This window comes from Ostrinia furnacalis, unplaced genomic scaffold (assembly GCF_004193835.3).
Source record: "Ostrinia furnacalis isolate ACB-3 unplaced genomic scaffold, ASM419383v2 OfSCF0932, whole genome shotgun sequence".
Lineage (NCBI taxonomy): Eukaryota > Metazoa > Arthropoda > Insecta > Lepidoptera > Crambidae > Ostrinia > Ostrinia furnacalis.
Window position 1 is genome coordinate 165,233 of NW_021131171.1, and position 144,179 is coordinate 309,411.

At 36.3% G+C, this 144,179-nt stretch overlaps 3 protein-coding genes across 3 annotated transcripts in view; 2 read left to right on the forward strand and 1 right to left on the reverse strand.

The window, feature by feature from the left end:
• The first annotated feature begins 2,540 nt into the window (after nucleotides 1-2,540).
• On the forward strand, nucleotides 2,541-7,267 carry Adh (alcohol dehydrogenase-like). The gene is made up of 5 exons (XM_028301521.1): nucleotides 2,541-2,842; nucleotides 4,570-4,809; nucleotides 5,971-6,144; nucleotides 6,638-6,786; nucleotides 7,088-7,267. Exons 1-5 carry the CDS (start codon nucleotides 2,747-2,749, stop codon nucleotides 7,248-7,250), a joined length of 822 nt encoding a protein of 273 aa, XP_028157322.1. The 5' UTR covers nucleotides 2,541-2,746; the 3' UTR covers nucleotides 7,251-7,267.
• Nucleotides 7,268-10,842: 3,575 nt separating this feature from the next.
• Nucleotides 10,843-120,829, reverse strand: LOC114350638 (low-density lipoprotein receptor-related protein-like). The gene is made up of 4 exons (XM_028301506.1): nucleotides 120,172-120,829; nucleotides 67,634-67,903; nucleotides 22,591-22,727; nucleotides 10,843-10,911 (listed from the first exon to the last, which is right to left on the reverse strand). Exons 1-4 carry the CDS (start codon nucleotides 120,185-120,187, stop codon nucleotides 10,843-10,845), a joined length of 492 nt encoding a protein of 163 aa, XP_028157307.1. The 5' UTR covers nucleotides 120,188-120,829.
• Nucleotides 120,830-140,549: 19,720 nt separating this feature from the next.
• Nucleotides 140,550-144,179, forward strand: part of Fng (fringe) — a 25,345-nt gene continuing 21,715 nt past the window's right edge. The window contains exon 1 of the mRNA XM_028301499.1: nucleotides 140,550-141,014. Within this exon, the coding sequence (XP_028157300.1) occupies nucleotides 140,721-141,014 (294 nt within the window). The 5' untranslated portion in view covers nucleotides 140,550-140,720. The remainder of the gene's footprint in view (nucleotides 141,015-144,179) is intronic.

Here is a 144,179-nt window from a genome sequence, read left to right on the forward strand (position 1 = left end):
CCAAATTTCTGTCTTGTCAGGGACCACTTTTTTTTTTCAAAATCCTATGAAAGGGGAGGTCGATTTCTCGCCCACTGTGCGCCGTTTGCGTTGTGTTGCCTCGACTCATCACGTCACGTCACTTGTTTATTACGATGTCTTGGCGGACCATTCGGAATGCCTCCAGGGACCACCAGTGGTCCGCGGACCACCGGTTAAGAACCACTGATCTACAGTATTAAGAGTAAGTAGATGCTTTCCCTTTAGATGGCATTACGAAATTCCACCCTGTATAAAAACGGAATTCTTGAAGCATACCTTAGGTTTTTAAAACACTCAAGAAAGGTTGTTGAGGATTCCGAGTGTTTTATCCTGCGGATTACGTACGTCTGGAATCCAAGTATTATAAATTGAAATTTAATTTGAAATATTAAATTTAATTAATTAAATCGAGCTGTATTAGTTCACCACATCAGAGATTTAATTAAGTCTATTAATTAACTGCGCGCTTAACTTTCGGTAGCCCAATTTAGTACGATGTTGTTTTAATCCTATGCAAGCAATGGGAATTCATTTTAGCAGGAATCTTGTATCTGTCAGATTGTAACAAGCTGTCTGCTTAGTTAGGCAGGGTACAGTCAGGGCCTTATTAATAAAAGTTACACCCTAGTTGAACTCTGGCTTAAGTTGTCATTTAGTATGGAAATGTAATTTTAATCCAGAGCTGTTCATCCTAAGTGTAACTTTTTATTAATGAGGATGTGTTGTCAACTTTTTGGCCACTTTGGATGCCACGAACAATTTGACGCTGACTGTACTAGATAAGATTCAGTTGATGGGTGAATATTCTCAGATTTAGGCCTGATTTTTCAATAGCCGGTTAACTTTTAACTGAAGAATAAGTTTGGCATATTGACAGTTTCGGTATGGGAAATATGTCAAAATGACAAGTTTATTCTTCAGTTAAAAGATATCTGACGATTGAAAAATCAGCCCTTAATTACGTTCTTGTTTTAGGTAGAGTCGTTACTTTCAAGAAATTTTGAAGAAAAGACCGGGAAAAGAGTTTTTTAAAACAAAGGAAAATCAGTAGTATTGTGGCAGAAACAGTCACTGGTTAGTATTTTAAAATGCAGGTTTTACATTTTTAATTATTTTAAAAATTTTAAACTGAACAGAAATTAGCTCTTATTTAATAACTTAACACTTTTATTACCTACTAGCTTTCCGCCCGCGGCTTCGCCCGCGTGGAATTTTGTCTGTCACAGAAAAACAATATCCCGCGCGTATTTGCTCACCGTTTAGACCTACCCTAGACTACGACAAACATTTTAAAACCAAAATCAGCTCAATCGGCCCAGCCGTTCTCGAGTTTTAATCAGACTAACGAACATCAATTCATTTTTATTTATATAGATAGATATGTATTAAAGACCTCGCATGATAAATAATGTTGACTTTCCATTTAGGCACATTTAAAAATCAATATTTATGGTAACTTAACAGATATTATTATTTGACTTTCCATTTCTATTTTTGAATTATTACTCGTATCAGTGTTACAACAATATTATTTACACATTTATCAGTGCAGTGAAATAAGAGGTCAATGTCAAAGAAAACAACTGCATTTGTTTGTGTTTAATGTTATGCTGTTTACGTACCTACTAACTAATAACAAAATAAAAAAAACTGAAATTCTATGAAATATTTGAAGAAATAATATAAACAAATATTAATGAAACTTAAAAATTATACAATTTAACAACGGCATATGTGATGATTATTAACTTTCAAATCAGCAAGATAACTCCTAAAAACGATTTTCGTGTTTTTCACATCTATCTATCTCTCTCTTACAAAGCGTGACGCTGGTATGAGCGACAGCAAAAAAGACAGGAGCATTAAAATTTGTTCTTTTGTTTTTTCGGGATTTTCCCATATGACAGAAAATTAAACCAGACTCGAGAAGAGAAACATAAATTATGACATTGATAAGCAGCTGCTCATTTGTTTTTTTCGGAGTTTTCCCCGTAAATGACTACACTTTTGCGACTTGGTACAATGAAAATTTTAACGTCCGTTTGTCTACACATAATACAGGGTGGAATTTTGTAATACCACCTAGAAGGGAAAGAACTGTTATACTTGCTGTAGATAGAAAGAACATTTTACTAAAAAAAAAAACATTTCTTTTATTTTTTAAAGACAGAGAACAGCATTCAAAAATTTCCGAATTTTTTTCGAAAATTCACCACCACACCATACAATTTTCTGTAAATAATGAAAATAATTTAGGATTTCATGGTTTCCTTACATTTAATTTATTAAGTTTGTTAGTGGCAAGCAATTAGAAATATTTGAATGCAGTTCTATTTCTTTTCAAAGTTAAAGGATGTTTTCTTTTGAGTTTAATTTTCTATCTACAGTATAGAGTACTTTCCCTCCAGGTGGCATTTCAAAATTCCACCTGTATATATCAGCAGACACTGATAATAATAATCTGTTATTTAGTCTAAAACACAGTAGCCGTTTCAACAATACCTAATACCTCTGGCGACGGTACAAAGAGACCGTTTCTCATTTACTATTATCGGCCGATAGCCGTTATCAGCACATTATTTTCGTGTAGCAAAACAGTTCTTCTATCGATTACTCATCAGGTCATTCAGTGCGTTGTGTTCTTTCGATCATCATGTATTGTTGGATAATGTGATGAAATTTTAAAGTGAAAATTAATAGTGATAAATTAATTTCATTAATAAAAATGTCGTTGGTTGAGGAAAAAGTGTGTATAGTGACTGGTGGCGCAGCAGGAGTAGGTGCGGGTATAGTCAAAACGCTTCTTTGGGAAAATGCTCGGGTGGGTATATTTCGAAATCTTTCACTTAGGAACAAAATGAGACAAAAGAAAACAATTATTAGTAAAACACAGACAAGGCTGCATATTTTGTATAACGTGCTCTTTTTGATTTCGTGTAATTTCGTAGATATCATCAATCTCATTAGTTTTTTCCAACATTTTCACCTAGTTATCTAGTCTTTTTGTACATATTTGCACTGATAAGTAAAATTATTAATTACTTACTTAAAATAATGTGATATTGATACTTTTGTATTAACCCTAGAGTGCTCGCGCTATGAGCATTTTGCCGCCCTCGGCAAAAAAATCGAGTTATTTTCTACACGATGCGTTTGTCAAAGTCAAGCGTTTCAGTAGCTGCCTCCCAATACTTCACCTCCATGTATTAGAAATTAGAAGAAATTTAGTACGCAGGTGACCGCAATAGAGAACGATTGTTGAACGTATGTCACGTTTTGCGGCAAATTGCTCACTGCGCGACTACTGACGTAAGTAAAATTTGTGTGTCTGATTTTTAGTTTAGTTGAAAGATTGTTAGTTTTCATTGCGTATAATGTTGTTTTGACATTAATTACGTCATAACATTGATAATTACTATTAGTGCTAATTTATTTCATGTCGTTTTCGGTAAAATTCACGTAAAATACATAAAATGAAAAAACAAGGAAGAGGGTCGGATTTCAAAGAAGCTGGTGCACTAAAATTAGTAGAAAATGTATACGAAAGTTATAGAAAAAGTAAACATAGTCATTACAATACTGATATAGAACAATCAGCGGCAGAATCTGAAGATGATGTGTCAAGGGTACAATAGCTGTGCAAATTTACTGTGCAACACACCTTAAATGCACACGTGACAGGACTGTTTTGCTGAAGCACATGTCATAGATGAGAAAAACCTTTAATTGTGCTAATAAGTTAAATTGTTCATGATGTATGTAGGTAAAAACAATAGTGTTTCTATGATTTCATTAAATATTTCCTAACATTTCCAAAATAATTTTTTTTCTTAAAATTCTAACCACAAATATTTAATAAACGTTATTTTCTAATAGTTTATGTTTTATTCTATCATTTTTGACAGATTTTCATATTTTTACACTATTATTTGACACACAACCGGAATTTTAGTTTGGGCGGCAAAATGCTCATACGCGAGCACTCGCGTTTCACGGAAAGGCGCGACTACTCTAGGGTTAAGGTGTTTTATCATGGTTATTAAACTATTGCGAAATATTTTGTATGAAAAAATAAGTCAAAAAAATTGTGGAATTGAAAAAAACAATGCCATTCAATTCCTTGAAGTGGTCAATAATAAATATAATATATAAATACTTCTTCATGTTTCTATACTACCTTCATCGTGAATAACTAAAATCATCATCATCATCAACAGCCCTTTGCAGTCCACTGCTGTACAAAGCCCTCCCCAAGAATTTCCATACCGACCGGTTCTACGTTACGTAGAGCCTTCTCTACTTCAGTGGTAAATATAACTCCACAAAATCGGCTTCCCAAAGGGCACTAAGTAAGTGTCTAGGTCAGCTACAAAGGTCCATAACAGAGAAGAAAGATGACTGCAAAAATCTTTACAAACTCCCATGATGCATTAAATGGACATGACGAAAGTGTCGTATTACAACCAGCATCATTTTTAAAATCATTGTTTATTGCGGTGCTATCCAATCAGCAACCTAAGTAAGCCTAATCTAATTCTATTGTTGCAGTTCGTGGCTTTCCTAGACATAGCGGAGCGGGAAGGCTCGTTCCTAGAAGCGGAACTGTTCGCGAAGTTTGGCGCTCTGAGAGCCAAGTTCATAAAATGCGATATATCGGACGAGGAGCAACTTGGCGCCGCTTTCAGACAGGTCTTCGACAAGTATAGAAGACTTGACATTGTTGTAAACAACGCGGCGGTGCTGAGCGCCGACGACCATGCTTATAAGAAGATTGTTGATGTTAACTTTGTAAGTGTGAAGTTTATTTACTTTAACCTACGAGTGTAATGCTGGTAACTAATGAGTGTAGAGTCACGGGAAATTGCTATCGCGAATACTACAAATCGATTCAAAATTTGTTCTAAGAAACATAAAAATAAAGGAAATCTTGTTCTATTGAAACACAAGATCTGAGACTTGGTAAAAATACTAAAGTTACGCGTTTTTCTGTAAATACTGAGGATTGTATTACAAAAGAGAGCCTGAACTTGATTCAATCTCAATGTTACCAGAATAAGAAAAGAAATAACATCTTCTGTGATGGGTCTAAATATTGAAATTCAACCAATCAAAACCCTCAATTCATGCTTGGAATTGTTTTGAACTTCAGTCATAAAACTAACAATTAAACACCAATCAGACAAGGCTCTCGCGTCCCTTACTTGTCTTGATCAAACTAATTCTATTTATGAAACAATGTTTCGATACTAATATCGAAGTGACACGACAACTTTGGAAACTTCGAATGACTGTGACTCGATTACATTGCGTTAGGGATCGAGTTAATAATATTAAAACTGTGGCGATGCACGAAGCGAGTTGGAGATCTAGTAACTTTATGACGTTGCCTTTGCCGGCAGCGGGAATCTAATCTGAAGAGATTACGTAAAAGACACAAGTGCTGAAAATTTCAAGTTATAAGACGTAGTCACATAGCTTACTAAACTTATAACTACTACTTATAGTCTTATTATCTACATAACTAAGGTAAGCTATGCTATGTGATGATGCTCATATTTTTTGCTTGTTGGAATAACTTATTCTATCCACAAAGATTATGGAAAAAACGTACAATTTGGTTCTTAATATAATGTTTAAATCCATAGGCGTCATTTATTTACAAAATACATTATTTGCACATTAACTTACTAAATTAGTCGTAATTATCGACAGTCTAAAATTCTTGACAAAATTTTTGCCTTTGCTTCGCTTAGGCTGAGTTGCACCACCTATTGACGATAACCGGTGTATTTTGTATGGAATTTGACAGATTGACGTTTGTCAAAGTTAAAGTAAAAGGTGCAACCCAGCCTTAGACTCCTTGTTGTGTCCCATCATCTTCTTTATAAATCCATATCTATGGTTTTCATTTTCCAACACCCTGTATTAACAAACCTTATTAATTTCCAGTCAGCAACAGTGAATAGCACTCTGAACGCGCTGGACATTATGGGAGTTGACAAAGGAGGGAAGGGAGGAACAGTCGTGAATGTGTCGACTCTGCTAGCCCTCAGGCCAAAACCCAGCCTGCCTGTGTATTCGGCCACCAAAATTGCGGTACTACAGTTCAGCAATTCTATTGGGGTAAGTGTGTTACAGTGTCGTTTAGATGCAAATTCTGGGTCTTTATAGTGAATTCTGTAGAGGTTATGTAAGGTATGCCAAACAATGTATATAAAACTACTACAGATATAATAATGACAGCAATTTTAGACTACAATGGCAAACAAAAGGAGTATTTCTATTTTTCTTGAAGGAAAACAATTTATACGAATTGATGGAAATACAAGAGTTTTAAAGAACAATCACATAAAACCACTTCTTATTCCATTTGGCTTATATCCTTCAAAGGAAATTAACTCGAATAAAACACACTCAGTATTCACGTATTCGCACAAGAAAACATTACGGGATCAAGTCTTTTCAAGTCGAGTCAAACGGAACTTTTAAAGGGAAGACAAAGTTTCAAATGTAGAATATTTCTCGCGACTTTTTTTGGAATTTATTTCATTTCATTTTAACTAAATTGAATGGCTGAAGTTCCAGTAGTTTGACCCGTGAAATTTTAAATTCGCAGGCGGAGTTCTATTATTCGAAGTCGCAAGTTCGAGTCCTGACGGTGTGCTTGGGTCCTACAGATACTGCTATACTACAGAAGCCAAATATCTCTAACTTAGACAAAGATTTCACCCAGAACCAGACCACACAAGCCCCTGTGAGGCAAAGGTAAACCTCATGCTGCTTGGACTTCCTTAATGACAATAGTTTCTTAGAAAACTTTGCTGAAACTTTTTATTCAAGTGCTTACCGCCTTCCTTCCTTAATATTCTCTCAAATAAGTTTATGCCAACGCATATTTGAATACTCAACGCAATTTGAGGAAATATGACGGCAGCGGTAAGGTAACATATTTCATATTCACATTGACAAAATTAAATTATGCCGAGGCGTAGACGTTTTGCATACAAAAGCAGCATCTTGCCGATAAAAATTCATGAAAGTGAGATATTATAATTTAATTTTTCAGGGTTGAGTCCGCTGTGAACGGGATTATTGAAGTTATAAACAAAGGCGAGAGTAGTTCAACTTGGATGATTGCGAATGACAAGCCTGCGGTTAATATAACACAAAATATTTTAGGTGGATTTCAGGCTATGACTGATTCGTTAGGCTTAACCTTAGACAAATAAAAATCATTGTGCTAATCGTTCTGCATTTTAATCACATTATTGATATTTTGTCTTTTTGTATTAACTTCAACGGAAGTCAATATTTCATACAGTTTCATATCTAGAAATATGATATCTATCCTTTATTGTAATCCAATAAAGGATAAACAACACAAAAGCTAGTATTCGATTCTACTCCTCCTCTTTTTAATTTAGTTTTAATGAAATCATATAAAATGTATCTCAAAAAAAGTATGAAAGATTAACGAGTGAATTCATGTTATGTTCTACCAACCTTTATTAGTAAGGTTCTCGTGAACGATGGATATCATCAATAAACCCGGTCGAATTCAATTTCTCTTTCGCTATGACATTTCATGCGTGGACTGGGAGAGTGCTCGTTTGATCCATTTTTATTTTACTCGATTGGTGTACATTAATCTCGCGGATGATCTTTCGATTGTCGGTCCATCGAGGTGCTATATCGATATTTTATTTTTATGTGCGAGGTTGTTAACAATTGCATCTTTCTTTTGTAACCTTTTAACCGATGAACCACATTGGTTTCCTAAAATACAGTTAATTAGTCCTTATTATGCGCTCTGCTCAAAAAAGACAAATACTTGCGAAGTAAATGCAAAAAAAAATACAAACTTAATTCTGGCGGTCTTATCGCTACGGTTCTCTTCTAGACAACTCAGGGGTTAAAAGAAATAATAAAGCTTGAAAAAAAAACTAGTAGAGAGAAATAAAGTTCAAAGCATGATTACCCTACTGGAATCAAATTAGTAGGATACTACTTCAACTCACCACTAAATGCTTCAAACTTCATCTTAATTTCAATTTCTAGTAAGTACTTTCAAACATCGACAGCATAACATGTCGCTAATATTTATCTACAATTGCTCCTGGAACTTCTAAAAGTGCTCATTAAAGTAACTTTCAGTATAAAACAGCTATTCTAACTTTAACCGCAACTTAGTTTTAAGCGCGTTCTGAAATGAACCTCAACTTTACCTCGGAGATTTGTTACCCTTCACCAAGTTTTAAGGGTTTGTTTTTAATAATTAATTCACTCTTTGTGTGGCTTTAAGCAGTGATAACGACCGATCGTTTCTTTTGAAAATAAAAGTATCTATAAGGCTTCAGTTAGGCTGAATTGCACCACTTTACGTTGACCGTAACCATGACGATAACCGGTGTTTTTTGTATGGAGTTTGACAGATTTTTGACGTTTGTCAAAGTTAAGGAAGATTGTGCAACCCAGCCTTAGAGTAGACTATTCTCTTTGATTTTTTTTTTGCGTAAACAGACTAGCAGCATAGATTTATTTACACTTATAGGTTAAGTACCTACTTCAAAAGTTATTGTATCATAACTGTCTTCATTTCATCTATTACGAGTATGAAAAATTTATCAAGTAGATTAGTCATAAGGTTACACAATTAAAACATCAAATAAGTAATGTTCAACACAAAAGTGAAAACAACTTTACGACTACGTAACCTCCAGACTTGTCTACCAGACTAAGAAAGGTTACACAGAACAACTTCTACAAGTACCTAGGTAAGTAAATAACACTTTATACGTCTATTTTCAGTAAATAAGTTCAAAAGTAATTAACGTGAGTCGTGACGTTAAATCGAAATTAATACTATCTTCAGTTCGTAGGATTGCTTTTAAAATCGCATTTAATATGTAAACTTCGTAGTCAAATTAAAGTTAGTTTTCCACTTACCTGTTGTAACCAACTAGTATTTCAATTGGACTTCTCGAAAGTTCTTTTGCGAGTTAATTTGTCAAAAGCGAAAAAGAAGGAGAAACTGTTTGAAGTTGAAAGGAGTTGAGTTGCGTCAAAATTAAATTACATATGTCCATTATTGGGTACAAAAGGTTGATAGAAAATGTACCTATATTTGAGTGGGATATTAAATTGCATCCACGTTTTTAACAATTTCAAATAATAAGGCACCGGCACTGACTCCAAAAATATCAATCATGGTCATAATAATTATACTAATTAAATAAAGAACGTAATTATTTTTCAACTATTTAGATTTAGTGTAGTTTTTTGGTGTCAGTTAAATTTTTTAAAGTCGATTTTTTTATTTGGAATCAATTAAGGCGATTTTAGGTGCAGACAAATCAAAAGTGTAATCATCAGTCTCAGTCTACCGCTAGACAAAAGTATTCCCGAAGACACTGTAAATTAAATATCCCCGATTGTCTATTGTTCTTTTATAGAGACCAGCCATCTTGCGTGTGCCATCGCTCCATGTAAGTACCTGGAGAAAGTCCTACACTGCACTTGTCAAGAACAAGAGTTTATACAGAGGAAATACAAATGAGTAGGTCAATACGTATGCGGCGCGCACGCACACACTGACAAAATACCTCGCTAATCCACGCTAAATTTTGTCAGTGTGTGCGTGCGCGCCACATACGTATTGGCGCGCTCACATACAAACCGCGCTCGATGCGTTTCTATGAAGATGACCTATTCATTTGTATTTACTCTGGTTTATATGTATTATTATGTATTACTAATGCAATAAATGTCACACGCCTACGAACTAACCCACGTTATTATTGAGATTGAAAGAAATAAAATTATCCAATAAAGAATAAACCCAAGAAATAATAAAAAGAAATATAATTGTAACCAAAAATCCATCTTCACAAAATCCAAACGGATACAAATGGAAGCACCTGACAGTCGTTCCCGTAAATCAAAGTCGGGCATGTCGATACCTCATTTCGGAGAAAACGTGTGCTGACAAATTGGAGTTTCAATACCCAGTAATACGGGGCGATATTAACTGGCATAATTACACGTGCCAGCGCGGCCAGACCGGACGGTTGGCATTGGCACTTGGCAGAATAATGCACTCATTGGACTCCGCCGGGAAACGGGTGATTTACCGAGGATCTGTTTAGTCTGTGTTGTTTGAAAAGGCAATTTATGCAAATTATTTCAAACACACGATCGCTCTCTCTGCAATCTTTGTTAGTCTGTTTTGTTTGAAAAGGCAATTTAAGCAAATTATTTTAACACACGATCGCTTTTTCTGCAGTCACGGCTTATACTGGCCATTTTGGTGCTTAGTTTTTGGGTGCTTGGTGTTAGTTGATTAGTTTTATAGAGCTATTTTATTTTTTAAATAAATAATTAATTACTACATATTTCTTACTTATCAATTGAAATGCCACATTTACTTGGAAAAAAACTTTTGGAAAACCCACCAAATCCAACCAAATGACTGTGACTTACGTGACTTGAATCACGTAAGCCAAAATACTTTATTCCCACACGGGGATTTTCGATAAACGGTTGAGCTTCCAATTGTAGAGAAGATGTAGTTTCTTCTTTCAGGTCAATTTAGTCGTTATTGCCCAAGACAGAAGATAAGATTTAAGTTTCACACCGATAGTTAGCTGAATGTAGCTAGTTCTGTGATGATGAGTCCCTGTGGGATCCCACTAATTTATGACACACATTAGCTTAAACTGTGCATGCACTTGCGTTTAGGTAAAATTGCACAGTGAAATAGTGTTGGGTGTCTGTTCCACCTATTTTATATGGGAATAAATATACGTTGATAGATTTGAAGGGTTACCTGGGGTGTTCCCCTTCAATAGCTCGTGCTCTGGGCGATTTGTCGTATGTAGTAAAGTAGATTTTCTAAAATCATATCATTTATTTATTTCGATATGTTTTTTCATGAATTCACACCCAAATCAAATATGTATATCAATCTATAATCTACACTAGCGCTCTAATCAAGATACGAGTATCAATAATTAATTAATTGGTACCAAATATGTAGCAAATGTTATGATTGAGTGTAGTACAGATGCACTAAACTGCGGCAAATCATTGTTGATCATTTCTCGTTAAGTTATAGGTAATTATAGTACATAAAATGTGTCTAATGCATTATTGTTCGCCTAAACTCAACTACCAGTAGCCCAGAAGTCCACGATAACAATCTCATATTACGATAACTCATGCCAAATAAAAACACTCATATCTGAAAAATGCACCTGCCGGTCGAATTAATAACAATTCCTACTTGGAATTTACGAGCATTGCACTCGTAAGCACGGAGAACCGCAGTGCAGAGAATAAATCTCGGAGGAACTGAATAACTTGGAACCCGTTACGTACAAGTGTTTTACTCTGAAATCTTATATTCTAGACTATTCTAGACTTTACGACATAGAAGAGTTTTCTATGTGGTAGGCGAAATGTGAAAACTAGACAAAAATTGTCCGGTTTTGGCAACTCAATGGTCTTTTGTGACACTTCATTGCAAACTGCATACGGGTTTCGATAAATAAGGGTGTGTTTGATTTCTATGTTAGCTTTATACAAACATGTAATAGGACCCCGGGTCATCACCTGTAGAATACACAGACCATTTATTTTGTTAGCTATTCTAAAACAACTTTGCCTACCAATGAAAGTTTTACCTATTTAAAAATGTGGCTCTACTAAATAAAGATACTACCTAATACTATTTCTTTTGTTAAAAACAAGGCTCATTTTTAATAAAAAATGAAGGTATAGTTCAAAGATCCTTATTAACAACTTAAATGAGCCTTCGTTCCTTTTTGCATGCTTAAATATTCCTTTGCCTTATTTAGGTACTTTTATACGAAAATATCCGTAATTTCAACCGACAATACCTCTAGATTAGCTTTTTTCCTCACTAAATCACCATCAGGTCCCATAACCAACCACAGTGGCGGGCCTTAATTAATATTTCACGATGCTAAACTGGGGAATTGATGCAGACTCGTGTTTTGCCAGCTGTCCCGCGAAACGCGTCCCGTATTGGGACAACTGGGAATTATATTCCCAGAGCCCAGAGGTGTCATTAGCTGGGATCGCTGTTAGTAGCAGACCCCTGATAATTTTTAGAACGCCATGCCACTTTTTAAGACGGCAGTGGCTGGTTTAATATTACACATACGTATTGCCTGATGCAATATAATTGCGCGCGAGCGATAAGGATGGGTAGCTTGGGGTCATTGGACAAAATTCTACGTGCTCACGGACCAGGCTTTAGTAATTAAATTGATTTAAGTTGATGCAAATAGAGGTAGATAGGCATATTTCTGAACGGAGCTTAAACCGATTCAATTTCAAGTTTAAATCGATGCATGTGATTGGTTGAATTTCAATGTTAAGATCAATCACGGGAGATATTTTTTTAAAGCTCAGCTAAGCTAACATCTCACCAATTTAGTGATTGTATACATAGAACTCGCTTGAAGCCACAATGTAGACACATACATATATAGGTACTTGTTAAATTTCAGATATCAAGGTAAACACACCATAAGAATCCCGATTTAAAAACACTTATTCGTAAAAGTATCACGAAACTTCTGGGAAAAATATTCCCAGCTGTCCCGTAACGAGAAGGCTGTAGCGGGACTACTGGGAAAACACTGGGACGCCGAACATTTGCCAAATCCGACCCCGTTTAAGAATTCACCGCCGTATTTCAACAGATCCAAATGAGAGCTCTGATTCTGAATAAACTGGAGATTTTAGAGCTCGAGAAAACACTAAAGAGCGTAGACTAAGCCGTTTAGCGTCAAATGCCTGGAATTTGGCGCGTTTGAATGGAGAGCTCAGTGACCAAGATTAACTGAGCTACAGATTCTGAAGCCGTTTGCATGCTAAGAGGGATTCCAAATCTTAACGTCAGAAAGTCGAATGTTGTTTAGGAGAATGTTAGGTATTTATGAAATGTTTAGAGAATATTATATTACTTATTCAAACGAACACATTTTGTTATTTCAGAAAAAACTACATAAAAACATAAATATCGGAAACCGAGATTACACTCTTCATAAAAACCATTTAAAAATCCTATGAGAACCTTTTTTACTTCTACGCGGCCGAAATCGTAAAAAGTCATAACGTTTTTTTTTAAGAAATATAAAATTGCTTGAAGATTAACATTATTTTTATTTAATTCAACATTCATATAAATGACAGTGTGACAGACACGACCTTTAAAATCCAGAAAAAGAAACATAAAAATAGGAGTTACAGGACATACAAAGTGCCGTGGAATAACGCCATTGGCTTAATAAAAGTAATAAACCAATCCCCTAAGCCTGTAGGTGTAAGCCTGACAAACATCCCCGCAGTTTAGCAATATCATCATCCGAGTCAGCACGCCTAGTCTGCGTAAACAAATTTCAGGTATTGGGATTACATAAAACAGGAGGATGTCCACAGAGCAGAGACATCCAGAAAGCTCACTTTCATTGTATTTGTAAAAATGGTTTGATTTCAAAATACATAGTTAAGGCCAACATCATTGTTGGTGAAGTTTTAGGTAGATATATGATATTATAACGCTATCTAATAAATGAAGGCGATAGATTACAGGATACTACAAAATGAATATCGTAAAATAGAAATTGCCTTAATTTTATAACATAACTTTAAGATTCATAGTATACTTTAGAGTAGAGAGCGATGAAGCCTTTCACTCCATACTAATAGTCTTTTCTGCTGTGAAAAACAAGTGAAAACCCAAACCTACTATTCGTTTCTATTGTATACTATCCTCCTGTTAAAAACAGGTCTATAAAACGCGAAATATGTACGTATTCGATTACCTCGCCACGGTCCATTTGGTGGGGCGGCGGACCCGAAAATGACATCAAATTACATGGGATTCCAGGAGATCTGGGTCGGTTTTTCAGTGAAATTTTCATGAGACAAAATTCAAATTATTTTATAAACTGACTGTCTTTCTCTGTAGGGTTTTGGGAAATGAGTTTATTAAATATCTGAACAAGCAGCTGACGGGCCCAACAATTAGTGGTTAAATGGAAAATGTAGTTCAAATTGTTTAAAGTTAGTAATGAATTGATAATTATTATGAATAAGGTAAAAATATTTGTCATGAGCAAACATTATTCGTAACAAGTAAACAAAAAAGAAACGATAATAATCAACATAACTAATACAACACAATTAGAAGAAAGGAAAATTAACAAGAGAATTCTCAAAGGGAATGTTAAATAGAGAGTCAGGGGTAATTTTCATCGACTTGCCATCTATTTTTCTCAATTTAAAGAGTGAGACAAAAATACCAATTAAATTGAATTTGTCTAGAAAATTTTGCTTTGTAGAGTCAAAACGCACCGCAACATGAGTACCTACTTGAGATGTGATCAGTAAAAGTATTCTAATCTTCTTTCGAAGTACAAAACAAGCAGGTATTGCCACTTCTAGAAGGAAAAAAGTAACGTCACAAAGGAAATTCCCGACATTTGTAAATGTCGAGTAATTTTTACGAATAAGAGGAAATACCGAGGCCAAGGAAATACAATTTCCGTGCGTGCCTTTTATGTATGTTGACTCTATGATGCTTTGCCCCATTCCATGAGAACCTGCATATAGAGTCACTAAAACATGCACTCAATGTGCTACTGCTGGAAAGAAACTAGTAATAGAATCCTTGAATTGCTATATTGACTCTATTCGATCATTTTAAATCAACTAACTTGATATAGAGTCACTAAAACTTTTATGTACTTAATTGTTGTGGTCTAAATGTTAGAGACTGAGAGATAGAAACTTACTTATAGTATCTTTAAATTTATACAAATACAAATAATTTATTGAATTTAAAACATACATTAACATTTACACTTGTATACCTTAACTAATACAGAAACAAAAAACAAACGGTGAACATTTTTGTTGACTACCGTCAACACCGACAATATCACTCGTACGTCCATTCAACGGAGCAGCTTATAATGAAGCTATCTCTACCTAATTACCGTTTTCAAGGAAGCTGGTATGAAATTATCTTATACCGCGCTGTAGTTTTAACAAATGTTTGGTTACTTTAAATATTTAGATGACAAGAGACAAATAAATAGTTATAACATTTTTTAAGGAAGAAGATAGTGATCTTTCACTCACAAAACGATTCGTTTAGCAATAAATTACGAACAACTTTAGCCTTTAACCCTTAACTTGCTTGGACATTAATTCGAAATGGCAACTAGCGTTACAAATTAAACCCACAGACAAGCCGAAAGAAACAATAAGAAACTTCTTTCCACAAGTCGAGGTCTCGTAATTACATGCAAATTAAAGGCTGCTCCTTTAACAAACGATCGGGCTTCAGGGGGGTAATAAAGGGAAATGTAAAAAACAGGGGAATTTATCAGCTAGAACCTCCGTTGAAACCACATTTGCTCGCTTTTTTACTGTGCATTTTGCAAATAAATTGTTGGTCTTGTGAGTAAAATGTGAAAAAAAAGAATGAGAGTAAGTAGATAGATGTGTCTAGCAAACTGAATACAGTTACTAAATTGTACTTATTATTTTGTGAACTCACCCTGGGTTGCACGTTAACAAATGTCAAAAGTCTGTTGAAACTCCATACAAAAACACCATTTATAGTTACGCTTTAATTTAAGATAAGATACAAAAGTCTGTTGAAACTCCATACAAAAACACCATTTATAGTTACGCTTTAATTTAAGATAAGATAAGGCAGTTAGAGGTAAGATAGCCAGTTCCTCCGTGGTTGAGGATTCCGGGTGAAGCTCGCTTCCACCTTCGGCCTGATCATCACTTACCATCAGGTGAGATACAGGCCAAAAGCTTCGTTGTGGAAAAAAAAAGATGGAGGATGGCAACTGAGGCTTAGTAGCTATGCATGTACAATATTTTAGTAATTTTCTATACATAATTGCCAACCTCCTTTGTATTCTACTTTGTTTTCCTTATTCGGACCTGAATTTAAAAAGTTTGTGTAACAAATACACGTAACGTGTCTCGTATATTAACGTCAGCATTTTCGGGTTATGCACAGGCAGAAGCAGAGTTGGTTTGCTGTTTCCATTCTTATTGTAAGGCCATAAGGTCGAGGGCAAGTGTATGCTGTGGCACACTGTACGGGGTGTCACGTAAAGCCAACGTGGCCCGAAGCGTTTACCTCGTTACTGGGGACCAAAGGGTTAAAGGTAGGGTTGAACATCTCCAAATTAATTTGTTGCAAAGGAATTAATTAGTACTAAATAACAATATAAAATGTTTGGTGTTTTCGATATTAAGATACGATGTTATTCCATTGAGCAATCCTTTGATATTAGATGAAGCAGAATCCAACTTTAAAAATAATTTGGATGTTGATACAAATAACTTTTTTACCATTTTTTTATTGAGTAATTAAACAAGATCAATTTTTGTTCGTTGTTATTTAAAAATGACAACTCTACAAGTTTTCAGACTTAAGATAATTATTTTTTTATATTTAAATTAATAAATATACTCGTAAAGGATCAAGGTATCATTCGATGTTAATTAACTTTAGCTAATAAGCTTATCAGTCAGCGCTTTGGGAGTGATTAACATGTTAAGTACTGCGTGTAACTTGTTTAATTGCAATTAATGTTATATCGGCAGAAAAATGTAGAGTCTTCATATGCTGACAGTGGCACTTTAGATATACCGGTTAAAGGAAGTAGCACACTTATAAACCCGAAAAGGGATCGTAACCGTATCACCTTGAGGCGTTCAGTATCCTTTGTATGAAACTCCATACTGCAACGCACACTTATTCGCACCTACATGCCTCACTTCGCAGTTGACAGCGCGCGAAAGGCGATGACAGCTCGGAAAAGGCGATACGGTAAAATAGTAAGGCTGGGTTGCACCATCTTACTTTAACTTTGACAAACGTTAAAAATCTGTCAAACTCCATACAAAAAACACCGGTTATCGTTATACTTACGGCCAAAGTTAGGTCGTGCACCTCAGCCTAAGACACGGGTCTTAACGCGACGTTTATTAATGAGCTACATTATGTACTCACAGCTTGACGTTTCGGCTGCTATGCTGCAGCCGTGGTCACAAGCAGACTGGTATGGCTGTGAGTACATAATGTAACTCATTAATAAACGTCGCGTTAAGATCCGTGTCTATTACTATTTTAATGAAATGGAACGCGAAAGTTTAAGGGTGGGTTGCACCATCTTACTTTAACTTTGACAAACGTCAAAAATCTGTCAAATTCCATACAAAAAGCACCGGTTATCGTTAAATTTACTGTCAAAGTTAAGTGGTGCAACTCATCCTTAAATCTTATAAAGGAGATACGGTGTTGATCCCTTTCAGAGTTGATAAGTCTGCTATGGTAAGGTCATAACCTATAGCGTAATACAGTGCTTATTGTATTTTTACCAATAACATACGGAAGCTACATTTATGTCTTACATAAAAAATACATTCGAACATTTTCCGATATTGTTCTCAGCCATTTTTCTCTTGGGAAATAACTTACCGTCTGTTGAGATATACTCGATTTGGGCATACTTTGAATTATGTGGGCTATAAATGGGATAGATGTTTTGTAAACAATCGTAATGCTGTTTTGTTATTTACAGAATCAGGGATATATTTATTACTGTTGTACTGGGTCATTAATTTTGTATCCGAGTCTCTGAGTGAGTGACCTTGAGCCTTTTTATGAGGTCCACCACTAGGTGTTCCACGATCTGGTAAAGGTCACTGGAAGAACCTGGATGCGGGCAGCGCAGGACCGTTGGTTATGGAAATTCTTGGGGGAGGCCTTTCTCCAGCTGAACGAAACGAACTTGGCTGAAACGAACGAATTGGGTATACTAGCTGAGAACGTAACTCCGTGCCTCTCAATAATTTTCCGCAGATGTGCACCGCTATTCGTAATTACGTTACTACATTACATCCAGTAGGATGTAGTCCCACAAAATAAAAACTATTGGTCTTGTTGACCTCTCCATCACACTTAAGCTACACCGTGTAAGATTTACTATGAAAAAATATAAAATTAAATAGCCTGAAATCGCTTTACAATACGCACCTATATAACCTATTACTATGATTATTGGATTCCGTTAGCTCTTATTTTCCTGAAAAATTTTCTTCATCAACAAGTGAAACGAACCTCATTATAAAATATTATGATTGATGTGTAAAATATTCATAGCTTTCTTAATGAACTTTAATTCAATTTATATTTCTGACATTAAGGTGCTGAAAACTGAAAACTTTAACCAAGAATGGCATTTCCTTTCATCAATCATTTCGCGGCGAACTTGAAACAATGTGGAATTTTAACTTCTTTGTTAATTATAAAACTTTTTACCATTTACAGGGCTGTTTTAGCGATTCTCGATTTCTAAAACGATAGCAACTTTAGAATACTTCGTAAATCGCTGAAGTTTGTATTTATTTAATAACTTGTTTGTTTTTGATCGTATTTTAGTACTTTAATATTGAAATACTAAGGGATATATACTTTAATTCATCCAAGATCACACGTCACTCCCAAAAAGCGTGTTTGCATCCGCGCTCTACTGTATATCGTCCTCTGTACCACATTTATAAAACGATCTTGTATTTGAAATCACCTCTTTCATTAACTAAAAATCATAAATTATATTTACTACTTACGTGTAATTTTCATTACAGTAATTGCCTTGATTGTGTGTGATAAAGTTACCTTGTTAATGTTGCCGTTCCAACTTGTGTATTAGACAAAATTGACAGTTTTGTGTGGTGTGTAATCAATTTATAGCACCTGCATAAAAGGATAGTAGCTTTGTGGTGTGCTATAAAAGGGACTACATTTATGTATGGGTCTATAAATACGGGTCCAGCCCTTGGGGCATGCAAGTCTCGTGGCGGAAGCGCGGCGCGTCGGAGCGTTGAGCCTCGCCTGTCTGTTGCTAGAGCAGGCGCCTGAGGCTGTGTGCCTAGTATCGCCAGCGTAGAAAGGAAGGTTTCTAAAAGGTGGTCTACGTGCTTGGTAAATACCAGTAGAAATAGTTTTATTTCAGTGCTTGGTAAATACCGGTAGGAATAGTTGTATTTTGAGCTCAAAATCAAAAACCCTACCATAGCTTCAGGACAGATAGTTTTGTCAACTTAAAAGTCAGGTCTCCTCACTTTTTTGTGCCATTTTATGAGATCATAGGTTAGATCTCTTTCATAGTTCGACTACCAGTTAGATGGTAAGTAGATGGTAGAGATGGTGGCTCCTTTGGTAAAGAAGGTTTAGCGCAACTTGTACTACGTGACCAAAATATGTGACTTATATAACTGTAATATGTCACTAAATATAATGGAAAAAAAATATTTCTGATTTTTATTGCGCAAATCACAAAATAAGGATAAAATAATAAAGAGTCGTAAAATGCAAGACGCATAGTTTCACCTAGTAAATGGTTATTGCGAAAGCGGCGACCCCACGTACGGTATTTATCATACCGGGAATATACGAGTATACCCGGGTATATATAAGTATACCCGAGTATATATGGGTATACCCGGGTATATTTCTGCCGTACAAGAGCCACTAAAGTGCAGGCCGTCTGCCCGCCGACGGATTTATTTGCTTTCTTTGAATAATGGCCAGCCTTTACTTAGAGAATGGAATAATTTTGGTAATTTGGCGTAAAAGTTCTGATGAAGTAATAAGTAAAATCGTTTGTTTTCTTTTATTTTTTTATATTACTGCTTTTCCTCTTTTTAGGCAGGTAGATTTTGGGACAGTAGTTAAGGAATATAGCGAGGTTTTTTCAAAACTTATTATACTTACCTAAGTTAGGCAAAGTCTCGTATCAAACAAGTGTATTAATGTGTGCATGTAGTGTGATAAGATATTTTAATCTCCATGCTGCGATATGTCATTATGTAGTCACCAAATTGACTCTATTTTACCTTCAAAAAATGGTTTTAGTAGCAACTTAGGTGAGGCTAAAGCGGAACGCTCCAAAACCTTGCGATATGTATCAAATAACCCCCACCCGGTATAATTCCCACCGCCCTGCGCGTGGCAGTAAAGAGCAGAGCATCTGTTCGCCGACAGATTTATTTGTTTTTATTGAATGATGCCGATAAATTATCGAGGGATACAAATTGAACCTGGTATCTGTGACTCTGAGATAGTTGGTCTTACCACTAGACCACAGCAGCGGTTAAAGCAAAAATGGCGCGGTACCCTTCAAAACTTTGCGAAATGTATCAACCCCACCCGGTATAATTCCCACAGCCCTGCGCGTGGCAGTAAGGCTCGGAGCATCTGTTCGCCGACAGATTTATTTGTTTTCTTTGAACGATGGGGGTATGACTAGGGCATGAATATCGGAATCTCGGAATCTCGTAATATCGGAATCTCGGACTGCGAGATCCGATATTTCAATTCCGATATTGAGCGACCCAATATCGTAATATCGGAATCAGATAAACGTTTTAATTGAGATTTTAAACAAAGCGTTTAAACTCGCCACAACCTGACACAAAGCCCAAAGTACATGATTGGCAAAGACCAGTGATTTTCTCATGTCTCTCACCATCACTTTTTGTTCCACTGCAAATATTTTAATATTTATATATTATGGTTAATTTAACTTGTTCTAAATCAATTTTAGCATTTGCCATAGGTACTTGGTCAACAAAGAACGACATCTCAACTCCCTTTCAAACATTAATTTTACTGGACTATGGACCGTCAGTTCTGCGTACTATGTGCCCTGCCCATTGCCACTTCAGCTTGCTAATCCGTCGGGCTATGTCAGCGACCTTAGTTAGTTTACGGAACTCCTCATTTCTGATTAGATCTCGTAAAGAAACACCAAGCTTATCCCTCTCCATAGCACGTTGTGCCCTATATTGAAAGGCCACGTTTTCGAGCCGTATATCATCACTGGTAACACACACTAATTGAAGACTTTCATCTTCGTATTCGACGATTTACCTCTGTCTCGAAATTGCATCTAACTACCTAGCTGATCGTTTGTCCGAGATAGACATACTTACTTGTCAACAATCTCGAGAATCGAGCTCCTAACCGAAACTGGTTATGGAGCAACATGGACATTCGACATAAGCTTCGTTTTTTCCATATTCATCCGAAGGCCTACCTGTTGGGAAACTCGATTAAGGTCTTCGAGCATTGTGATAAGGTCTTCCAACGGTTCTGTCTTAGTACGCAAAACAGACGGACGATGAGGCAGCAAGGTTCTGAAGTGGAGGCCACGTACCGGAAAGCGCAGCGTAGGACTCATAACCACATGGTGGACTGACGACCTCATAAAGGTAGCAGGAAGGCGCTGGATGCAGGCCTCCACCAACCGGCCATTGTGAAAATCAGCATCGGAGCCTGTGTTGATCGGATGATAATGGCTCGTGGTTTTGTGAGTTGTACATCGATAATCAAAAAGGAACAAATTACAAGCATATTCAAGTTTTTTACCTCTCTCTACAATTTTTGTAACACGTGATTTGAATGACTCTAAAATTCGTTCCGCCAACATAAAACAGGGTAATATAATGAAGGAGTAAAAGTTTGTTTGATACCTGTGATTTTACAAAAACACTTTAATTATTTGCTAGTCCATTTATAGGCTCTTTATCAGTAACCATTCATTATCAGGTGATCCGTCTGCTCGTTTGCCTCTTGTCACATAAAAAACCAAATGCAATGGATACCCATAACGTATAAATGGTTTTAAAATACTTCTTTTTTATGAAGTTCTGTTGTGTACCAAATTAAAGATTTTGATTAAAATCATTATTTTATCGTAAACAATCCAGAATTCTTACGAATATAATCAAATATTAATTTTATAGTACATGAACTCAATTCCGATATTAATATCGGAATTCCGATATTGAGATCTAATATCGGAATCCAATATCGGAATTGAAAACCTTCCGATATTACATGCCCTAGGTATGACTTACTTTACTGCTCAGTATAAATAAAATATCACGAGCATACGTTTGGGATTGGGAATAAGTTATGCCTGAGTGCGCATATTTTTGCTGTGTTTTATGGATACTTAGCAACTTTCGTAATGATTTGTAGATTCTACCTTTTTGGATTTATATCCAAAGTTTATACTAAAGATCTTTTTACTGACGAAGTATTGGAAAAAATACTGTTGTAAATATCCGATTAACACCTAATAAAAAGAAGGTCAAAGAAGATCACCTTTTTCGTTCGTAATTGTTCAACAGCCAATGAACTCTGAAATATCTGACTTACATTTCATAATTAACTTTTTCAATTCTGAAACCAGTGTCCACTGACACTGGTTTTACTGGTGTTGCTTACCATGAGTTGACGTTAGGTGCGTGCAACCTATGAAGATTTTATTTTTTAAAGTAGCCGCTAGAGGAGCTGTACAAATTGTAATTTTTTTACGCAGACATCTAATGTAAAATCATGGTAAGCACACAGATCCATATCGATGGACTGCAATGGTATACTGCATAATTATTTTGTTTAATTTCAACATAATTTAAAAAAATCTCACTAACCTGCACCAAATCTCCATGGATACCGCCAGCAGCTGTGATGGTTATGAGGCAGACGTAAGGGACCAGGTCTTCCCGGGGACGGTGGAGTTCCAGCTCGTAGGTCCGGCCGATGTCGCCATAGTACGTTCTGTTGCAACCTGGGGACAAAGAAATAAAATTTATTTATTTGTCCAAAGACAAAAGGTTTCACATTTAAATTATGTTCCTATTAATCAGACGGGTACAAACAGAGGTTTACATAAACGTTTGAGGGGAACACAACCCACGACCTGTGGGTAAGGTATGGTATTTATGTAGGTAGGTCATGGTATGTAGTTCACATAAGTGTGGTTTTGCAATGACAATGTACCTATGCTTTGACTGATTTGATGCTGGTTGAGTGGAATTTGAGAAAACGGGCACATTTAATTTAATAAGTTTAATGAAAAGAAACATGGAAATGCCCGATGAATACCAAAAAGCAACTGCAACCATCCAGAGATACCTTGCCTTCTAAAATACCTGCACATCCAATGCGCTTAAATAAATTCCTAATCCCAAAGAACCAAAGGTGAAAATTGCATAAATCTAAACTAAAACTTTGAGATCTCAATAACAATTAAACTGTGTTCACCACACAACAGTTCCACACAGACATTATTTAGACAAAAGGCGGTGTTTGTTCAGTGTAACTCGAACAAACATAAAGTTCCTCGAGAGCTTTCAAGTTGATTGCCCAAACAATAAAGGGTTTGCCACACTGAATGCGGTCTGCGGTCAGGTCAAAGTGAACGCAGTCAACAGCCAATGGCGATGTCCCGCGTTCCCATATGGCTCATGGCGGAAAAGTCAGGTTTTTTAGCCCTACCCTTCTGGTAGGGAGAGCCTCACATAACCCACTAGCTGCCTCCGCAGCTGGTGGGTATGCAATTTACTGACCATAAAAAGAACCCGCATCGTGTATGAACAGTCCGGGCAAGAAATCTGTCAGCGGTCGTGACAAATCTGTCAAAAGTGCGGTTTGCGTTCTTTGGGCGTGCCAGCACGTCCAGATTCAAAATGTAAGTATAGAGACCGATAACACAGTATCCGATAATGTTGTTCATTACGTCATGATGCGGGCTGCGTTCACTTTGACTTGACCGCAGAACACATTCAGTGTGGCAATTCCTTAAATACGCTTGTTCAAGCAGCGCATCTTGGGTGTAAAGATAAATCTAAATGTATTATTACAAATGCTCTTTTACTTCTGCATCTGTGGTTTATGTCTCTTGGTTATGAAGTTTGGCAGTGAATCCGAAAGTTGGTGGAGTTGGGTAGTTTCTGCCGGGGACTGTGGTTAACGGTGTGGTAAACATACACGTATTAGGTATTAATATACTAACTTGCTATAAATGATACCTAGCAAAGTAGCATAATTAGTGAGACCTTCAGTAAATAAAGTCTCAGTAAAGTGCCAAAATATCTTATTGTAACTCAAGGGAATCGGTTGGTGATGAATGACCAATTAATATCATAATTAACTACATCATCTAAATTACTTGATACTGGCTGAATGTGAAAACCACACGTACGTCAATAAAAAAAGAAAGCACTTTCATTTCAAACGTAAACGATCTTCATTTGTTATTATCTGTATTTTCTGGGGACAAAACAAATGAAAATCGTTACTTTAAATGACAAAACCATGAATTCGTTCTTTTTTTGAAACAATGTCGTGCAATTCATTCATCGCTGCAGTTGCCGCGCAATTTGCAGCGCTCATTACCGCCGCCACATGACGCGTCGATTCGACGCAGAATTTTCTGTAATTTGTGCTCCACGAAACAAAATTATTGGGGAGTTTTATTACAATCTGTTTCATTGCAGCAGATGCAGTAGTAGGTACCGTTGTTTTAACTGTTGAATACGGGTCAATAGGTCAGATTTAAGCATTGGTAAATGATAGTAGAATTTTGATTGTTTCACACCGTATACATTATGTTCCAAACCATTGATTAGGCACATACGTAGTACTTACAAGTGATTTAGCACAAATACATTTTTTTATCTACTTTCTTATGTAACTTGATTACCACTTTACAGATACGAGTAAGTGGTATAAGTTCGTTAAAATAAATGTGTTATTTAAGATTTTGACTGACTGAAACTGAAAAACAACATAAATCTTAATTATTAATTTTTGTCACCCGGGGTGGTGGTTTGCGGACCCCAACAGTTCTAGGTTCGACTGTCTTTTTGAGCTGATGCACACGAACATATTTATAACCGAAATCATGAAAATTAATAAATCATTATTTATGTATTTAATTTTGCGCTCTTAACACTGATACATTTTCACTACATGAAATTGTTACCCGTATTTAATAAAAATGTAATATACTATGTGCCCTATTTCATACTGTAGCTGAAAGAGACGAGTTTGCAATTGTAAAACTGTCAATACAAATTGTTGAAATAATCCCTCCCATGCTTGGCATGGGAGGCTGGCTTTTATTAAGCCAGAGTAAGGTGCAATCAGTTATTAAAGTAAAACAAATAAAACTTTTATTTGTTACTTTGCAACATTCATTATTTTTTTATATTTTTTCACGCCTACTCTGAAAAAGCTTACTATTTTACTAGAAATATAATTCTGATCCAGTGACTGAGAAATTACTGATTTTAATTAATTGGAAAACCTTCGTTTTCTAAGTATTATATTCCTAAAATTAAAAACTAAGTTTATTTCGGTTTGACTTTGAAAAGTCTTAAATCATCATTAAAATATTTTTTCTTTGACTAAAACAACAACACAACGATACTCAGCCGCCTTTCTCACCAATAATGATAAAATCTTTTTATTTAACTTTTAAATCAATTTGAATTTAACATTTTCTAATTTTCACGATTATTAGTTTAACTTTGAGAAGCCTTAATTTAGCACAAAAAACTTTTTTCTTTGACTAACTCATCGATAGACTTAGATAGATTTAAAAGTCATTTTCAGCCGTTACGAGGCGTTTTCGTAGATACACTGTCCCCGTTACTACTTAGATGGAACAAAGGCACAACTTTGAATCCGCTGAAAGCTCTTACTTTGATTGCAGCGATATGGTACGCCGTTGGTACCGGCAGTTTGTAGGGCGCCTCTTCTCAGATACGCTGATGCATTTTGGTACTCAACTGGAATTCCTTCTGTCCTAGTTGCCATTTGTGTTGTGGGATGAAAGAGATGTTTTCGGAACTTGCTGACGTTTTTGAGCTAGCGAAGTTTGGATGTGTCGTTGTTCTTTGATGAAGATTGGTATTGGCATCTTATCCAACGGCAACATTGTAGATTTTACAGAATATTTGTTAGTATCGAAGGAACAAATAAGGCAAGTGCTTTCTTACTAAGAACATGAATACGGAAACAGACATTCTGCCTTCTTTATTCGTCTGTATTGGTATAAAATTATATTTTACAGTCGAATTAGGAGATTAAGAATAATACAAATAATTAACCTACATAGACTAAATATTTACAAATATTTACAAATAAAAAATATGTCCCAAATCGCTGTCCAAACAACGCGACATGGTGCCCAGAATGCTGGCTGCATTTCCGCGCTGAATGGCCAAACTGATTCGTTGGCCAAGAAATGCGCCAGCTCTTCTATCACCTGTACAGTCAATCAGCCGCTTGGCTAATTCCCTGTACAGGCGATGAGCACTTGGTCCCCACGGACCTAGCGTCTCGACCCCAAATGGCTCAAACATGTAGGTACTACTAAGACCTACATATTTGCGTCGCTTGAGGGATTCCGCTGATGCAGCGGCAGTACCAGCCCCAGACGAGGTTTGCGGAAGATGAGACGGTGCCAGTGTGTCTACGCAGGTTGCATCCCACACTAGTGGCCGTCCCACCTTACAGTCCAGCAATTTTTTAACTGAAACACAAAATTACTGTATTAAGAAACTACGAGTATACAAGAGATGTAATGAATTAATTTTATTATCCATACAATTCAATGTTCCAAACTTTAAGACAATACCAAAAAGCAATCATAAGTTGCAATACCAGCGCCCAACTTTCAGTACGATCAGCCGCATTGTTTCGCAGCTAGTTCAAAGGTGCGTCAAACATATTGCGCCACTGTGGATCTGTTGACTGTAAACATTCGATAGTCCCGACTCGACACGATACGAGTGCAATCGGCAATGAATGCATGTTAGTGATGCTTATTGATAGTTTATAGTCGATAGTCGTCGTTTCAGCCGAAAGACGTCCACTGCTGGACTAAGGCCTCCCCCAAGGATTTGCACAAAGACCGGTTCTGCGCCGCCCGCATCCAGGCACCTTACGCGACCTTCACCAGATCTTCGGTCCACCTAGGCCCACGCTACGTCTTCCGGCTCGTAGTCGCCACTCAAGAACATTATGGATAGACTACTTATCGAATATCGTTCGTTCACTTCAGCCAAAAATTATGAAACTTGATAGTCATGGATTTGACTGACAGCTGTCCGTCAAATTCCCGCCCCGCACCCCGCACTGCACATATTTTGTTCGCGATGTCTGTTCTATACGTAGTAATATTACTTCAATGTACAAGACATGAAACTATTTTACACAAAAAAATACATACAACACCTTACAATATGTTGATAACTATGTATTTATATAATATATACCTAACCATACTTAATATATATGTATAAAAATACACATACTTTTTTGTCTTATAACATTTCCTATCATATTGATCAAACAACCAACTTGCTAGGCGCTAGGCACTCTTCAGTAATATGATGTCCACAGCTGGACTAAGGCCTTCCCCAAGGATTTCCAGAACGACCGGGCCTGCGCTGCCCGAAAATATAGTAGCTCTCGGTAGAGTCGGTATGTGCAATAGAATCAATAGTATCGACGTATCGATACGGCCATTATGAAACAATACTACGGGACTATTCCCACCTCTCGTTCCCACCACTGCAACTCCTGTGTAGCCAGGATCTACAGCTTGACCGCCACAAAAACCCAACCAATGAAGGTCAAGTTTGTCCCGGGGGAAAGTTAAACTGTCATTGGACCCGCAACGAAATTAATCAGAAGAACATAGGAGGAGTTCGAAATTAAGGTTCGACTTCCCTCCATTGCAAAGCGGATGACAGGTGACAAACAAAGGTTTAAAATTAAAAACCTTTAAGAAAAAGATTATGCACCACGGACAATAAATTAAATTAAGGGGGCCTATCTTATGAGTAATTAGCAACTACCTGCCAATAATATTTTTCACAAAATCGCTTAAAAGCACGGAAATTTTTCCTTGTCGCGACAAGATCGGTGTACCTAATAAATTGCGGAAACAGATGTATGTTGTATTGAATTAAGCATTATGAGACAATACTGTTGATAAGGGCAAAACTAACAATATTAACGATAGTTTTATGTCCGATGCTATTGATAGGATTGATATTGATTTCTAATATCAAAACCAAACCAAAAAAAAATATTATCGATAGTTTTTGTGTTATTTCTGTCAAATATCGATTCTTGCCCTACCTATAGACATCCTGAATATTTTTCGAGGTCATCTATCGATAGTTTTTTAGCGATGGTTCCACAACACTAATGCATATTGGTCCGACTCGACAATCGGTAGCGAATGCATACTGAGTAGCTATCGGGCGGTGACCGGTACGCGGTTGATTTGAAACGCCTGATCATGCATACGGAGTGTCAAACAGAACTATGTTCAACACGCTTTTGAACGTTCCGCGCGCGTGAAATTCAGTTTAGTGTTAATAAAAGCACAGTCCAGTTCAGTAGTTAGGTGACTCTTTTTCAATAATATTAAAAATCATTTCAAAATGCTACACATTATTAAACCTTTACAATAAAGATAGATACGAGTATAACCAAATCATTACAGATTTACTTACATAGATTGTCAATGTTCACTTTGAGCGCTTTCTATTCCATTACTTCTACTTATTACAATTTTGAGAGTAAGAAGACAATGTTCTACGAATATGAAAAATGGATTAATTGTGGAGTTAGTCCAGTCGTCATTATTTTGGTAAAAGAAATGTGAATCCCAAGTTGGTTTTTAATCATATATCATGAAACTATTTACCCAAAAAAGGAAGGACTTTATAAATATTTAAAGTCCATTACCGTAAAGGGAGTCTTAATGTTAAATCTAGGACTGGCGTTAAATCTTCACAAACCTTGCAATAAAATAAAACTACAATGTTTTTTACAAAAAACGCTACAATCCTCCTATTAGAGAATATCGGCAAACTTTTGTAATACTTGTCCAAAGAAAAATACAAGTTCTTTCTTATTTTTTTCACTTGACGCAGTTTTTCACCCTCGTCTTTGGGGTTTTGTTTATTTAGGTGGAGGCATTTTTTGTTTTCCTTATGAATTAATTATTTTCAAGCCTGACCCTTGACCTAGTTTTAAAATGATGAGCAATTTTTCAATTTTGGATCTTACAGAGTCCGTGCAGTCCAAAACAAACTGTATAAGTGCATTAATCGATTGCATTGTATCATCACGTTTTAAGATATCATTTTAATATACTCGTTGATCTACGTCGGGTGATACCGACAGTCCTGAAATACAGGGTTTCCCCCATATTAGGCTTTTCAGTTCACGGATGAAAGTACCTCTTACAATTCCTTTATAGGAGAGGGGGCAAATGGTATGTATGTAATATTTTATGTATTGTGTGAAAACATTATTTTTTACTTTTTTCTATTTATCATAAAAGTTTCTTATAGTCATTAAAATACTATTTATTTAAGCTTTTCAAACTCATATAGCCCTTTCTGTGTAAAAAGTCCATCTCGAAAAAAAAATCTGTCGAATTTCTTTCTCTTTCACTCGTAAAAAAACACTCAATACCCATTTTACGGTCACGGTGCCTATTCATCTTATCTGGTTTATGAGGTGGGAGGGGGGAAGGTCGGGTAATGGTGTTTACCAAGGCCCTCTGTTATCCACTAGCTCAGGACGGCGAATGTTTTTATTTATTTATTTGCACAGTATCTTCATTACTCGCCATCCGCTGTTTTCATTGTCACGGTAAATAATGATGTATTGGGGTTGAAAAAATATTAAAAAGAAGATGATTCCCAAGTACTCGAGACAAAAATAAAATTGTTTGTTTCGTTTAATGCCATACATCCTTTCTATAACAAATGATACGGAAAACTCGAGGTTATATTCAAGTCTTATTTTAAATAGAAATAAAGGACACAAAAATCATTTATTTTCTACAAATAGGCTTTAAAAACGCTTTTAGACCTCCCAGTAATGATTGGGGACAATAAATTGGCCAGTGCTGAGAAAAAGCAGCGTAAGAACTCAAGCACTTATAGGTTTGAATAAGTACGAGTATAATAATCCAGATAAATTAAATGATCTCCAAATACATCATAATCATAAATAAATAAAAAAATACTCTGTCCTTGACTAAGGGTAAAAATCCTTGTACTATCACAATAGTCTTTCCTCCTCAAGGGTTTAAAACCCGCAAACCGATGGTGTTGCCATCCGGTACGCAAACTAATGGACTGCGACAGTTAAATTAATGACAGCAGTTACAGTAAACCACTTTATTTTATTTCATAACTTTTCATATGTTCCCCTAATCTAAAACTGAGTTGCACCATCTTACTTTAATTTTAACAAACGTCAAAAGTCTGTCAAGCTCCATGCAAAAAACACCAGTTATTGTTATAGTTACGGTTAAACTTAAATTTTTGAGGGCAGGTTTCTTTCAGACTCTATTTCAGCATTTTCCATTCCTAACCCTCAAAAAGTATCTCCAAATGTCACATTTTGTCAGTTTATATTATTATTTCGTCATCATTTTTACGAGCTGGCAGCCGCACTGGGTGTGACATTTTATTTGATATCGCGAACGAAGGCGCAATGTAAAAGTAGACTCTGGTTTCTGAGCGGAATACGAAAAAGGATAATTTGACGAAAAAACAAAAGTTCCAGTTGTTTTTTGTTTTGGACAACTCTTATTTTTAAGGTCACCGTTCATTTCTTGGCAACAACTGAGGTTTTGGGTGTAAAATGTATACAAAGGCTTGGGCGATAAGTAGAGAGAACAAAAACCTTCATAATAATATGTAGATACTTTTTCACTGAATCCCTGAACCGTTATCACCAGCCTAAAACTCATCATCAATCATTTTAGTTAGAATTGGATTAATAGTTTCATATCTACCTACCATTAAACTTATGTACCTACTAGCCTTCCGCCCGCGGCTTCGCCCGCGTGGAATTTTGTCTGTCACAGAAAAACTTTATCGCGCACGTCCCTGTTTCAAAAACCGGGATAAAAACTATCCTATGTTCTTTCCCGGGACTCAAACTATCTCTATGCCAAATTTCATCAAAATCGGTTGCGAGGTTTAAGCGGGAAAGCGTAACAGACAGACAGACAGACAGACAGACAGACAGACAGACAGACAGACAGACAGACAGACAGACAGACAGACAGACAGAGTTACTTTCGCATTTATAATATTAGTTGGGATAACCATTAAAACATTGAATTTCATCTATGTAAACGAAAATTTAAGTTTAAATTCAGGAAATAAAAACGAACAACGTAGGTATTTTTGTTCTCATCGAAGATAGGGAAAAAAATGTTATCTATCGAACCATTTGTCAATTCTAAATTACATTTGTGTCCAAAATACAAGTTATTTCCGTCTGTGCGTTGCTTTTCATCCTATTTCGGTCGCATTTTCCACCCCTGCTGGGGTCCAATTATGTTGTATTTTAAACCAGAATGATTGATTTGGGGGATAATCGTTCCGGACGATCCGTTTTGCTTATCTTTTGTTGCTATCCCGGATTGATTTGATGGGTCTGCGAATGTCCTGGTTTTTTTACATTGTGAAAAAATTAGGGTTGCAATAAAAATGCCCGAGATTGGTTAAAATTTAATGCATAATAAAGCCACAGGTGATCTGTTCATGAATTTTCAGTTAAGTTTCATGATACGTGCCTACAGTCCATATCAATTTGTTAAAAGAAAATTGACGGTAAAAAATTACACTTTTTTATTTAACTTATAAGCACTACAATGAAGAAATAATGTACCTCTTATAGTCAACAATGATGTTACCTGTACAATGTTACAATAGAAAAACAGAAACAGTCAATTCTGTCACATTACCTCGGCTTTTGGCGCCCTATAATAATACCGGACGATTTACGACATATTAACATAAACTTTATCAAACAACAAAATGTAAGAGCAACACAGGGGTTAAGTAAGGCAGTTTAATTATAAAGGTGCGTCCACGAGCCGCCATTGTGCCGGTTTAGCACGCGATTGTGCTTTACGGCCAATATTCACCATTTATGGGGTTAGGGCCTTTACTACCACTGCCTTTGCAGGGTTGGCGATCACTGATTACCTAACTTCAATTTGAAGTAAACATCCAAGAAGTTTGATGTCTTATAAAAGATGGGCAACTTAACCAGATAGTTACTTCACTAATTAAATATAGTTACCAAAAATACCAACAACTGGTTGGTACTTATCTTTCGTAATCTTGACATCGTTTTTAGAACAAGAAATCAAACCCCAGGTGTTCTTCTTCTTTGTTCTCCACTGCATAACATACCATAGAAACATGATTTTAGCCTGATGATTAATGATGAATTTATTTTAATAAAAGTGTCAACCCTAGTGTTAAACTTATTTTAGTCTCGTGTAGTTCACGTACTCGGAGTTTACGTATCGATTGTCAACAATCTACAGGCGTACTATTTAAAGGCTCTGCCTGATACCTACGCTTTATTTTAGCATTGCGCTGAAATAAGTACGTGACCTGTTCAGTCTCGCGTGCGTGCAAAAATATAACAGTTAGTACACATTATTTAAGAAGTAAGTACACATATACATATAAGAAGTTCACATAATATGATAAGAAAAGTTCAAGAAATATAAAAGTTCGTAACTCGCTAAAGAGATTTCTTCCATCCAACCATATAGCTATAGGTCTAGCACTTAACTCAGTCAGTGCCTGAGGTATGGTTGCGGCAAATATTTTCTGCAATAATTACCAATAAAATGGCCAAAGAAAAACATCAAGTAATTGCAAGTATAAATTGATCGCTGTCCACAAGTTTAGCAAGCTTGTAATATGCAAATAACGTGGACTTAAGCTCAGCTTTTGTAAATAGAAAGAGCTGATTCACACACAGCCCAAACTAAGCCGCTAGTTCATTCAGCAGGTAAAGAACTGGGCGTAAGTTTGTAACTGAACAAAAATAGATTGATTGCTCCTTACAAAATTGAAATAGAATTAATGGTACCTACCGCATCAATATCTTTCCTAGTAATCTACTCGTAACTTCTTACTAAGTAGTAGTACCTAATATTAATCACCTTAGAAGGGATTCACAATGTTTTTCTCTTTATCTAAAGCTTATCAAATCACATGCATATCGAGCACTTTTATGGTTTTGAAGTGTGAAGAAAAATAGCAGGAAATTATTTTCTCATTGACTTTAAAGATAGATTATGACAAACTAAGTATAAGACAGGTATGTACCATCGTAGACTGATTTTCACTTAACATCAGGTGCGATTGCGGTTAAAAACTTGCCTTGTTCTGCGTAAAAAATAACGCACTCGTATTACTTAACATAACGTATTAAGTATTTTCAACAAGCAAAAATTTATTTCCCGTATCCAGCTGATCTTGCTGATCAATCTGGGCTATGTTTAACGGTCATTTTGTGCTTTACAAGTTTGATCAAGGATATTGATGAGTTTGCCGTTCCCTGCAAATGTAGGGTAACAACGACTTGGAATTGCTAATTAGCTAACGAACCATGCAGAATAAACATGACGCTGCGGATTTGTTAGGTATTGTTTGAGGAAGCATTGTTAGAATAACAATAGTACTTGCTGTAGTTATATGGGTGATGGTTCGAATATAATGTGGGTAAATATAGGAGGAAACGCGTCCCGGAAAACGCGGCGTGGGACGTCCACCCACAAGGTAGACCGACGACATCATAAAGGTAGCAGGAACGCGCTGGACGCAGGCCGCTACCAACCGGGCAACATGGAAAGCATTGGGGGAGGCCTATGTTCAGCAGTGGACGTCCTATGGCTGAAATGATGATGATGAATAAATATAGGAGGTACTGAGCTTGCTATGCTATCAATAGGTGGTGGCAATTTGTGAAAGGTGTATGTATGTGTTAAAATTGGGTATAACTATTGATTTAATTCAGAGAAAACTATGGCGCACAATGTTGAATTACTATCTAACATATTTAAGTGATATGGATGAAAGAAATACCTACTTCTTAAGATCTTATCATAAATTATATATCGTATTATTGTAAAAAAACTGAACACAGATTAGATATAACTAATATTGTAAGTCTGAATATTGTTGAATCTTGCAACTCTAGCGGCTTTAAGAACTTTTTTCTTTGCAAATTATTCGCCGAACTGGATAGGCGCAGCTCTTCGGGAATTTCAATTTAACTTGTAATAACTTGAGCAACTTGTCGAAATTAACTTGGATAAATTCCGGAGTTTTTCCGGATTGGCCGGATAAAATTAGTGGGAAAGGATATTTTAGTTGCCTCGATTTATTTGATGCTGTGGTTTGTACAATTTATCATAGTCTTATTCTACGTTACTGCCTATATCTTCCATGTATCTACGTTTGACCTTGACACTTCAGTCAGGCAGGCATAAGTTAACTCTCAATCATGAATTTTAAATAAACAACTTGAAAAAATCGAACTGCCTAAGGCGGGAATCGAACCCACGACCTTTCGCTTGCCGGGCGACTGCTCTTCCATCTGAGCTACTTAGTCACTGAACCGCCTTAGGCAGTTCGATTTTTTCAAGTTGTTTATTTAAAATTTCGTTTGAGGAGCGACTCTAATTTAAAAATTTTAATAACTCTCAATTTATGGTTTGTCAACTGCTAGAAAAAGGCCCTTCCCTTAGGATTTCCACAACCACCGGTTCCGTGCTACCTAAGCTAATATACCTACATCTAAATACTTCCAGCGACCTTCACCAGATGATCAGTCCACTTGGGCGGCCTGCCCAAACTATGTCTTCCGGCTCGTGGTCGCTACTCGAGAACTTCTCCACAGCGGCCATTATATCAGCTCTACACGGCAGAGGTTAATAAATCATGATATTTAGAGTCTGTCTTATTTTTAAATGTTATATGCCCGTTTTCACCATAAATTCGTAATTATTAAGGCTTGGTTGCACCATCTTACTTTAAATTTGACAAACGTCAAAAATCTGTCGAACTCCATACAAAAAGCACCAGTTATCGTTACAATTACTGTCAAAATAAGATGATGCAACTCACCCTAAGTGACACCTATAGTAACACAACATACATTTTGTTTTCATGGGAGTCATTTAAAAATTAGGGATTAATGGTGAAAACGGTCAACAGAATACTTATTTTAATAATTTGAGAAGTTTTCCCAGTTGGTTTTAACGATGTTCTGCTGAGTAAACTGTAAACCATAGTTACTCTTTCAGCTTTTACCAAAACATATTTTTAGCGACTCGTTTTCAGTGACTCTGGAGTTGGTAAACACACGAGTGGGCGAAACTTTGTGAACTCAGCGCAAGCAGAAGAATAAAATTCGAGTGTCACAGTAAAATTTATTGGCCTTCCGTAAAATAACAAGTATGATTTAGAAATATTTCAAAGCGGTTTTCTAATATTTCAGCGATTTTGAAAATAGCCGGGTATAAAGGTTTTGATATAGCGCATGCTAAATTAAGATAATACAAATTACTCTCTAAAAACGGACATGCCTACCTAAACCTTTTTTGCTAGGTAAAAGATACTATAGTCAGAGCATGACGTAGACGTAGATTTGACTAAAGTGAAACTTATATAACTAATAACTGACCCTTTAAGTAATATAGAAGCTGAATTAAAACAACAATTTTTGTGCCTAACGACTGTACTGACTGTACCTAGTACCGACATAGTACATAACTCTAACTTACCTAAATAATGACTGGCATATAACAATTTATCCCAAGGAAGTTGGCTCAAAATAAGCTCCCAAAACAACCCCGCCGCAGATTTGACCAAACTGGCCGAGTAAATTACTCAACGAGTTTAAATGTAGGTCGTATTCCATTCGTATCTGTCTGTTTGCGTAGAACTGTGTCGGGCCGCACACCCGCCCTTTGTTTTTCCACTGCTCCATTTGGAATTTTCCATTTAAATTCCAGCTCTCCAGCTTTCAACACCCTTGGATATCTCGCGCGTAAATATCTACCCATGCGCTTTTCTCCGCCCGTGTTAATGTTTGGAATTTTTAGGTTACGCTTTGGTGTTTGTAATAAAAATATTGGTAGGTTTCGGGGCTCGTTGAAAAAACCTTCTGTTTCGTCTAGCCATAACATTTTGCAATAAGTTATTTCTAAAAAAAATAAAGGTCTATGGCAATATTTTTTACGTTTTGTGGTTTTTTTAAACCCTTAGGCTGAGTTGCACCACCTAACTTTAAAGGTAGCTGTAATGATAACCGGTTCTTTTTGTATGGAGTTTGACAGATTTTTTAACGATTTTTTGAAGTGAAATTATGATGGTGCAACCCAGTCTTATACTCTTTTGACTATTGCTTTTTTCCATTGAGTTATTTCTGAAAAGTAAAGGTATAGTGAACTTTTAGGTTAGTCACGTTGAGCCCCATAGTGATTTTTTGGTAACCAAGGTTAGCTAATACACGGTGTTCATTAATTGTAAGGTGCATTCCATTAACGCTCAATCTTTAGTTTATAGTTTACGGCAACGCTCACGTTGGTTATGTGCTAATAACTCATGAAAAAAATTCTTATAGCATAATATATGGCAGCAATTTTGCCAAATATTTGTGTGCTGAAAATCTGAAATTCTTCACAAGTTTTCCTAGCTCACTAGCTCAAGTTGCCGCCTGAGCTATGAGCTCAATCTCACTCGGTTGAAGTTCTAAACAACTCCGGCGGTCCTTTCACGGGACATGCATGCGGCTTTATTTTAAAGGCACTTTCAAAGAGGCAATTTGGGCCTTTCATGCGAGCTGCTGATTTTCTGGATTGTGATGGAACGTAGACAAAAAAAATAAACGAAAAATAATATCAGAGTAAAGAATGTAAAAATCAAGACTGTATTGTGAATATCACAATTTTGAATAATTTAAAAAATTAAATTATTTAACTACTACTTATATTTCTGATTTACACCATAACCATTATAGGTATAGACTGAAAAACCAACTGCCTCAGGTAAAAGGAAGCAAAGAGAAGACTACTGTCCGTTTTCACCATCAATCCCTAATTTTTAAGTGACCCCTATGACAACAAAATGCCTGTTATGTGTCATCATAGGGGTCACTTAAAAATAAGGGATTGATGGTGAAAACGGGCATAAGTAATTTTACGTCCTATCTGAGGATTACCTTATCTTTTCAACCTTATTGAAATGAGGTAGTTCTCAATATGGCAACTAAAATATATCTATTATTTTACAGAAACAGAAAACTATCTAGAGACAGTGAATACCTACTTATATTTTTAAATTCTTACAGCAGATATCGATAGTTATACTTAGTTAGCTTAACACCTGAAAAACCTTGGGGGAGGCCTTTGTCCAGCAGTGGGCGTCATTCGAAACGACGATCAAATCTTTTCCTTACTAGCACACGTGGAGTATAATGTTGTAGCTCGAAAACACATACAGAATATTCAACGGTCGAGAAATGTTCAGGATTTTCCGAATAAAACTCACATTCGGTACGATGTGACTGCAGAATTATAGACTCTCAGTTGTGGTTCTACGATTATTTAAATAGCTGATTAACTAAAGCACTCTAAATGCTATTTGGATAGTCATGAATACGCATTGATGTTAATACTAGTAACTATTTACGACCATATGTGTAGGCATGATGGCCGTAATAATGAGTCAGTAATTTTCAATTTTGTAATTCGTATGACATAAACAAAAAAGTACTTACCTATTAGTAGGTTTAGTAAAGTACTTCGTAAAAATACATACACAGGGAATGGTCAGCAATATTTTAAGAGGTAATTATTGCAAGAGTGAGTTGTATTTTATGGAAAAATCTAAAAGTAACATTAAACGAGTCTGTTTCAATTTATTTTTATTATTTCTTATCTGGAAGATTGCCCAACTTTATTGGCGCGGATAGTGGATGTCTTACACCATTTTAAGTCCATGGTAACATTTTTCGCAGTTTTAATAATTCTGCAATGAAATAAAAATAACAACCTATCTAAACTTACAAAATGTTCGGCGTCATGCAAATCTGATCCAGCCATACGTGGTGTTAACGTTAGGCTCTGCACAAACGTAGTCTTTTTGTTTCACTGTGTTTTGCTGTGATAGTAAGCTATGAAAAAGTTCTGTTTCTAGGTTCTTACATCGAGTATTTTTATTAGCATTCCGAGTTCCTTAAAACAGTGGCTCTAGCAGTCTAGCTTGTCCGTGAACGGATGAATATTTTGAATGAGAAAATCATGAAAAACGACCGAAGCATAATCATTTCAATATTCTATAGTAACATTGGTTGATAGGTACCTACATGAGATCTTATTTGTGTACTAGAATTGGCATGGACTAACCTGCGCTGAAAGTGAATAAACAGCGCAAGGAGTGATATCATTGTGAGAATTAAAAATGTGGTAGGTAATAATACCTATCTTCGTTCGTTTGTTCGTTTCAGCCGAAAGACGTCCACTACTGGACAAAGGCCTCCCCCAATGATTTCCACAAAGACCGGTCCTGCGCCGCTTGCATCCAGGCACTTCCCGCGACCTTCACCAGATCGTCGGTCCACATAGTGGGAGAACTGCCCACGCTACGTCTTCCGGCTCGTGGTCGCCACTCAAGAACTTTCCTGCCCCAGCGGCCATCAGCTCTATGAGCTTTGTGCCCCGCCCACTTAATTTTAGCGATTCTGCGGGCTGTCTAACAGGACACAAAATTGCGTACGTTTGCGCAAGCCCTTCGCTTAGCAGCTCGGAATATTTAACGGTCGGTCGACGCTGTTGTGTCCGAGATGTTACGAATAAAATTAACATTCGGTACGAGTTGTAACTGCAGACTCCATTTTGGTTTTATTTAAATATCGGATTAACTAGTGCGGTTACGTATTAACTCGCGAGTACTGAAACCGCGATTTTTGGAATTCATTCGTCCAGTGCACAGTTTGTATCGTAGATTTTTATAAAGCGGTGGGGTGATTTTAAAGGGTGGAACTGACACGTATTGTTAACGTCTGAAATAGATATTAAATTTGTTATTTTTAATCTAACAGTTTAGACTTCGGTTTGCTGATTCAATAGTCAGTTCAGTTCATCAGTGATATACCTACTTCTGACATAAACGTATACAAAGGGGTGCACCGAATAGCAAAATGAACAGAACAGTATATTTTGTTATATGAACGTTTTTTCGACTTTCATGTAACATAGTATAGTCGTCATAATATTATGTTGTTTAGACAGCACCGAGGTTTTCGAGTAAGATAAAAAAGTATGCTAATGTGTTATAGATAGATATACTATTTATTGCACACCACTCAAAACTGACCAATAAAAGAAATACAAAATCGAAACAATCCAGGTATTATCTATACATTTTGATTAATTTAATAACATAAATCCAACTTTACCAACTAGTAATGCAAGCTATACCTTCTCCAGAACGACATGACAGTCGGGACCCAACAAGAAACAACTTTAAAAGCAATCTTACTTGGGAATAAACTGTCCCATCTAAGACTACCACAGACGGCGGCTGCACTCAAGGCAAAACAAAGTTCAGCTCTGAAGAATGGACGGCATTTACTGGCGCTTCCCGAAGAATACTGAAGTATTAAAGCTTAGTAAATACAATAGGATGTCTTGTGGTAGAGTTCAAAAAGAAATTTTGAGAAATTCTCACCGAATTCAATACCATGATTTAAATTTATTTCACGCTTAATTGTGCCTATTTATAAACCGCTAAAAGCAGCATTGATAATAAAAGCTAATCATTATTTTATTATGGTTTCACATATTGCTCTTTCATAGGTATTACTAAATTACCTCCAGAGGGAAGAGAAGCTGGTATTGAAAACATTTTCTAAAGGGCTATTAGGTATAGAAAAGAAAGACATTCGTGGAATGATAAAAGAAAAAATGCATGCAATAAAACTTTAATATACAGATAGACATTTATTATACTAGTAGATAGACACTTTGAGATACATTACTAAAACAAAAAATATCGAAAATGCCTTTGGCGTTGCTGTGCTCGGGTGATAAATTGTTCAAGCTTGAAATGGGAAGAGGCGAATCTTCAGACATTCGAAAAATGAAATCTCTTTTTAATCTTGGAATCCTTTTCCTCTATGCAAATTTACTTAAAGATAGCTCGATAGGGTGAGCCACAGGGCCATTACCAAAATAAATCAGCTTGCACAAATAAGTAACAACGATCCTTTGTAAAGTACCATAAATCTCGTCATTTCAAATGAGAAAACTTTAATAAAACTCAGTGTCAAACAAAAGCTCGATCCAATCACTCACAACAACCGTAAGTGGCTCTATATTGTCAACGTGTTAAATACACGCGAATAACAAGGGTTTCTTGCAAAATTTTATAGAGTGAACTCACTAAACCCTAAGCTCAGTCTAAAAAAGAAAGAAATTATTTTGGTATACTGAGGTTGCGCATAGAGCAAGAAAGGAGGCACCCTCTTTAAAAGACACACCGTGCATAACAAGAATAAATGTTGTATGGGCTTTTCTCTTTTAACTACAACCGAGCTGACGCCCGAGGCGTAAACCCTACATCTCAGAAAATGGGATATTATTAGAGTAGGTATCATAAAATTCACAATGAAAAATGGAACGACACTTCTGCTACAATAGCGTCAGCTGTGCTGAATATAGATTTGGCTTTGATTTTGCTCTTTAAATTAAATCCAGATTCCAATTCCAGAAACGTTTAGTTCGCGGAAATTCTGAACGGCTTTGATTTGTTTGCTTTCATTGTTTTCAGGACGAATCTTTCACAATACGGATTGAAAAGGCAATCAAAAGATTAAAAGAAAATCACGTTACAATTTTTCGCTGAAGCATTCACAGTGCTTCTTTCACAATAAAGACTCTTTCTTTTGTAATTAACCATTCCATGTTAAGAGTGCATGAAATAAATGTTTACATTTACCTCGTAATATTCATAAACGTGCTTTCCTCTGTAAAAATTTATTAAATAAAATTATGTCAAATAAATTAAACAGCTAGTCAGTGTAAAGACGTTTACATTCCTAATTGCAAAAGGACAATGACCAAGAGTGGTCCAAATGTCCACCACTAATGAGACCTATATTGGCTTATAGTCCATTAAATAGAGATTAACTTTCAGTATGGGACGAAAAAAAAATAAGCTGTCAGTAAAAAGTTATGACTGTTTGAAAAATTGTAATAGTTTGCTCGCTAATCTCAGGAACTACTAGTCCGATTTGAAAAATTCTTTTTGTTATGGATAGCCCATTTATCAAGGATGGTTTTAGGATAAATAACATCACCCTACAACCAATAGGGGCGGAACAGTATAGACAAATGTTGTAAAAATGGGAAATATTATTCAAACTATTTTCACGCGTACAAAGTCGTAGGCACAGCTAGTATAATATTTATTAAAATTCATCTATAACCCCGCGCCACATGCGACACGGTATACATAACATGCGTAGATTAGTCCAAAATGTGCAATGGATAGAATGATATCAAGAACATTTTTGGGATGAAAAGGTAAAAAACATACTTTTCATTCAGTCATAACTTTTTACTGACAGCAGATTTTTGGTTGCGGTTTGGTCATAATGAATCAGTATTTAGTAGACTATTTTACTACATAGGTCTCGTTAGTGGTGGACATTTGGACCACACTCCATAAATTTTTGGTCATTGTCCTTTAATGCAAAGCTCACTTAGTGGAGTACTTTAAATTATTATTGTGTGGCCAGAGAGACAATGAATCGACAGTGTATTTATTAATTTGTTATTTTTATAAAATCGAAAATAATTGACACACTGACAAAATAATTGACTATTAAAACGCTCCAACACTTGCAATTCCATTAATACAAACATGGAATTTTCTCCCATCAGTTTTGGCCTGTTTGTTTTATACATATTTACTTAATAACTATTGCTTGATCTTCTTCTTCTTCGTCGTCGCTACACTCTTGCCAGAGTGGTCGTGGTCGTCACATATCCGATCCGGTGGCAAACCTATCAAAATCCGTCGCCATTCCTCCCGCACCGCAGTCTTTCTTGTGCACTCGTGGAGTGGACTATTCCTTGTCATCATAACAATCAAATTGAATAAAATATTGTAAAAAATTACACACAACACAAACATCAACAAGAAGCAGGTAAATAAATCCTTACCTTCCAGAAATAGCTGTATTCTACTAATCTTTGCTTGTATTCACCAAAGGAATGTCTTTCAGGAAATTTTGTTAAAGCGGACTTAGTTTAAAAGGAAACTTCTTTTTCAGCGAGTTTGTTAGCTAATCTCATTTTTATGAAATCTTCCGGTCCCTCCTAAACTCAGTGATTTCACTAAGTTTTTTGTTAGTAGGATATAAGGCAAAGATCTTGGTTTACTATTTAAGTAAGTTACTTTGGGTTGATGTTGCTATTTATTTGTATAAAATAGGTCAGGTCCGTTTTAGGCGGTTCTCCCGACATTCTTGACATGGCAATCCTAAAGAATATAGGCCTCCGCCTACACTCTATAGAAACCATGCACGCGCTCACTTCTGACCATCGCCCGGTCGTACTCCAACTAGGCTCTCCTGAGTCTACACCCACTATGAAGACAGTTGTGGACTGGGACAAACTCAAGGTAAAACTTGGGAACTGTCAGAGCCCACAACTGTCCTCAATCCCCGACGATATAGTTTCGCCTCACGAAACTATTCACGCGATCGATGCCCTCACTAGTCACATCTCGGTCGCCATCGGCGACTCGTCTAGGCAAGNAAAAAAATAGGCGGTTCTTTGAATATAAATAGCATTTTTTGTGTCGTAAACTTGAACTGGTGAATAGTGAACCTGCCTTTTTATGGATAAAAGTAATACATTAAATTAATTTAAGTAGAAGTGAAGTTTATAGATAAAATCAAAATGTGTGGAATGTTATAACTGCATAGCTCACATCAATGTAAATATTGTGAAACTTCGAAAAAGATACTACCGATTTATGATACTACTTTTTCTATTATGTCGGTCTTTTATTCAATGCTTAAAGTTTTTTTTCTGAGCATAAAGTTTCCATCAACACCCCATAGGAAACAATATTGTCTGAATACATTTCCCAGTCTTATAGCTACACTACCATAAACTATTGGAATCCCATAACCTCATTTCACTAAAATTGTAATTAAGCGTACAACAGTTGGCCGCTTCGGAATAACAATTGATTTACCAAAAACTTATTAATATGCAGATCAATTATCTGATAGCGTTAATCCTTTAGCGCTGAACTGCAATACCGGTATTTAGCGGTAACGTTATTCGTTATCGGCTTACGAGGTTTGCCCACAATGCGCATTCAATCAAGGATCATTCTCGTAATAATTTGGAATTAATTTCTGCTCTTTTGTGAATGTCTAAAATAGCGGTTTAATTAACATTTGAAATGAATTCCAGAATATTGTGGAATGAAATTAAATATCTACCATTAATTGAAACTATTTGGTGCTTATTTAATAAATTGAAATAATGTATTATGTAGGTAACATTTCATAGCAATTAATGATTTTCATGGTTTGTCATCAATATTCATTCATTTCATGAAAATGAAAAAAGTTGTTTACAACAGTGTTTATTGTTTTATTTGTTTCTGAGCAAAAACTAAAGTATTCTATTGTAGAGGTACTCAACGTTAGAATTCGCACAAAAAGCGAAAAGAAAAAGGCAAAAAACGCAAGTACCTATCTAAAATTATATGGCTCAGATCTAATGTAACAGGTTTTTACAATTTTAGAATCCTTCATAAATAATATTCTTCCTTCCGTGCCACGATCCAGGTCACAGGTTCAAATCCGCGAGAGTAATCGGATTGCGAAGGATGCTAGCAGCGCTTTGTGTCCGCGCCTCTTCCGCGCTAATTCAATTATGACGGTAACCGCTTAATGGAGCGGGTGTGAAGCGGTCGGTTGACGGCTGGACAGGCTCTCGATGAAGAATATGGGAAAAATGAAGTTTTCTATTACCTAACTGCACGACAACATCAGTATTACCTGATTTGTAGTAAGATATTGCCTATTTATGTGACGCTCAGTGTTACACACTGCTACGAGTTTTGAATAGGGTTTCTGCTCGAGCTTTCTCGAACTCGAGAAAACTCGAGAAATTTGGCTTCATTCGAGACGAGAAAAAAATTACCGGAGCTCGAGAATTCTCGAGTTTCGATTTTGAAGCTTTAATATTCTTGAAAACCGATTTTCTTAGACAAAACTTAAGTTTTTTATTATTTATAAGGTCAACGTTGCTTTTAGACTGGCCTAGTCTTTCCTTTTTTAACTGATTTGATTTGCAAGTCATGATCTCAATCGAAACTAAGTAATAATGTTCACCAACGAGTATGCTATACTTATTTATTATGTATGTTTAATCTGACTAAAAAATTTGTTAACTAGACAGCTACCTTACCTAACAGACGTTAGGTTAGGTACTGGTGCCTCCTCGTAAAGTTTATTAAAGTCGTTATCTGTAAGAAATTTAAAAATTTATTAAAAAGTTTTTTTTGTTCATAAAAGTTCATTATTTTAAGGACAGCTAACAAGACATACACAATTAACTGGAAAAAACATTGATAACAATACGTGTTTATAGTGTAGCCTTAATTAAAATCTGCCACGACATGTGCATAGATTGCGTGGAAGCGTGGTATCGACTAGTCCAAAAAAAATTGAAAATTTATTTATTTATTTATCGTAATTTTGCTATTTGGACTTGTGTTATTTAGAAAACAAGTGATTCAATTGTAGCTTCAAATTTTTATTGGTATTTATCCTTAAAGTGCACGCCACTTTATGACTTTATGTTTATGACTATTAGTGAATATTAAAATTATGAAAGAATATTTTATTTTTTGTTTTAACCTTACCAAAATAAGTGGAACTAAATTTTAATATTGATTGTGGTGCATAAAAGTAGGTATATTAGATTAAAAAAACCTGTGTTTTTATTAAATTTCAACCGATTTCAGCAGTTTTTATTAAAAGACTCGAGACCCGAGAAAACTCGAGACTTTGGCCTCGAGAATTCTCGAAACTCGAGAAAAAATATAGGTCGAGAAATCAGAAACCCTAGTTTTGAAGGACTACGAAAACTCCACGTGCTATACGTAGTGACTACGAGTACTGTAATATTCTGTGATGCTACGCACTTTATTTTGTAGTCTACGAAGTTGAAATCATACACTTTTGGTGAAACATTTTAAATATGTAATGCTACGTTGCATTTTGTTGTGTTACATTATGCTACTATTTTAAACGTATTTTGCTAGAAAATTGGTCAGCGACAAGCATTTCAACCGTTTGCTAGAAATGCTTGGCGTTTATTCTCAACTTATTTGAATTCTTATCATACTGAAGGCATTTTACCTAAACAAAACTGCATTGGCTTGGTGCCCGTCGGAATATGAGGGCCTGTGGCGTTCCAGTCACGTTCCACCTCCATGCAGTTTTCTTTTTGATATCTCTTACAGAGCACGTACTAATGATATTGGAGTATGACCTACATTTGCAAGTACTTAAAAACTTATCGGTGGAGAGCTGGAGGATATTTTTATCCGTGGAAAATATTTCAACGACAGAGGAACGCCAAAGTTTAAAATCTTGTAAAGCACTCCCTCTGGTTTGTGTAATTTATTCGACCACTTAGCATTCAACACTTCTCTCAAATTATAGTCGAATTTGTGATAAAGGGAACGATATTTGAGGCTTTCAGTGTCGGATTTAACTCAAGAAAATAATAGAGCAACAAAAATAACCTTGAATCGTAAAAAACACTTCCCGAGAGACCCGTGTGATCGTAAAGTGTAAAGTTGCTTTCGGAAACAGGGTTGCCGTGTTGAAAGGTGGTATCGAGTTTATTTATAATAATAGTTTAAAACGGATAGACGACCTCATAAAGGTAGCAAGAAGGCGCTGAATGCAGGCCGCCACCAACCGGCCATTGTGGAAATCATTGGAGGAGGCCCATATTCAGCAGTGGACTTCCTATGGCTAAAATGACGATGATGAATAGTTTGAAAAGGTGCTACATTCGACTGATACAAATATATTAAGTTACTTCCTTATGAGTACTTAAAAGTACTTGCAAGTGGGTGGAAGCCTCACTCAAGGCAGATTTTTTTATAAAAAACTAGCGGTCGCCCGCGACTTCGTACGCGTGAATCCCGTTTTTCCCGCTAATTCCCGTTCCCGTGGGAATTTCGGGAATTCCTTTCTTAGTGCACCTCTACGTTACCTAAGCTACGTCCCTTCCAAATTTCAAGTGCCTACGTTTAGCCGTTTAGGCTGTGCGTTGATCTGTCAGTCAGTCAGTCAGTTTCTCCTTTTATATATTTAGATAAAAAATATTGAGATAACTATTTAGCTGAGTACTAGAATTTTTTTATTATATTTTAGTTACAACTCAAAGGGATACACATAGGTAGTTTTTTATCCTTACTGTTAGAGGTATGAATTCTATTTTGTAAGGAAAACTAAACTGCAATTATGAAAGCAGATGTTATTTATCAGATTATGTAAGCTCCGAAAGAGTTTTTTTGAGAACTTAGCCTCCTCAACAAGTAAGAGGGGAGTTGCACAGTTAAACCATAAAATAATAAAAACAGAATCGCATGTATTCCTCAACGCTCCTTATCGATATAAAATTGATATTACTTGAATTCATCTTTACAACACTATTTATAACATTTCTGTTTTCGAACAGGAGGTTTTACTGCCGGCCGTAACGGGCGACCGCGAAACAGCTTCCGATTAAATTGAGACTTTATTCTTAACGCAATAAGGGAAGTATTGGCAAAGTAGAAGATATCGTTGTCAAAATTGTAGCTGAATCTTGATGGATACTATACTACATTAGAGTAACAACTCAATCACGGACGTTCATGTTTAGAATAGTTAAGTAATGGTCATAACATTAAGGCTGAGTTGCACCACCTAACTTTGACCGTAACTATAATGATAACCGGTGCTTTTGCTATGGAGTTTTACAGATTTTTGACGTTTGTCAAAGTTAAAGTAAGATGGTGCAACCCAGCGTTAGTACCTACCTATTTAAAAGTAGATAATATTAATATAATATTTATTAAGATTAAAAATAAGATCAGTTTTCATAAACTCTGCCTAGAGAGGCCTTCAGAGTAGGCAGTCTTAGTTTTGGTTTTATGTGCCATAAAAATAAAAAAGGTTTCTATTATGTTGTAACATCACTCATAACTTTTATTTTCTAAAGAATTATTTTCCGTGTCAATTATTTACGCTCAATTTTATAGAGATTCAGCTCAAAGCAGAATATCTACATTAAGATGTTATTGACACCCTTTAACATAAGTACAACATTATCATAAATAAATTATTTAATATCAAATATCAAAGCAGTGCTTAGAATAACTACTCCAAGTTTCATGAACACCACACATCAATACAATTAATGAGTATCGTCAATATCGCTTTGAATATCGCGTTCCCAACGATATTGAAATTCCCATTTCTGAAAATTTCGCAGTTTCGCAATGATTGAATAGGTCAAAGGAATATAAAATGGTTGCCATCTATACTAATATTATAAAGAGGTAAAGTTTGTGTTTGTATTTTGTTAAATTGTAGGTAATCTCGGGATCTACTGAACCGATTTTAAAAATTCTTTCACCAATAGAAAGCTACATTATTGCTGAGTGTCATAGGTTATTTATAAAACCGAAAAATTCCACGCGGGCGAAGCTGCGGGCGGAAAGCTAGTAGACTACAAGTCAGCATGGGACTAATCGTTCGCGCAGAGGACTGGCAGAGAGCCAATATTGTCATAAGTTTTTATGACCTATATCATAAACCTGTCTTGAAATCGAATAATTTGAATGTCATTTTAACTGATTTTTATTATTCCTATTGGCCATAAGGAGAGATCGATGCTAGACATGAAAAATTTAAGGCTGGGTTGCACCACTTACTTTACTATTAAACAATAGTCAAATATCGTCGCTTGCCTCTCTAACTGACGTACCTATCTGACATTTTTTTCGAAGTTTTTCGAAGCTGAGTTATCTACACCATCTTAATCAATTTTGCAAGACGAATCGATCTGTCTAATCGCCTGAAAATTTTGCTAAATGTCAGTTACGTCAGTTAAGGCAAGCGACGATATATGTCAAACAGAAAACACCGGTTATAGTTACGGTTAAAGTTAGGTAGTTCAACTCAGCCTAAAAAGGTTTTAAGGAATTCTCCTGTGGACACATTGTAAAGTAAACTAACAGTGGGCTGATATTTTTTTAATAGTGAAATAGAAAATGCTTACAGAAAAATTCTCCTAAATATTGCTATAAATCCAATCATTTGATAAATAAGCCTACGAGTACTATAACAATTTTCACAATTACTAGACGGCCAGAGATAGCTGTATTTACTTCGATTAGTCTGAAAACAGTCTGGGTTATAGCCTTGACTATTTAATTGAGGTTAATATTATTCTATTTTATCAAAATATTTTGTCTGCGGCGATGAGTCATGATTTATTGGGCAGTATTTGTCTATGATATTTTAATACACAGAAATGGTAGAGTATTTAAAATAACAACGGCTAGATGGTATGAAGGAATTTTTGCACCATGTATGCCCTAAGTGTTACTTTTGAGCCCAAAATCAATAAACAAATCCAGTCTTTAGAGTTCTTGGGCGGGCTGCGCCCTTTTTCTCAACTGGCATCCGCAGAATACCAGTGGTCGTGACGCACTCTCTGACGTCACGGCTTATACTGAGCAGATGCCATTTTGGTGCGTGTACTCTGTTTTTTTGTATTTAAGTTGTTATTTATTTTTAATGCTTTAAATACTCGCATCAAAGAAACACTTTTCTATCTTTCTTCTTTCTTTCATTTTTTAATTTCCGATTCCTAACCCTTATACTCTCTAAAACTTTTATAACCTTTTTTCAAAACGGCACCAACTACAACCACATACGATATCCCAATGTTAAGCTGGAAATGTATGGACGTAATAGGACTCCAAAAATAATATTAAATCATCAGCAGTGTGGCCGTAACTCGTAATCGTTCCGGGAACGGCCTGGCGCTGCGCCAGCGCTGCAACTTGGAGCAAAGGTCGTTATTCTTTTATACCTTTATCGCTGCGAAACGACCGAGGGGTTAATTCTGAAAAGTTTTTGAGTCTCTTACTGCTATCTCATCTAAAGGAGTATCATGTTTGTTCTGTTGTGTGAATAATAAAGATAACTCCGTTATTTAATGGTTGTCACGTATCGTTCGAATTAATGCCTGTATTCATATTATTCATATACCTAACATTACTATGAAGTCTCGCAGTGCGCCTTGACGCACAGGGTCACCCTGTGTAACTAACTCTAAAGAACTGTTTTTTGGGAAATTTAACTTACGCCCGTATTCACAAACATTACCATGAGGTCTGCGCGTAGACGCACAGGGTGACACACGAACCAATCACAGAGCTCTATTAAACGCTGTGCGTTCGATTTTCTGCTTTACTTAAGCAAGCATCGTTTGTGAATACAGGCGTATGTTCTCTCTAGAAGAACGTTCATTCAATTGAAACATAGTACGCCAACTCGGCAGGTTAATATGGGTACCAAGATCCATGAGTTTACGTTAGGTGTGCTCGCTAGCGACTGCGTAAAAAAATGACATTAATAGTATGACATATTGTGCAGCGCCCCTAGCGGCTACTTTCAAGAAACAAAATCTTCATAGAGATTTTTGACGTACTCGCTAGCGAGCACACCTAACGTAAACTCATGGTAGGTACACTGTTACAATGTTACCTAACTGACACAGTAATGATTAATTGATTTGATTTGATTCGTTTAGTTCAAATGTGGAAATGCGTTAAGTAAGCATGTCCCAGGCCGTAAGTATAATGAATAAATAAATAACTGATCAGGATGATACACTCACATATCGCAAGAGCACTCAGTCAGTGATAAAGATAAGTCTGCACTTAAAACATTGTTTACTACTTTATTAATAGAACAGAAATGACTTCACAAAATATTATTAGAATATTCAATGAGTCTATCACACGCAACAGCATGAGGATGAGCAAGACAGTGAGTTTTCTAAAAAGGGGATCTAGTTTTCAGCACCAGACGCCAGTTTTACGGTTCCAGTTATTTCATCTAGAGACATTATTATTGCAGACTCTAGATGGTTCGTTAAATAATTTAGTCTCATTATAAATTCAGTAATAGCCGTTAAAATAACCAAAACCCTAGCCGTTTCAATTAAATAGCGGGTTTCAGACGAGAATAGTCCCAAAATTTCAAATTTCTGGGAATTATGTTTTAATTAACTTGTCTTAATTTAATAAAGTTTACGAATTTATGTTTTTAAGATGAAGTATGTTTTAATAAAATAGTTAATAAGACTATTTTGTATTGGTTAATAATAAAAATTACAGGTATAAAATAATGGTAAAAAAGTGTAAAATAGTAACTTTACACTTCTTTTAATATTTTTGAAAGTATCATTATTATCATTTTAGTTAGGGTGGCGTTACGTTGTGGACTTTGTATAATCTGTATTTATATTATAATGGCTCAGCTAAAGCGTTTTACTTACTGTGTGAAATACTCCTTATAAGTAACAATTGACCTAAAAACAGGGGATTATTACGCCAACATAGTAACACCTAAACGTTCACAGCCCAAAGTTAACAGCCGGGTTATTAAAAAAAACAATGAAAATGAGTTTTTTTTTGTGAATTTATGAGTAGTTATTATCTCACATTCTGAGTCGTTATAAACTATTATTACTTATTAAAAAAGCTTTTGTTACATAAGAAAGCTTTTGTTACAAGTTTAAAAAAAATAAGACAGGGAGATTGGTTTTGCACTTTAAAGTGAATTTCTAGACCATCAACAGTTTCAAATTCCAATGGTACAGCTGTATCTTAAACTAGTCGGCTGTCCTCCTTATTCTGGCCTAGTAAACAAACTTTCGTTATCTACCCACGATTCTAGTTCGAAACCCAATCAAGCGGGCACGGCGATTAGCGCGTCACTAGTCGGCGGCTTATCGACTAGTACTGGCTGAATTGTTAACTAGTTTAAGAAGTTTGTGATACACCCTCGCCTGAATACCGGGGGAGTTACCTCAAATCGATCTGGAACCGATCTGTTTAAAATTAGCGCTAAGTTTGTGGTAGACAACTTGCGTCAGCGGTTTAGGGTGGTACAAAGAAGCACATAATTGCTAGGCTGCTTGTTAGGTTAAAAGAAAAAAATATTTGATCGAATGCCAGAAAAATACAAATAAATTGTCAAGGCTTCGATGTTGATGAAAAAATACACAAAAAAGGCTTGAACTTTATCACAGCCACCTTGAAAGAAAACCACCCTATTTGGTTAGAAAATCACGTTTTCACCTAACAAAGAAAGGTTTGCCGTGTCGAATAGAAATGTTCCGAAAACGCGTGCTAAATTAGTTTAATGAACTTCGTGGAATACGGCAATGGGAAAGAAATTCAATTTGTATTGCAATAGATCCTTCGCCATTTTTTTTTGCATAAGTATACGTCACACAGTTCTTAAGTAGGTATACAGAGTAGATATTGGTCAAAAGAATGTGATGTTGGAATACCGGGGGAGTTACCTCAAATCGATCTGGAACCGATCTGTTTGAAATTAGCGCTAAGTTTGTGGTAGACAACTTGCGTCAGCGGTTTAGGGTGGTACAAAGAAGCACATAATTGCTAGGCTGCTTGTTAGGTTAAAAGAAAAAAATATTTGATCGAATGCCAGAAAAATACAAATAAATTGTCAAGGCTTCGATGTTGCTCGTCTGAAGCTCATTACTTATGAGTTGGTTTCTTTGAAGATAATGGTTGCTGGTACAGAGAGTCTTCATTGAAACGGAGACTATAGAATATCTACGAATCGATTATCGAAATATAGATCTGAAATCGTATTTCCTCAATGCTTCGAATTTATGACAATAAAGTTACACGTGTTTAATTAAGACGTTTTTGAATTTGAAACATTAATTTCGAATAATAAATCCAATTCGAAAATACGACACCAACAAAAATAAGGTAAGGCATCGAATGTTTGTCCAAGACAGGAAAAATATTTCCTAACCAATATCACAGAAACAAAGCGTCTTATTCAACGGTATGAAACAGTGGACGATATTCTTCGCTGGAATAGCTGAAAATGAAAAATCGGCTTAGAGTAAAAGGTGAGAGGAAAGTAGAGTGAATCAATTTTTCACCTCTCCGTCGCGACATATCTGTGACTGAAGATTTTTCACGACCTTTTAAGGTGTGTTTTTCTATAGCATCTGCCAAAAATAACAATAAACTGTACCTATTGGTATACGGTCTATTTTAATAGGTACAGTAAACTTAAAACTAGTGAACGAAAAAATACACAAAAAAGACTTGAACCTTATCACAGCCACCTTGAAAGAAAACCACCCTATTTGGTTAGAAAATCACGTATTCACCTAACAAAGAAAGGTTTGCCGTGTCGAATAGAAATGTTCCTAGAACGCGTGCTAAATTAGTTTAATGAACTTCGTGGAATACGGCAATGGGAAAGAAATTCAATTTGTATTGCAATAGATCCTTCGCCATTTTTTTTTGCATAAGTATACGTCACACAGTTCTTAAGTATACAGAGTAGATATTGGTCAAAAGAATGTGATGTTGGAATAGGTTTTAACTTGTTTGGGAACTAAACTCTCATTACCCTCATCTGTACAAGTAAGCACCTTCTGCATGACTCAGACTAAGGCTCTACCTTACTCCAATCCTCTCGAAAAGGCTAGGAATGTTTTAGCCCTTTTGAAAATCACACTTTTTAACTCGATTCTAACCAATTTCTTTCCAAAATCTGCTTCAAACTTTCACACAACTTTAGAATAAGTAATAAGTTTATTTCTCTCAAAGCTTTTACAATGCAGAAGAGGAATGCAAAGAATTTCCAATTCGATTTGATCCTAATGTTATTTGAATCGGTTTGATTGATCTTCACAAAGTTAACAAATGCAGATAATAGCGTGGGAGGATATTTCGGAGTTGGAATTGATTATATTCTTTATTGGTCTGTGTTTTATATAAAAATAAGTTAAAATATTCGCTTTTTTACATTCTATTTGGAGTCGTCGCCGAAAACTTTGGCAATTGGAGTACATACAAGTTTTGCTAAAAATTTTGTAACAAATGATAAATGATTAGGGGGTTCTGTTGGACCCTCAGATCATAGAAGGGAATAGATGTGAAACGGGGGCGTGGCGCGTGTCTCCGCGATATGCCCAGAAACGAACATCGGCCGCGTAGCTAGGTTAGTCGCGATTCAGTCGTACTAAGGAAATGTTCTCCGATATTTTGGATAATGCGTCGTTACGTGCAATAAAACAAGTGAAACGAAGAACTACAGGAACAATGGAGTCATTTACTACATGTAAGTATTGCAAATCCATTGGTATTTTGCTTATAAATAAAAAAAACTAAACATTTTTACGAACGAATTCAGTGCCGTAACAGTTACTGCGATATCGAAATCAGTGGTGATAAAAATTCTAACACACTTGTACATTGACGATTTAGTTAGCAACCACTTTATGTCATGCTCAACTACTGCGCAATGTATTTAATTTCTTCCGATATCCACTGTCGTGTGAAAATACACAGTACGGCCGCATGTGCCGGTCGTAACATAGTGCCGTGCTCGTGTTCTAATGCGGTTTCCTATTATCGATAAATAGAAGTAAATTATAATTTTCTATTTTGTAATTTTAAATAAAAAAATAATTAGTAACTGTCAACTATGTAATTACTATAAGAGCTAGTTGAAAGCCTAATATAGGCATTATTTTTGATAAACATATGCGGTACGCAGGTCGCCATAATTAAAAAGTAAATGCGTGATAGTAGTTAATAATAACGTATAATAATAAAAAGGTTTTCATACATAAGCATTTTGTGAAATCAGTTTCGAGCCTTGCCCCATAGCGATTTAAAGTATCGATATCTTGTCGACTCCATTTTATCTTTGTTCTCTCACTAGCGTTTTCTTAGTGTGCGTCACGTCACGCGGCCATTGATTGGCCATAAGGCATGCCTTCTGGCCAATCACAGCACTTTTAAGCCGGTTGCACATGTTGTCGTAGACTCTCAGTCGCTTTGTTTTTACACAGTTGAATGTGTGTGTGGGAGCTGTGGTGGGGGAAATGTGGGGACACTGGTTCTCGTTGTAGTTACGCGCGACTTCATATCTATTCTCTTTCTATGATCTGAGGTTGGACCTATAAATCTTGACTCGTTTTCACTCGACTGTCGAGTCGTAGAGATACGTGGTGACACTTTTTGTTATTGATTATAATTTAAGGATATTGCAAGCTTGAAGTTAAAAGAAAGATGAATTTGTGTTTCGGGAAACACTAATCTATGGACGCAATCGATTGAAGGACTATTTTAAAAAAGTCATGATTCATATTTCAACACAAAATCAACGGTATGCGCCTACTCTAATAAAGACATCTCTACTACTCTAGACAACTTTTACTATAGTTAAGCCCAACTCAGTCTATGGTATATTAGTTTGGCCTTAACATACTTTGAGCATCATACAAAGACACAACGGAGTATTAGAACGCCATTTCTTCGAATAAAAATTTATTTTCACAGAAAAAATCCGTGCAATAAACCAGAAACTCGCGCCGACCGTTTAATTCAATAACAATCTGCTACGCCAGTGACATGCCAAGTTATTCGCCATGTTCGATCCGATTAAATAATGCTCTGCGGGACTTTGCACCGTTAGTGATGGGAAAAAGTGCTAGGCTGAGTTGCACCACCTAACTTTAAGGCCCAGAACAGACGGTGAAACGCAACTGCAACGAAACTGCAACTATGTGAAGATTCTGATGAATGACACTGAAAGTTTCAAACTGGTCGCGTCATATTTGTGTGGTCTCTCAACGGACGCTATGGCAGAAACTTAGATGCAACTCAAAAATAACTAGCAGTTGCAGTTTCGTTGCAGTTGCGTTTCACCGTCTGTTCTGGGCCTAAAGGCTATATTTCACCGGGACACCATGGCGGCGCAACCAGTCGCCGGCTACCGGCTACTAACAGTAACTAGGTTTATCATAATCGGTGTGTTTTGTATGGAGTTTGACAGGTTTTTAACGTTTGTCAAAGTCAAAGTAAGATTGAGCAACCCAGCCTTAGGTCGTGAAATATTACAGTACAATGTGGCTTTACAGTTGGCCTGTACATTTTTAATTTATTTAATTTTTTATGTTTTTCTACGCGTTGCAAAAAACTGTGCTATTTGTTTTTGCATTTCAGCCTAAAAACAGAATTAAACGAAAAAATCCTTTTTACCATTAAAAGCGCTTTTAGGCGTCCCTGTATTAACCCTTCACTGCTTCAGCAGAAAACGGTTAGTCAGTAGAAGTACTAAAAAGTAGCAGTACAGAAAACTCGGGCTTTTGTAAGAACTTACCTAAAATTATATGTGAGCTAGGCAGGCAGTTATTACAATCTAAACATATACTCAATAGACGTATTTTTAGAAGGGTGAAAATGAGGGTTTAGGGGAACAGTATATTTACACGGACAATGTGGCAGCTGGCGCATTTTTAACAGGCGGGTTGTATCACCATCCGTAAAAATAATGGGTTTAAAAAGAAGGAAATAGGCTTTTATTAAATGAAAGCATCACTTCTCGTTATGAAATGTAGAAGTAATATTCTTGAATAGGTATCTTACAAGATGTCATCATTAAGTTTCAAACGAGTTAAGAATTATTATGTAAGTTTAAGTTAGGGTCTCTCTATACTAAGCTCGCTGACATCTGTCTTGATGTCAGCAGCTTAGTTTCAAAATAATCATGTCGTCGACTCATGTCATGGTTTGGTGTAGACTACATTGTGTATTCGTGTAAGACATAATGTCCTTAAAAAACAACACAAGCAGATGAAATATTTCATAATAATATGTATCCCGCATAATACATATATTATTATGAAATATTCAATCAGACCCACGACCTCTGCATTCAATTTCACCACTAGAGCACTGAAACGGTTATCAGGGTTCACCACTTAAGTAGTTAGAAGGTAGTATGCAATTAAATTAGAGGAAATAAGACGATTGAAATAATTGATTTATCTTCCAATACCGACTTCAATTTTCCACTTAATGTAAAAGGTTGATCCATCCTCTTACTGCGAGAAAGGGTGGAGATCGCCGCTAAATTAAGATGATGTCATAATAAATTATATTCCGTTCTGAATCTCAATCGCAAATACTCGGTTCATAATGAATTTACATATTCTAATCTCCGGGTGATGAACGGCTTGGGAAGCGAATTAGTTAATTTATCAATTTCCTTGCAGGTGCCCTAATAATACCAGTTGATAAAATATAATGATAAAATATAACCAACAATAACGTAATTAAGAAAATCATATTGATGTTTTCAGTCGATTCTCCTTCCCACAAACTTGCAGTAAGGAATACTTAACCTACAGTGAGACCTTAGATTCGATTCCCAAAAGTGGCTTACTAATTAAAAGTCATTTTCATCATCATCATTTCAGCCACAGGACGTCCACTGCTGAAACATAGGCCTCGACCAAATAAAAAAGTAAAAGTCATTTTATACTATAAAAATGAACCTTTATTGTCACCAAAACAAATAAAAACACATTACACTTATGTAATTGACTAGCACATGATTATCCAAAAAGATCTATCATGGTTCCTTTGGCCAAAGCATCGGCTATTGTCTTCAGTCCTATTAAGTCATATCCGACACTGGCAACTCATAATGGCGTCTGATATGTAATATCAAGACTAAGTAATGTTTTGTGCAGTGATGTTTCAATCTGTATAAAAATCAGGTTTAATTTTGCAACATAATAAATGTTAGAGTCCATTCAAACGTACAAATTATTCTCTAAATTGCTTATCGTTTAAACAAATTGGTTATCTAGAAATTAGTACCAGTTTCAACTAATTAATTGCTGCAGTTTGAAATTACGTTTATTAACCTAATTGCTGGACTGTAAACAAGCTGGGCGTTCCGAGATAAACTCCCGGCAAACTTTAAGTATACTTTAGCAATTTACATTTTATGCAATCTTATTTCACTAACAATAAGGCTTGTAACAGTTTAAACTTTAAACTTAAGCAGGAGTTTCGTTCGCATTTAGCGCCGTATTTACGATTGTTAAGCTCAAGTTTCCAAGTCTAACAATGTATGTGTCTATTTACCCTGAACAATCAAAGTTCTAGCATTGTGTCCACTTCAGTCGAATTTCAGTTGCAGTGTAATTACACCAAAGTTTCGGTGTTCCTAAATCGCCAGGCCTTGGCAGTTTGGGTCGTGACCTACGGTGACACATTTTAGTGTTAGGCCAGCAGCCAAGTTAACCCTTTCGCTGTCCATGACTTAAACAATAGTTTGCCATTTGGCATGGGTTTGGGGTTGTTCGCATTTTCAATTTCAAACTTCTATTCGTTTTCGGTTGATGCGAGGTTAAATAGACCTTGGAATACGAAATAAGACTCCAAACCGGGGTTAAAATACTTTGTGATCTTTCTGACTAAATCTTTAGATTTATTTTCGCGTAATAAAAGAGCACAATGAATAGAAAGAGAAGCACTTTGTACGTATTGGATATCTTAAAGACGGAACTCTCGAAGAACTAAAACAAATCACGTTACTTTAAATGGCATTCCGTTTTCTGTTATTAGCTTGCATAGTAAACTTATATGCAGTAAGACCTCTTTTTTCAAAAATTGAACATTATTTAGATGCATTTATTACTTTAGAACATAATAGAAACGATATTATAAAGATAATATAAACACTAAAGGAAACAGAGAAAACGGCAAAAAGTAGGCACAAAAGTGAAAATGTAGACCAATCTGCAGACCAATTTCAACTCAGATAAGCCTGTGTTTGAAGTGGTTTCATCGCAATACTTGAGCGCCCAACTTTGGATCTAGCACTAGACACTAAAACAATTAGGCAACACCACTGAATCCTTCCCCATTGTATTCCAGCATATTGGAACTGCGCTCGTTAAACTACGCCCGATGTAATGGAAACGGGTACATTTGCCCCAGATTAATTTGCGTTTGCGAACTTTACCGCTTAACGCTTGCAATTGTCTAACATATAAGTGATGGGAAACATTGCCCCACTTGAAACACTTTGAGTCAATTAAATGCTAAACTTGAGCCGTTCCAGACGAAAACATTGGCATTGAATTGGGGTTTAATATGTTTTTTAAATTAACCTTTTAATTAATTTTTGAAAGGCTGTTTGTTCTTCTGTTGGCAAAATTTAGTATAAAGTTAATAAATAGACTGTTTGTTGACCACAAGTCTTTTTCAGCTTTCATATTTGAACGGACGTAAAAGGGTTAACTCATTTTTCGGAATCTCATTTTTGTAATTCTTCTAAACGTATTTAACGGTCACTGAGCAAGTTTCTCAGAAAAATGGAATGAAATTGCTCTCTGCCGTACACAATTACTATGTATTTCTCTTTGTCTTATTCAGATAATGTGTGGCTGCAAGAAACAAAAGAAGATAAAGAGAGAGAGAGAGAGTATCTGTGATGTTTCCAAGTTGGCCAAATAGCAATATTTTAAGTCTCGAACAAAATAACAATGTCGCACGTACTAAGAACACCGCATGCAACTGCACTGCGGCAAATACTTTAAACTGCTGCATTCCGCAGATAAAATGCAGGACAACAGTAAAATGCACGGTGAATGTGCCAACCGACTGTAATTTGTAGTTTGTAATAAATGTCTTGGGGACTAGGCCTGTCACTAGGTCTCGTATACCTCTAGGTTACCTACGCCGTTGTAAAAATACTTCTAAAATTTTGTTGTGTAAGGATACATTTTATTTTGAACTAGCGGCCGCCCGCGACTTCGTATGCGTGGATCCCGATTTACCCCCTTAAGGGTGGAGTTTCGTAAAATCCTTTCTTAGCGGATGCCTACGTCATAACATCTATCTGAATGCCAAATTTCAACCCGATCCGTCCAGTGGTTTGGGCTGTGCGTTGATAGATCACTATGTCAGTCAGTCAGTCACCTTTGAGTTATATATATTTGATTAGTTGGTCTGTTACTTTGTTACTGTGTAAGCTGTGTATAAATACTACTTTTAAGTTCATTATGTAGTGTTTGCGTTTATTCATCTGTCCTCAAAAACTTTCGCGTTCATGTATGACACATTAATGCGACTCTACATAAACGTTGAAAAGCCTCAATAAACCATAGGTACATGATAACAGCTATCAATAGGCTACTTATTTAAAGATATAAGCTGAAATATTATGTATTGTGTGTGATGTACCATCAATATTTTGCAACCAATCAATGCGTAGTTTCCTAAACATTGTGAGTGAAAAAAAGTGATGAGCAAGTGGTTTGTGTTAAAAATTTCTGGCTGCTCCACTGCTCTACAAAAATTGCTGCAATTATGACACTCCTACCCCAGTTACGTTGCATTGTTTTAGTTACATCTGCATCTTCAATTCGTTCCAACTCCATTCATATTCCGACTCGAGATTACAATCCAGATGGGAGGCAGATTGCGAGCGGTTATTTATCTTATTACGAGGGTCGTAGCGGCCATTATCCTTTATTTAGAGCCCCGCTGCGGCGGCCATCATTAAAACTTAATAACGCCGGATCCGATCCACCACGGGTGCGTTTTGCCCGCCAACACGGACAATTAACAGGGCAGAGGTTGATGAGCGTTTACAGACGGATTTTACACCACGTGTAGCTTTAGCCTTACAAACAACAGCTGCATTTGCCTTTATGACAGGTTTGTAAACATATTTAGCGGGATAGGAATTGCATTAATTTGTAGTAATTTACATAGTACAGTTTTATGAAAATATAGGTCATGTTTAGAACGATGGAACTTGAAATAAAAAAATCCTGTAGTGCTTCGCATGTTCTAGCTTGGCAGTGCTCTACTATTAGTACTTACTATTGTGCAATGACTACTCATATGAAAAATTTTGCTAAAGACAAATGTGCTGTACTAGCACTAGCACAGGTACTAGTCGTAATAAGTAAAACTGAATAGTATGATGTGTTGCCGACTGAACAAGGTATTTTTCCCTTTTTCCATTACGCGAATGACTGCATAATTATGTTGTGCGCCAAATTACTGGAAAACTAATTCTGCAAAACAATTTCGATATTCGTCTTTCTCTCCCTATTTTCAGGCATGAGTCAGAAGAATTGGGCTGATAATTTGAAATAGTTGTTACGATTGACCTCTTTTAGTTTTTCTTATTCGCTTGAAATGGAAGACTAATGAGGATAGACAAAAGAATTCTCAGATGGATAAATAAATAATTGGCAATGTACCTACATTTCGTATACTTACGAATTAAATGTAATTTATATCGTAAAATCTCTTTGTGAAAAAATATTTCAAAAAGACCATAAACAGTATCATAATAGTTAAATGTGGTCAGTGTAATCTTCATGAAAACAATGTAAGCCTTAAAAGTGCTAAAATTGGACATATTTCATAACAGCAATAAGTAAAACACACACTTATAATACTCAGTTACCACACTAATCCGGTGATTAGTTAAACGCTTTCACACTAAATTGGGTGGACCCAAACAATAAATAAACGCGGAAAGTCATTAACAGTCGCCGTACACAACTAGCTATTGTTAATTTTAATTACGATCCCATAATTACAGTTTGCGAAATCACGAAAAGGGCGTGAAAGTTTATTATTACATTTAAAGTTCCATTTACCTTTCAAGGGCCTATTCTAAATAACGATTCCATTAAATTTGACTCTCGCCATCTCTCTTACCCATAGCAGTATGTTACTGTAAGTAAGCGAGATAGAATAGTCAATATGTAGACATTTTCGAAGTAGACCCCTTAAAATTAGTGGGGCGTAGCGCCAAATTAGGGAACCTCGTGATCTTATTAGGCACCTCACTCAACTTATTAGCCACCCGTACTTTAGCAGTCCAAATTTAATTACACCTGTGACGTAGCAACGTCAAGAACTCAAGAGTTGCTTTCGAATTTTGTCAGTTATTAAGACAACGTAATTTAGAGCAAGGCATTAAGTTTCAAACTCAATAACCGTTTTATAACAACGAGTAATATAATTCTAATTTGTTATTCGTAAAGTTAAATACGGTCTTCTGTTAGACAAGACATACAACGTTATACCAATTGCTTTGATCGTTGTAACAAACTGCATTAAAATAACTGGAGATAATTTCCAAGATATCCAGATTAGAGCCTTTCTAAAAATTCCTTCTAAATTCCACCAGAGAAGAATCGAATTCGTTGCCTCAATGCAGTTCACCGCAGTACCACGTTATTGGGCTATCTCGAGAGGACGAAACTAACGAAGCTCGTGATCTTATTAGGCGCCTCAGTGACGCTATTAGGCTCCGACTCCGTCATATTGTGCCTTTAGCCGTTCAAATTTAATAACACCAGGTATTATCTATAACGTTTAATGGATGGTCTTGAGTCGTTAAATTTCAGATTTCGTCGTGTTATTTCGACGTACCACCAAATATCATGTAAAACAATATCTTGTAACGACGAGTATAGACAAAAAGGGCGTGATATTTAAGTATGTACAGTTTTTCGGCAGTTGAACCTATTTTTATCAGGTCGCAAATAAAAATAAATCAATGTATAAGAAATTAGTCAAATAACTCAATTTGGAAGATTTTAGCGTAGGTAAAACCTTTAAAGTTCACTTTCTTATGAGCATTGAAAAGATCTGTAATTTTATGAGATCGACCATTAAGTTAGATTGATATAAAGAATAATAAATGTTATAATGAAATAGGAAGTAAGTATTTGGATTTTCAATAAACACTAGTAGCTAAATAAAGTAATAAAATATATTTTTGCCCCCAAACTCCATCATGTAAATGGGTAACTGAGAAAATAACGATAAGTGTATCTAAATAATTTTGTAAAGTATGGCGCCTGCGCTTAATGACGTCATCTTTGTTATCAACCTCCTTCGCACCTCAAAGAGCGTGTTAAGCTATCTTCAGACCATTAGGAGCTTAGCGATGTATAGTTATTAATATACATAATGTCGATTTTCGCGTGCTAACGCCTTCGTGGTATCTGAGTTAAATCACCCGACTAAAGGACGAAGCACACTTATCAACCCGGAAACGGATCGTAGCCGTATCAACTCAAGGCGGTCACTATTATTTGTATGAAACTCCGTACTGCACTTATCCGCACCGTAACGTAAACGCCTCGCCTCGCGGCGAAAGGCGATACGGTGTTGATCTCTTCTCAGGTTGATAAGTGTGCTATGGCCTCAGAGAGAAAAAATATGTGTGATTATTATTTCCAGTTTAGTCTGACATTGCAGAATTTGTACTAGTTGTCTGAAGAAAATATATTTCGAAGGGCACACTAAGGATCAGTTGCACCACCTAACTTTGACCGTAATTTTGACTATAACCGGTGTATTTTGTATGGAGTTTGACAGATTTTTGACGTTTGTCTTAAAGTAGGATGGTGCAACCCAGCCTAAGCCGTCACATCGGTTTGATAGAGCAAAGCTCAGTGGTAAAAATGTCGCCCAGCAAGCGAAAGGTCGAGGATTCGTGTCCTATTTAAGGTAGTCGACTTTTTTTTTTATTTGTGTGTTTTGAAATAAATTCACAAAAATCCAAACGAAAATTCCTTGGCCTTTATAGACCTTTATAGTCAGTCAACAGAATTTTAAGACTATTTTATTACAATATAAGGACATCACAATGACTGAAGATGCCACAGTTCTTAGCTTTACGTTTACATGCTGGCGTCGGTGCATAATTTATAGCATCAAGTATTTATGAAATCCTTTCAGAACTTCATGAAAGAAAGTCGCTTTTTCCTCGCATATCCAATAATTTCATTTTTATCAAGAGTTAATTGAATGTACGTCATCTTTCAAATAGCCCAAATTCGTCAGACAATTTGTTGTGTAATTTACACGGAAATGTTTTTCGGAGCTAAATTGAATTAACTTGATAAATTAAATTGCGATGTTATGTCGGAACAAGTCCAAATATTTGCGAAGCAATCGAATTTCATAACGAATCGAATGCCGGCCGTTTTTATAATCGAATAGTTGATTCGGAATTAGTTTTGACGATTGAATTGGAATGCTGCCCTAATGTTTTAATTGTAGAGTTTAAAGGGCGTTATTTACATTTTTATGGAGTCATTCTAAAACCGCAAAAAACACAGATACATTACAAGAATACAGACTTATTATTATTTAAATAAAGAACGAAACTTACAAAATAAAATAAGTTTTGAAGATTCCACGCAAGCACGTAACTGATGGGCAAAGTTGGAATTAGTTCGTACTCTCCCTCTATTGACAGTGAATGTAATTTCAGCAAATAGGCCAGTTACATGGTTGTTACTTCTTGTTTTATTAAAAAAAGATCTTCTTAATTCAAACATTCATTTTTCGAACGTCATCTATTTACTTTGACTATGAAAATGAGAAATGGAGCATGTACTCGTATAAACCACTTCAGAGACTTAAACAATAAACAAATAACTGAATTTGGTCTTCTTTTTGTTACACATTAGTGTTGTTTCTTCAAGATAAACATTACTTCAAGCAAATGAAAGTACCCTTACAACACTTTGCCCCAAATAAATTGTCAGCGAGCCGGCTCTATTTATTTTTAACCCCAAGTGTACACTTACGGCCGATGTAACGTAATAATTTGGACCCATTGTCTCCAAGCGCAGTGATCTCAGAACAAATTCACTCGCAGAAATGGGTAAATCGAATTGGGGCAAAGTCGTGTCGTCGCATCCTCAAACTCGATTATCGTGTCGAGTCGCGTGTCTGTGGCGTTCCCGAGGGTCGAGAAAAGATTGCGAATCGTTGCATCTTAAATCTACTGAAACTATTTTTCTTAGAAAGGATATTCTCTTAGGAAAAGGAGATTGGTTGGGTAAGAGTGATCCGTGCAAATAGACACTGGCGATCTTGCAAATAAATTAGGGTCACTAGATGCCGTATTTTCTATGTCCGTTTTGTACGTAGACTTGTGTTGCATAAAAAAATAAATTTTCATTGAAAAAATCATAGGAAGTATCATTTACCGTTAGTAGACTCGTATTATTTTTATGTTACGATATTATTAACTGTGCTTTCGGACGTTGAAAATTAATTGGGAGCATTTATCTGTTGACTCTCAAATCTCCATCAAAAAAATATTAAAGCATTCGATTCATGCTCCAAAATACTGACACGAATGATATTATTTTAGTCTGGCAATCAAAATTAAAAGGATAATCCTATCCCTAGAAATGAGCGTGGAATTGAATCGACGCGGAGTTCGTGTTGTTGCATCTGCAAACTCAATTATACGTGCGCCACTCTCGTTCGGCAGGCGTCGCATCTCTGTGGCGGATCGGGTTAAACCATCAGCAAAGATTAGGCAGATACGACCTTTTGTATAATTTCTAGTGGCGCTTGACTGGTTATGTCAATTGAGCAGAATGGCTTGACAAAGTTACAAACGTGACCGTTATAATACAGATATCGTTCGCTCTTGCGTTTTCTTATAGCGCGCAGGTAGGTACACTATGTGGGAAATTGATCTGCCTCGATCAATTTCGCGTATAGTGTAACTGTGCCATTATTTTATTACTCGCACGATGAATTATATTAAGACCAATAACCAAAATAAAGCTAGAGCACATTTTATTTTGATCAGACATCATCATCATTTCATTCACAAGGTGTCAACTGCTATGTTCAGGTGTATAGGCCTCCCCAATGATCCATATCGCCCGGTTGATTTGATCAGTAAAACCTGAGACAGCTCTTTCTAGTTCCATACAAATAAGAACTTCGCGTCGACTGGGCGATCGAAAACGATTTCCACGCGTTCCTACAACGTGACGTAGCGATTTTCAAAATGAAGCCGTAACCTTCCCTGAATACATTGCATGACATTTGACATCGGGAGTGACACAGATAAATCTCAACGTTCAATAAGACCGGACCGGAGTCAAGAGCGCATTACTCTTTGAGAGGGCAGATTGGCTCGGGCAGGTGGGGTTGCGGGACAAACTTGCTTTTGTAAGACGAAGAATTTTCTCAAATTATTAAGATTTCTGTTATGAAACTGTAGATTTTATTTTTATTTTCTTGCGTTGCCAGTGTCCTAGGTATTGCTCAGTGCTTAGTCCTACCTCATAGAACTACGGAATTAATCATTTGCAGTGGTCCCCCAATAGTTCTAGTAGTTGTGCCACCGAAAATTAAAATACACGTGATACTACCAGTAGAGACATTAAATAGACTTCCAAGATAAAATAAATGTAATTGATTAGTTTAGATAGTTTGCCGCACTTATTTTCTATGATCATGGTGATAATAAGTATGTAACTCGATCATCTTGCCATCAAATAATAACATGATAAAATAAATAAATAATTTTTTGAATATGATTGCTGAATATGGGTAAACATACATAAACGTAATAGGAAATACTAGTTACCTACCTACTACACCCATTATTAAACTTTTACAACTCCGGCCATACTGCGTTCTATAAGTTCTTTCTTATCTCACAAACATTTCCTCGGAATTTTAGCGCACAACCGCTGTTTCAGCAGACCGATATTCACAACCCGGCAGCTATCACAGATTGGTATCAAAGGAACAGTACTTTGCATTCCGATGAGGCACGTTAATGGTTGTTTTGCTGTCATCGCCCACGGCAATTCTAGTGAATAGTGGGGCGATGGCAGTTTGAAATTAGGACCGATTGATTGATACAGCCCTTACAATGAAAAAGTGTAAGGTATCTGTTACATACGAATTAACGTTTGTACCTATTAGGTATCTGTCCTCTATGTGTTCTGAAACCAATGATTAGATTGTAATAAAACTTTGTCAGGGTGTACTGCTGAGGCCTGAGAGGGTAGCTAGCTTAAAATATTATAAATCTGTACTTTATTTACGTGGCAACACATGCCGGTTGCAGCTGTTACTAAAAACGAAGAAAGAAAGACATAAATACCTACACATAAATGTTACCCATTCAGTACCATCTTGACAGCATAGCTGCCATGACACAGCTTTTCAGTGAGATTAATAGCTTAATTTTTAAAAATTCACCTCCTAAATCCACTTAAATCGTTACTAGTGGATATTACGTCAAACTGTAATAAATCCTTATTAGACAATCCGAGGCTTTCCACTCTGAATTGCGCCAAGATCTTCGCAAAAACTTGACGAAAGATGTTCTAAATGGGAAAATAAAACGACCGCTGCGACGGACATTTCATTTCACCTCGCTGAGTTGTAGACAATCCCCACTTGAGTACTGAATTTTACCTAATTTCTGCTTCTGAGTAGCATAAAATATTATAGGTATATCTCTATGTGACGATAAGCTCAAAACATTTTTCGTCTAAAATCGACGATACGATTTTACCGTGGTGCGCATCCTAGGCAGCCAGTGGCACAAATTAACGCTTTTTTTTTACAATTATGGCTTAGGTTCGAGCAAGCACGCTAGTGCAGCATATAAAATCTTACATAAGGTACAAATAAGTCCTTTGTTGTTATACCCACAAGGCAGAATAAGAAATAAAAAGATCAAGTTTAATTATTTCTTTGGCTATTTTGATCTTGTTCAAGATAAAGTAAATATTAAACCTCAATTTGTTAAAAGCAATAAAAACCTCATATCCCTAATACTAAAAGGTCTGTGTAAAAGCCGGGGGATTACGGAAAGTAGTACTTTTATGTACCTTCGTAGGAGCGTAATATATGTATGTGCCTTAAAACGGAATACCCTGCCTTACCCGCAGCTGTTGCCACCTGATATAGGATTTTATACGAGAAAAAGATTATGAAACTGGAAGAGTTATGCCTCCCCCTTCCAATAGGCGCCGGTATGTTACGTGAAATATTATAAAAATGGTCCTTTTGTTATTGTTTCTTGAACTTATACATTTAAACAGTAAACACTAGTTACTTTTTAAAATAAGATGACGTCACGACAAGACTAATAAAAACACATCTTATCCATAAACGGAATCAGGAGAAACTGAATACTAGCTTTTGCCCGCGGCTTCTCCCGCGTGTAATTAAGTTTGTCACAGATCGTCATAAATTATAGCCTATATGTTATTCTGGGCTATAAACAATAATACTGTAAAGTTTCATCAAAATCCGTTCAGTAGTTATTGCGTGAAAGAGGAACAAACATGTTCACATCCAGACATCAATACAAACTTTCGCATTTATAATATTAGTAGGATTCATATAATATCAGTGCCAATAGAGTCGTTTCCAATCACTTTGCAGAACTTGATCCTTGATAGCGACACTATTCACTAATGTTAAATACAGTATAGTAGCTAGATCTATCATAGATCTCTCCTTTGTAGGTTCAAAGAACAATAGAACCAGTCAGGTGTCAATTCTTACCAACAATAGATACAGATACCTTCATAACGTAAGTAATATAAGTTTAAACATAACTTGAAATATACAAAATTTCCGCAGGAAAACATTGTATCATAGTATTCCTGAAAGTATGTTGTATCATTTGCTGGTAAAATTCTATTCCTGAAATCTGACTATCCGAATAGTTGGGAAGACTTCAAACAATTTCAGTCAGGCTCATTCTCAACGCTATGAATTTAGTATAAAATGTACTCACGAGTGCAATGCCTTGGCTCGTCGGAGGAGTCCCCACAGTCGTTGGTCCCATCGCAAAATCTATTAATCGGTATGCATTTTTTATTCGCACACAGGTATTCCGATATGCGACATCTAGTGTCGTTCCCGTGCAAAACCGGTAAAAGTTCCGGTTCTGGGATTTCGTTCTGGCTGTCCTTGCGGTAGATCGATCTGGGGGTCTCGGTCACAATGTCACAGTCGGTCAGGTCGAGGAGTGTGATGATGACGCCGAGCAGAACGTTGCCGAAACCTGTAACAATGAAAAAGACGTTTGCTTGTGATTACTCGTACTTTATCAACGTACGGAGTGTAGCATCACTATCATCTACAGTAGCTAGTGTTTCTTAACCTGTGGTCCGCGCCCCTGGAGGTCCGCAGCCTTATCTATGGACCATTTTAACAATCATAAATAAACGCCACCAAAAAGCTCGTAATCTAAATTTATTGCTGAGTCTTTATTAAGGGAGTCCTTAAAATTGTGCTTAATTTCCTAAGGGGTCTGTGGACAAAAAGGTGAAGATACACTGATCTACAGTACCTACTCGTATTCTTGTACAATCAAGAGAGAGAGTTTCTCTACAAGATGTTCATATATTTGTCTTTTAATCGCAATGATAAAGGGCACACAATTTTACAAAGCAAGAAAAATTATAGAGATTAGAGAAATAAATGAAATGGAGTAATTGAGTGTAGCAGACCTCGTCCCTTTGTACCTACGTGAACTCAAAGTTGACACAAAGACACATAATTACATAAAAGACACAACTAAGCACCGTGGCTTGGCTATTTATCTGTGGTTTATGTACTCAGCATAAACCATCACTCGGCATATATCTTCCTGAGATCGTGATGATATTAATAAACTTTTCACTTTTAGCATCCATTGTTCGCCTTTTTCAAGTCGCCTTTTTCGAGTCGCCTTTTATTTGCACAAGAAGCAATAAAGGCAACTGCAAACATCTGAGGTGGTCGTTACGTTGATTAGATACAGGCAAACAAGCCGATCGTGTTTGGTTTTAATTTCGTTTTGTTTAGGGACGCTGTTTGATTATTGTGTGTGCGCAGTGCTAGATGTTTTTGCTGGGTGCAGCACTAGAAAATTAACCGAAAATTAGGTAGGTGTTTATGTAAAATAATTAGGTCAAGGGACAGGCAAAGTTGGGATAATTTTTGCAATGGCTATGAAAAACAAAGGCAAATTGTTTCACTGCTATCTACAGATTTTTTATTCCTTAAAAATCAAATCAAAAAGTCATTTCCCATAATAATAACAACAACAACTATCACAATGACACATGGAATAGTAAAAAACAATGTTACCTTTCCATAAAATCAACGCAGTAACTAACTCATTGCTTTTATAGTCCATTAACAACGTACGCGTTATATCGTATTTTTAACCACCCTGTATTTTTAAGAACATTTCGAGTGCTCCCAAATTCGAGAGCCAGCACCAACCCATGCACAGTGGTTTCCTGTGGATTTTTCCGCGACAAAAAGTGCTATTCAAGAGGGTTCAATACAAGGAGCTGTAACGGAGAGTCTGAAAGCGTCATTGAAACGGGAGATTGATGACAGCAGCCTCTATTCAGTTAAAAGCCGGGGAAATTAAAAGTTTCTAGGTGACAAGTGATGGTGAGGTTACGTCAGTTTTCTTTACTTTCATGACGTCACTTGAGTAGATAAGGATTCATTAGCGTGCTTTTCAAACGTAAATTTATTAGACTTTTTTATATCTATCAGCTTACGTTTTCTGAAAATATCAAGATTCAAGTGGTTCCCTATTAGGTTTTTTTTTTTGGTGGCATCTATTCATCATCATCACCATCATTATCATCTCAGCCATAGGACGTCCACGGCTGAACATAGGCCTCCCCCAATGCTTTCTAGATGCTAAATAAGACACTACAATCCAAAGTTTCATTTGCAGTTGTCGGTCCATTACTAAGAAAAGTGGGCCAAATCTCATACATAGACAAAGGCCACAATATTGTAGTCTATTCTACACTTTTTACAAAGTTTTCCATTCATCAATTGCCTAATAGCCCTTGGACTATCTTCCATTAATCTTGCGCGTGTCTGACACTTTCTATTAGGCTTCTTATTCCTATTTGTCCTTGTTGAAAGGTGCCCTTTTGTCTCGAAGTTCCAAGAAAAGGCAATAATACGAGTTTTGTCTATCCGAAAATAATGGCTTAAAAACTTGTGGGTGTACCCTTACCAATAACAGACAGGGAATTTCTACTATTCACCTATATTTATAAAGGGTTGAAACGATAAGTGATCTCATACAATTATTTCTAAACTATACAAGATATCGAAAAACTGGTTACTGATCCTGAAAGTGCTTCACGACCTCTATTAGACAGTATCAATAATAGGTTACGGAATAAACTGGATCTATCCGAACATTACTACGAAATTATTACGAATATAAGTGAACCGTCGATCTGGTGAAGGTTTTGGAAATCATTGAGGGTGGTATTTGTCTAGCAGTGGACAACATTTAATTTTGGCTGAAACGAACGAACCTAATAGACAGCACCGTATCGGGAATCTCTTCAAACATTTGATATTGGTCAAACTAGTATTCTTAAGTCCACAATTTTAGCCTCAGGAAATGAAATCTAAATATATCTCAAGCAGTATAAAATAAAAAATCACAAAAAACACAATGGTTTTGCAAACACACCATAGTACCTATGCAGAACTGACGGCAGCTAGGTTCTGGAGTGGAGGCCGCGTACTGAAAAACGCAGCATGGGACTTCCACCCACAAGGTGGACCGACGACGTCGTAAAAGGACATTCTTAAAAATAGCATTCGACGAAAAATACTTAGTTCCTGCAAGGTAATTGTATCTAACAGCTTTTCAAATGCGAAGTCTATTCACCTCACGGTGTCGTCAGATATGAGTCCAATAAGGCCTTGGTAGACCCTCGTCAAGTCGATTCCTGATAAGTCGCCCGATCGCTCGCTGTCCGGGGGGAAATCTATTCACGTGGGGACAGCTGCTTATCAAAATAATAAAGGGCCCTATTTTGACAAACAACTGAAGTATATTAAATTCTGGGTAATTGACGTGGGATATGCCTAAGCCATAACTACTCCGGAGCCAAAAGTCAAATTCTGTGTGTATTTTATAATATTTTGGGTAATAGATACCATGTTAGGCACATAGTCAAAAGACATCTATCATATTCATCATCAATCTTACAAAAATAAATATAGTACTAATAGTCGATGCTGAAATGTCGGGGCAAGCACGATTTTGACCTTCTAAAGGTTTTCTGGAGGAAAATAGGTAAAGCTGATCACGGGGCAGTTTAGTTGTGTAAATAAAAGTTTAGTCTAATCTAACTACATTTCAAGTGTCGGAAGATACCTATCTTGTACGAAATCCGTGCCATACCCATAAAGTTACATCCCTAGATAAAAAAGAATTCGAAATCCCAATGATTTTAACTGAAGTGAAGCGGTTGCGCATCAAAGGCCCACAAACAGATCAATCGAACTCAAGTGTTGGTACACTCGACGGCTGAGCATTGCAGCACACCGGTCGAGTTCGAGCAAAAAGTGGAGCCACAATTATCGCCTTCAGCTCAGTGTGTGAGTTAAATACTATAAGTGTGTGAGGGAGTTAGATAAGTTGGAAAAGATGGGAAAATAGAAAAACCAAGTAATAGTCGCTGTAGCTTAAAATTAATTATACTAGCAGCCGTTTAATGCTCGTAGAGGGTGAATTTTGGATAATCCTTGCTTAGAAACAGATCAATCGAATTGAAGTGTTGGTACACTCGACGACTGAGTATTGCAGCACACTAGTCCAGAAGACCCTCACTCATGCTAACATCTCAGTATGTGAGAGAATTAAGTGGAATCCATTTTGTGAAGTTTTAAAATTAAGAAAGACCAAACCATTAATTGAAACAGCTTAAACAGGATGCTTGAAGTTAATATAGGTACGAGTATGTTTCTAAATTACCCCCTTTCTAATAAAAAGTTACACAGTTGTTGAACACTGTTTTAAAATGTCATTTCCATACTAAACGTCACTTTAAAACACTGTTCAACGAGCCTGTAAGTTTTATTAGGGGGTTAGAATTTAATGATACGTCTAAAGGCTGGGTTACTTTAACTTTAGCAAACGTTGCAAAAGTTTAACAAACTTCATAAAAACACTGGTTATGGTTATAATTACGGTTAAAGTAAGGCAAAGCAACTCAGTCTTAAAGTTTCTCATTGCACCAGATTAAGCGTACGTGGCAAAAACTTCTTAGTTTGTGGCTTCCTTTACTCAAGATTGTTCATCAAGTGCTAGAGGAGAGTTAAAACATTTGTGAACTTTACTCAAAGACTTCTGTTTAGTTTACAAGATTTAGAGAGTGAGCCAGTTACACAAACAGGTGTACTATGAGGGAAGGTTTTAGTTGTTGTAAGCGCTTGATAAATGTAAAACCAATATTTTTTATTAATTTCTTGCGCTGTTTCCACGTGATTTGATTTATTCTATTGAGTAGTCAGTGCACTTTGTGTACTAAGGCTGAGATGCACCACCTAAATTTAACCGTAACTATACCAATAACCGGAGTTTGTTCCGGCGTTTCTTCTCAGCACTTGCCATATGTTTGTCTCGAAGCGCTGGTAGGGCCCAAAAGATAAGTAGACATGTAAAGTGCCGGACGTGCCCCATAAGGGCTACCTTTTTTTTAATTACTATATTTTGACGTTCATAAAAATTTCTTGGCAAAATGTTACTTGGTTTCTCGCGATACAGGTGCATACCTAGTGCGAGAACCGCTACCAACACTTCTTCACAATCCACCATAGCATGTAATTAGCTTAAGACTGTCATTCCGTTTTTTGTAAATCTGTCTTGCTTAAATAAAGATTTTTTATTTATTATTATTATCATAAGTGCCACTTGTGGTCTAAATTGAATAAATATTTTTGATTTTTGATTGAAGTTTGACAGATTTTTGACGTTTGTTAAAGTTAAAGTAAGATGGTGCAACTCAGCCTTAATATTTGGAAGATTTTTATTTAATTGAACAAAATGACCCCTGAACAGGGTGAATTTATACACAGATCAATCGAATTGAAGTATTTGTGGTACACAGCTCGACTCTACACTACGCGGTGCGATCGAGTGCATTCGCAAACACAAGCCGGCCATGCTTTGTATAATTATCTGACTAGCTTTTGCCGGCCACTTCTTTCGCGTAGACTTACTTATTTGAGCCTGTATGATGTTCTAATGCATGGGCTGTATTTTTGCATTTATAATAAAAAATACGCCACGTCAAACAATCGACAATCGAATGAATACAATCCAAACACGACATCACAAAGGTTCAACAGATCAAACGGATAGTGCATTCATATTGACGTGTTGGTTGACAGTATGGTTCACTATATTTTGGAGGTATACAATTTTCTGTCGCATAGTATTTAAGCACCTATTTATGTAAATCGTGTATTCTGTACTTCTGCCGCTGATGGACGTCATGGGTAAAACTGTAAGTCCACAGTGAATTATATAAATAAATAAATAAATGGGGCGGATATCGCGAGCGGTGACGTAACCCGCCGATACAAGGGGCAAGGGAGTTTTACAACCATAGAGACATAGAGAGATGCCAACTAATGCGCTGAGTGTTGCATTAGAAATTCACACAAAGTAATCAAAATATGTGCTCATTATCCACTGCGGTATCAGAACTCAACGTTCGAATAATCTTTAGTACTACGCAAGCAATGTAAACTGTTTACATTATGACGTCGCTGCTGTCATAAATGCTTACACGAGCAATGTGTTCTGTTTTTGGGAAAATTGCTGCGACACCGGCCACGCCCCCTTGTCACATCTCCCTTTAATTTCTGTGATCTGTGGTTACAACATAATACCTGAAGCAGGAAAATAATGATTGGACTTCATATTACATTGCCAATTATTTTCTATTGTGGTGGTAGGCCATGTTAAAGGTTATGTGCAAAACTGGGCAGCATTAAAAAATGAAAAAATACCAATCCCAACTATCCCTACTAGCTTTCCGCCCGCGGCTTCGCCCGCGTGGAATTTTGTCTGTCACAGAAAAACTTTATCGCGCGCGTCCCTGTTTCAAAAACCGGGATAAAAACTATCCTATGTTCTTTCCCGGGACTCAAACTATCTCTATGCCAAATTTCATCAAAATCGGTTGCGAGGTTTAAGCGGGAAAGCGTAACAGACAGACAGACAGACAGACAGACAGAGTTACTTTCGCATTTATAAATCGTCAATTTTATAACAAATGCTTGTAACTTAAGGTTACGGATTATTTACGACATAAAAATATATGCCAAATATACAAACGACAATTAAAATATAACGCGTTGGATTGTACACAAACAGTGGATTAGGTTAGGTTTGATTGTAATCTTACCTACGTCAGATTATAATCTCACGGAATTCACAATATTACGTTAACAAATACAATTCAAACACGACATCACAAAGGTTCAACAGATCAATCGGATAGTGCATTCAATGGGGCGGATATCGCGAGCGGTGACGCAACCCGCCGATACACGGCGCAAGGGAATATTATACCTGAGGCAGGAAAATAATCGGATTCGTTATGATATAGTCACTTTTCATAATAGTAAATGTCCTCTAGTGGTAGTATCAGCTATTTAAAAGTACAGTCAGCGTCACATAGTTATTGACACCCAAAGTGGCCAAAAAGTTGAGAAAAAGACGTGTTGCGAACTTTTTGGCTACTTTGAATGTCACTATTATTTTGACGCTGACTGTACCAAATGTGTTAATGTTCAACCCCTATTAAAATACAATGATACTTCTTGAAAGAACCAATTATTTAACCCTCGCTGTACGAGGTGGGGTGTGACACACCCCAGGCCTTTAAAAATCGCCATAATTTTAAAAATTTGCAAGTGCTGAATTTGAATTTCTCAGTAGCTGGAATTATGGCGCTGCTGCTTCGATCAGCGTTGCAAAATCAGTCCAGCGGTGACTACCAACTGAGTTACACACCTTTAAAGTGCGTGTGGGTGTCACACACCCCACCTGGTACGGGACGTTGTTAAAAAAGTTAAAAAATAATTTAACAGTTTTGGTATAATTTATATATTTTTAGCTTTGTTAATTGAATAAAATTCAATACAAATAATATTTTTCGTAATTTTCACGGAATCTGAAATTTTCAAGCACTTTTAGTCAAATGAGATGACTTTTAGTGCGAACCTGGAAGTTTAGTACTGAGATCCGAAGATGTATGTGAACATACACTTATGGGCTACAATTTATACTTGGTGATACAATTTATGTGCTACTGAAATGGAACAGCATATTTTATAAATAAATAAAATTGTTACGCTCCCATTTTATGCATTGAGCATACTCATTTTCTTTCATCAGAATTGTAATAAATTGAAAACCGATAATCAAAATAAATTTATACCCTTCCAGTTTTTAATTTACTTTTAAATTATAAGTAAATATCTTGTACTTTGTTAAATAAAACGGTTGTCATAATTAAAGGCACTAATTAAAAATTATACATAAGAAACTGATTCCTCAATTACAAGAACAACGGAAATTGTGTCTTTTTGTTATTTTATGATAAAAATGTTATAATACACATTTTCAGCTCAGAGCTTTTCTTACACCTAATTAGCATACGTAAATAATCAATATTAAATATTAAATTCCACCTAAAAAAATGTTCAATGAAAATTTTATCACTTTGTATATTGGGGTATGTCATACCCCACCTGGTACGGGACGTAACTTTTAGTCACCTCGTACACGGAGGGTTAACTGATAAATCGAACTTCTTTCTATCATTAGGTATTTCAGGATGGGAATAGAAATCTTCAGAGTGAGAGTACCTACCTAGACTGCAAGCTCATAACAAAAAAAAATATCCATGTTGGCTGTTGCTGTTAAATAAATATGTTAAAATGACAAACAAATTCTATCTTACTATAGATTTAAATCACATAAATAAATGAAAACATTGTAAATTAGCAAGATTGCCTCTCAAACAACATTGTTTCTATTACAAGCTTTAATTAACTATTCTTAGTTTGAAAATAACAAAGCCCTATAAACAGATTTAACCCTCCAATGTAGGTTAGCACAATAAAGCGTTTATAATTATTTCCAGCACGCCAACAGCCGAGAGTTCGCAATTTTTACAGTGAGAGGAAAAAACCCGACCATCGCTCAACTTTGCATTCAATAAAACAGTTACAAAACGATTAAAGTTTATTTCAAAGGGCCGCCGAGTGCCATTAGCGTTTCATTATACTGGTATGTTTCGAATAACTTGCATACTTTGAATGGAACTTTGTGTTTTTATTAGTATTGTTGCATTACGCAGTTTTGTGAAAATTTAAGTGTGATTATTTTCAGTCTAGTTAACTGTTGAAAATAACATTTTATGAGTAAATGGATACGTTGTTGTTCTTTTAGCCTGAATCCAGCGCCTAGTTTCTGCTACCTTTATCACTTTTTTTTTTAATATTAGTAGGTATTTAATGTTTGCAATACTAACTGGTGGAACCTTAAGTGGTCGCATGAGACCGCGGTAACATTTGATTTCTATTGTATCTCGATTCGATGGTACTTGAAAAGCTAAAAATACTAATTAAGGTGCAAGTTGTTACTCTTTAACGGACTTATAGAATATATTTTTACTATCTCCTAAGACTAGATTCAAATGTGCGAACTTTTCGTTATTTCCACTCGCAAATTGTGTACTTCTATTGTCAACAAGTTGAAATTCCTCGGGCGCTTGCAACAAACGCCTCAAAAATTGCGGTTCAGAAGCGTCTGAGTACTCTCCCTTTGTGAGCAGGACGATTCGCGGTATGAATTCGTGGAATTCCAGGATTCCATGTGCGGTGACATGATGGCTCCCCTTTGTCGTATGCAAAATAAGGCAGAGATGTTATGGGTTTAACACGGTAACATGGCTTATATTACCCTCGGTTTTTTCAAAATACTATTTATTTTTCTACCATTGAAACAGGTAAAGTCTAAACCTAATTACCCTGGACCTAATGAATCACCATAGGATTCACATAATGTAGTCAAATGTATCGTCTATAATTGCGCCTACTGAATCATAAAATCGTTTTCATAGAATGACTGATTGAACGTAGCGATGGTGAATGCTACGGATATTGCTACGGCTACGACTACGGACTACAGACTACGATTACTACTAGAGTTGGGTTTCGTAGTATGTAATTTGTGAAACGCTTGTTCTTGACTGGATGTTTATTAATTACATTACGTCGTTTATCTGCGTAGCAAAATATTAATTATGTTAGCAGAAACAATTTCATGCTTATGTTTCGTTACATGAGGAAACATAGCGTAAAACATCTTCAGTAACGAATACTATCCTTTTCGCTCTTTCAACCAGCAAAGTGAGTGAGTAAGATCTTTTGTTTAAATTGTTGTAATTATAACATATTTTACTTAAATTACAAACATGCTTATATCCCACCATTTCAAATTAACATAAACATACGAGAAAATTATTTCCTCTTTCGTTGCGGCAAGTTCCACGCAATTCCGCTGAACTCCACTTAAATTAGCATCCAATTTGGTTAATGGGAGTTAATGGCGGACGTGTTAAATTCAACTCGTTACACGAGTGCTCTAGAATTTTTCCAAAGACCACACATTCTGTGGGCACGTTTTAAAATATGAATGTTTTAACGCGTTCACACAGCGCAAGCGGTGCGTCGACGCCCGTCATCTTGTGGCATTTCATATTAGTCACAGAGAAAAGCTTGTGAAAATCTATACTAATATTATAAATGCGAAAGTAACTGTGTCTGTTTGTCTGTCTGTCTGTCTCGCTTTCACGCCTAAACCACTGAACCGATTTTGATGAAATTTGACATAGAGATAGTTTGAGTCCCGGGAAAGGACATAGGATAGTTTTTATCCCGGTTTTTGAAACAGGGACGCGTGCGATAAAGTTTTTCAGTGACAGACAAAATTACACGCGGGCGAAGCCGCGGGCGGAAAGCTAGTTCGTTATAAGTACTTATTTATTTTGGAGTTTCAATTAAAGTCATAGTATCTTCATGCTCATAGCGTATTTTCTTACTTTTAAACTATGAAACTCACCTAAATATCCGCTATAGAATTCTATGTCCAGCAGTACCTATCTAAAAATAAATTCAAACACAAAAACAAAAAATATAAATACTTACACATTTCCAAGATCAATAAAATTGTGTTATACATTGGAACCAATTATTGAAACAACATTCACTAGAAGCTGGCACGCGAAACTAATATTAGCTCAATCGCAGTTCCTAACAGCGATTTTGTAAAAACTTTTTCAATTTACTTCTTTCAGTAAATCGCTATTTGCATTTGACCTCTTATGCTGTTGGCATTAACCAACTCTCAAACTACAACTTATTTGGAGCAAAGTAATTTACCGAAGTACCTCACTTATGATTACTCGTACGATGAATAAAATTGATGTAACGCTTCTTTTTGTACCTACAAAAGACAGTTGTTTTTAATGATGACAGTTTTCTATAGCAAAGATTTAATTCGGAAGAATAATTAAATTTACTCGTAATACCATGAAACACAATCAATTAATGAAAATCATCTATTATAATTACTGCTCCTGTATTAATATTCAGACAGTAGGTATAGACTAAAATCCAAAAGATAAACCGCACTGTCATCAATGTAAAACTTGCAATCCAAAAGTCAATATGCTTATCTCCCGTTCTCAAAGTTCAGCTGTCAGTGGATTACTGAATTTCACAAATGCTGAACTTGTTCAGTGACGAGATCTGCGAGGCTCCTTATTGGAAAGTTGTCAGCGGTGACGCGCGGAAATGTCGCAGCGCCGACATCTGTCGCGATGTACCGATGGCCCAGTTTAGGGAAGATTGCTCTAAATTGAACCGAATTAGTTCAACAGTTGCAAGCATTCAATCAATAAGTTTAAAATTCATCATTTTCAATTAATTAATCTAAAGAATAGGGAAGAATGTTGATATGAATACAACGTGTTTTTCATCAGTCATCAAGTATACTAAAATTTTAGTATGAAGATAGATGGAAGTATGGAACCTAGAAATAGGATAGAGTACCTTTTGCCGCCAAGGTAAATAAATAGACAATCGTGCTAAAAAGGCACCGTGAGATGGTAACCCTGTCTATCTATGTATATCTTGACTTAATCCATCATCATTATCATCATCATTTCAGCCATAGGACGTCCACTGCTGAACATAGGCCTCCCCAAATTCCATATTGACCGGTTGGTAGCGGCCTGCGTCTTTATGATGTCGTCGGTCACCTTGCCTTAATTATAACAATCTTATTAATTACTGCATTAAGCATTATTGTTTTGTGTATTGCTGAAATTCAATGTGCGATGCACTATTTTAAGGCTTGGTGACTCATTATGCAACTAATTAGTTAAGCAATACTAAATGTAGGCTGTGGTTTGCTAGTACTAGGAATTCCCAGGAAGGAGGAGGGCCCTTACCGTAATTCTGAACACAGTGTGGTCGGGCCTACAAATCACGTTTGACGTGTTACATAACGTAATTTGACGTAGGTATCACGTCTGATTTACTTTATGCTAAATATGTATAGAATGCCGTTGTATACACATTATCATGTAAATATTGTGGATACACATAGAGCATTCTTATTTAATTACTCGCCCCTACTCAAGTAGGGTGAGTAAATAATTATATATACTAAATGTGCCGTGTACCTACGTGTTTACTTGGAAGTTTCATATGATATTCGTATCATGTTTGGTGTTATGTTTATCTTACAAAAATATTTAGGATGTTTTTAATAATTTACTTATTTTCTCGTAACTTTAATACAGCCTGAGTACTTAATTGATTGTTAATGTCCTTAGTAAATACTTAAAATAATAACGTTCTGTTTTCATGGCGTAATATTATTTTACAAAATGAAGGATATTTTAAGTACAAAATAATTTCATTTTCCAATAGCTATGGTATAAAATAAACTATGTCGCTATAAAATAAAAAATGTGTATCATTTCCCAACCTAAATATCAATAAGCCCACCATAACAACCTATCATGGCGTTTGAAACAAAGCCTCTCCAAATTTTTCACTGCCGCCAAATTTCGAGAGCTTAAGTACAATCCTTTATGGGATCTCAACCGGCCTATCGGCGAACATTGTCGTTAGTGGATCCCCGATCCCTCCCATTAAAAGGACTATCCTTAAGTTGGGGAAGCAAACGCCAAAGGTTCCGTATGTATCAGAAGTGACGCCCCTAACTACGGTAGCTGGGACAATGAAAAACGAGTAATGGGGGTCCCGTATGTAGGACTAGTGATAAATGCTGTTAGGCACAGTCTAGTAATATTAAATAATAGTTACTATCGGCAACAGTGTTAACTACCCATTGCCCGTCATTGTCGTCTCGTTCTATCGCAAAGAATGACCATTTAATGAGAGCGAGAGCAAAAACGGAAATGGATAGTTAACACTGTGGCCGATAGGATACTGTAACACTAAGCAACGCTTTAAGAGATTTTGTAGTTTTGTTTGTTGGCAAAGCTGCTAATATTTATACTAAGATTTGAACATTGAATCACGTCTCAGTGACGCGGTCTGAAATAATATCCTATAAATCTTCAAAATAAATAGATAATAATTCCTTGACGGAGGCTTTTGTCCAGCAATAGACGTCATTTGGCTGAAACAAACTAATAAAACGTAGGATATACTTATTTCACCATAGTACACTCAATATCTTACCTGAATGAGTAATAATAAAATCATGATAATGATTGGATGATAAAGAAGATTGTTTTTTTCCAAAATTCTCATGCTTCAACCACAACAACGCCTGCAGATGTCCATCGCCGGCGCAATCACGGCGCTACTCAGATCATAGAAGGGAATAGATGTGAAACGGGGGCGTGGCGCGTGTCTCCGCGATATGCCCAGAAACGAACATCGCCCGCGACGCCAGGTTAGTCGCGATTCAGTCGTACTGAGGAAATGTTCTCCGATATTGTTGGATAATGCGTCGTAACGTGCAATAACATAAGTGAAACGAAGAACTACAGGAACAATGAAGTCATTTACCACATGTAAGTATTGCAAATCCATTGGTATTTTGCTTATAAATAAAAAAAACTAAACATTTTTACGAACGAATTCAGTGCCGTGACATTTACTGCGATATCGAAATTAGTGGTGATAAAAATTCAAACACGTTGTACATTGACGATTTAGTTAGCAACCACTTTATGTCATGCGTAACTACTGCGCAATGTATTTTATTTCTTCCGATATCCACTGACGCGTGAAAATACACAGTACGGCCGCATGTGCCGGTCGTAACATAGTGCAGGGCTCGTGTTCTAATACGGTTTCCTATTATCGATAAATAGAAGTAAATTATTATTTTCTATTTTCTAATTTTGAATGAAAAAATCATGAGTTGCTTGCGATTTTTAAGTTTTTACAAAAACAATAACAATAGTAGAAGGGATTAGTAACTGTCAACTATGTAATTACTATAAGAGCTAGTTGAAAGCCTAATATAGGCATTATTTTTGATAAACATAGGCGGTACGAATTTCGCCATAATTAAAAAGTTAATGCGCGATAGTAGTTAATAATAATTACAGTGATCCTGTTATTATTATTAAAGTAAATAATAATATATTACCAATATTGTAAATACTGGTAAAAATCGCAAGTACCTACTTAACCCATGACTTTTCATACAAACTTTGTCAGTCTATAACTTCTATACTCCATCGATAACGACATTGAGCTTTGGTTGGGGTAAATTAATATAAGGTAACTTCATTTAGTCCCAATAATTGATTCTGAGTTTTTCGTCCATACAAAATGGAACTGACTCCTTTATGCAAAAATCGTTAAAGAACATAATAATAACGTATAATAATAAAAAGGTTTTCATACAAGCATTTTTTAAACCAATTTCGAGCCTTGCCCCCAGGATTTAAAGTATCGATATCTTATCGACTCCATTTTATCTTTCTTCTCTCTAATTGCTTTTTTCAAAGTGTGCGTCACGTCACGCGGCCATCGGATTGGCATAAGGCACGCCTTCTGGCCAATCACAGCACTTTTAAGCCGGTTGCACATGTTGTCGTAGTCTCTCAGTCGCTTTGTTTTTACACAGTTGAATGTGTGTGTGGGAGCTGTGGTGGGGGAAATGTGGGGACACTGGTTCTCGTTGTAGTTACGCGCGACTTCATATCTATTCTCTTTCTATGATCTGAGCGGCGCTATCATAGGCCAATGACAGGTCGCACGAACTGTCATGGGTCGCGCGACCTGTCATTGGCTTAATTATGATCGCGCCGGCGTTGGCGATCTGCACGCGTTGGTGTCGTTGAAGCTCCACTATACCAGGTAGCTCAAAGATTGAGTTAAGTCCACAAATGACACATTTGACTGTCGTCCCATGAAATTCGGGCCACCTGGCCACCCCACCGCTGACACGTTAGATTACACCTCGGTGAACTGAGCTGGATATATGGGGTCACTACACATTGGTAGCCAATCTCGAGCCAGCTTATTAATGCTCCTTTCTGTTAAAAAATACTTCAAAGAAAAACGTCGGGGAAAGTTTTTAGTCAAAAAAGAACGCCCCAATACGTAGCAAGAAAGTTAGTATACTGTTTTTGATTAGATGATCAATCTGGAGAGACTTTTTCGAGGCACAAATAAAAATAGACAATTTCTAAAATTGAGCTTGGAGGTCCAATTTGGTAAGGGATGATCATACACAGTATAAAACTTAGAGATCACCTTTAGATTAGTTAGAAACCTCTACTACGAGGTTAAATATCTGCAGATGACCAAAGGTAGCTTTAATGCAAAATTTCTAAAGCTTCATTCAAAGTTAACGTTGAAACTCTGATAGTATTTCTAATATAGTCATCCCTAAGTAATAATCTTTGCATTCCTCCCCTCAAAACCAATGAAATCTGAATTTAGAATTGAGTGGTAAATGAAATTCAATATGTATCGCTATAATACTTGAAAAGACATCTATTGAAACCGTAATGAATGATGTAGACCTGCCATCGAATACCGTTTCCGTTCTTTGACGTATTTATTTGGTTCCATAAAAAGGCAGGGGAATAGAAATTATCATAAATAAAGTATGTTTTGGAATGAGCTTTTTACTTTCGTCGCCGATGACAATATTTCTTTTTCAGGGTTATTTTATATTGTGTCGTTTCAATTGGCTTTGCAAAAAGTATGAAGTATTTTATTGCCGCTATTTAAAAACTGCTTATTTTTAACGCTATGTCTATGTGTTAGTTAAAACGGTTGAAGAGTTGAAGAACCCGTCATAGTATTCCATCTAAAATTCTGTAATAATATTTCTTTCAAATATAAATACGCTCATGATTACAAGATTTTTGTTGATGTGGCTTGCGCAAAGGTAAGTGGACCATTTTAACCAGACAAACACAATCGCAAACCCGATGTTTTTAAGCGGCAATCTGTCTGACCCTAAAATTGAATTAAAACCAGAACACGAATAACAACTCGGCGATCTAATTTTGTTTGTTTGTTTGTTGGTTCACTCCCGAAATCGGAGTGCCGGATAAAATGAAACTTTCCCAATTCGGAGGTGCGATATCTACCCGAAGTGAGTTCAGTTTGAAATTTTGCGATTTGAACGGGAACGATGAAACGGCAGAGTTGAAAACTGGGGATATTCTCCCGCGGTTCGAGGAAAAATATAAACGAAGACGACTGTTTATTATTTAATGACTTTCATGAATGTTTTTGGAATGCAAAAGGACCAAATCTTAATCATTGTAAACATATTTTTTGGTAATTATGAAAGGTTTTAATCAACTTTTAGTAAAATTACAAGCCAAGCTAAAACTGCACGGAGCGTATTTGTGTATGTTTTAATTTCTCTTAATAATTTGAATAAGTGTAGTTAGTGTTAATTTATTGAAATTATTCTTTGTAATCTATTGATAATATGTAATTAGGTAAATAGATTTCACTCATTGAATATCTATTTGGCCAGGTATTTTCTGTGTATAATACAAAGCAGACCAGTTTCAGTCCATCGTCTTAACACCAAGCGTCCAAAGACGTATAGCTTGCGGAAACTGCCCTTGGTAACGGCACAAGTAACGGCTAAGACGTTTAATAGGTCGTTAAGTTATGCGTTTAGTGTGCCTGTTACGGTCGGTTAAGCGCAGTAGCTCAACGTGTCAAGGTTTCATGGGATTTACCTGCCATTAGAGTATGGCATATACGCCTATAGGTAACGAGGCAGTGCCTAGCGGGCAAACGATGGTTTATTTATGATACTCGGTGCTGTCGCTGTAATTTTGTTTTATCTACAATTAGGAAACGCTTAGCCTGCATCTCACCTGATGGAAAGTGATGATCAGACAAAAAGGCCTTAAATATTATTTTTTAAACAATATTAATTATTTGTAAATGCAATTCAAAAATGCCTTAATTAATGTGTTTAAAGAATGTAAACAATTTGTAAACACAAATAATTCAAGTCTCACTGTTACGTGGTTCTAAAGGTGTCTTTGCTGAAGTTTTAATTTATTTATTCAAAACTTTGTTTCACACGACATCAAACATACAAAAGATTTAAATATCATTTTAATATTCTTTTCTATCATGTTTTATTTAAAGTCGTAAGTAAAAATTATAAAAACAATGTGCTCGGGCAATCTTAATCAGAAAATCTTCTGAACCTCGTAAACCAGAAATATCATAAAACAATGAAATCCTTAATACAGCGAGCGCATTATGAAAAGATGACCGTAAACACAACGACATAAAACAAATTATGACTCCATCCACTTTCATGGACGTTGAGCCAAATCACCCGATATTTATGTAACAAATAATAAAAGTGCAAATACACTGCAGTTTATTTTAGTACTGCTGTTTTACGAGGACTCGAATTGAAATATTAAAACCACCTCGTAGCACTTCACAGTTACTGTACTGGTACAGCCTAACAGTTTTATGCAGGGAGGTAGTATTTTTACAGTTTGCTTGTAGCTTAATGTAGATGTTACGGTAAATGTGATAAATGTGAAAATTATGAATAATCGCCTGTTGATTTTTTAAATGTGATCAATATGAGATCATTTATGTGTATATAAAAGTAAATAGGCGGCTTTACCTATTTTTCACCCCCGCACCTTAACCTATTTTTCACTTTAAATCAAAACAATGTTTTATAGGCATTGTGGCAAAGTAAATGTTACGCAAGAAACAGTCCAAACTCATTTTGCCAAATTTAATATATGATATTATCAAAACGTTCAAAATGTGAGGCTGTAGGTACCTACATGAGCGCTGTACACGAGCCGGTGTTCTCTTTTATGATTTTTGTTAGTATTAAGGTTACATTATAAAATAATCACTGATAAATGTGATTAATTTATCATTTTTACCTCGCATGTCGGTAATTATTCACAATAACCGGCCATTATTTATAATTTTTTACATTAACCGTAGGTAACATAGATAGTATTTTGATGAAAACTAAATTTGCACCGTTCGCTTACTATTTAGAAATTCTTACCTAATTAAAAAACATTCTGATGATTCTGATTCTGATTCAATCCAAGTAAGCAATGAACGAATAAAAAACTTACTTTTTATTTAATTTAATCTGTCTCTCGAACGGCAGATTTTCAGCTGTACAACAACTGCCCATTTATTTTATACTAGATTTTGACCGCGGCTTCACCCGCGTGAAATTTAGTTTGTCTTATAGCCTATATGTTATTCTGGGTTATAAACAATAATACTATAGAGTTACATCAAAATCCGTTCGGCACTTTTTGCGTGAAAGAGTAACAAACATTTTCACATCCAGACATTCATACAAACTTTCGCATATATAATGTTAGTAAGATATTAGTAAGAATATTTCTAACTCCCCAAAAAGGAGCATTAAATCTACATTTATATTCTAACTAGCGCCTGATCATTAGCGAATTCTAAATACTTATTATATTAGCAAGGCAATGAATAGGGGATGTCCTAAGAGACCGACCTTCCGCCCAAAGTTCCTTGAAAAGATTACGGTAACTTGGACAAGAATGTAGGTACTGTTAGTCGGAGAAAGCTCATGGGATTCAGGCATAGCCAGGAAAGAGATAGGTGCAGTAACACCCGATTAGTAGAACATTTTTTCTAATTTAATTTCGGTTTAAGGACAGTTTAACTTTAATCCGTAAAGTTGACCTTCACTGGTTGAGTTTTAAGTTGTAGATCCCGGCTACACAGGAGTTGCAGCGGTAGGAACGAGAGGTGGTATATAGTCTCGTATCATACATATTTTCTAGTACGCGTTGTGTTAATTGGCATAATAATTATTAAGCTTGTATTACAATCACATGAAAGGGATAAGAAAATCGTCCATAGTTGTCTACATGACATACTGCTACGGGACATATTGACCACAACGCACGCTAGTCAAGTAGTAAAAGAAGAGTCTGATCATACAAGCTGTGTGGAATTAAAGATTTCTATACAGTCAATCTGGGTCATCAATAACATTCGCCCAGAATATAATTGCGAATAGGCTAGTTGCCTNAGAGGAATAGCTAATGATTGGTTTTCCAGCTACCTCTCAAATCGCAAACAGTGTGTCCGTGTCGGTTCTGAGATAAGCGATGCTCTCCAGGTCGAGTACGGTGTCCCACAGGGAAGCATACTAGGTCCAACCCTGTTTATCGTATACATGAGCGACATCCTAAATTTGAAACTCGAGGGAGCCGACATATTGTGTTATGCTGACGATACAGTGATTCTTTTCCAAGACTCCTCGTGGGATAGAGTTTATGAAAGGGCAGAACAGGGTCTGAAGACCGTCGCTAACTGGCTCAGTAGTAACCTTCTGACATTAAATGCCAAAAAATCTAAACATATAGCTTTCCACAAAACAATAAAAACACAAGCACCTGCCTCGAAACAACTTAGATTACATCTTTGTGACATGATGAATGCTTTAAATTGTAATTGCAACGGAATTGATCGAACTGATAGGATAAAATACTTGGGAGTCACAGTAGATGAAAATATGTCGTTTNATTAGGGGTAGTATTTTTTCGCATTTATTTATTTCAAACAATAACTTCTTTGAATAAAAAATCAAGGTGAAATGTACTAAATTAGCTATTATATGGCTCAGTAAGCCAACATTGCACTACGATGTCCAAAGTTACCCATATCGACTGTAATTGCTTTATGTTAATTTATCGGTACAGGGCGAAGTCCTTCTACATCTCGCTCTATTACCGTTCAAGTGAAAGTGACAGAAATTAGGTCAGATTTAAAGTCGGGAGCCAGTTAATTCGATGGCCCCCATGGGACCCGCTGATGTAGGATAAGCGTCCGATCTGAAGATTTTTGTTAAGAGCTCGAGCAGTTCCTGGCAAATATTCGGCCCAGAATATTTTTTTCTGAGATATTTACAACTATTTTGTATGTAGCCCATGTGGGCTAGGTACATACGGTTAGGGAAGTAGGGATGTCCCTACTTCCCTAATAATACGAGTATTATAAATGCCAAAGTAACTCTGTTTGTCTGTCACGCTTTCACACCAAAACCACTGAACCGATTTTAATTAAATTTAGTATAGAGATAGTTGTTAGGGCCGGGAAAGGATAGGATAGTTTTTATCCCAGATTTTGAAACAGGAACACGCGCTTTAAAGTTTTCTGTGACCAACATATTTTCATGCGGGCTAATCATGGGCAAAAGCTAGTATAAAATAATTGTTAATAACTCAGATTTTAATGTTGTCTAATAAAAAACTGAATAAAAATGTTTAAAACAAGTTAAAAAAGCGGTTAAGGAAAGTGGCTTAATAATGAGATTGGAATTGGATCTTCACTTAAAAAGCTTTTGAAAATACTTATTCAAAAATCACGACCGGACACTCCATTTTCGTTTATTTGATAGCATTTTCCTTTTACTGCGTCTGAACATTTTAAAATGTAATTTCGAAACATGAGCTCCCAAATGTAGTTTTCAGAGAAAAGTACTCCGCAATTTGGTTGGGTGATATCTACAATTTTATTCATAGCTCTGTCGCCTTTCTTTGACGGGCCCCTAACTGGTTTTGGGATTTGAAATTTTAAAGAGATACTGATTCTGTATGAATTTTATCTTGCTTTTCCGAATAAACTTACTCTACTTGTGTTTTTACCAATCAATAGTAGTTATATTAATACAAGCTAATAGAGTTGATATAAATGTACTTAGATGTTTGTAGTAAATTTCAGATTATGTTGTAAATAAGTGTTATATTACAGCAAAAACTTAAAGTTTTCATTAGGTAATCTTAGTAAAAGCAAAATAAGCATCCTATTCGTGAAGATGAATTATCACTTACGCCAAAATTAAATTTAATAAAGTTATGTTCAGACGAATGTGTACAAACGTATGTAAATCCATTTCATGACTTCACGATTCAAATCACTTCTGAATATTTTGAATAAATTAACCCCATCAGTAGTTTGCTCTGTATTCATAAGAGACACTTTTGCCTGTAACTTTGAGGGCCCAACTTGAGTTTGACTCAGAAATACGCATAATTTCCGTATTTGAGTAATCACCCTTACGCTTTGATGTGGCTCAGTCACGCGTCCACTTGCCCACCATGTTACATGTTTTGCATTATGAAAAAGTTTTGTGAATTAGTGGTTAGGGAAGTTAACATGGCTTTTACTTTAGTTAGTTTTGTTAGTTACGTGTAATAATACATATTGGGGTGCATTTGAGGGAATTCAATTACTACGACATCAAGATCCGGCTCGAAGGACTAGAAAAATGTGCACAACTATTTGGCTCAAAGTAAAAGCTGTCGTGCATAGAATTTAAACTAAACTTATTTCAACTGGACACTAGCTAAAATAAACAACACGAAGGTTATTAAATAAATTAAAAACAAACTAATTTAAATTGTAATTGCAACGGAATTGATCGAACTGATAGGATAAAATACTTGGGAGTCACAGTAGATGAAAACATGTCGTTTAAAGCCCACATCTCCAACCTTTCATCCCGCATTCGGAAAACTATATATATTATGAAAAACCTAAGGTACTCGGCTACTAAAGGTACTCTACTACTAGTATACAAGGCTCTCTGTCAATCACTATTAATGTACTGCATCAGAGCATGGGGTGGTGCCGGAAAAACCTTTATGATAGAACTAGAAAGAGCCCAACGGGCGGTAATTAAGGTGATGCTGCGCAAACCTTTCAAATTTAATACCAACCAATTATACAATGAAGCAAAAGTCCTAAGAGTAAGACAGCTGTACTTTTTAAAAGCAACAACCAGTATGCATAGCATTATTCTAAGGTCTCCTGAATACGAACAACTACTTAAACGGAGAATTTTTAAGATTCCAGTCCCAACGGTTCGAACTGCTTTTGCTAAACGCCACTCCTGCTTCCTTCTGCCTCATGTTTATAATAAAGTCTGTCGTAATATAAACATAAAAACACTTACAACACCAGGCGCAAAACGCGAACTCGAGTCATGGCTGCTAGGCCTTGATTATCTGGACACAGAAGCTTTACTTCCGCGCTGAGCCTCCATATAAATAGCCTTAAACACACTACATAACATCACAGCACTTTACTCACACATTACACGCACATTACACACACANCCAACAGATGGCGCTGTTACGATCTTACTATGGCAAACTCCACCGCGCATACAATCCTGCATCGCGGTGACGAAGTTTTTTACCCTGCCCAGTATATACATATAGACAAACCAAGACTGGCAAATTAGATGCACCATAGCTCCTTATGGTGGTTGAACGTCACATTCCATATCTTCAGCTTTATAATATTAAGTATAGATTGTGTAACGTATTGTACTATAATTTGCATTAAATTAAACGTTAAGGTTTAAAGGCATAAAAAAAATTAAAACAAATTTTATAACTATAGATATTTTGATTTAATCAGCCTTTAAATCAGACTTAAAATTTAAACAAAATTTTACATCAGCCTAAATTTAATAACAAAAAAAAAACTTTTTTTTTTAAGCCTATAAACTTACTATAAAATATAATAAAAACAAGTATCCTTAGTAATATAAAAGAACAAAACAGTATAACTAGTGGTTTCAGTGGAATAATAACCGAAACATACCATAACTGTATGCTCGTATAATGACAAAAATACTTTTTGCATCTGACAAATCACCCTTCTGCTCAGAATCGGTGTTGTTCTCCTGCACTTCTAAATCGTCCACCACCTCATCACTGTCACTCTGGTCATCATAGTTGGAGTCCGAATCTTCACATTCTAACAGCTCCCTTATCCTTTTTTCGTTCATTATGACGACAAAAATGTCTAAAACAAATTAATAATAATAAAATACAGTAATACTTAATTGATATGAAACGCCACTAAAATATGACAATACATTTTATTGAGTAATATTGTAATATAAAACAATATTAACATACCTGAAGTAGAAACACGTATACCCGCGTCTGTCTCACAGACCGAATAACAGCAAAAAGTGGCACACGTACACTTGGCAGCAGCAATCGCCCAACACTAAACAATGGCAGGCCACAAATAATCATGAAGCTACTAAAAACCGCAAAGTCATAGAGTGAATACTTTTTGAAAAAACCGGCCAAGTGCGAGTCGGGCTCGCACACCGAGGGTTCCGCCGTACAAACGTAGCGGTTTACAATTTATGACGTATTAAATCAAATTACTTACTTGATTCCGTTGCGATAGTGGCGAATTTCAAAATATGCGGTATGGTTATTTTTTATTTATTTATTTTTCCTATATTTGCATTATAGCCTCAGCGTTTTGAATTTTTGCGTTGATATGAATTTCAACTTTAATATCTCTACGCGTTCATGTGAAAAAGGGTAGGTAGTAAGTTTATAATTATTAAAAAAATATTTTATGTCATGTAAGCAAAAATAATATTTTAAATTTTATATAACTTCAAATTTATCATTTTCGCAATTTTTCCTTTATCTGTACTATATAACGTTGCTTCGTGCCGAATTTCAAGATTCTGAGTTTACAGGAAGTACCTACCTTCTAGGTTTTGATTCCCTAGCGTGTGACGGAAATTCGTCTAAGGTGTCGGTATAAACTGCTGTATCTTTTGATCGCGTTAACTTAGAAGTTTGATTTTTTTACTTCTTAAAGGGACAATAGATCTAAGTATTTAGTATAAATTTCAATTTGATACCTTTATTCGTTCGTGAAAATAAGGTAGTAAGTTTCATTTTATTAAAATATTTTTATTATATTATATAACTAAAAAAATGTAATTTTCGCAATTTTTCCAATATTTGCATTATATGACAATGCTTTATGCCAAATTTCAAGATTCTGAGTTTACGGGAGTATCCTGTAGGTTTTGATTCCTTTGCGAGTGTCGAAAATTTGTTGAAAATATCGACATAATCGGCTGTATCTACACACACACACACACACACACACACACACACACATTACACACACTACCTCAGTTACTTTTTGTTTAGTTTTGTTTAGTCTAAGTTAAAAATATTTTAATTATCTTAAGAGTTTAATAACTGTTAATTGCCATGTACCGTGTGTCCTCACTATATTTTTATCAACAATTGTTAACCTGTGTTACTTAAGGCTGCCGCGACACAAGCACAGCTTAGTGCAGCAGCCGCTAGATAAACAGACTGTAAATTTTTTTGCTGGCAAATAAAATACTTTTTACTTTTTTTTACTTTTACTTTTTTTAATCTATTAATTCATTCTCTACTTACGCAAAAGACTACATAAAAATATCTTATTACTTACTAGACCAATATTAATATTTATTTACTTGCTTAAATTATATTAAACAAGTTGGCCAGTTAAAACCAACTTTATACCCGACCGTGACTTTCGCTTACAACTTTTGATGACTTCAGAAGGGCGGAGCGAAATTTGATTTTCCAAGGCGAAACAAAAAACATCTAACGGAGCCTGGCCTTGATGCATCTAATATTTTAGCGCTCCGTCATCCCGGCACTTTAGCTCGCTCATAACGACGGTAATTTGGGAACGACGTACGTATTATCACCCATTATATCCAAGAGAAATGTCAGCACTTTCGTACAGGGCTTTATGAACGCCAATATTTAGTTTGGGGATTTTTGTGGGGGATTGCTGGTACAATCTGCTCTGAAGGTCTAAAAGTGTGAATAAAAGTAGAATAATATGTAGTTTGGAAGAATAATAATAGGTTAAGTACGCCCATCTTTCAGATGGAAAAAGATATAATCTTAAAAATAAAAATAAATAATAATAAATTAACTTTATTGCCAAAATTAATTTGAGTTTAACAACAAGAGTTTTAAGAAGGTAATTAACAATGACGTAAGTGACCTTAATCAATCTAATGTCTACGAGCTATGTTGAGAGCTTGATGGCCGTTGGGGCTGTAAAGTTCTCGAGTGGCGATTACTGGTCAGAAGACAGCGTGAGCGGAGCCCCCCACTAGGTGGACCGACGATCTGGTGAAAGGTTGGGAGGTGGGTGAAGGCCGCTGGAAGAACCTAGATGCGGGCAGCGCAGGACCGTTCGTTATGGAAATCCTTGGGGGACGCCTTTGTCTAGCAGTGGACGTCATTTGGCCGAAACGAAAGAAACTTCAGACTAAAACTGTTTGCTGCAATATCACTCCTATTAAAACTACATAACAAGCTACCTTAATGTATGCTGTCGTCCGACGCAACCTATGGTCAAATGGTCAAGGAAAGGCAGCCAAATAAATAAAGCATCCACTCGTATTAAAATGTCATGATTTGACATAGATCGAGTGCAAAAGGATCTGTTCTCGTTGTATTTTACGATGAAAGAAGATATAAACTTTCCTGCAAGCCGTCCAATTACTTTGGTCTGAGTTTGAAACAAAGTAGACAACATCCCGCACCAACAACACGATCCTTTGCTGAGTAAACCAACACATTTTATAGCGGTATTTTATTACTGGCAGCGTAATTCTTCGTTCATAAGGCTTTATCCACAGTACGATAGCTAATAGACTCACGTGTAGCTACAAAGCGAACATAGGAATACATGCATTTTTTGATGTGAATTTTAAAAACAACCCAGTTAGCGTTTTACGTAACTCACCTGAGAAATACTAGTCAAGATTGTTCTTACCTTCAGGAGTTTGATCTTAGGTAGTACAATATGAGATTGGCATTGTATTGGTATTCATAGAAATAGTAACGCAAATTTGCAATGCGGTATAGGCCTGCACGATTCTTTAAATTCTTTTCATGGAATATGGAAGCATAATGCGCGCGAATCACTCACTTTTTCACGCTTCACACTTAACTCTGCTTTGAACAATAAAAATGTATTTCGCTGTAATTATAAAAAGCTATTTATAAAGCGTGTTTTTTAGGCAAAAAGTTAGAAATATCCTAACAAATTATTCAAGCAGTACTGAAATGCGGGAGCGCCGTGACCCCACATCATTAATTGCGATAGCACCGTCATTTGTTTGGATTAGGTTGATGTACCGCACAGTTCTTGTGTCGATATGTGTCGGTGAAAGGGAAAAACAAAGGTAGAGAATTAAACTTTAATTAAATTAGGCCGCTATTTGGTTAATCCACCCTTCGCGGTAAAAAAACGTGCACAGCGATACTGTATTATTCGATACTACGGACTGGAACTCTCTGCGATACCACTCTTCAGTAGGTATTCGCAGTGAAATCATCATCATTAGGTCATTTAATTTTTCTACAGGAGCCTGAGCCTTATTTGTCCTTTTGTCTCTTTTTATCCAGAGGAGAAGTGGGAGTCGTAGTCAAACAATAAGTGGGAAAACCTAGATTAAACGTGATTGATCCTGAAAACAAATCGCCATGATAAATAACGTGTAGTGTTATCGACAGAAAAATGAACCATTTACAGAGAAAAATAGCGTTCATTTTTTCCTAAGCTTTGTATCAATGTTTAACCAACATTTATTCAAGCCAACCTTACATCCTAGGATATGATATTTTACGTCCAAGACGAGCACGTTCGGCGAATATAAAACGGAGTGGTTGAATCATTTTCAGACATTATTTATGTTGTTGGTGGGTAATTTCATGTGAGCACGTAGTTCACTAGCTACGGAAAATAAATTATAATGAAATTGTATATGATCATGCTTCGTATCCCAGTATGAGTAAAATAGGTAAACGATCGCAATGTCAATTATAGGATTAAAGTATTTCTGCCTATTGTAATTTGATCCTTTGTATAACAAACTCACAAAAATCCTCTACCCAATAGATTTTAAATAAAATACATTTTTAAAGTTCAGTACTATCGACTCAGATAGATGATAGTAGTGAAACATTTTTGATGCTTATTAAACTTGTGACGCGCCCCGCGACGCATCGACAGCCCTAGCACCGAGCGCAGAGATTTTGACAACCCTACGGCTGCGCGGCCGCACGCCGCACGGACCGAGCTAATATAAGAGACGGCGGCGACCGCGGGCGCCTAGCATTCGCTCGGGAGCCATTGCAACAGCCAGACGTTCGCGCGCGCGTCTATCGTTCCCTCGGCTGCATTGCACAGAGTCCCTAGCGAATAGCTATCCACATTGTTCCTTACTAACCCTAACTGTTCGACTCTGGCTTGATCCGATACCTCGTCATTAATCCGCGGCTTGCCATATAGCGTCGTGTCGAGACGTTCTATCGTTGATAGCCAACCGGTTCTCGTCCTTACCGAGTAGTGCATGAGATACTCATCCCGAACCTGCGGTAGCAATCCTGCTGCCACCCTTCCTGAACTTCACACCCCCTCACCTCGTAGGTCCAACGCCTTTCCCTAGTGGTCGTACTCACTATCGAGGCTTCGGTCTCTGGCTTGAGCTAACGAACCACATCCTGCCCCCCTAGTTATAAGTATCCAGACTAACACTCGATAAACCTCGCACAGGGCGCCGCCCCTCTCGCGGATACGAAAGCTAGCTAACGGGACGCGAACCGGGCGCGTCATTATTCCTCTTGTTGTAATTAGTAAATTGTGATATAACTTGTAAAGTACTCGTAAACTTGCTCATTATTAAACGATAGCGATTTAGAGTCAGTGAAACTAGAATAAGTGAACCATTGTGGAACCTGAATTATAAGTGCCATTGTGTTATTGATTGTGCGTTTCCTTGGTCGAATATCCCTGTAGGCATCCTGGATAGGTACACATCCCTCATCGCAGAAGGCGAACTGGGACTTAGTACTAAACAGCGGGGTGTCAGACTGAGCTAGCTAAGACGCCCCGTTGCAATGGCGCCCAACTAAATAACCCACGGAACCTACAGGGATCACCAGATCGCTAGAGAAGCGAAAGACCACAAGGAACGCAAAACTTCGCACCAAATTAATAACCACACATGTCAGAACCGACATCTTGGATATACAAACTCAAGAAGACAGAACTTGAGAACGAGTGCAAAAGAAGAAACATAAAAACGGAGAACAGAACCGTACAAGAACTGAGACAGAACCTCACAGAAGTACTCAGAACCAAGCAATCCCGTCAACCAATCCAGTCCGCCAGTAAATCCTCCGAAGAACAGTCTAACAGTGAGTCAGAAACTGATTTTGAAGACACAGAGATGCAGCAAGAACCAAACATGTCGTACACCGTAGATCAGACTGAAAGCATAACGGCCAGGTGGAACCTAAGTTTTGACACATACAACGACCCAGTGGAGTTCCTAGAGCAACTGGACGAACTCATGTCATCGGGCGAGGTCAAACCAGATAAAGTGCTCAAAGTGCTCCCCAGATTCCTAAAAGGTAAGGCTGTGCTGTGGTATCGAAATAATAAAAACTCGTTCACTACATGGAACGAATTCATAGAACTCTTCACGTTGACATTTGTGAGCCGTGACAGTGACCTATTAGCTAAAATAGTGAATTATAGGCAACATCACCGCCAAAAATTCACAGACTACCTCATTGAAATACAAACACTCATGCGCAGATATGCAAAAATGACAAAAGAAGAAGAACTAAATAGAATCTACGAAAACATGAACGCAAAATACAAGTTTTATATCAAGAAATCAGAAGCAGACTCGATAAGCAAATTGATACAACTGGCAAACGACTACGAGAACGTCACAGCTGAACGTCAAACTAGCTTCATACAAAGAGAACCACGAAATGACTACCACGAAACAAGCACAAATTTTAATCAAGAACACAAGGAGACGGCATCATACATACACAATTACAACACAAATACTTGCTGCTGGAGCTGTGGAAAACAATAATAAAAGAATTTGCTATAGCTACCCAAGAGCATACCCACCTATTTTTGATCAAGCCTCCATACCCGTTCAGTTCATTGACTCTTGCAGAGAAAAAGCAAGTTTGCTGGATTGAAAAGAACAGAGGCTATCGGTGGAATGAAGGACATATTGATTATAGAGAGTTTCAAAGAATTATCGTACCTTATTTAAAAGGTAAACATATTTTAGTAAAAGGAGATGAAAAGATTAAATGGGTGCATAATTTATGTGATCAAAATAGTGTAATGGATGTAACTTATCTAGGTTCTCCTACTTTAAATACTCTTTATAATATGTATTGTTCAGATAATCCCAAATTATTTAACTGTGTCAACCATGAGAAAATTTGTGCATTAAAAAATGTAATATGTATAAAGAAATGGTGTGTAGAAAAAAATGTTGCAATATGATATTATTGTAGTTTATTATCAATATTTTAAATTATAAATAAATGTGTTTAATAAAATAAACTGTTTCATTTTACCTAAACCTAAATTATGTTTTAAGAAAAACAATTATTATACGAATCTCTTATTTAAGCTGAATTTTATACTATTCATAAATACTCATAAATAAAAACTGATAAAAATCATTTCTATTGCAATTAAAAAAAAATCTTTTTTATTAGGTGTTTAAAAAGCGCCTTGATAAAGCACTTTTCATAATAACTTATACTCGTAATCAATTTTATAAACATGAAAGTCTGAGGATGAAATTTCGTAAAATATCGAAAATAGTATGAAACAACACAGGCTACTTTTTATCATGGAAATAATATTATAATAAATTGATAGTCTGTACCTTATGTTTAGCTAGGAACCATCAAGTTTGTGGTCCATTCGTAAATCAAACCGCCTGCGCTAGACCATGCGATGAACTTACGAACATGTAGGCATTCATATGGTTAGACCAAAAATCTGGACCTCTACTGGAGAGAATTGGGGCTTCCAGCGGCGCGCAGCTCGAGCGAAGCGAGAGCAAGTGACGCAGAAGCCCCAATTCTCTCCTACTCATAGCGTATAGATGCGGTATATGGTAGTGTAAACTTTTCGATAACTGGCTTCCTCGAGACACTCACTATAAGTCATCGAACATACGCGCGAGACTATTAGTAATGGATCTCAAAAACAGCTTATGGCTATTTCTCATCGCCACGGTTCTCATCGTCACCTTCGTGGCGAATTTTATTTCTAACTTATTTCAACTTTTTGTAAACAAAAATTGTAGCGCTTGATGTGAAGATTGTATTCTCAGTAAATGGGTGAATATCCCAAACACGTTTTTTACGCGGCGGAGCTGAGAATCGATGGGAGAAATGTAACTAGAGCGATGATTTTTTTTCTGTTTATAGTTTATNCGATGCATTTAGCACATTTTTTCATACTTATTAAGCTTCTTGATTTGCAAAAAACATTAGAATTTAATAATTCAAGCTGTAAGCTGGCTCAGTGTTGGGGTTGGCCACCCAGTCTACTAATAGTTGTAGTTTAAATGGGTATTTATTAAGAAACTCGTACCAGAAAGAGTTATCGTTCGATTGTGGTGATGCTAACAACGTATTTTGATTGGTAATGTTTGCGATTGGGGCTGACGGGGCCGCCGTTAAAATTGGATAATATGGTGGTGGGTACGTTATTCAATCTATTAATACAATATAGAGATTCGCGAGAATGCTCATTTGATCGAAAAGAGTGTTAAAGCTATCAGAATCCCACGTACCTCGTTTCATCCGTTTTGAATCTCGCCGGGGTCCGAGTTTCTCCGGTATCCGACGNAAACTGATACAACTGGCAAATGACTACGAGAACGTCACAGCAGACCGTCAGACAAGTGTTGTAAGAAAAGATTACCAGAAAACAAACACAAGTCAAGCCGATAGACCCTACCAAAACAGGGAAACGGAAAACAAAGAAACCAACGAAAATACAAGAAACAAAACTACGGCATCGTACATGCATAACTACAACACAAACACATGCTGCTGGAGCTGTGGCAAACAAGGACACTCAATGAAAGATTGCAGAAGCAAAAAGGTAATATTTTGCAACGGCTGCGGTAGAATCGGCACACTGAGTAGAAATTGCTGCAGGAAANACTGATGCGCAGATACGCGAAACTATCAAAAGAGGAAGAACTAAATAGAATTTACGAAAACATGAACACTAAATACAAGTACTACATAAAAAAATCAGAAGCCGACTCGATAATCAAACTGATACAACTGGCAAATGACTACGAGAACGTCACAGCAGACCGTCAGACAAGTGTNTTATAGTCTGTACCTTATGTTTAGCTAGGAACCATCAAGTTTGTGGTCCATTCGTAAATCAAACCGCCTGCGCTAGACCATGCAATGAACTTACGAACATGTAGGCATTCATATGGTTAGACCAAAAATCTGGACCTCTAGTGGAGAGAATTGGGGCTTCCAGCGGCGCGCAGCTCGAGCGAAGCGAGAGCAAGTGACGCAAAAGCCCCAATTCTCTCCTACTCACATGCTGCTGGAGCTGTGGCAAACAAGGACACTCAATGAAAGATTGCAGAAGCAAAAAGGTAATATTTTGCAACGGCTGCGGTAGAATCGGCACACTGAGTAGAAATTGCTGCAGGAAATCAAATAGAAACACACACTCCATGGCGATAAACACGAACCCAGGACATAAAGACAACCGACCATTCGTAGACGTATCAATACTAGACGAGAAATATCAAGCACTCGTAGACACCGGAGCCACAAGATCATACATAAACGACGAAGTGTACGATAAGTTCATAAATCAAAACTTAAAACCAAGGAAGGTATGCATAACAGCCATAATGGCAGATGGAAACAAAGCAGGAATAAAAGAAGCACTAGACATGCAAATAAGTATTAAAGGGAAGACAATTAACCATCAGATGTTATATCACCCACAAATCAAGAAAATACTTATAGGCATGGACATAGTAAACAGACTGGGAGCAAAAAAAGAATGGCCTAAAGAAGACAGTAATAAAAACGAAGAAGTAGTGTTCGCTAGCAAAACTACAGAACTTAACATCGTACCCACATACAATATGGATAAAACACTAACCAGCGAAGAAAAACAACAACTCCAGAAATGAATAGCAGAAGAATACCGTAAATGCGATAATAGCCCCAAAGGAAACAACTGGATAGAACACAAGATCAATCTCACACACGAGCAACCAGTTAAACAAAGGTACTATCCACGAAACCCTAAGCTACAAGATATCATAAACAAGCACGTTAATAAAATGCTAGAAGACGACGTCATAGAAAAATCAAACAGCCCATACAGCTCCCCAATAGTACTAGCAAAGAAAACTAACGATGAATACAGATTTTGCATTGACTTCAGGAAAATTAACCAAATATCACACAAAGATGCATACCCCCTACCACAGATAGACAACACACTAGAAAAATTGAGAAACGCCAAATATTTCTCAAAAATTGACTTAAAAAACGGACACTGGAACGTCAAACTCGAAGAAAAGAGCAAACCAGCAACAGCATTCACAGTACCAGGCAGAGGGCTGTTCCAATTTAAAGTAATGCCGTTTGGATTTCACTCAAGCGGAGCTACATTCCAGAGATTACTAGACATCGTCATAGGACCTGAACTAGAACCGTACGCATACTCATACCTAGACGATATAATAATCTGCAGCGCCACATTCACAGATAACCTAACACATCTGAAAGAAATATTCAGAAGAATTAGAGAAGCCAGACTAGAAATCAACAAAAAAAAGAGTGAGTTTTGCAAAACAGAAATCGAATACCTAGGACATATAGTAAACAAAGATGGAATCAAGATGCACGAAGGAAAAATACAAGCTATAAAACAACTAAAGGCGCCAACCAACATAAAAGAAGTAAGAAGACTAATCGGTATGACATCATGGTACCGTAAGTTTATACCAAATTATGCAGAAGTCATGAACCCGCTAGTAAAACTACTAAGAAAAGATACGATCTTTAACTGGAATAAAGAACAAGAAGAAGCATTTGTAAGAATAAAACAATACTTACAGAAGAACAAATGCTAACGAGAGCAGATTTCACAAAACCATTTATTCTACAAACCGACGCCAGTGATATAGGACTCGGAGTAGTCCTTATGCAAAACTTAGACGGTAGAGACCGACCCATAATGTACGCAAGCAGAACACTGAAACCAACAGAAAAGAAATACACGACATCAGAAAAAGAATGCTTAGCAGTAATATGGGGCATCCGAAAGATGAGACCATTCCTCGAAGGTTACCAGTTTACAGTAATAACAGATCACCAAGCACTGAAATGGCTCAACACAGTTAAAGATCCCTCAGGAAGATTAGCAAGATGGGCATTAGAACTCCAACAATACGACTACAAGATAGAATACAGACCAGGGAGCCTAAACAAAATAGCAGATGAGCTATCAAGAAACCCAATTTGCATAATAGAAGAAAAAGACTGGATACAAGACAAAATAAATAAAATACAAATAACCAAACAAGACGACTACAAATTATCCAACAACAAGTTATACAAGAAAATAACAAACCACGCGTACGGACCAAGAATAGAACCATCGTCTGACTGGAAACTATGCATACACGACAACGAAAAAGAAGAAGTACTAAAAGAAAACCATGATACACCAACCGCAGGTCACCTGGGAACGGCAAAGACACTAAATAGAATAGCACAACGATATTATTGGCCAAGAATGTATAAAGATGTGTCAACGTACGTCAAAAATTGCAAAATATGTCAAGCATACAAAACTCCACAACAAAAACAGCCAGGACAAATGCAAATAAACAACGCACAGACACCCTGGAGCGTAGTATCTACAGACCTAATCGGACCGCTGCCGAGATCTTCAAATGGATACAACTGGATTATAGTATTTCACGACAAATTCACAAAATGGACAGAAATAAAACCACTCAGGACAGCAACAGCAAACAACGTAACCAAAGCACTGAAAGAGTGTATAATCATGAGATACGGTTGCCCAGAAACACTGCTCAGTGATAACGGCAGACAGTTCACCAGCAAACAATTCGAAGAAACATTAGAGAAATACGGAATCCATCACCGACTAACCGCACCATACTCCCCACAAGCAAATCCAACGGAACGAGTAAACAAGACACTGGAAACCATGATCTCAACATACGTTAACGAAAACCATAAAAAATGGGATGAACACCTGTCAGAACTAAACTTCGCGCTGAACACCTCAAAACATGAAACCACAAAATTCACGCCAGCATTCCTGCTATTTGGAAAGGAACTNCTGCAGGTCATCTGGGAACGGCAAAGACACTAAATAGGATAGCACAACGATATTATTGGCCAAGAATGTATAAAGATGTGTCAACGTACGTCAAAAATTGCAAAATATGTCAAGCATACAAAACTCCACAACAAAAACAGCCAGGACAAATGCAAATAAACAACGCACAGACACCCTGGAGCGTAGTATCTACAGACCTAATAGGACCGCTACCGAGATCTTCAAATGGATACAACTGGATTATAGTATTTCACGACAAATTCACAAAATGGACAGAAATAAAACCACTCAGGACAGCAACAGCAAACAACGTAACCAAAGCACTGAAAGAGTGTATAATCATGAGATACGGTTGTCCAGAAACACTACTCAGTGATAACGGCAGACAGTTCACCAGCAAACAATTCGAAGAGACACTAGAAAAATACGGAATCCATCACCGCCTAACCGCACCATACTCTCCACAAGCAAATCCAACGGAACGAGTAAACAAGACACTGGAAACCATGATCTCAACATACGTCAACGAAAACCATAAAAAGATCCCTCAGGAAGATTAGCAAGATGGGCATTAGAACTCCAACAATACGACTACAAGATAGAATACAGACCAGGGAGCCTAAACAAAATAGCAGATGAACTATCAAGAAACCCAATTTGCATAATAGAAGAAAAAGACTGGATACAAGACAAAATAAATAAAATACAAATAACCAAACAAGACGACTACAAACTATCCAACAATAAGTTATACAAGAAAATAATAAACCACGCGTACGGACCTAGAATAGAACCATCATCCGACTGGAAGCTATGCATACATGACAACGAGAAAGAAGAAGTACTAAAAGAAAACCACGACACACCAACCGCAGGTCATCTAGGAACAGCAAAAACGCTAAACAGAATAGCACAACGATATTATTGGCCAAGAATGTATAAAGATGTGTCAACGTACGTCAAAAATTGCAAAATATGTCAAGCATACAAAACTCCACAACAAAAACAGCTAGGACAAATGCAAATAAACAACGCACAAACACCCTGGAGCGTAGTATCTACAGACCTAATCGGACCGCTACCGAGATCTTCAAAGGGATACAACTGGATTATAGTATTTCACGACAAATTCACAAAATGGACAGAAATAAAACCACTCAGGACAGCGACAGCAAACAAGGTAACCAAAGCACTGAAAGAGTGTATAATTATGAGATACGGTTGTCCAGAAACACTACTAAGTGATAACGGCAGGCAGTTCACCAGCAAACAATTCGAAGAAACACTAGAGAAATACGGAATCCACCACCGACTAACCGCACCGTACTCTCCACAAGCAAATCCAACGGAACTAGTAAACAAGACACTAGAAACCATGAGTAGTAAGTTTTTGAGAGTTCTCGCTCATTCCAGCGAGAAACTCTCAAAAACATTTATTCAAGGATCACTCAAAATAATTTCATTTTCGTTCGTTCATTTGACAACACGATAAGCGTGTATTCTTATTATGAGTGCGGTCATGTTCTAGAAGCGCGCACCGAGAAATATTAAGCTAGGTTGCAGGTTCGAATCCCGTAAGGAGCAAATGTTTCTGTTATAAACACGATCACCTATAACTGAGACGTGATCGTAGTTGCTATAGTACAAATTCCACTTAGTTGGTGATTAGGTAATTGGTGTGGTGAGATAATTGGAATTTATTTTTCAAGTTCAATAATAAAATAACTCATANTGGGATTGAAAAAAACTGGTCCAAATTAGCGGACTCTCCCTTACAATGTGTAGACACGCTCGTAGAAAAAGTCAAGTTTCTAACACCCCTTTTCACCTCTAATCCTGTTCTCCGAGAACGAGTTCCAATTTAAACTAGTTCTCGAGAAAAAGAAATAAGAACTAACTTTGTAACATGATATAAGCTGTGGAGACCACCTCTTTATGACCCTCTGAACATGTTAGGTTAACAAAGGTACGTTTGCAGCCTTTTGTTCAAAAGATCATACGAATAAAACCTAGAGACACCGTAATAATAAACGTACTGCAGACTAATATCAAATTACTAATAATAACATAGAATGAGAAAATAATGCTACCTTTTTTGATTGACAGTGTGTCAGCAAGGGTTAAGAGCATTCATGTCGTTACTAAGAATAACAAAGAATAGATTGACGTCAGATTAAGAGATGCACGATATAAATATGACAAAATCTAGAAGGATGAAGCCGATGTTAAGACTTGTTATCAAAATAAAATATCATGTAGTAAGTTCAAATATGACGTATGACTTAGGTTTAAACTGATAATTGCAATTATCCTCCCTTGATATTTACTTGTCTATTTGTGATATATCAAATATAAATAAACGATAAATGATAGAGTCATGTTAGACACCTAATGACGGGTTATATTCAACATCTGACAAGTAACCTTTATAGCATTACATAGATCTCTACTATACAAGAACAACAACCATTTATCTTCACTAATATTGGTGGTTTTCACACCACCAAATGCGAGCTAAAAAGATTCTCGCAAGCCGCGATGAGAGATTAAAATCAAATGTAATTAATACGGCCCGTGCCCCACAGCCCGGGAAATCCTAAAAAGTCCCGGCTGAAAGCCCGGGTTTCGCACGGAGCTGACTGGACAATATTTTCGTCGAGTATTCAGAATTGCAAGACTTGCTGTTGTAAATCAATTCGGGGGGAATCTTTGTGATGAAATGTTGTAAATTGACGGTTTTGGCTGAAGAGATTAGCAATATCCCACTCGATTTTCTCCAAAAAATATGAGCAGCGGTTTCATGATTTAAAAATTAGGACGTAGGGTAAAGCAATTTTTTGTGAGTAAAAAATAATACACCCTGTCAATGCAAAGCCGGAAGTTATTTGAAGAGCACTTCTTTTCAATATTTTTTTATGAGTTCAATATTTATCCCTTTGATCTTCTTCAAAATTTCGATTTAAAAGCACGATTTCGATCTACCGTCTTTACGTTTGCTGACGGCAAGCTCATAGTCATAACTTTTAAGACATAACTCATAGTCTAGCTAGGCAATAAAATGTAAAAGTAGGTAGGCTTTGAAACTCGTATTTCTACGTCATGAGTGACGTAAGAGCGGGATAAATCCAGCGTTATCAGTGACCCGATCGGCGGGAAATACGACTGATTGTGTCGAAGGATTTCAGGCGTGTCCCTATTACGTAACACAAAAGAAAAGTCGTGGCATTTTTAGAATTAACTAGCTGACCCGGTGAACTTTGTTCCGCCTTAATGGCGTTAAATAAGCAGACTTTTTTTTTAATTTCGAACGGGATAAAAAGTATCCTATGTCCTTCTCCTGGCTCTAAACTACCTCCCTGTCAATTTTCAGCTAAATCGGTTCAGCCGTTCTTGAGTTATAAGTGGAGTAACTAACACTACTTTCTTTTATATATATAGATAAACTTATATTTACAGTCGAAAGCACATCAGACTTTATAGACACTTTTATTGTGTAATAGCCTGTATCACAACGAGATAAGGCCGTTGTATTTAGCTTGATGTGCTGTTATCCGTACTTATTTTGATTAATAATTGTGCTTTGGAAACATTGTCTACTCTGAACAACTGAAGTAATATTACATAATAACTCAATGGACCTACGTTGCCAAATAGTATGAAAAAATGAAAAAAAAATGAAAAAACATTTATTCAGTATCTTTTAAGTTAACATAATTGTTGCAAGTGGCTGGGGTCTCCTTTTAAGTATAATACCTGTGTTAGGAGGCCCCGCTCTTTCTTAAAGTTACAAAGATACATAATTATGTTAAACAAGCCACAAAAACTCACAAGTACGTATTACTAGAACTAGAACAACGCTTGATATCTTTATAGTTTTGGTTACACTCAATAGTTTTGGTTACATTCACTAGTTTTATAAACAAACAGCTACTTATTTCATAATAAGGTATTTTTCAAAAGTAAGGTAAGGCTATGTGACACTGTGTGTGTGTGTGTGTGTGTGTGTGTGTGTGTGTGTGTGTGTGTGTGCCCTGGGGCACTCCATATGTTATTTCCTCCAGCTCACTAACATGGTCACCAACTCTAACACACTGTTTACGATCGCGCAAATAGTCACAAAGCAATGATAGAGGAGTGCCTCTAACACCCACCGATTCCAATCTACTTACAAGGGTGGGGACGGAGACTGTATCAAAAGCCTTTTGAAGGTCTAGAAAAACTGTTATGCATTTCTTATTTTTGTCTACACTTTGTGAAATATGAGATGATAATGCAATTATGGCGTCTTCTGTGGAGATTCCTCGCCTAAAGCCGTATTGAGAATTAGATATTAGTTTGTATTTATTTAAGAAGTCCAATAGTCTATTGTTTATAATCTTCTCTATTATTTTAGACAATACTGGGAGAACTGATATGGGTCTATAGTTACTGGCCTTGTCTCTGTCCCCACCCTTATGTATGGAAGTAATTACAGCCCGCTTAAGAGCGGAGGGAAAGATTCCCTGTATAATACATAAATTAGCCAAGTGAGCTATAACAGGGGATACTTCTCTGCCAATATGTCTTAGAAATTTTGTTGATATGCCATCCCAGCCTGCAGCACTCTCAAGTTTAAGCCCCATCAGAATGTTGTAGACCTCATCTGGGTCCGTCTCCTGTACCACAAGAGAGGAGATTTGTTGTGTATTAGCATTAGTATTAGTCAAACTGTCCTGAGATTGACGACGCGTCATTATATTATCGGCCAATAATCTACCAACTCCAGCAAAATATTTGTTAACACAATCTACAGATTCTTTTAGTATTGAAATAATAAATCACATTTTTTCTACCACAACCTGCGTATAAAAATAAACTAGTCGCCATCGGTGATTAGCCAGTCGCCGTCCTATAATAATATTCCGTAATCCCACCGGACGGCACACCACAGGCGGTCGGCTGATTTGTAGTTTATTTTATACGCTGAAAAATTACTGGCTGAAAAACAAGTGAACACGTAAAAGCCACATAACTTTGGAAAAGCAAATAACTGATGTTCACTTGTCTTTTATTACAAATTATTTTTTAAATTACGAACGAAATTTGTTTCTCTTTTGTTTTCAGTCATAAAGCAATGTTGATGAATTAAGTACACGAGTGAGTCAAATATAGAGCAAAATAAGATTCATGTAGGTGATGCTGAAGTTAGTAATACATATTATAGGTAACATAGATTTGAGTTTTATAATCGATTCTCACTGGATTTAATTTGACTAGATTGGGTTGCACCATCTTACTTTAATTTATAGTTCTTTAAGTTTATGTCAAAAATCTGTCAAACATAAATAAAACACCGGTTATCATTATACCTAGTTATGGTTAAAGTTAGGTGGTACAAATCAGCCTTAATTTGCTCAGTTTTCCCAAAATAGTCTAAATTCAACGCATCCTTATTTAAATAAATGTATATTTTATTGGTGGTAACTACGTATCAGTCGCAACTATATTTGTCCATCCCCACCGGACGCCGCGGAAGGTCAGGTTGATTTGTAGTTCACACTGGACGCGGTTAACAATATCATCCGAAAATAAATTGGGAAATTGGTCCGTCCGCGTCAGTAGATTTGCTAAATTGCTTGTGCATCGTTGAAGTTGCTATTATTTGTAGAATAAATGTTTTTCACGTTTAGTTTGTATTGCTATAAGAAAGCAATAGATTATTTCATAAACTGATTCCAGTTGACATTATATTTGAATACCACTTACCTATTACCACGTGAAACAATTTAGGGCTAATTTTGAAAAGTTTATACTTAAGTAGAAAATTAACATCGCTCAAGCTAAAACTCTCAATTTAGAAACCGGGGACAGAATTTTAATATGGTACTTTTTCGCAAAATTCAATGCGGACGAAAATACAAAAACCTTACAAAAAATACAATAACTTTTGTACCTTCTCATCAAAACTCAACGTAATCCAGCAATATTTAAAACTGCTTACGCACGTCGTTCGGTAGAAGGGAGCGGACCCACACTGGACGATAAGGGCACTGGAGGAGGCAATATTGTCCATTGTCGTCTGAATATAGTCTGTATATTGTATATCTCGTGCCTATATCACACGAACCCTCTGTGGATTACCACTGTTATGTAATCGAATCCGTAAACTCTCTAGGTCTATATGATGTAACAGAAGTTGAAGTAGTTTGAAAACAAATAAAATTAAAATAAAATATTTCAGAGAATTTAACACAATATTCTGTCAAATTGTGCAATATCCATGTAGGGCTAGGTAACTTCAGGGAAACTGAGAGCTTCGTAAAAAATAAGTAGAGAGTATGTTTCCCTTTTTTTCCTACATTATTTAATAGACATGATCCATACAGATTACAGACAGAAAAAAATACTATTATTAAAATTATATTAAAATCGTAATCGCCTGAAAGGTTATTGAGATAGTTTAAGTAAAGAACGTAAAGGTTTTTCCAGTGTGACTCTTGATCATAATCTTGTTCGAAGGTCGTGCCTTTAAAGGCCTTGAAGCTATAAAATATGAGTTCAAGAACCCTGACATAACCAAGGACTTTCTTTTATAAATGACGTGATAATTGGCTTACAAAGCTACGAAGGCCTTCTAGGAACGTTGTTATCAGGAATGAAAATAAAATAAATCTATTCCACGCAACTTATTGTTCTTTACTTTTGACATAAAGAGAACATCTCATACAACTTTTGTTGTACCCAATACTAACTTCTAGAAGTAATTTAAAAGACAAAACAAAGACAATGATCTATTTGGAAAACAAGCTACCTAGAAGTTTTCATTGTCCCAATTTGGCCTTGGTCCAACCGGTAATCGAACGTGTGACCTTTTGGCACTCAAGGCTGTATTACTATGCTATTGGGTCGCCTGCAATTCCTTTGCTAATCCTACCACTATATCATTTTAATCTTGCTGCCAGCTGAAGTTCACCCTCCAAATGGACCAAGTAATTTTAACTAGCAACTTGTGGTAATTTAACTTGAAATGTGTTCACTATCTGGGTTAAGGTAAAAAGGGTTACCTTTGACGTCACACCGCAAAAGGTGGAAGTACACCACAAATAGTGGTCTTTAAGTAAAAAGTTAGTTCAAAAGTGTAGCTCGTTATAAATCAGGAAAACTGAATCGATATTCCTTATGTACCCATTTCACAAGCTTAATTAAGCTTCTTAATCTTAAGACACCAGCACGTCAAGCTACTGTAAGTAAATACAGTGTGAGTCACGTTAAAGTGTACATATGAAAATAGATGAAACTAGATCTATTTTTATCGACAAAAAAGAGGTCAAAATTTTTTTGAGATTTTTTTTTAATTTTTTATAGAATTTTTTTTCTTCCAATTACTTATTGTAAAGAAAACGTAATAACTTTTAAACTAAGTGGTATATTCTGATAAAATAAAAACAGTAATAATGCTAAATAACAGGCGATACTAAAGAAGTACATAAAATACACAAAAAAGGCCAACAAATAATAAAAAATGATACTTTTTGAAAAAAATCTGCTTAAAAATTCGTGTTTTTTTGGTTATTTGATAAATTTCTCCAAAAAATGCCCCTATAACCGGTGGTTTTTATTACTTTGTATTATTCTCTATCGCATTACCTTCGTAAAACCAAAAATCGCGTGTCTCTATCCCTATCACAACGTTTGCAATGATCGTTTGAACTAAGCCTCTCCGGGCGCGCCATTCAACACTTCGTTAACAACGAAACTGAAAATGACTCTAGATTTGTAATTTTGATAAAGACAAGTTAGATTACAAATAAAAACAAAAGATTTCGAAGTAAAATAAGCATTTTAGTTAAAATTAAAATTGTCTCTACTTGTAGCGGAGAATAATGTTGTGGCAGGCCTTTGTTCAAACGATCATGGCAAATGTTTTGATAGGGATAGAGACATGCAATTTTTAGTTTTACAAAGATAATACGATAGAAAATAATACAAAGTAATAAAAACCACCGGTTATAGGGGCATTTTTTGGAGAAATTTATCAAATAACCAAAAAAACACGAAATTTTAAGCAGATTTTTTTCAAAAAGTATCATTTTTTATTATTTGTTGGCCTTTTTTGTGTATTTTATGTACTTCTTTAGTATCGCCTGTTATTTAGCATTATTACTGTTTTTACTTTATCAGGATATACCACTTAGTTTAAAAGTTATTACGTTTTCTTTACAATAAGTAATTGGAAGAAAAAAAATTCTATAAAAAATTAAAAAAAAATCTCAAAAAATTTTTGACCTCTTTTTTGTCGATAAAAATAGGTCTAGTTTCATATATTTTCATATGTACACTTTAACGTGACTCACACTGTATAACATACTGAGGGTCTTAATCAGTTGTAATACAGGCGAGTATGCAACAAAAAAGCATAGTCTGATGTGCTGTCATCTATAGGTACTTCACATTAATTAATAATAGATTTTAAGATATTGCAGTTTAAGATACTTCTATGTGACACTGATTACATGAAGTGTATTTTATTTAATTTTACTCGTTGGTTAGGTTGTGTTGGAAGGTTATTATCGTCATAGTGACTTAAGCCTGATTTTGACCATTTTCTCGAGGAAAATGTACCAAAACTCCGAAAACTAACAACCAATTAGTAGTGACCAACACGTCATGTCACGAGCAAACGTGTGGGTTTGCTTTTGGATAACGCAGACAAATGACGATCCTGTGTTACTATGCGGTAAGCTGAAAAACATCACTTTGCCGCTTACAAACTTGTAGGGGAGACCGAGGAGAGTTGTAACAGAAGAGAGTTTGTGACACTGTCGATTTTTTGAAACTTACGAGTATTAACTACTAGCGAGCTCGTAACAGCGCTCGTTTTTAGCTCAAGTCTCGAGCTAACAAATAGGTACGAGCTGTTGCGAATTCGCTGATAGTCGAGATCTGAGGTCGATACAAAAAATCGACAATGTCACTCTCCTCGGTTTCCCCTACAATCAACTGCATAATACTCTGAAAAATATTGAACCTTTTCCACTCGTAATAAAGCTTAATATTTTCCTCAGCTGACTGTACACCCTTGCTAAATTACTTTGGGACCGAACGTGGGTCTGAAACTGTCTATTCAGTCTTGATTTGAATAGAACTAGATTGTCGGCTCTAGGGAACGTAACGGAGGTCGGAAGTTCGCATCTCGGTATGTGAAATGAAAAGCATGTATGTATGTATGGCTTATCACGATATAAGGCCCTTTTGTATCGAATGCCAAGCTACAGTATGACACATCTTGATGTGATTCTATAAGGGCGTGTTCCCAAAGGGCAATTTAGTAGTTGGCTTGATTTAACATCAATTAAAGCCCTGAAAAATATTTAAGTTTTCATTTCAAAGCTAATTTTATTAGCTTTAAAATTAGTAAGCGAACAAGTTACTGGCTAGAATGAACTAAAAATATAATACCTCCAGTCACTCTATCCAGTAAAGTTATTCTATATTCAATTCAACCATTCACGAGATCCTAACGATCATGCTGAAACGTAATGTCTACGAGAGCTCATAGACGAGCGACATTATTTCGGCGACTGCTTGCGATAGTGGTAGGCGGCAGTTAGCTACTGTCGGCGACAGTCTCCGATTCGCACCTTTCGCCGACATAACATGTTTGATACTTTGATTTAGAATATAGATGAACTACACTGAACTGTCCCACACGTGACAGTGACAGGGAGCGCCACGGTCTATAATACAGGATCGCTGGTTCAGATTTTGGCCACGCTGGAAAACACTGTAATGTCATTTGCAGGACGGCGCTGCCATTAATCATGCCGGTTAGTTCCAAAATACTGAACTGTCCTATGCATGACATTGACAGCGGGGCGCCACCGTCAATACCGGATCGCTGGTTCCGATTTTTGCCATGTTGGAAACCATATAGTTGAACGATGGTAGCGTCCCCCTGTCATTGAGTTTGGTGGGACAGTTCAGCGTGGGTCATCTATACTAGTTCCGATCTTTGTCATTTGTCGTTTCAAAATCGTTCAACTTTACGTTAAGTAGTGACTGCAGTTCATAGATAATCGCGATGCATCGGCAACTGCGGGGACCATCGGCGGTATTCGCGATGCGTTGGCGACGGTGACGACCGTCACCGATCGCCGATAATCGCTGCCGACAGATATTCAAATTAGACGTATTTGAATATCTGTCGGAAGCGATTATCGGCGACTGCTTGCGACTTATGTCGGCGATACTGTCGCTCGTCTGTGAAACTCCCTACGTCATCTATCTCGCACACCTACTCGAACATTTCAGCGATCTTACTCACGCATTAAACTGTTACGAGCTGCCATAAACGCGATTAATCTGCAAAGCATTTGTAATTAAACCTCGACAGTGATCATCCGAGTGCCAAAGCTCACCTGCCTTGGACAAAGGAGCAAGGCTTAGTACATAACGACCATGTAGATATTATTTTATGTGCTAAGTGCTTATTGAATTGCTGTTTTGTAGTGAAACTTTAAATATATTATTATACTTACAGTCGACAGACATCAACGTAAATCCTGTGGTATCTTCATAAAGTTGAAATTGGGTCTTGTCGACGACTGTCTATCTTCATTTTCAAACCATGTTTGGTATTTAGAAATTGTAATTTTATAACAAGCTTCGTCTATATTAGTCCCTCGTCTTTAGTGATGCTAGTTTTTAGTTTAGCATTTGCATATTTTTATTATGAAGGCTGGAATAAATTTAGTAAAACGTATATTTAAAATTTTCCACGTTCCTGCAAAGAGCTTAAGTTGTGTTTGGAATGTTTAGTTATAATTTGGTACGGGCTGGCATCATACTTTGCATATTCGTCACCTCTACAATTTCTGTGAAAATTCGAGATTATTTACGTTGCAACTTGTCTAGTATTATGTACAGACGACAGCATATCAGACGGTTTATTTCTGTTGCAAAATCGCCTGTATTTCAACTGCATACGATGCCACAATGTTTAGCTTAGCATTGAGTCTGTACGAGGCTTTAATATTCTGCGCATGCCCATCTCCATATAAATATACCCAAGTTTTGAGCTCAGATGTGCAAATAAAGATAGCTAACAATCTCCCATTTCCCACAGCCCACACCCACCTCGGGTCTACAATAAAAACTCAAACACACCCTACGTTTTGAGGATTTCACGAGTGCTACTAAAGAGGACCATTTTTTAAAAAGACTAGAGTATAATTTGCGGAATAATGGCTGCGTCCATCTTGGATGGATGGATCCATGGATATCCAGCTTCCATCTTGTATCATTTCGTTGCCCTTCTCTATCTACGTTTTAATATCACAGCTCTAATTGTATGAGTATGAAAATAGATTTAATGAAAACAAAAAGTTTTAATTAACAAATAAATTTAATTATATTCATAATATATTTTTAAAATAAAAGCTTTATCACAATAGCTTTTTCATACATAAAATTTAATAACATCAAAAATGAAAACAAACCGTTACTCTTTGTTAATATGGAAAGTCCCAGTTTTAATACTTCGCATTTTATTCATGGTTGTCATGCCGAATTACTTCTCGCCCATGACTATTAACATAGTCGGAACTGCAAAATTGCCATTTTCATTTTATTTCATAATTTGTGCTTAAATAATNATTAATATTATAAAGAGCTGTGGTTTTCTGAATAAAGAAAAATAAAATAAAATAAAATAAAAGCTTACAGAACTGTGAGCACGGAAGCCCTGCTAGTCCTGGCTGGTGTACTGCCGGTCGACTTAAAGGTACAAAAGCGTGCGTCTATGTACTTCGCATCACGGGAAAATATAACCTCCAAGTTCTTCAATAACGCGATCGTTCTAAAATAAGATTATTTGATTCCCGACAAGTCGTTGAAGAGGAATTAGTTACTGAATGGCAAAAAAGATGGGATATGTCAGTCAAAGGGCGTCAATTATATAAATTCTTCCCGAATGTACGCGAACGTATATCTAGGCGATGACTTGATATCGACCATTGCTTGTCGCAGTTCCTTAAGGGGCAAGGCAACTTTAAACTTAAGTTTCACAAATTCAAACTAGTTCCGTCTCCTTTTTGTGGGTGTTCTTCTGATGAAGTCAATCATGAGCAGTCTGCGCATCATATCTTGTGGGAGTGTGATCTTTGGAAACATTATACGTGACATAATGCTTAAATCAATAGCTCCGAAGCCCAGAGGTAGAGCATCACTAGGGCTATCCAAATCACCCCCATGTACCTATGTTCCGCGATTTTTTATAGTCTTCGAGTTATGGTTGTTTTAAATTTCTGTGCTTAGGCACTTTTTTGGTCACTGTGGCTCAAATAGTCAAGTTACATGGCTGATATTTTAATTATTATTAGATGAATACTAGGCCTAGCTAATTCAGAAGTATTTACATCCATAACACGAATGAAAACTAAAATCCTGTATGTTGTAAAAAAAAGATGAATACTAGGCCTAGCTAATTCAGAAGTATTTACATCCATAACACGAATGAAAACTAAAATCCTGTATGTTGTAAAAAAAATCATAACTCGAAAACTATCAAAAGTCACGGTGATTTGGGTAGCCCTAGTGATGCTCTACCTCTGGGCTTCGGCTTGACACTACTTTTTAGGACATTTCTATAGATTTTTTGTGTTTTTTTCAGTAATTTTTACATACGACATACGTATAATTATAAATAAATAATTAAACAAGGACGTAAGTGGCATTTCCGACAAGTAATCACTAATTTCGTTCAAGCATCAATGTCGGTTCTGGTAGATATGACAAATCAGCATTAGTATAACTCCGTTAAAAAGGTCACAAGTGACTTTTCTCATATTTACACATTAAATACCGGGTACTCATAATATTGTCCTAAACATAAATAACTTTCATAGTAATACTCTAAACTTTCATAACCCTGCCTAAAATAGGTACAAAAATATGAGCAATTTAAACTTTGAAACGCTCTCCTGTAAAGTTGCTGTTTTTCACATACGACATTGTTAATAGTCATGGGCGTTCTATCACAAATTCACATGCAAAGAGTTTGAGGAGGGACTTTAGGCGGAAAATTAAAACATAATGGAGCCGAATATGTGATGACAACATAATATAAAATTAAAACATAATGAAGCCGAATATGTGATGAAAACATAAATGATAAGTTAGAAAAATGGGTTCGATTACGAACGTACTATTCCCACATATTACCATTTCTATAATTCTCGTGTCATCATCATTATTTCAGCCACATGACGTCCACTGCTGAACATAGGCCTCCCCCAGTGACTTCCACATCGCAAGGTTGGTAGCGGCCTGCATCCAGCCACCACCTTTGGCTTCTACCTTTATTAGATCGTACCATTATCAATTTTCGTGTACCTAGTCAGAATTCCAATAATTTAATCGAAAAAGAGTAAAGAAGAATAGACCTTAAAAAAGAGATTGTAAGTGCTGAAATGTATGAAGTTACCATGTAATTCGTTAAATTCAAGAGTTGATAAGGTACTTTGTGTAAAGTTCTCCAAATGATACGACATGGTAATCATGAATCACAGTATTAAAAAGGTGCATTCAGACTTCGGAGCTGGCAGACTAATCGAGGTGTGTGGAACGCCCATTTCGACTGTCTCTCTCAGGTTTTTACAGCCCATTCCACAAAATAAGTTTTATTTACCCACGACCACGAGATACGAAATATTTCATGAGAAGTTTTCACTAAGCCAAATATCCAAAGCAAATGGTCCCAAACGTAATAAAAAATGCAGACTAAACACTAAAACCAAAGAGAGAAAGTACATTACGAACATATTATTTTAGCATACCTACGTAAGCTTAGTCGAAATTAAATTAGACGAAATTTTCAAGCACGGGTCGTAGGGTGCATGTCTGGTTCTTCGACCCCCAAATTTCACCTTGTATAACCTTTTACATGCCTGAGTTCTAGATTATGAATATCAGTAAACTCACCCGTAAGTGTTGAGACTAAGATGGGTGTGTTAGATTATATGCTGAGAGAAAAGTGTGTAACGGCTCGTTAAATATTCAACTTAAAATTATTACAACTTAACTTAAAACTTAAAACTACTTAAAAACTAAACAAATATAATACAAATATATCTTATTAACTATATTTACATTGAATTAAACAACTAAAACTGTACATGTTGTAAGCTTAGTCCGGCGCGAGCACAAAGATGTTATTTAAATTATTTGGATTGCGCGCTCAGTGAACGTCAGATTATGACCTTGCGAGTGAACGCTTTCTATGCATTCAATGCACGGGAGCAACTTACGACCGGCTCGGCTCGGCGCTTATGTCACTCGCAGTCCCTGCGAAGCTTCTAAACGCACGGACGTACACCTCGCTTAGAAAAATATTACTCGCGATCCACGAGGTCAAACTTTCTAATACTTAATCGATTTATTTAAATTACTTGTTGTGCTTCCCCAGTCTCGGGGCTCCTTCCTCCGTCAAGAGGTCCGCTGCTGTGCGGCCATCGTCTGTCGCCCGCCCGCGACGCCGAACCTGACGTGGCAAGCGTTGCTTGTCGCTGCTGCCACTACGAGCGAACCAAGGACAGTGCGGTTGGATTTTTAGAGACTTTAGTAGTGCGTCGGTTGAGACTAATTAGGAACTCACTCCCTGAGACTTAAATTAATTAGCAATAAATAAATTTGACTATTCTTTTGTTTCTCTTTTTCTTCCTCTTAAATAGATTTTGTTACCGTCATATCTAAAAGGCCGGTACAAGTGTTACTGAAAATTGATAGAAATAGGTTACGCATCAAAATGAAAAGGACCACTTATGGCTAGATACCTTAACTATATTATGGTTCTATATAGATTCGAATTCCGTATGAGTCATGAAGCGTATTAGTAAATATCGTACATTTTACCAACTCATCAGACTAACGTCTACTCGAAAAAGTATTTGAAATGTTTCTGGGAAACTTTTCCAATTTATCTCTTCATAAGCACCTTCCTCGGACTTCCACGAATATTCTAAAAAATGCTAAATCGTTACCAACTTTCGTACCCCGTAGCTAAAAAATGCTAAATCGTTACCAACTTTCGTACCCCGTAGCCATTTATCAATTAATTCTTATAATTGTAAATGTTCATCATTAAACAAGCATCTACTTAGGTGCGTAAATCTCAATTATTACTCGAGTCAATATCAGGAGTAGATTAAATGTTTTCTTTTGTTAAATTTCGATAAATATACCAATTTATCACTGAACCATCAAAAATTATGACTGAGACTGAATCAAATTTTGAGCATTATTTTGTAATTCGGATCTCATTTACCAAAAATGCCATTTATTTTCTGCCAATAGGCTTTTAAAAAGCGACGTCCTAATATTACCTAAACCCTACAAGAAGTCATGATAAGTTTCAATGCAAAGAAAAATCCAGCAAACTGTCCTGTACATCATAATTTTACTGAGCTTTGTCTCAAAGCTATTACAACGTTTCCAACAATCGATAAAAGTAACTCAATAAAACAATGTTCCGATAAATGAAGTAAGTTACCTACGCCAAACTTCTTTAATGAACTTAACGGATTTCAGTCGGCTTAGAGCAACTTGAATCCCCTAAGCTTTGGTCCTATCTAACTTTGAGTTTTTGTCCGACTGTACCGACGATAGAAACAAATTGTCCTTCTTTGAATATTATTCTAAATCTCTTTGAAACATCTAAGTCGTTCAAAGTTATCAGACTTGCAAAGTACGAGTACTATTGAGTGAAAATAGAAATTCTAAACTTGTACCAATACTCTTTGTAAATAAAAATAAAATTCTATTTTAGTCTTCTTTCCAACTACTCGTCTGTCAACTAATATCTAACTCTACATTAAGTAGAACTTACACAGACAACAGCCCATCAGGCTGTGGTTCCGTCATCGTAACGTAACTTTAACATCGTAACTCCCCAAACGCTCGCGTTTCGAATCGCTTCTCTGGACGCAACATACGCTCGTGTTCGCACGAAGACATTCGCGGCAAATTCGGCCTCCTTCGCAAGGCCTAAGTATTAATGTAGTGACAAAACGCGGCCATACTTACTGGGTTGCTTATGCGCTCCGTCTTTCGAGTTGGATTTTTCTGACAACTTGAGGGCAGTCACGCTTTGGATGCCTCACCGGTCACATCGCCATCTTCGATTCGTATCTAACGGGCCACGTAATGTTTTGTTACATAATGTTATTGTGTGTGGTCGTAATTGGCCCCCAACAAACAAGAACTAAACTACACCTATAAGAATAGATCCAGACTTGTGATTAGGCGAAACATTCTAATTCAACCGATAGAAGTTACAAACTTTTCAAAAACAAAAACAATCTCGATATCTATACCAGATATTGTGTTTTTGTTGAAGCATAAGACTTACAGAAGATCCTATTGATAAATCAGAAAGCTTTCGAGCTTACGTAAACTAGTATTTTCCTTGGTGATATATCAAAAGTTTTGACATGCCTTACGATGCCATATTGTGTAATGTATAGGTAAAGTGTATTTTCCTGTAACGCTACCTACTTTGGTTTAGTAAGAAGTGTATTGTACCAACTTCTTTTCCTTTTTATCTTCTGAACTTATTGACCTTATTCAACCAATTTATTAGATATTCTGGGTGAATAAACTCTTTCTACATTGTATACCTACCTACTTTTAATTTTGTGTTATTTTGGGTTACCTCTCGTTAATTTAGTTCAAAATGTCATCTAAGGTTCAATCAATAAGGACCTATTTTCTTTAGTGAAAAAAAAAACAAGATCGGTAAAAAGCCTTTTACCCACAGTGGGCTGGAAAATAGAAACAATGGGTTTCCAAAGAACTTTTCCGTGTTCTCTGCAGGCCCCTAATAAGGGAAGAAATGGCCACGACAAGAAATAATGTCGTATGTCGACCCCTCATTCCGATATCGGAACGGCCTCGAGGCGAGATCGAACGTTTGACCTTATTAGACAATTACTCCATCACATTCCGCCTTAGTACGGATGAAAGGGATGAACAATATATGATTACGTCGACGTTGTCAATCAAGATTTATTACTTCATTATTATGTAGGTATAAGTTAAAATCCATCCACAAGGTGGACCGACGACATCATAAAGGTAGCATGAAGGCGCTGGACGCAGGCCGCTACCAACCGGGCAACATGGAAAGCATTGGGGGAGGCCTATGTTCAGCAGTGGACGTCCTATCGCTGAGATGATGACGATGATGATGATAACTTAAAAACTATGCTCAGCGGTGGACGTCCTGGGGCTGAAATGATGATGATGATGATAACACAGAAAGCTTTTCGTTTCTTCATCTTTTAGAACGTAAGAGTGCTCATCATTCGTCATCATTCAGTAAAGTGTGATAACAAAACCCCTTTGGGTTTGCATCACATAAATGAATTTCCCACAAATATTGTCTGTGCATTTTCTATTAAGTATTAGACTGATAAAATATTTCAGGAGAGAGTCGTACCTACTCGTATTTCTAGTTTCTCTTTCAAATAAAACAAAGCTTTTATTATTATTAGCTTGCAATATAGCATTATTTTTAATAATGAAGTCGGTTAAAAAAGCAATCATGTGTTATACTTACGAATACCTACTAAGATATTTTATCATAGGTCATAGTCAAAACCCCTTATTACAGACCCCCTTAAAGGCTACCCATCCCAATGCCGCACCTTTTTTTAACTTTTCTATATATTTTATTTCCCATCCTTATTCACTCCATTGTGGCTTAAAGCAAACCACGATAGTCAATATATAATAGCAACTAAAGGTATAAAACTAGAGTTTCTGCTCGAGCTTTCTCGAACTCGAGAAAACTCGAGAAATTTGGCTTCATTCGAGACGAGAAAAAAATTACCGGAGCTCGAGAATTCTCGAGTTTCGATTTTGAAGCTTTAATATTCTTGAAAGCCTATTTTCTTAGACAAAAGTAAGATTTTAATTATTTAATAGGTTAATGTTGCGTTTAGACTGGCCTAGTCTTTCCCTTTATTAACTAATTTGATTTGCAAGTAATGATCTTAACCGAAACTAATAATGATCACCTACGAGTATGCTATATTTTATTATGTTTGTATAACTGACTGATTTAAAGACTGAAAATTTTTTGTTACCTATCTGTTAGTTTAGGTACTCGTAAATACGTTTATTCAAGTCGTTATCTTTAAGTTTAAAAATTTATTTAAATGTTTTTTTTTGTTTGTAAATGCAGGTTTATTATCGTAATTTTTCAATTAAGTTGGACTTGTGTTCTTTGGAAAACAAGTGATTCAATTGGAGCTCCAGATATTTATGGTTATTTATCCTTAAAGTACACGCGACTTTATGACTTTTGTTCCTTTAGTTAATTACTAAGTTATAATTATCCTACTAATATTATAAATGCGAAAGTTTGTGTGGATGTCTGGATGTTTGTTACTCTTTCACGCAAAAACTACTGAACGGATTTTGTTGAAACTTTACAGTATCATTGATTATAACCCAGACACATTATAACATTAATAAAAACCCGTGTTTTTATTAAATTTCAACCGATTTCAACAGTTTTAATTAAAAGACTCGAGACCCGAGAAAACTCGAGACTTTGGCCTCGAGAATTCCCGAAACTCGAGAAAAAAAATAAGTCGAGAAATCAGAAACCCTATATAAAACTCTATCAAAAAGGGCGGGAAAAACACCTCCAGTGTGGTCCGTAATGATCCTTTTTATATTTTTTAACAATAATAATTGTTGAATGATTTATGTACTGTGTATGTGAATTTCTTAACAAAAACTTAAATAGTAAGAAAATCGTAAATTACTAAACAATAAACCATCGCTTACCTTTTGAAACTTTCATTTTCACAGCTCCCGTGGTCTCACTGAAGTGGTCACAAAGGATTCATTTTGAAACTTTTAATTTAACAGCCAATTTAATATTTAACGCGGCGGAGGTCAGACCAACTAATTTCACTCATTATGCCTCATAAAACATTAAACAGTACGCAAAGATCCATTCCCGACGTCTCTACGCTTCTACTAAACTTCAAAACGTTCATTCATTATTATATAACATTAATTTAACACTTAATTAACGTTAATTTTAGAACTAGCCGCTAATTAGTTAAGAACACACTTTTGCGGTAAATGTCAAGAGAGAGTGCAACGGAAAACAAGGTGGAAACGCCAGCGCGGGAAATGTGTCAAGGTTACCTAAGCTGGCACTTGAATGAAACCGCGTCGAACACTGCAATCAAACCGCAATAAACTGCTGTTATTCAATACGAATTGTTAAAATTTATTTAATTTAACCCTAATCATTCAATTTGTCCATTATTTTGACCTAAACATAGATCATAACCTAAAACACAACACTTCGGTAGCGTCAGCCGCAATCACACCGACGCGACCAGCCAGTTCAGCGTTCACCACTTTCAAACTATTCCATTTTCAAATTTTTGACGTCCCGTTCGCGACGTGAAGGTGCGCGCGATGCAACATACCTTCCTCAGCTCCAATCGACTGGAACTGCCGGCAGAGGCCGCCGCTCGCGAAATTGGCGCAATTTCAACGCATGCGCGGTGCATTTGCGATCCGGCGGGACTCGATCTGACCCGACGCCCCTCGCTTGATAGAAAAATCGAGGACGTAACGTGACGTCAAACTTGTACACAAATATATGGGTTAATCGAGCGTAACAAAAACAACACGCAGGACTTTCGTAAATTACAGTCGTCCAATCTCGGGGGTTGCGGCATTGACATTGAGCGCGGCAAACAATTAAGTTGGTACTGAAAAGGTAAATTATGACCGTGCTCGTACTATCTGGGTATCCTTATCTCTCGCTTCCGTTATTCTTCGAGGGAAAAAATACAAATCTCTTTTCTTAATCCCGATGGAGGCGCCGAGAGATTGTTTTGAATATCCTTCGGCTGTAGAGCTCTCTCAGTTCGAATTTTCGGTGCTCTTACGGGAAATTTTACTGCTATTCTTTTGTTTCATGTAAACGGTACCCCGGGGTAAAGGAAGGTGTTTTTGATATTAAGATTAAGACGCCGCTGAAACGTAGGGGTTGCGTGCTCTTTGAACGTTCAACTTCAGTTTAATATGCGATGAGCTTACGGTTGAAACGATTTTATGTCACGCTTGGTAAATCAGCGATCGAGAATATTTAAAAAGCCACAGCAGATTTTTGGCTGAAATACATCATGATTTTATTATTTGTTTGCTGACAATAGATATTGTTTAGCTGATGTATTTTGTTGGCTTTATGCATGTTGAAGTCTTTCAGAATTGTAATGCTGAGCGCTGCTCCTGAATGAGCATCATATAGACCTGTATTTCTTTCAACTGTGTAAGCTTGAAAATCGTATTCTGCTAGTCAACAGAGACCTTACATTTACCTAAATAAGACTGTGCATGTCACCTCAAAATAAACACCCACAAAATTTAAATTCGGGTGGCAGGTTGACTTCCCCAAAAGGGGTAAACACACCAAAGCTAACCCAATAACCTTTCCGTCATAATACCTGTTTGTCATCACAACAGATACTCGCCCGCGGTGGTGGTGCCCTTGTTGTTTCAGGTTACAATAATATGAGGTTTTATTTTGAGAAAGACGATTGTTGTTTCAGCCAAATGACGTCCACTGCTGGACAAAGGCCTCCCCCAAGGCTTTCCACATTGAACGGTCCTGCGCTGCCCGCATCCAGGCTCTTCCCGCGACCTTTACCAGATCGTCGGTCCACCTAGTAGGAGGCCTGCCCACGCTACCTAGAAAGACGATTAATATTATTGTTTCTGAATAGTAAATTTAAAGTCAACATACGACTACCTACAGGACTATGAAATGTCTATTTACGTACTCGTAGGCAATAGAGTTAGATACCTACTCATATTTGCAACTTATGCTTAATTTTGTCTGAATTTTGAAACTGTTTCATAAACGTACACGAACAAACGATGGCATTTTAAAGAGTTAACACTAATGCTAATGCTTCCTGAAACCAGTTTTGTTTAACATATTCTATTCTACATTTCAGTTGGTGAAAAATATCTTCTCCAACGCAAACAAATTGTATTATGTATTTGTTAAGCTCGGCAGCCCAACTTTTCATAAGTAGCTGAAGCTGAAGTCTAACTAAGGCTAAGTTTAGTGTCCGTTTCCCAGCGTTTTTCACATCTCTCCCTCGGCACTGAGTCACAGTTCATAATACAGATAGAGTCAGAAAGTACGTGCTATTCACATTAGGCAATTGCAATTCATAAATTGAAAACCGAAACTCGAAAACGATTATTTTAATTCAATTTCAGTTATAGAACCTGTGGAGATCAGGGGTGATTGGTCTAAGTTTTAAAATTCAACCAATAAGTTTCAATCTTGAGATTGTATTGGTTTCGATCGTCCTTCTGTAAATAATACTCAGCTCTAACACTGTATGTTGCACATAGTTAACTAAAGATACATAGCAGAAACAAGAAATGTTTGAGAATATTGGATTGGCCCTGATTTAACATTTTCAATATTTTATTGCGGATCTATGAAAGACTCAAAAATTCGGAAAAAAATTGATAGCTTCCATAATAGTTGGAACAAATAGGTAGAGTCTCAATTAAATAAGACTGTACGTACATAGGTAGAGTTGCGTTTAGCTCAGCAGGTAAGAGGGCATGTATTGTGTCGTTTTTAAAAGCAGTTTTGTAGTCTACTGTGTCAATAACTATTATGACTGAATCTCGCAACTCATGCAAGGAACTTTGCAAAGCCTGCACCGAAGTTGGCCTCCTAATTGCTCTTGCATAGTCAAATTTGCGCTTCTTGCTGCTATTTTTCTTAAAAATTTGATGAGAGAGTGCTAAAGAAGTTTTAAAACTTAAAGTTATTTTTCGTTGACACGCCATAACAGATTAATAGTTTGCATAGTTACTTATAAGATACTTAATTTTGTCGCAAGTAGAGTTTCTAATACATTACTATTAGAATTATTTATTGAAGTATCACAAAGACAACACAAAGAAGATTGACAATAATATCGTAGAGTTTTGTAAGTATTTCTTGTTGTATCTTAGTTAACTTTAAGAAATACAAAGCACCTACGCTAAAAACTGAGCAACAGTTAAAAGCCTCCGCAACACTCAACGCCTACGTTTATTGTCAGAGCAAAAGTTATGCGTTCAGAAATTGTGCATTCAATGCGCAACTCCAGAGCAGTTTCACCTTTTAAATTGTTATTACGTAGAACTAAAATGGTTGTTATTGGCTTTTATTACGATATTATACCTTTTGTAAAATTTACAACTAAGAAAATGGACAGAAAGGTATGCGTCTATAAAATCACCGTCTTGAAACACAGTTTATCGTTATAGTTACGGTCAAAGTTAGATGATACAACTCAGCCTAACCCTAAGAGTGTCAAAGTGATGTGGACCGAGCTTTTCCAAAAAGGCATAATTATTTACCCGTAGTTTTACATCCTACGGCTGGCTGGAAACACCGACGACGAAGTCAAAGTCAAAGTTTTTTATTCAGTAGGTACTTAGGCCCTTACCAGGGCGCTTATACTTTAATACACGTCACAAATAGCTTGCCCTACCACCACTTCGGGACAATACTATAGGTATGGGCTGGTGCTGAGAAGATATGACGGAAGAAACTCAGTCATCTTTGTAAGCCTCTAGTCAGAAGTAAGGAATCCTTAATACCTACTCGCTAATAGTTTGCCTACATTTGCCATTGTCGTCCATACCTACCTAAGACAAATAACTGTTGTTATAAAGACATTAACCAAAACTTAATCTCTGTCATTCGAGTAAATCGTGACTATCCGCAATTGTTTATTCTTATTACGGCAACAGCATTCGGCTTCAATGTTATCAGGGCGTGTCAATCTACTGACTGGTCTTAAGGTAGCTATTACTCTTCGTTAATCTCAACATACATCGGCCTATCGAACGTGTGGATCGGCTTGCTTGAGTCCATTGACAAATAGTCCCGTCGCACTGTCATTAATCAGAAGTAGATACTTGTGAAAGGTATCTAATGCATTGGGATTAACTGTAATGCGGGACAATTAAACTGTCTCGGACAATGCGTACTAAAAAGCTTTTAAATGAATCGTTTCCGGAGACATGAAGCTTTCATTTGGCATCGTGAAGTTACTGCCGAGATTTTAAAAGGCCATTTTATGAATTTCACCTTCCTGACCCAAATACATCCAGTGCTGGACATAGAAGTCCTACATTTAGTTTTACGGTACATTTAATTTCTGGAATTTAATCATTTTATATGACTTCATTTAACTAATAGGTATGTGTTACAAAATGTACAAATTCTTGTTATAATATTTCAGAGATTTCTTTTACAATGAATCATCTTAGGTGTCTTTTTAGGGTTCCGTACCTCATAAGGAAAAAACGGAACCCTTATAGGATCACTTTGTTGTCCGTCCGTCCGTCTGTCAAGACCCTTTATCTCAAGAACGCGTGAACGTATCAAGCTGAAATTCACATGAAATACTCAGGTCTATTGTCCCTTTAAGCTGTGAAAATATCAAACTTCTAAGCCAAGCCAATCAAAAAATACAGCCATACAGCCGATTATGTCGATATTTTCAACAAATTTTCGACTCTCGCAAAGGAATCAAAACCTACAGGATACTTCCCGTAAACTCAGAATCTTGAAATTTGGCATAAAGCATTGTCATATAATGCAAATATAGGAAAAATTGCGAAAATCACATTTTTTTAGTTATATAATATAATAAAAATATTTTAATAAAATGAAACTTACTACCTTATTTCTCACGAACGAATAAAGGTATCAAATTGAAATTTATACCAAATACCTAGATCTATTGTCCCTTTAAGAAGTAAAAAAATCAAACTTCTAAGTTAACGCGATCAAAAGATACAGCAGTTTATACCGACACCTTAGACGAATTTCCGTCACACGCTAGGGAATCAAAACCTACAAGGTACTTCCTGTGAACTCAGAATCTTGAAATTCGGCACGAAGCAACGTTATATAGTACAGATAAAGGAAAAATTGCGAAAATGATAAATTTGAAGTTATATAAAATTTAAAATATTATTTTTGCTTACATGACATAAAATATTTTTTTAATAATTATAAACTTACTACCTACCCTTTTTCACATGAACGCGTAGAGATATTAAAGTTGAAATTCATATCAAACACTTCTTAAATCTAATTGCCTCTAAACTGTGAGAAATTCTAAATCAACGCAAAAATTCAAAACGCTGAGGTAGGTACCTACCTATAATGCAAATATAGGAAAAATAAATAAATAAAGAATAATCATACCGCATATTTTGAAATTCGCCACTACTCGCAACGGAATCAAGTAAGTAATTTGATTTAATACGTCATAAATTGTAAACCGCTACGTTTGTACGGCGGAACCCTCGGTGTGCGAGCCCGACTCGCACTTGGCCGGTTTTTTAATACACAAACAATGTATTTCTTTCCATTCTTTTGAGCCATTGCCTTTACTTTCATCGCAAAGATAGATCTAAATTATTGCTGTTATGCTATTGGAAAATCTATCATGTTTCCTTACATAAAACTATACTACTATACAACCATCGTTACAGAGTTTTCCTTTGAGATTTCCATTTCTAAACGTATCCTTTAGCTTAGTAAATATTAGGTCCATTCATGCTACACTAGTTCCAAACATGAAACGCAAACGTTCTTTGAAACGCAACTGGCCAACAAATTCGTACATTGATTCTTTGCTCAAGCTCATATATTATAACATTCGCGGAATTTTCTCTGGCCACAAATGTTATGTTATACAGGGTGCTAGGTAAATAGTTTTATAAGCCGACACTAGCCCATGTTAACATAATTATGCATATAAATGAAGGTATATAGGTACATAAGTAGAGTGAAGTCAGAAATTTGATACTAACACTTTAATTTTTTAAATTTTCATACAAAATAAAATTTATAAAATCCGATTTTTATGAAAATTAAAATAATCAAAATGTTGATATCATTTTTTGACTTCACCATACCATTTATTAATGCATAAAACATGGGCTAGTGTCAGCTTATAAACCCATTTACCTAACACCCTGTATACGTTATTACTATACGTCCCATAAGTCAAGCGGAAACAAAATTTCTGGGTTGCGATTATGATTTGTTTTGGTATTTCCGCGGTGGCAGTATACAGTCGCCAGCACATGAACGTATACCAAATAATTCAACTGATTTTGAGCCATAAACTAGTTACACATAAAGTTCAAAGTACGTCCAGGGAATTCGACACTTTGTAGCAGGTTTACCTGTACAATCAGTAAAGAGATTTACACGATTTCCACATCTGCTAGTTTGCGTTTAACGTTTTCGTAGCTTTTTTTTATTAAGATTGATGGGCTGCGGAATGGAAGTCTGAATAAATATTTACACATTATGTAACAGATTTAAGGCTTTTTCCTTGGAAATTACATCACGTAAAGCTTTTTTCTAACCGAAGGAGCTTTGTAACGGTATTTCATGATTAGTTGGCTCTCTGAAAAACATTAGGTTATACTAATGTCACTAAGGCTGGGTTGCACCATTTTACACACAAACGTCAAAAATCTGTGAAACTCCATACAAAAAGCACCGGTTATCGTTATAGTTACCGTTAAAGTTAGGTGGTGCAACTCAGCCTAAGTATCTACACTTAAAAAAATAAAACAAACTCCTAATATTGGTCTCATTAATATAAAATATTTTCATTAACTATTTTGCACTTACATTTATTTCAATATGTATCTTTTGGGCACAAAATTATCGATAATCACTGTTAAGTTCTCTACAAAAATACTTCAAAATCAAAAATCAAAATCAAAAATATTTATTCAGTTTAGACCACAAGTGGCACTTATGAACGTCAATAGAAAATAATAAAAAAAGAAAAGGTAGCCCTTATGGGGCACTTTACATGTCTCCTTATCTTTTGGGCCCTACCAGCGCTTCGAGAAAAACATATGGCAAGTGCTGAGAAGAAACGCCGGAACAAACTTCCAATACAACGCCCAATTTTAATATAAAAGCAATTAATTAAATCAAAACACCCATCACATAAGATTAACTCCTCAACAAATCTCCCATAAACCATAAGATGTCAGTGGTAGAGCGAAACGCGGCCATACTTCACTAGTGATGGGCTTAGCTGCCCACGCGACTGTCGATAAATAAGAATTATCCGACGCTGATATGGGATTCGAATCAGTAATTAAATTTTATTGCACCTAAGCCGATCTATGGCTTCATACGTCTTAGAAAAGCCTTTTAATTATTTAACATTGAATGACGCTGTATGCTATCGACTTAGATTGGAAATATTGCTTTTCAAGTGTCGCTTTAATATCCTTAATGGTACCGGTTCGATGCAATGTATCTCTACACTGGTATTATGAAATATTGACCTTCAACTATAATGATAAATTGAATCCCTTAATCTCCTGTACGTATTTCTAGGACACCAAACCTATAGATCCTTCATCAAATAGTTTTGGGTTTTTACTGCTAAAACCATTATCACATCACGGGCTCTTCCCTTGAACATATCAAACGTCGGAAATGTAATTATTAACAACATTTAGCGACAAAAACAGAGAAAAATAGAAACTTAGCTGTAACTAAAAATCGCACAAGAAAAAACAGTCTACAATGCAAAAAGTTCTAGTCTTCTTTAGGTAAATTCATTAAAATTAAGAGAATATTATTTTTGTACGATAAGTAAGTTGTTACAGTTTAGAACATGGAATGAATTTCACTTCCATAGGTAGAGTCACATTATTAATAATTACAAAATTGTTTCAATAATATGCTAGCTAAGGATGATGGGCATATTGGGCGTTGAACCAACAGAAACAAAAAGTATACTAAATTAAAGCTTAATACTAGTACTTCATTTCATAGTATGACAACAATCCTGAAATACGCGGGGATACGGCGATAGAGGTCGTTGAATATGCAAAGTTTCCATAGTATTTCACATCACATTAGGGTGATAAAAATAGTATTAGGTTAATTAGATTGCTTTTATCGATCATATTACGAGTATTGTATCATATCTTACTATCGATTCTATCGATTTAGTAAGTATGTATACCGAATAAATCATAATCGATTATTCGATTGCAATAATCGATTATATTGCTGAAAATAAGGAATTGAATTAACAATCAAATGATAGTAATGATGGTAATAAATAAAATCGATTAATCGAATTGTTAATCGATAAATCGTTATTTGGCAATAGGTATCGATTAGTAATCGATCCGTGATCGATTATGCGACAACTCTACAACTTAACTGGTAGAAATCCCGTTGAAACATGACTGTGTTCATGTCATTTCTCTAAATGGTAGGTACCTAGGTATGGTCCTACGCTTATAATGTAGAACATGGTTTAAATATACTGGGTTGGCCCCTACTCCTGAACTGTTTGACATAATAATGGATAAATAACTTAATGTATTTAAAATGTAAGTAGATAAGTATATTAATAATATTTTTGGTTTGAGCAATAAAGCACCTATAACTATTATGTCAATTTCCAAGCAAACCCGGGAGCTTTTAGTAGTTATTTATATGAAAATATATTTCTGATATTAAGTCCTAACAAATAATAGTAGTTACATTTCTGTTGGTTTTACGCCCAGATTCCATAAAAAAGTGCCCATCATCCAAAATGGCGAACACGCCCGTCTCTCCAAAGACAAAGGCTACAATGCAATTATGAGCATAGTTAGCCTAACTCATGTTTGTGGTGGCTACGAGATGTCAAAGGTTCATTAGCCTCTGTGAAGCTATAGGTTTGTATGCTAATTACACGTAGGTGGCTAAGATACAATCTACTAATTGTTTAGATATTTAAAGGTTTGTAATCTATGAACCAAGCATAAATTACTCTAGCTGAGCTTAAAAAAAAATTAAACGTTAAGGCAACGCGAGAGAGACGCTGAAGTGGCAATGGGCAGGGCACATAGTACGCAGAACTGACGGCTGATGGGGCAGAAAGGTTCTGGAATGGAGGCAGCGTATCGGAAAACGCAGCGTGGGACGTCCACCCACAAGGTGGACCGACGACCTGATAAAGGTAGCAGGAAGGCGCTGGATTCAGGCCGCTACCAACCGTGCGATGTGGAAGTCATTGGGGGAGGCCTATGTTCAGCAGTGGACGTCCTATGGCTGAAATGATGAAAGCAACGAACATAAAGTCACGCTGAGAACTCTACATAGTACATAAAAAAATGTTATCAACTACAATTTATTGTTAGTCCCTATGAAAATGTGCAAGAATGTTTTTGTTTCTTACGCCCGCTGTCCCTATCATATACTATTTTCATGTTACAATTACTTATTGTAACTCGAAAAATAGTGTATGATAGAGGCGACAGAGGTAAATAATAAATTAACTACGCGCTGAAAAAAATCGGATCTAATCAAATTAGTAATAAAAACTAAATTCACGACCACAGTTTATGCCAACTTGTCTCTAACATTAAAATCTCAATACATTGCTTGTTACTCGTACTTGTATTCATGACAACAAAACGTTATTATCCGAGTGAGTTCAGATAAAACCGACTCCGCCTCGGGACCGTCGTTTGTTTATTCATAAGATATTAACATAAACAATGCTGAGGTAGACGCGATAAATGCGGACGAGTGCTCTCTACGCTATTCGGTGAAGGGTTCCAAGTTTTAGGATTAAGGGTTGGACCTGAAATGAGTTTGGAGATGGCAACTGACTGTTCGAAGCTGATTGGTCACATAGTCGCTGGGGCAGAGTGGAATTTTAACTTTTTTGGAAGCCTTGAAGACTCAAATCTAGGCAGATATTTTGTCATCAAAATATTATTGTGCATAAAAAGGTAGTATTAAAGCAACATAAGTTGATGCCTAACCTACATAAGTAGTACATTTTTTAAATTGTAATTATCTCTAGTTAATTTATAACTGTAGCCGTGTGGTGACGGCAGAGTAGAATACATTTGTCACCACTCACCAACCCCTACTCTTCCCGCGGGTGTGGTAAGAGGCGACTTAGGGACTACACATCAAACAGAGAATGGGCAGCAGCGCTCTCTGAAAAACATCAATATTTTAAACTGCGATCTCCAACCCGCCTGCCAAGCGTGGAGATTATGGCAAAACCCTCCACTATAGTGGAGGAGGCTCATAGTCCAGCAGTGGACTGTAAAGGGCTGTTGATGAATTTATAACTGACAGCATATCAACTTACTATGAAATAGCGGATTTCTTCCAAAAAGACGGTCTTTTTGTCTTTAATGTAAATTTTATGTTACGAGTATGTTACCAGTATAAATGCAAAATCCCAATATCAATACTTACTTTGTAACTACTCAAGCAAGCGTCCACATCTAGAGAAATTCCAGAGAAAAATCTAAACTAAGTGCAATTATAAAACAGATGACAATTTACCCTTCTCAACTTAATGATTATTTAATCACAACCCAATTAATTAGAACTCAGCATTTACATTTGCACGAGGAATCACCTAAATCAGCGACCAAAATACCGCTGCAGGGGTCGCCAAATATGGGTCAATGTCTATTTAGAGATGCAGTTGACACGGAAGACAGAATTGGTTAGTCAATAGCTTTCGCGTTTACATTAAATGGCAATGCTGTAATTAATGTAATAGGTTGAGTAGTAAAGAAAGAAACTATGTATTTGTATTGAACAAGACATTTCACATCATAGCTACTTTCAAGCTTAATTAACCAGCTGCTGCTGTACGATATCATAATAAGTAGTTTCTCAAGCAACATACATACCTGCTTAAGACTAGGCGCAGACCACCGATTTTTAGTAGGCCGATAGTTGTGCCCGATTTTAAATTGTATGAAGAATCGGCCAAATCAAATCGGTGTAATGTGCGCACTTCCATACATGCCCAATGCCCATACTGATCAACTGCCCGACTAAACTATCGGCCGACGAAAAATCGATGGTCTGCGTCTAGGCTAAGTATGACAAAAATCAGCACTCAATAGCTCAAATCCGACTTAGAATATTTTTATACTCCCAGGCATCTGGAATTCCGGACACTAATAAAAAAGCATTTTTAACACGTACAGATTATTTGCTTAAGAAGAAATTGGATCAGTCAAAATTAATAAAGCTCGTTTCTCCTTCGGGTATAGGAACCTTATATCAGTAAGAAGACAAAATGCATCTACTTAATACCTACAAACCTAAAAACCGAAATAGTTGGTATACGAAAGGGAAAAAGAATTAGGTATGTAGGTACAATTATTTCTCCCTTTCATATGCCAACGTCAGCAAAAAAAAAGAAACACTGACACTGGCCAATGAACATAGTTCCCTGCCAAATTCCTTGGTACCAATTTGAGGAACGTCGGTGGGTGGGACGAGCCTAGAATGTGAAACATCTAGGACGGGCTACCGCTAAAAGATTTCGCCCACAAAAGCCGAAATGAGAAAAATAAAGCAAATGCATCATGCTTTCTCGTGTTTCGTTGTAAATTCACCAACGTACCGTAACGTAAGTATTTTCGTTAGGTATTTCTAAAAACGTAAGTATTTAGAAATACCTAACGAAAATTTTGTAAAAAGAATATTTAAAAACATATTAAAATTTTTGTAGTTTTTTATTGGAAATTATAACATTAACTATGCAGATAAAGTTTAACCGAAATATGTAGGGGAGACCGGGTACAATAGTACCACGGGTCAATAGTACCATCGGCGATATTTCTTCATACAAGCGACGTTAGATTGTGTGCATAGCGTCAGAATATGCGCTTTTTGTGTTTCCATCCGCTCACCAGTCGGCGGCGCTTGTGCTGAGAAACGAAGGTGTACAGGAAGGATTTTTGTTTTTTGCCCAGCCGCAGTAAGTTTTTATGTCAAATATATGAGCCCATAAGTTGCCTAATATGCTATTTGTTACCAAAGTATTGTTGTCAATAGTTTATCCAGGCTCTAAACTTTGTATTGACAGCGAATTATTGGCATTCACTGTGAAAATGACTGAATTTTAGGTGAAGTTCTCTTGACTACCTACTTGGAACAATTGTACCAGTCTCAATGGGGTCAATTGTAGCGGTACAATCAACCCCGTGGTACAATTAACCCCTGGAACCTTGTTTTATACTTACTAAATAATATTTTAAATTGGTTTTAAAGTACCTATACTTATAATAAGATAAGTTATTATAAAACATTCACGTGGTTATTTTACATTTTTACAATTATATTTTTACAATTACAGGCATACCTACCTGCTGAAAATATAGTCTAGGCTCATTCATAGTTGCATGCATTAAGCATTAATTAGATACATACTTAATGTGTTTTATTAAATAAGTAGATAAAAAGGTGATATAAGTACCTAAATGCCTACTTAAAATGTTTTAATATAGGTTTCTAAAACCCTTCTGAATATGTACATTTTAGCTTAATTCAGTAAGTAACTAAGTATTTGAACATTTTGTTTTAGATGCCTCGGCGTAGAGTCAAAAGTACGGATCGCGGATCAACGGATCTATTCCTTTATGAACAGGCTTATGAAAAAATCTTAAAAGGTCGAAGCAGTAGTAGGTATAAATAATCAGGGTCAATTGTACCAGGGGTCAATTGTACCCTCATACAAAAATAGATTTTTCAGTTTTGATATATCTATCATTGTTATTATGCTTATTGTTGTTTCAGAAGCAATATCCGAGCCAAATAGATGGCATATTATGTAGAAACAGTTAGTTTATTCGTTTTTATGGAAGAAAAGTTATTGTGTTGTTTTTAAACTTAAGTGTTGATTTTTCATACTTGTTCCTAAATATTTTCGATCTCAATTAATAAAGACTGATGATTGTAGGAGATTAAGAGAACAGAATACCAATAAAGGTGATGATTAGTTAAACATAACTACTTTTATTGCCTCATATATTATTGGTACAATTGACCCGTTGTAGGGGTCAATTGTAACATGAGACATCGTACAGTTCAAATTCGTTTTTCATTAAGTATTCGAAATAATAGTTCAACTCTGCATGCTTAAATTTGTAGCTTAAGAGTCTAGTTTTTACAGCATCCTAACAGAATAAGTTACATTACATTAGATTTCTCAATATTGAACAATTTCCAAAAAATGGTACTATTGTCCCCGGTCTACCCTACGTTTTACCCCCTCAAATTAATTAATTTGATAAATTCAAGTGCAGGTTCCACCGATTCACAATTTGCACAGCCAAATCAAACTCATTTTTAATTAAGTTTAGATAATATCTCGATGGTTTGAGTAACCCATCTAATGATTAGTACTTCGACAACATCATAGATCTTTCCTGTCTAGTTTGATATTTCCACGATTATGCGAACAAATATAAATCATTACACAAATAACCATCAATTCAACAGTGTAGCTGTCATCGCTAACATTTTTTATTGTTTCCTCAAATAAAAAACCCGTTGACTCAAATTTGTATCCGTCGATTGTTTCGACGGTATTAAATAATTCTTATTTATGTAGCAATAAGATAGCGAAACCACGGAGGCGCCCCACTGGGTGCCTTTTAATTGATATGCCTCAGGCCACTCGGTAGGCGTCCACTTTAAGTCACCTCTTATACAGGGCGCAATTAATATGTGGCATAATCGTTTTGTTTCCGATTCTGTACATTGCCTTTTAGTCATAATATAATTAATGGGATATGTTTGTTTTTAAATTGCTGTTGTATTTTCGTTTCATTTATGGCAAAGCTGACTTGTGGTTGGTTGAACTTTCAACTTTATGCATATCTTAAATGTAGAGACGAAAAAAGACTGGGTAAGAACAGCACAGCAGTTGGCTGGCGAAGAATGCTTCTAGCATTAAGTCCAATCTTTGTAGGTAGGTAGTTACAGTTTATTTATGCAATAAAGTTTTTAAATAAATAAAACTTAACACAGATTAGGTACCAATAATTTTATGTTCGAGTACTTATTTAAAGAGTAAAAGTCAAAATAATTACAAAATTATTTGTATTTTTAAAGATACACACGTAGCATTAAACGTAGCTTAAGTAAGTACCTACCTACATTATTTTAATTTAGTAAAAAACTCCGTCACCCTGCCAAAAACATATTAACTCTGTAAAATTGACGTAGATATACTTACGAACTTTCTGCCGAGTTATACCCAATTTCATTGGATAAACCCAATAACCAATACGACCAATAGAAATTAAAATTAATTGTAATTTCACACACAACGATGCACTCGACTTAACGCCGATTAAATTCATTATCGGTTTATCACACGAAATGAGATTATCGCCCATGCATATCGTATTAAACATATTAAGTTCAGGTAATTTGATTTCAATGATACTGTCGCATGGCCTGTCACACAGCCGTCGTATTAGGCTGGCGAGATAAAAATATAATACCTTATTGGAAGAAACTGGATTGGGCTGATGCTATTAAACTAATGCTCGTCAAACAGCAAGGAAGTGGTATTAATAATCAGCTTAGCAGCGCGTACGCAACGGGATAATGTTTGATTAAATAAGACAGACATTAAAAACAAGCATGAGATCTTTTAGAGATAAAATAATAATGTCCCTAGCCAATACTAGTTTAATATTAAAAGTATTAATATTAAACTAGTATTGGCATTATTTACGACATAACTTTAGAATTACTTATCCATCCAAAGTTAGGCTGAAATTTGTAATTTTTCCTTCAAAAGACCGTCACTGGTGGACGGTCGCTATGGTAATCCCTTGGGGAGGCCTTTGTCCAGCAGTAGACGTCATTTGGCTAAAACGAAGGAACTAACTGGTGGACGGATATCTTTTACCAGGTGCTGTTTTCATAAATGTATCCATCCTAAGATATCCAACCTGCCAGTTTATCCTTCTAGAGGACCTTCTAACCCCAACTTCCTGACGTACACCAACATTCATCGTTTACAACATAAATCTATTTTCCCCTTACATGCACTGACTGCAACTTTTTATTAACCCCTCGTTCCCCTCGGAAGCGATCCATTAGCCGTTTAAGCCGTGCATTACACCGCCACTTATCGGCACTCGCGACAGTACGCAGATTGGCCGCGTCCGGCGCAGGCGTCGCGCCGCCACTCGCGGCCATTATCCAATTCAGGTACAGTTAGATGCGAATGTTTTTGGTCAATTTGGTACACACGACAAGCTAATAATGTGGCATCTTCTATGGTTGTAATAAAATCTATTTTACAACGAAATTGTGAGTTTGTACTTTTTTGGGATGAATCTTTGATGAAAACCGTGAGGTATGGTTGCAACGCAACCAATCATTGTGCAAACCAAAAGGCGCTTAGAGCTCGCATGGTAGAGGGCAAAACTACAATAACTTCCCTTCTATGATCTGAGACAATAACAAACAGTGTAATGGCAGATGGCTATAGCGACACAAACCTTTGCAGCATAATATATTAAGCTAGTATAATAGAGAAAGCATGTGACGATGGGCTGACAATCCTGGGGGCAAAGAGATGAATGATGACAATTGACTAAAGTTTTTGAGCATGACTATACATGTCAGTTTACTTTGATTGAGGAAGATTTCGATTTCTGCAACTAGTTCCAATGAAACCATTAGGACCCAGCTGAACCTCTACCTATCTGATAAAAATGACCCCTGGCCATATCAATGATGATTGACGATCTGATACCTAAGTGCAATGACCGACTTTAATAGGTATAGAATACTCGTACTATATTAAAAATCCTAATAAACCTGAAATAAATATTTTTTCTCTGTTTCTTTCTTTCAAATAACTCTACGACCGACGATGACGCCTCAACGTTGATCTGCAACGTTGAAACACATAAATGTTCATTTTGCGAGAAACGTACTTAATGGTAGAAGTGTTGCTGTTTACAGATGTCCTTTTCAAGAAAAATCTACATCGACTTAAAAACCGTACATGATTAAGTACAAAATAAACACAATTTTTCGGAGGCAAAACTTCAATCAGATTAAAAACCAATATTGTAAGCAGTTTGCGCGGTTATGATGGAAGCCGCACTAAATTGGTGTTCATTTCCCATGTTCCCGAATCTCGGACGTCACAGCTCGCTGATAATTTTCATTAAAGCCATGCAATATTCTATATTCAGGCGGTATTTCGATGACGGTGTACGTTTGGCTATACCTGGCAGTAGGTATTATTTATTTCATTATTATGTATTTACCAACTAAATGCATTTGATGCAAGTTGTTTTGATGGCATTTAGAAAACCATTTAAGATTTAGTTCTGAAGAAATAAATAAATTACCTACTTGATCAATAAAAAATACGAACATTTTATGTTGAATTTTATCAGTCATCGAATTTCGTCGTTACCTCTACTTTAGTAATCACAAATACAATTGAAAAATGGCGTGATTTTAATGAACTTATCATTTTTCTTTTTTATTGGGAACATAACATAATGGTTAAACCAGCCAGATACATAATATCTACTCGTAGTTACAAACGACCAGAGAGAATTTTTATTATACCTCTACAATTTATGCTTAACGAACGTAATTATGCACATTCTGTTTATTTTCAAAGAACTCATAGCATAAGATTTACTTATTTTATTATCTGGTTTCTCTATTTAAACATTAATCTAAACGAATCCTCATACGGATGGCTATAGCATTTGCGTCCACGTTTACATGACTGCACCAAATATGGAATCTGAGAGGTGCTCTTTGGCCATGCTGTTAGTCAATCTCATTACTTTTTGCTCGGAACTCCTTAAATAGAATGCAACCTAGATTCTGCTGTCCATCTCTAGTATGAATCATTATTTTGCTTTACAATTAATATTTCCAAAAGGTTTGAAGTGATATGCGTGAAATTATGTTTGTAGGTCTCAACATCCGGAATAATTTGTGTCCAATAAAGTGAACAGGTGAAACTATGGATGCAAAGAGTTACAGAGATCAGACCCAGAGGTCCTGGGTTCGACACCCGGTGGAGGCAATATTTTCTATTCGGTTTGATTGGTAGTGGAAGATAGTAGCACCATCTTATATGTACTTACGCCTGTTACCCTAGTAACAATGTTCAACTATTGCATTCAAGTTAATTTCTTACCTATTTTATTATAGGTATTCTTATTAGGTTTTTGTGTATGCCTCTTAGTCATAGAGTGACTAGCCCAATAATTTGTTACGTAAATAGTGGACTCTCGTGTTTCCAATTATTTTACGAGACCTTTCTAAACTGCAGTCTATTTATCTGCAAATTGTCGGTCCCATTATTTCTCCACCGATCTCGTCAATCGTGTTTACTTTCTCCTCAATTACAACAATCACAGAAATCGACTAGTCGCCAGATGTGAATAACTAGTCATGATAAATTGTCGCGTAAACATTTTAGTGACACTTGTCAGCTTTCCAATCCGTTTTATCTTAACAGCCTAGAGAGAGGCCTCTGCGATTTTAAAAGTTGCATTAAGGCAGAATTAGGCTAGTTACACACTTTTAAAATAGAAAAAGTTAAGCACGGAATAATTATATCAAATAGTAGAAATACAATTGATTGTTTGACTTCAAAACAGTGTGGATATAACTTTACCTAGCCTAGGTAACATTTCACAAAAGAATAATTATTTTTTCAGTGCTCTTTATTAAACGTTTTAATTATAAAATGTCTTAATAACGTTTTATCTATGGTAGGTACATTATAAGGATCAAAAGCAACATGGTGCATTTGTTAAAAAATTACATCTAAGTAGTTTCATGAAATTTCTTGTAGAGCAATAAAAAATTCTTAGTACAGAACAAGTAAATAAATAAATATCGAAACCAAAATGACCTATTACTTACTCTCGTTACACTTCCTAAAGTTTTTTCTGTAGCAGCCACGTTATAATAGGTGTATCATGTAACCATCCATTATGCTATGAAACTTACTGAATACATTATATGGAATGCAAAAACGATTAGCTTCCAGCTCGAAAGCATTGGAAATCTGACAATCAAGACGTGTTCCCACGCGTGGATTAGCGTGTGCGATCCCCATTACTCCGAGCTTCCGCAATTAACAATGGATACGGCCTTTCTCGCTACCACTCTATTGGCTACCATCTACGCCGGTATTGTCTTTAATGGTGTTTAGTTATGCTTTCTATTTGCTAGATAAGGTAAGACTAAGAGCTTGTGAACGCCAGACCTACGTCATTTTATAAAAGCTGAAAGTTTGTCAGTGTATGCTCCCAATATAGGTTAGAATGTTGGTGCATTATGAGAGTGAGAGTGCAGAGCTGCCAAAGCCACGATGACCCAAACTTCATAAAGCTTTCAATTGTTAGCACTTTATGAACAAACAGTTGTGAATCATCTAGTTCGTAAGATGTAGAGACGTGTTAATTTCCTTTTGAAAGTGAAGCAAAAAAGATTACTATAATATTATGAGTTCATACTTCATAGATTGGATAATGTTACATTTGTAAATTAATCAGGTCGTTCCGATTTTCATATTATTATGTACATATCCAAATTCTGACCAACAAATACAACGTTTGTGTTTTAAATGAACACGATATTTTATCATTGTGGTTGAGTCAAAATGGTGTATTGTTTTAAATAACGATTCCTACATTTTATTAAAGCACTGACGTATTCCTTTCGTTTTTGATAATGGAATCATGACCAAAAATCTAATTTGGCAGAATTCACTTAGAACTTTAAGTGCAGTTTTTACGACATAATAACAAATAGCTACGCAGTAAAATTCAAAAGTCAAGTTAATTACTTACTCATCTATCAAGTAGCATCCAAATAAAAATATATGGTTAATTTCAATTAAAATTTGTTTTAACCGTTACAAAAGTCACTCCAAGATTGGTTTGCCTGATCGTCATGTATAAATTCAAATTGATAGTGTAGTAACAACCGATCGTGATCCAGTTGGACCATAATTAGATATGACCAATTTTACTACTGGATGTCGACCTTCGATGGGCAGCGTTAAAATTAATGGTCAACATGTTGAACCCCATGTTGTAATGGAATACATAAATAATATGGTACAGAAAAATTGCCGTGAGGCGTCGTTATAGCTACTTTTATAGTAATCTTGTTAGTAGCCGTGGAATGAAGGGTTAAATAATGTTTAGGAAGTTTCTGACAAATATAACCGTGCTGCATTCTATGCTTCTTTATCTTCTCTTTTGAACCTAATTAAATCTACAGTAGGTATAGGTATCACAATTCAGATAAAATAATGTACAATTTTAGTTTTATATGTTACCTATTATACAATTTGTATGTCGATTTAGATCAGGAGCTTATCACGCAAACATGGAAGTTTGCGGTTAACCATATAAAAATAGCACATAATGATATTGATTGCTGAAGTTAGAATACAGACGACACACATCAACGTAAACACTGGAGCATCTAATGTGTTTGTAATAAGAGCGATTTTATAACAAATATGTAGTCTGATATTCTGTTGTCTGTACCTACAGTTCATTCTCGATCCAAATCTTCATTCTTTGTAGCATCAACTTATTTTTCAGTGTAACTTTTAAATTGGGTCCATTAATCTCGGCTGGTAAGCAATTTCATCTCTTATTAACTAATTTGAGTGGAATTTAATGCAACAATGACTCGGTTCTAATTTCATTACCACCCACTGATGCTGCGGACTGCGGAGACGCGGTGATGTAGCCGCTGCGTAACAAAAGTGTATTGTCCACCAATGGAAACAAATTAGGACAATGACTTGGAAAATCCATCCGTGAATTGACGGGAAGTGACTATTACGCTTTTTAAATAAATTTTATCAGGTACAAAATACAAGTACTAATCCAAAATTAGAATCTATTAAGTTTCATGTACCTAGGTAAATTAACTTTCGTACGATCATCAATCTCCATTCGATCGCAATTAGTCCCTTTTAATGGACGTGTCGCCAAACAAGTCATCTATTCTGGCAGATTTTTTGTTACCATAACAAGCCGACCCAATACCTGTATGCTTGGTTTTGTATCTTTCAACGATGTAAGCAACAATTACGTGAGCCATTGACATGAGTATCGCTGCCGGCGATGGTGCCAGGCGGCCGGCGCGCGCGCAGGTAGGCCCTGCAACGACAGAGAGCTCAGCGGCCCTCTCCCTCGCACCACGTGGTGGGGGCGGCTGAGCGGTCGCGCGGGCGTATGTTTGCCGTCTGTGCTACATTTTTATTTAGTTTGTAACCGTTCTTTAGCGCGGGAACACCGCGCCGAGCCGGCCTTTGCATCCGACGCTGTTTATCAATAGTGTTTTGTTTTTAAAGTCCAACAGATGAGTGGCAAAGTGTTAAGACTCTTCCTAGCTTCTCGGTGCTCAGGCGCCACCCGGCTTCGGCATGGGAGGGCGCAGAATGTTTAAAGCAGCAGCAGTGCTGATTGCTCTAGGCTACTGCAGCCTCCTGGTATACCAGGGGGGAGTGCCTTTCAACTTTCAAGAGAATCGACAAGGAACAGTGCAAGTGCCCGACCTTTCTATTGAACCTGTGACCAAAACAAGCATATTTGACAGTGGACCGCATAAAAATGTGACTTTAGATGATATTTTCATAAGTGTTAAAACAACAAAACATTACCAATATACAAGATTGCCGATAATTCTGAAGACATGGTTCCAGTTGGCGAAAGAACAAGTAAGAATAATACCAATAAGAATTATCTAAGTCATACTTATAACTTTGTTTGTTTTTTATTGTTGACCAAAGCCATCAATGTCCTTGGTAGTAAACAAGTTGTCATGCCATTGAAAACGATTATGAATTAAACGCCAGCAACAATCAAGCTAAGTACCAACCCAAACAACTGGGCAATCTATGTATACCATCATAATAACGTTTTCTCAGTATGGATAATGGTGTCATTACGATAAACGTTTTTGGGGAACTGACTAACTTTAACTTGTTTTGCCTATCTTCATTGTAATCATTAAATCATTAACATTCATCCGCTTTGCCAGTTTCCTCCAGATTCTCACTGTCAATTTTTGATTATCAGACTGTTCAGAATCAACTTTATGGCGCATTTGTATGCAAATCTTCTTTGGTTTTAGCATTTCGTTTGTATAGAATTTTAACGATCCACATTTGTATTGTAATTGTGTTTTCCAGTTTCGTGTATTTTTACTAAAATCGAGCAATAACAATAAAACATGGTGCCATAAAGCGAATACCCGTGGAGCTCTGTTTTAATACCAAGTGATAAATGCCCTAGAAATGGTCTCAGCGGGATTCGTATATCTCCATAAGGTCAATACGGCTATTAGTTACATCTGATTCGCTTAACGAGGACGTCTCAATGTCGTCCTTTTCTGTATCATTGGACAAGTGGCTATAGCAACTAGTTATCGGATTATTTTAACATCTGGATGAGATAACTAGTCTTGTGTTGGAGTTTTATTTGGGTATCTTTGCCATGCTAATGTTCAAAATTGTCTATGTATTTTTGTAAGGTTTACAGTCGTCAGCGCTTCTGACTTTATAATTTATTGCAAAATCACACCTATTAATTCATCGGATTGAGCAAAATATTCCTTTATCTTCATCCAGACACAATTAATCAAACTAGTTAAACTTTTGAGACTTCTTCGAATTACTAATGAAGATAACAATGTAGGCATTATCAGAAACGGTCTCTAAAATTCTACGAATCTGTTTTATCCTAATTTAAATAAACACCAAACTAGTTTTAGATTGTAGCTTAGTCGCCATTTGAATAGCAAAACGGTCCGTTTATTATCAGAGGGCAAACAATAGAACGGTTCAATCGTGCAGTGCCCGTTCAACTCGAGTTTCCTGAATCTGGAGCGTGCATAGCTGACCGTTAATCCGGCCCGAAGGACCAGCATAGCTATTGTGTTGCGCACGCGCCGCCCAGCGCAAGTCGCGCGCCGGTCACGTGACCGCGATGCGTTTCGTTGGCCCTTTTGTATTCGAAACTGCCGCTCGATCGATTTTGATTTACGATCAGTATTTCATTCGTGAGAGTAAATGTTGTGCGATGTTTCCGAATAAACGTTTCAGTTAATTTATTCATTAGTATCTTTTATTCTTAACTATTGAAAAATAAATTACAAAACGTAATGAGATTCAAAAAATATATGCCTTATAGATTAAACGTAAGCCATTATGTTTCCATAATAAGATTAGATACAGTCATATAAGGTTGGGAGTATGCATATTAATACAACATGTACCTTTGGTTGACTCTCTTTAATTTATGGGGTAAGGTAATTACAGTTTGTCTTAAAGTATCTTTAGCCTAGAACTGAGCTAAGATATTTAGTAAAGCTCAGGCTTGCTATTGGTAGAAACATCTGTAGTTTCCCAAGACAGCTCCAAACCTGATAAAAACCCGCTCGTTATCATTCAACTTATCTTTGCTTATCTTTCCTTTGTATTCTACGAACTTTTTATTCAAAATGGGCTTTTCAAAACTTCTTAATTTAACTCTACGACAAACAGGTTCAACTGTTCTTGAACTAACATCGGTATCGTATGGCAGATTGCGATATTATATTAGGTAGATATATTTGACCAGTACGTTGACAGTCATACAGGTTTGTTTACACATATCACATGTCCCATGAGCTTATCTTCGCTATTTTTATGAGCTCAATTCGTAGAAGTCTACGGCTGGTTTGACATCTCGTGAAATTATTTGTTGGCTCTCTACCTAAATTCAAAACGCAAAATGAAAAGATTGTTATACCTGTTGGTCAATATTTTCTAAATTAATATTTTATTTTATGTTTATCATTTTTGAGCACGAGTTAACTTCTCCAAATACTTGTAATTTTTTAAATATGATTAACTTAAACGGCAATACTTTAGTGTTTCACATAATTTTCACTGCAAAATCTTGTGATGTATACTTTTAATTTCAAAGCGGTTAAATTGTAGGTACTTGTTAATTTTTAGCCCGTGCTTGACTATCTGAAAAATGTGTCAATACAGCGGTACCCAGTCCATCCCTGGTCACTCAGGTCATGTCTTTCATAATACATATCTTTAATATCTCTTGTTTACGTTTCAAACATCTAAATCTGTTGACATTCCGCGCCTTTTCTGACGCCCTCAACTGAATGAATGTGGTCACTGTGACACGCCCTCACGAAAGCAAACATGTCGTGTACAACCCGGGTGTGTCTAATGCTATTTGCACATAGTTTCAGAAGTGAATTACTGGAAGCGACTTTGGCGCGATTGTATTTTTATTGAAATGGCTTAGCTTTACTTATAGCTTAACCTATTAGATTATTTTATTATATTTTTCTTAATTCAATCTAAATGCATTCAATGTAAAATAAGTTACTTATAGTAACACAACAATAATATAAATTTTCTACTGCTGGACTTAAAGCTCTCCCAAGAAGGCATGCCATATATCAAGATCTCCCGTTTTTTACAAGCTATATTTCAATGTTAAAATTGATTCCGCTAGCGCAAACTCAGCAAACCACTTTTGACAAACTCGCCTGAATAGGTACATAATGTAGGTACATATTTACCCTCGTAACTAACTGTATCATTACCTTAATTTTATTTAAGTCCCCAACGCAAACTCATTTATAATACAATTATAATATAATACAATTTATAAAAAATAAGGATGCAGTCAATGGACACTGAATTGAAATTTTAATAGCCATGACTATTATTTCAACATTATATGAGAATGATTGCTTTCAAGAAACGTATTACACTACCCGAATAGGATCATTGAAACGTAGCAAATAAGTCAATAAATTGGCAATAAAATTTTTTCCTTGAAGCTTTATGTGAGGTGGAAATACCAAATGT

Bases quoted from the DNA above. Each gene is read 5' to 3' on its own strand.
- LOC114350638 (XM_028301506.1), bottom strand. The intron at 22,728-67,633 runs GTGAGTACATTT...CTTTGTCCCCAG, and splicing joins CGAGCCAAGGCATTGCACTC to GTTGCAACAGAACGTACTAT. The intron at 10,912-22,590 runs GTTAGTGAGATT...ATATGATTTTAG, and splicing joins TCCATGGAGATTTGGTGCAG to AAAATCTACTTTACTACATA.
- Adh (XM_028301521.1), top strand. From the start codon at position 2,747: ATGTCGTTGGTTGAGGAAAAAGTGTGTATAGTGACTGGTGGCGCAGCA. The intron at 4,810-5,970 runs GTAAGTGTGAAG...ATTAATTTCCAG, and splicing joins AGATTGTTGATGTTAACTTT to TCAGCAACAGTGAATAGCAC. The intron at 6,787-7,087 runs GTAAACCTCATG...TTAATTTTTCAG, and splicing joins CAAGCCCCTGTGAGGCAAAG to GGTTGAGTCCGCTGTGAACG.